We start from the raw sequence: 144,179 nt of genomic DNA, 5'->3' as shown, positions 1-144,179 counted from the left end.
CATGGTTCAAAATCTGGTGTACAAACAACCATGTTCTCCATTCTCTCCTCATTTTTCTGTTGGCAGCTTGTTGGAGAGACCACTAGTGTTTAAGCCCCTACGTCACTCAAAGCCTAGACTCCTGAGTTCTGTTCCTCTCAGGACCTTAGGAAGTTCACAGTCCATAACCTCCCTTTGAACTCTGTCACCAAAACGATCTCAAGGCTAAGTGTTAAACAGTGAACAGATTCACTTCATAGGTCAGCTTGTCTGCCTGATTCAGGAAAGTTTTCTGTATGGACAGTTGTAGGTCATTCCTTTCAGAGGCAAATCCTGCTTTGTTTTCAGTGCCTAACATTATTAAAATAAACATTTCTCAGAATTTCCCAGAATTTGGTAAATCCAGGCAAGAGGATCAACAGACACATGTTAAATGCATTTGATGGCAACACTCATTTATTTCATTCAGTATTTAGTGGGTACTTTTATGCACTTAGTATAGGTCTAGAACTGTCTCATCACTGGAGATACAACAAGAAAACTACATCTTTGCCTCATGGAGCTTGTTCAGAAAAATTGGGAACAAGGCTCAAAACCTTTCATATTGAACCTCTGTTGGGTCAAAAATAATTTCAGAAATCAATGTGAAGTCTTCAATTATACTTAGAATCATTTGATGGATCCTAGGTGCAGAATTTCACTGGTCATAAAGTTTCAGTAAACACAACCTTTGAATCTAATCTATCACCTGTAAATAGAAAACCACTCTAAATTAAAAAGAAACTTACTTTCAAGTCTAAAAATAAAAGGGAAGTTATTTCAGCTTTATGAGATATACTTTAGATGGACTATTGTGTACAGATGGCTTCAGCGAACACTAAAAGGATTCCCTCTTCTCACAAAGTATTGCCAACACTGAGCTACAAAGCATTTCCTTTATAACACTTTCACAACCGTAAGAATTAAAAGAAATGACAATGCCCTTTCGTTATGTTTTCTTTCATTGTCTCCTTATTTATATCTCATTTAATTGTGTTATGATAGAAGGTCTGGATTTTTTAACCCAAGATACTAAGGTATGGTCTTCCCTGGTGGTCCGTGGTTAAGAATCCACCTTCCAATGCAGGGGATGCAGGTTTGATCCCTGGTCTCGGGATCCAAGATCCCACGTGCCCGTGGGGCAACTAAGCCCGTGCTTCACAACTACCGGCGCTGCACACCCCAGATCCTGCGTGCCACAGTTAGAGAACCCACAGGCCACAAAAACAAGATACTAAGATGTTTCTTTTATCACACCCACGCTTTGAGTTTTATATGCTCTTCCAAGAATTAAAAAACTGTGTTGTTCTGGGAGGAAGAAGAAATTCCATGGTTTGTTTATCCCAGAATATCTTTAGCATATTTCAGATAGAAAATTGCTTAAATGTATATAAAGTATTGTAATTCCAGCTGATGCATATGACTTTTACAGGGAGAATTTCCATTTCCTCCTCATCCTCTCATTGCTTTATTCTGTGTGATGCAGGCTCTGTCCCCACCATTCTATGAACATTTGAAATGCAGGTTACATGTAATTTTTTATTTCTTTACCTGATTAGAAATGGTAACATACGGTCAATACAGAAAGCTGAAAAACACAAAGAAAATGAAATATCCATAATCTTATCAACTACTAATTTTGGAATATTTCCTGCTAACCCCTTTATGTATATCAAGTGGTACTTTTGTTTTAATAGAAGGAATGACAAAAGTTATATAGTGATTTGGAGCCTTCACTTTCCACTTAAAACATATCATAGTTTCTCACATTCATATTTTTTTTTTACACTGCTGCACAGCCTTCCATGCTGTAAACTACTTATCATAAAATCCTTAAGACTTCTGCTAGATACATAGGGTTTAAATTTTCCCCAAAACTATAATCTTTGCTCACGGCTCTGAGGATTTCTTTGGAATAAATTCTCAATGGGACTGGTGATTTAAAAGTCATGCCCATAGTAAAACTTTTTAACATACAAAAATGCTATGTTAAAAACTAAAAGTTTGGGGGTATTGGTCCCCTCAACACGTTTACTCACACTGGTTGACCTTTTTATTCTTTGCCACGTAATAAGCAAATGGCAGCTCCTTTTGTTTGTTCCTTAATGCCAGTCATGTTACTTTCGTTTTTCTTCTACTAGTCATACAGGTTTACTTACAACTCTACACATAAATCGTAGACATACACATCGTACACATAAATACACTCTTAATTTTCCAGCATCGTTTGCAAGAGTGTTTCAACAGAAAAGTTTCCCCCTTTATCCATTTCACCTAACCAATTCCTACTCCTCCCAACTGTAATGACATTCATTGCTTCCAAGAATTTGGCCCTTAATGCACCTTTCTTTTTACCTTTTTCATGTATGTATATTTCATCTTCCATAAAACATTTAGTCCCTCAATAGCAAGGGTTACACAGAGTTGAGGCCCATTAAGCTAACGGCCCGGGGTTGTTTAACCATTTACTTTCCCAGAGATGCTCTCCAGGGAACACAGGGTAGAACAAATGGATTTTAGCAGTTGAGAGAGCGATGGCCAAACCTTTGCTGATTTTGAAACCTATCCGGCCATGAGAGGCTTCAGTAGCAGAGGCTCAGCCACGGAAATCTCAAATATCGTCGTGAATGATGCCTAATGGCAATGACCAATCAAGGGCCCAGGTGTCCTGACAATCTGGAGGGCCCCAGGTCCAAAAGGAGTCATGATGGGTGTCTGTCCCACAGTGACCCACTGCCTAAGCTCTAGATTTCTATTTTCAGGTCGTTACGCTTCATTTTTCCGGGAAAGGGACAATGATGACCACGCCAGCCCTTGATTCCTTTCCCCCCTTCCTGCGTAGGGTGGTTAACAGTCTTTTCACCAAGAGGCGGTGAACCAGCTACTCCCACCGAGTCGCCCGGGCTCTCCTTCAGGTCTGCAGACAGGGGAACGAGAGCCACTCCGTGTGTCGGCAGAGGCGCACCGACGTCTCCACGCCCACCGGGAACCTTCTGCAGCGCCGCGCCCCGCCCCCCTCCCCGGCGCAGGAACCGCCCCTCCAGGCGCCGGGACCGCCCCCCAAGGCGCAGGGACCGCCCCTCCAGCGTAGGGACCGCCCCTCCGGGCGCAGCGACCGCCCCTCCAGCGTAGGGACCTCCCCTCCGGGCGCAGCGACCGCCCCCAAGGCGCAGGGACCGCCCCTCCAGGCGCGGGACCGCCCCTCCAGAGTAGGGACCGCCCCTCCAGGAGCCGGGACCGCCCCTCCGGGCGCCGGGACCGCCCCCCAAGGCGCAGGGACCGCCCCTCCAGCGTAGGGACCGCCCCTCCAGCGTAGGGACCTCCCCTCCAGGCGCAGGGACCGCCCCTCCGGGCGCAGGGACCGCCCCCAAGGCGCAGGGACCGCCCCTCCAGAGTAGGGACCTCCCCTCCAGGAGCCGGGACCGCTCCCGGCGCCGAGGCCCCGCCTTGCAGCCCGCCCATTGGCCCCGCTAGACCCTCACCCCGCCCCCGGCACGGCCCAGCCACGCCCTCCGCGTTACAGTTCCGGACACCTTGTGAGTCTGGGGATTGTTGCGTCTGGCAACCGAGCTCAGAGCTCTGGCGGGTTGGGCTCAGCTTTCCCGCCGGTCTCCCCGAAAGTGACAGAGGCTTTCGTATCGCGCAAGCCCCCTTCTGGTCGCCCCGAGAGTCCCCTTTTTCTGGTGCCTCGTAGGGATGCTTTTGGTGGTCCTCGTGTTCCTGCTGCCCACAGTCTCCGGTAGGAGCCTGCAGAGTGTGCGCGCTGCTGGGGAACCGGAGCGGCTCGCGAGGCCGGCCGACTGGAACCGAGGGTGGGAGGAGATTTGCTTTTTGTCTCTCGTGAGAGTCGTGGGGCTGGGTCCACTCCGGGGTCATAAAGAGTTGGGGTAGAAAGCGTGACCAGAGCGTCCGTGGGTCGGGCTGCGTGGAGATCTAGGGGAGTAGGGACTACATAGCGCTGGAAGAGAAGTCTTGCTTGCGGTGGGCATTCAGCGATGCGGGGTGATGGGCGAAACTGAGGCTTGCCAAGGTCCAGGCTGGTGTTGTTCAGTCGCTAGTCGTATCTGACTTTTTGCAAACCCATGGACTGCAGCAAACCAGGCTTCCCTGTCCTTCACCATCTCCTGGAGTTTGCTCAGACTCATGTCTATTGAATCGGTGATGCCATTCAACCATCTCGTCCTCTGCCGTCCCCCTCTCCTCCTGCCTTCAGGTGACCAAATGAACCACAGACTGCTGATCTGGTGCTGGTGGTGACGGTTTGCTCGTGAGTTCCCAGGTGCCTGCGCACGTAGTTAGGCTGCTGTTGTGCCTGTGGGGAGGTTTGCCCTATATTCTCTGGGCAGTTTGATAACTTGGGAGTAGGGGTGTTTGTGCCCCTGGGGCTTGGCTGGGCTAGGGAAGCCCACACAGAGTGTTTCCTGGTGTGTAGTTTGTAGAAGTGGCCACCCGGTGGTGCCAAGTGTGGGCCCAGGAAGCTACTGCTTGCTTTGTGTGGGGCTGGGAAGTTCATTTGGAGGTCAGGTATGAACATGGGCTGGGTGGGGCCCCACACATTCCCTCCACCCACTACCCCCACCCTCCCAGTTCCTCTCTGGTGGTGGAGGCTGTAACTCAGGGTCCTGGAGGCAGCAGAAGTCACCATCCTTGTGCCCCACGTGGTGATGCCATTGACGCTGGCAGCAGCAAGGCACCAACACCCAAGAGGCATAAAAAGTAATAAGGTGGCCACAGGGCAAGACCTGTGAAAGAGGTAGCGGAGGGTGAAAAGTGCCCATTTGAGGATATTGCCAGAGGCAGCGCAGAGAGAGAAACCAAAGACTTGTGCTGCAGCGCCACCTGCTGGGGAAAAAATCTTTTAATTTCTAACGGGTGGAATCATTCTCTTCCTGCCTTATTGCACCTAGTTACCCTTTTCATGCATGTTACAGTTCCAAAGAAGTAAGTTAACCATGTATAGGGGTGAATTCTAACTAATCAAAATACTGTACGTGGCATTTTGGAAAAACATTAAGTCTTTTATACCCCAGCCTACCTGCTGGGAGCCTACCTGCAAAAGAAGGCAAACAGACAGAAAGTAAGAAATAGTCATGAATTGTTTCTGAAGACTTGGATTCAGTATCTTTTCTTTACACCTGATGATGCATCTACCATCCAGTTTCATCTTCCCCACCGACTGGAACCATGATTTTGTAGCACATTTTCCAAGTTTGATAAAAAGGTGTGCAGTGTTATAGAATGTAGATGTTCTTGCTTACAAGCACTGTACCAGCCTTCTAAAAAGTTTATTAATCAACCATGGGCATTAATCTCAATAAACTTTTGTTTTTTATATTCATTTTAAAAGGTAGTTTGTGTAGACAGTGAGAGAAGGGGCAGGATGGTCAGGTTTCAATGAGATTTCACTTTGATCAGAGATCAGAATTTTCCTGAAGGTACTGCCTGGGCAGGGATCTGGTTTTGTGCTTGAGTACCAGAGTGATGTTTAAATTTAGCAAGCAGGTGGAGAGTCTCTGCACAACTTTTCTAAGTGTACAGGTGAACAGTTCTCTTGATGTGTAGTACAGACTGTTTCCTCTTCCTGAAACTCATCTGGAAAACTAGGGAATTTTATGAATGCAGCCTATCATATTATATAATGACATCTGCTGTTAACGTATAGCACTGCAACCCAATAATTATTATATTGTAAATTATCTAGGAAAAAACTTAGTCACAATACTAGTTTTCTGAAACTAGAAATGTTTAGTTTGAAAATCACACAGGGGTGCTCGCTTCGGCAGCACATATACTAAGATTGGAACGATACAGAGAAGATTAGCATGGCCCCTGTGCAAGGATGACACGCAAATTCGTGAAGCGTTCCATATTTTTTTACACGCCAGTCAGGATGGCTGCTATCCAAAAGTCTACAAGCAATAAATGCTGGAGAGGGTGTGGAGAAAAGGGAACCCTCTTACACTGTTGGTGGGAATGCAAACTAATACAGCCGCTATGGAAAACAGTGTGGAGATTTCTTAAAAAACTGGAAATAGCACTGCCATATGACCCAGCAATCCCACTTCTGGGCATACACACTGAGGAAACCAGATCTGAAAGAGACACGTGCACCCCGATGTTCATCGCAGCACTGTTTATAATAGCCAGGACATGGAAGCAACCTAGATGCCCATCAGCAGATGAATGGATAAGGAAGCTGTGGTACATATACACCATGGAATATTACTCAGCCATTAAAAAGAATTCATTTGAATCAGTCCTAATGAGATGGATGAAACTGGAGCCCCTTATACAGAGTGAAGTAAGCCAGAAAGATAAAGAACATTACAGCATACTAACACATATATATGGAATTTAGAAAGATGGTAACGATAACCCTATATGCAAAACAGAAAAAGAGACACAGATGTACAGAACAGACTTTTGAACTCTGTGGGAGAATGTGAGGGTGGGATGTTGTGAAAGAACAGCATGTATACTATCTATGGTGAAACAGATCACCAGCCCAGGTGGGATGCATGAGACAAGTGCTCGGGCCTGGTGCACTGGGAAGACCCAGAGGAATCGGGTGGAGAGGGAGGTGGGAGGGGGGATCGGGATGGGGAATACGTGTAAATCCATGGCTGATTCATATCAATGTATGACAAAACCCACTGAAATGTTGTGAAGTAATTAGCCTCCAACTAATAAAAAAGAAAGAAAGAAAGAAAGAAAATCACACAGGAGTAAAGAATTCAGTATTCTGAGTAAGAGAAGAAATTTGGTAATTAAAAAGCATGGTATTGGACTCAATCATTAAACCTTGTATGTTTAAACCTTGTATTCAACTGGTTGCCAAAGCATACATTCCAAACTGTATATAGTTGAAAGTGTGCCTTTCATGATGCCCGTTAGTGGGAAGAAATACTCGTTAGCTAAATGGGTTAAATCATCCCATTGACATTTTTCTTTTCATATTAGAAATTCTTTCTTCATGATATGGTTTCAAGATAGGTAGTGAAATCAGATACATAAACAAATGACACTTGTATAATTTAATTTTGGACATGCTATTAACTTGATTTCTCTCTTGGTTCCAGGAAACTCTGGATGGTGTTATATATTTGTATCTATTAATAGGAATTATATTGCATTTCTAATCCATTTTTCCTACTGTAAAATGATGATGTATGGCTCAAAGCATTCAGTATATTTAATGTTATTCATAAAATTCAATGCTATCCTGATTTTTTTGTTGTTCTTGTTCAGTCGCTAAGTTGTGTCCGACTCTGCAATCCCATGAACTACAGCAAACCAGGCTTCCATGTCCTTCACTGTCTCCCAGAGCTTGCTCAGATTTATGTCCATTGAGTTGGTAATACTACCTAACCATCTCATTCTCTGCCCCCCTGTTCTCCTTTTGCCTTCAGTCCTTCCCAGCATCAGGGTCTTTTCCAATGAGATGGCTCTTCACATCAGGTGGCCAAAGTTTTGGAGTTTCAGCTTCAGCACCAGTCCTTCAAACGAATATTAGGATTGATTGGTTTGATCTCCTTGCTGTCCAAGGGACTTGCAAGAGTCTTCTCCATTACCACAATTCCAAAGCATTGATTTTTTGGCACTCAGCCTTCTTTATGGTCCAATTCTCATATCTGTACATGACTACTGGAAAAACCATAGCTTTGACTATACATACCTTTATCAGCAAAGTGATGTCTTTACTTTTTAACACGTTGTCTAGGTTTGCCATAGCTTTCCTTCCAAGGAGCAAACATCTTTTGATTTCATGGCTGCAGTCTCAGTCCACAGTGATTTTGGAGCCCAAGAAAATAAAATCTGTCACTGCTTCTACTTTTTCCACATCTATTTGCCATGAAGTGATGGGACCTGATGCCATGATCTTGGCTTTTTGAATGCTGAGTTTCAAGCCAGCTTTTTCAGTCTCCTCTTTCACTGTCAAGAGGCTCTTTATTTATTGATTGATTTTTAAGAGGCTCTTTAGTACTGATCTTTAAACTCTGTTTTTAATAACTGCATCCTTTTTTGTTTGTTTGTTTGTTGCTTTTGTTTTGGGCAGTTGATTGAGGAGATTTCATATATTAAGACCAGAATAGTGGAAATGTTGAAAACATTTTACCAAAAGTGGATTTCAGCACTTTGTGTAGTGAAATGTTGGACAGAATGTCAAGAGAGGAGTTTAGAATTCAGAAAATGATGAAAAAGGAGGATAACATTTCACTTGTTTAGAGTTCTCTCTTGACTAGTCTTTCGATCTAAAGACCTAGACCCAAAGAATAAGAAAGAAAAGTTCCCTCAGGGATCAAAATAGTCTATCTCCCATCCCCTTAGGTCCTATAACCTTATAGGAAAGGCCTCTGCATCCTTTTAGCACTTTAAGACTTTAACCAATGTGTCTCCACCGTAATATTTTACACTATTTTCTAACATTTATAAGATTTTCAAGAGCACAGATAATTAAAAGGAAGAGGACTTGCTGAAGTAGGAACAACACTGTTCTAGGGAAGAACCCCCACAAAAAAAGGACAGAGGTAAAAAAAATTCTAAAAGCATAGCAATATAACAGCTTCACTGTCCGGATGCATTGGATAAACAGCCCAAAGAGATACTGCAGGGAGTTTCTAAGGGAATGCACAATTCATTAATCAGTGAAAGAAGATTAAATGATTACTACTGGAACATCCAAGAAACCGATTTTTACTAAGGCTATTCAAAGTAATAAAATTTGATATTTCAAGGGTTTCCATTTATTTGCAAAATGCTCAGTTCACTAATACAAAACACATAAAAGGAAGTCATAATTTTAAATATTTTAGTCAATATTTATTTTGATCTATGATATCTACAAGGCTTATTTGATATTTACCTCTTGCCATAGCATGTCTTGAGCACCCAGTGTGTACAGAGTGTAGTACAAAAAGAAGGTATATGCTCCCTGCCCTCTAGGACCTTGCCTTCTGAGAAGAAACTGAACCCAAAGTGATAGGTGATCATATGCTTGTGTTTCAAACTATGGAAGCATAATCTTATAGAAGACCTCTTAGAGGAGAGGTGAATGTCAAAATAATGAATTTAGAAAGAAGTGGGGAAGGACACATACCTATAAACATATTTTAAAACCAAAAACATTGATGCTATCTCTTCAATTTAGTGTTGAATGAAATTTCACCTTAATCCGCAACAAACCAAAAGCTCATCGATTATCATTTCAAATAAGCAAGGCACATCCTTTGCAACAATTACCACTTGGGTAAAAGCAAGAACAGTCATTTAAAATCTTGCCAAGAATCTTTCTGTTTATTCTGTACTACCTACCTGATGCCAGGCCACAGTCCCTGCCTGATGAAAGAAATAAGCTACTTTATTTTCATGTTCTTATTCTCTTTATTCCTAGATGCCTGCGGTGATCCACCAAGGTTTGAAACTATGAGGCTCCAGGGTGCGCCTAAACCCAGGTATCGTCCTGGGGAACGTATACAATATGACTGTCGCCTAGGTTTCAAGCCCATAATTCCTCTTCGTTCCAGATCTGCTGTTTGTGAGGATGACAATACATGGTCAGCTCTCGAGGAGGCCTGTACAAGTAAGTAAACTTTTTTTTTTTATTGCTCTGGAGAATTTCACACATTTTAGTGCACATATTCGTCTACTGCAATAATGGTTCTCTCATGTGAATATAGGTTTTAGATGGCAATGCATTTTTTCAGGCTTAAAAAATCCCCAAAGAATCTTTTTCTTGGCAATTGGTTACCTAGGTAGATATTAATCATGTTTGGCCATATAATATGGAAAGAAATAATAATTAAATGAATAATAAGATCCCCGTGAATTCAAACAAGAATTGCAGAATTTTGAATTTGATTTAAATCTATTTTCGAAATTGCTGTAAACCAACAAATTTTAATATTTTCTCTTAGGAAAATCATGTCCTAATCTGGGAGATCCAATGAATGGTCAAGTTTACTTTGTCAATGGAAGTATTCTGTTTGGTTCACAGGCTCACTTTGTTTGCAATCAGGGGTAAGTAAGATGCTACTTACAGAAAATAAGGTTAAATGTTACTAACTGTATTTTGGTTTTGCTCCTCTTCTTAAGCGTTCCTATAAACTTGATTTCATCTTGCTTTCTATGTGACAACTTATACTTGTGGCCAAACAACTTTTGCATTTTTTTATGAAGATTTGAAATATGTGCAATTAGAAAGACATTTAAGTTGAAGTAAAGCAAAATTGTATAATTTATGATATGTAATAATAAATCTATTGCATGCATTAAAAGTGTAGTAATCATGGTAACTTTATTTTTTGACAATAAAGTGTACCCTATTTAAAATTGCCAATTCTCTAAGCTGAAGTGAGGCTTTTAGAAATAGGAGGTAGAATTGTCAACCAAACTCTGGCTTAAAATTCAGCATTCAAAAACCTAAGATCATGGCATCCGGTGCCATCACTTCATAACAATAGATGGGGAAACAATGGAAACAGTGACAGACTTTATTTTCTTGGGCTCCAAAATCACTGCAGATAGTGACTACAGCCATGAAATTAAAGGATGCTTGCTTCTTGGAAAGAAAGCTATGGCCAATCTAGACAGCATATTAGAAAGCAGAGACACTGCGTTGCTGACAAAAGTCCGTCCAGTCAAAGCTATGGTTTTTCCAGTAGTCATGTATGGATGTGAGAGTTGGACTAGAAAGAAAGCTGAGCACCAAAGAATTGATGCTTTTGAACTGTGGTGTTGGAGAAGACTCCTGATAGTCCCTTGGAGACTATCAGAAGTCCCAAGGACACTTGGAGTCCCAAGGAGATCCAACTAGTCCATCCTAAAGGAAATCAGTCCTGGATATTCATTGGAATATTCATATGCTGAAGCGCCAATCCTTTGGCCACCTGATGCGAAGAACTGACTCATTAGAAAAGACCCTTATGCTGGGAAAGATTGAAGGCAGGAGGAGAAGGGGACGACAGAGGATGAGATGGTTGGCTGGCATCACCGACTTGATGGACATGAGTTTGAGCAAGCTCTGGGAGATGGTGATGGACAGGGCAGTCTGGTGTGCTGCAGTGCATGGGGTCGCAAAGAGTCGGACGTGACGGAGCGACGGAACTGAATTGCTTTGCCATGCTGTATTGGTTTCTACCATACGGCGAGGCAAATCAGCCATAATTATATGTTTATTCCCTCCCTCTTGAGCCTCCCTTGTTCCTGTCATCCCACCCCTGTGGGCTCCTTGTGAGAGATAGCAGCTTCCCACTAGCTATCTGTTTTACATATGACAGGGTATATATGTCAAGGCTACTTTCTCAATTCATCTTACTCTCTTCTTCCCCCACAGTGACCAAAAGGCCATTCTCTAAGTCAGGGTCTCCATTCCTTCACTGCAAATAGATTCACCAGTATTACTTTTCTAGATTCCAGATATATGTGTATAATATGAGATTTTTTTTTCTGACTAACTTCACTCTGTATAACAGGCTCTAAGTTCATCCACCTCACTAGAATTGACTTACATTTTTTTTCCTTTTTTATGGAGGAGTAATATTCCATTGTGTGTATGTTCTACATCTTCCTTATCCATTCATCTCTCGACAGGCATCTAGGTTGCTTCCATGTCCTGGCTAATGTAAATCGTGCTGCAGTGACATTGGGTGCATGTGTCCTTTGAATTGTGGTTCTCTCAAGGCATGTGCCCAGCAGTGAGATTGCTGGGTCATATGGAAGATTTATTCCTAATTTGTTAAAGAATCTTCATACTGCTCTTCATAGTTGCTGTATCATTTACATACTCACCAACAGTGCAAGAGGGTTCCCTTTTCTCCACATCCTGCCCAGCATTTATTGTTCGTTGTTTTTTGATGATGGCCATTTTGATCGTTGTGAGGTGGTACCTGATTGTAACTTTGGTTGCATCTCTCTAATAATAAGGGATGTTGAGCATTTCTTCATGTATTTATTGGCAATCTGTCTTCTTTGGAGAAATGTCTGTTTACGGCTTGTGCCCATTTTTGATTGGGCCTTTTGTTTTTCTAAGATTGAGCTGTGTGACCTGTTTATATATTCTGGAGATTAATCCTTCGTCAGGTGTTTCATCTGCAATTATTTTCTCTTATTCTAAACGTTGTCTTTTCATCCTGTTTATTGTTTCCTTATCTGTGCAAAAAAAAGCTTTGATGTTTAGTTAGGTCCCATTTGTTTATTTTTGTTTTTATTTCCATCGCTCTAGGAGGTGGGTCAAAGAGGATCTTGCTGTAATTTATGTCAAAGAGTATATTGCCTGTATTTTCCTCAGACAGCTTACAGTTTCTGGCCTTATATTTAAGTCTTTAATCCATTGTGAGTTTATTTTTTTGTATGGTGTTAGGAAGTGTTCTAATTTCATTCTTTTACATATAGCTGTCCATTTCCCCCAGCACCACTTATTGAGAGACTGTCTTTTCTCCATCATATATTCTTGCCACCTTTGTCAAAGATAAGGTACCCATGGCCATGTGGGTTTGTGTCTGGACTTTCTATCTTGTTCTGTTTGTTTATATTTTGTTTTTGTGCCAGTACCATATACTGTCCTAATGACTGTAGCTTTGTAGCTTTGTAGCATAGTCTGATGGAGAAGGCAATGGCACCCCACTCCAGTACTCTTGCCTGGAAAATCCCATGGACGGAGGAGTCTGGTAGGCTGCAGTCCATGGGGTTGCAAAGAGTCAGACACAACTGAGCGACTTCGCTTTCACTTTTCACTTTCATGCATTGGAGAAGGAAATGGCCACCCACTCCAGTGTTCTTGCCTGGAGAATCCCAGGGATGGGGGAGCCTGGTGGGCTGCTATCTATGGTATTGCACAGAGTCGGACACGACTGAAGTGACTTAGCAGCAGCAGCAGCATAGTCTGAAGTCAGGAAGGTTGATTCCTCCAGTTCTATTTTTCTTTCTCAAGATTTCTCTGGCCATTTGGGATTTTTTGTACTTCCATACAAATGGTGAAATTTTTGTTCTGCTTCTGTGAAAAATGCCATTGTTAGTTTGATATGAATTGCATTGATTCTGTAGATTGCTTTGAGTAGTATAGTCATTTTGAAAATATTGATTCTTCCAATTCAAGAACATGGTATATCTCTCCATCTATTATGATCATCATGGATTTCTTTCTTGTAGTTTTCTGCATACAGATGTTTTGACTCTTTAGGTAGGTTAATTCCTTATTTTATTGCTTTTGTTGCGGTGGTGAATGGGATTGTTTCCTTAATTTCTCTTTCTGATTTTTCATTGTTAGTGTATAGGAATGCAAGGGATTTCTCTCCATTAATTTTTTCATCCTGTAACTTTAATAAATTTATTGATTAGCTCTAGTAATTTTATGGTGATAACTTTAGGGTTTTTTATGTATGGTATCATGTCATCTGCAAACAGTGCAAGTTTTCATCTTCTTTTCCAATTCTGGATTCAGTATTTCTTTTTCTTCTCTGATTGCCATGGCTAGGATTTCCAAAACTATATTGAATGATAATGGTGCACCATTGTCTTCTTCCTGATCTTAGAGGAAATGCTTTCAATGTTTCACAACTGAGAAAAATGTTTGCTGTGAGTTTCTCATATATGGCCTTTATTGTGTTGAGGTTGGTTCCCTCTGTGACCACTTTCTGGGAAGTTTTTGTAGATGGGTGTTGAATTCTGTCAAACCTCTTTCTGCATATATTGAGGTGATCATAGGGCTTTTATTCTTAATTTGTTCACATGGTGTATCACGCCAATTGATTTGTGGATATTGAAAAATCCTCGCTTTCCTGGGATAAAGCCCACTTCATAATGGTGGAGGTACATTTTAATGTATTGTTCAATTTGAATTGCTAGTATTTTGTTGAAGATTTTTGCATCTATGTTCTTCAATAATAGTGCCTATAATTTTCTTTTATGTTGTATCTTTGTCTGGCTTTTTTATTAGCATGATGGTGGCCTCATAGAATGAGTTTAGAAGTGTTCTTCCCTCTGTAATTTTTAGAATAGTTTGAGAATGTTAACTCGTCTTTAAATGTTTAATAGAATTCACCTATGAAAACATCTCATCCTGGACTTTCATTTGTTGGGAATTTTTTAATTAACTTTCAATTTTAGTACTTGTAATTGGTCTGTTCATATTTTCTCTTTTTTTCTGGTTCAGTCTTAGGAGAGTGTACCTTTCAAAAAATTTTTGCATTCCTTCCAGGTTGTCCATTTTATCAGCATAGAGTTGCTCATAGTATTCTCTTATGGTCATTTGTATTTCTGCATCTTCTGTTGTAACTTCTCCTTTTTCATTTCTAATTTTATTGATTTGAATCTTTTTTTTTAACTTGATGAATCTAGCTAAGGTTTGTCAATTTTATCTTCTTAAAGAACCAATTTTTAGTTTTATTAATCTTTTTTATTGTTTCCTTCATTTCTTTTTCAGTTATATCTGCTCTGCTCTTTATGATTTCTTTCCTTTTACTAATTATTGGGTTTTTTTCTTCTTTTTCTAGTTACTTTGTGTGTAAGGTTAAGCTGTTTATTTGATGTTTCTGTTGTTTCTTGAGGTAGGCTTGTATTGCTATAAGCTTCCCTCTTAGTACTATTTTTGCTGAGTCCCATAGGTTTTCAATTTTTGTGTTTTCATTGTCATTTGTTTCTATATATTCTTTGAATTCTTCAGTGACCTCTTGGTCACTGAAGCATATATAGAAGCATATTGTTTAATCTCCATGTATTTGTGTTTTTTTAATTTTTTTCCTACAGTTGATAAATAATCTTATACTACTGTGGTCACAAAAAATACCTGATGCAATTTTAACTTTCTTAAATTTACCAAGCCTTGATTTCTGACCTAAGATGTGACATATCCTGGAGAATATTTCGTTTGCATTTGAGAAAAAAGTGAATTCTGCTGCTTTTGGATGGAATGTCTGTAGATATCAATTAGCTCCATTTGGTTCAGTGTGTAGTTTAAGGCTCACATTTCCTTATTAGTTTTAATTTTTTGTCTAGATGACCAGTCCATTGGTGTGAATGCATTGTTGTGTTACTATTGATTTCCCCTTTCATAGTTGTTACCATTTGCCTTATGTATTGAGGTGCTCCTATGATCAGTGCATATGTATTTGTAATTGTTGTATCTTCTTGGACTGATCCCTTGGTCATTATGTAGCATTCTTCCTTGTCTCTGTAGCAGTCTTTAGTTTGGTCTATCTAGTTTATCTGATGTGGGTATTACTGCTCCAACTTTCTTTTGATTTCTATTTGCCTGGAATATCTTTTTCCAGCCCCTCACTTTCAGTCTATATTTGTCCCTAGGTCTAGAGTGAGTCTCTTATAGATAGCATATGTAAGGGTATTGTTTTTGTACCCATTCAGCCAATCTCTGTCTTTTGGTTGGATGCATACATTTAGGTAATTATTGATATGTATGATCCTATTACCATTTACTTTATTGCTTGGCCTTGTTTTAGGTCTTTATATTTTGTTTCACGTCTAGAAAAATTCCTTTAACATTTGTTGTAAAGGTAGTTTTGTGGTTCTGAATTCTCTTAACTTTTGCTCATCTGTAAACTTGTGATTTCTCCATTGAATCTGAATGAGATCCTTGCTGAGTAGAGTAATTTTAGTTGTAGGTTTTTCCCTTTTATCACTTTAAGTATATCCTACTGCTCTCTTCTGGCCTGAAGAGTTTCTCCTGAAAGATCCAGGTGTTAATTTCATGGAGATTCCCTTGTATGTTATTTGTTGCTTTTCCCTTGCTGCTTTCAATATCTGTTCTTTATGTTTAATTTTTGTTAGCTTGATTAACATGTGTCTTGGCATGTTTCTCTTTGGGTTTATCCCAAATGGGACTCTCTGGGCTTCCTGGACTTGGGTGGCTATTTCCTTTCCCATGTTACAGGTTTTAATTGTAATCTCCTCAAATATCTTCTCATAATTTTATTTTTCTCATTCTCTGCTGGGACCTCTGTAATTTGAATGTTGGTTTGCATAATGTTTTCCCAGAGGTCTCTGAGACTGTCCTCACTTATTTTCATTCTTCCTTATTCTCTGCTTTAGTTATTTCTACCGTTCTATCTTCCTGCTCACTTACCATTCTTTTGCCTCCATTATTTTGCTATCGGCTCCCTCCAGTGCACTTTTTGTTCCGGTTGTTGCCTTGCTCGTTGCATCTTCCAAGTCCTTATCAAGCATTTCTTGTGTCTTCTCCATCCATGCCTCCATTCTCTCGCTCTGTGCCTCCACTTTATTTCTGAGGCTTTGGGTCATCTTTACTGTCATTACTCTGAACTTTTTCGGGTAGACTGCACATTTTCTCTTCATTTGTTTGGTCTTGTGAGTTCTCACCCAGCTCTTTCACGTGCTACATGCTTCTTTGTCTTTTTCATTTGTTTAATTTACTGTGCTTGGGTCTACTTTTCACAGGCTGCCAGGATGTGGTTCCTCTTACTTGTGGTGTCTGTCCCCCGTGGGTGGGGTTGTTTTCCTGGTAGGGAGTGCTCATGCCTGTTATGGTGGTTGGAGGTGGATCCTGTCTCCAAAGGGCAGTGCTATACACCCAGTAGTGTGTTTTGAGATGTCCGTGAACATTGGTATGGCTTTGAGCAGACTGTCTGCTAATGGGTAGGGTCCTATTTCTGTTTTGCTAATTGTTTGGCATGAAGTGTCCAGCACTGGAACTTGCTGGCCTTTGTGTCAGGCCAGGTCATGCTGTTGAGATAGAGGCCTTTTGGAGAGTTCTTGCCAATTAATATTCCATGAGGTTGGAAGTTCTCTGGTGGTCTAACATCATGGATCAGGTCTCCTATCTAAGAGTTTCAGGCCTAACCCCAGGGCTGGAGCACCAAGATTCCACAAGCCGTACAGCACAGAAGAGAAAGAAAAAGAAAAAGACAGAAGAAAAAGAAAAATTCAAACAAACAAATAATGGACAAAGGCCCAAGAAAAATATCAAAAGCAGCATTTAACATATAATAACATACTATCAAACTCACAAACTCAAAAAAATATATATTTTTTAAAGAATGAAAATGGGAACAAAAAAATGAAGAGAGCAATTAAACCATAAACAAATCCATAAGTGAAAACAAACAGAAACTAGACTAGCAAAAATACAAAATCAAAAACATGAGGAAAACTGTAATATAATGAGAAAGTACTGTGGAATTAGGAAACACATTTGAAAAAATTTATTTAAAAGCAAAAAGCATTAAGTAGAGGAAAAATAAAAGCAATAGTAAAGAACAACAATAAAACAATACAAAAAAGAAGAAAAGAAAAATATAGAGAGAAAGACTGGTAGTAAGAAGAATATCTTCCTGTGGCTTTCAGTTCTCCGTGTCCAAGTCACACAGAGATCTCCAGCAAGTCTGCCTGCTCAGGAAGGCCTCCAAAAATTCTAGGAAGGTCTCTGGAATCTGCTGTGGGCACTGTGGGGTCAGCTCAGATTTAGATCTGGTTTTATTCCAGCTTTTACTTGCTTACAAAGTCTACAGTTGCCCTCAAAGTCCACAGCCTTAAGTTAATTGGGATTTAGTCTGCTGCTCGTGAGGCTACACAAAGGAATTCTCTTCCTCTGAGTCCCTGGTGCCCAGTTTTGGTTTTGGCCCCATCTCTTTTTATTGACCATCCTCTGGTGTGTGTTCCCCGCCCAGACAATGCAGGCAAAAGCTGTGGCTTATTAGGGCTCACTTGCATAGTCAGTCTGGGCAGAGGGAATGATGCGGCGGAAGCAGTTGGGAAGTGCGAGGAAAACCTGTGGCCGCAGAGACCTGTAGGGAGTTACTACAGCCTCAGGCAGGTCGTCTGCTCCCCCAGGGGAACTGGCCCCAGGTCGAGGGCCCCTTGGCAGCACCAAGCAGCACAGGTACGGGCAGTGGCTTTTGCCTGCTGACAGCTTGGTGGGAGCCACGGTGGACGTCATGCCAACCTCTGGGGCGGGGCTCTGCTGTGGCACTTTGTCACCTATCTCTGGCGCTTGCTTTGGTGGCAGCCAGCCTGCTTGCCCACCTCTGGGACCACAGACTGCAGCGCATCTCACCTCTGGCATTCACGAAGGCAGTGTCCTGCCGTCTGCAAGCACGCAGAGCTGGAAGGCCCCCACAGCAACGATCTCTTACCTCTCTGGCTGGCACAGGCTTTTCCCTGGAGTCCCTCAGCTGTGTTGCACTAGGCCCTTCAGGCTTTCATCATGACACTCAACCCCAGTCCTCTCCCTATGGTCTGATCGCCAAAGCCTGAGCCTCAACACCCAGCCACTGCTCAGCATGGCATGCGAGCTAACAAATGTCTCAGACTGGGGAGTGCTGTCAGCACTGATGTCTGTGGTGAAGTCTTTCCACTTCTTTTTCCAAATACCTGTTGCTGTGCTCCCCTCTGAGGTTCTGAAGCTCACCCCTACCTCTGCCCACTAGGGGATCTCCTAGTGTGTGGAAACGTTCCCTCCTTCAGAGCTCCCTCCCGGAGGCACAGGGCATGTCCCCATACCTTTGTCTCCTTTTTTTAAAAATTTCTTTTGCCCTACCCTGTGGAAATTAGCTTGTCTTTTTGGAAGTCTGGGGTCTCTGCCAGCATTCCGTAGATATTCTATAGGAGTTGTTCCACATACAGATTTATTTTGGTGTATTTGTGGGGAGGAAGATGGTTTCTATGTTTTACTTCTCAGCCATCTTGAAATCCCCCTCTTGTAGAAGGATTGGCATAACTTCTCTTTTAAACATCTAGCAGAATTAAAGAGTTGAAAAACATCAGATTCAGGACTTTTTCTTTAATGGAAGACTTTTGGTTACTGATTCAATCTACTCACTTCATATTCAATTCATCATATTCAAGTCATATTCAAGTCATATTCAATTCAAATTTTGTAATTTTGGAATGAAGTTTTGGTAGATACTGTGTTTACATGGATTTGTTCATTGTATCTAGGCTATCATTTGTTGGCATAAAATTATTCATAGAGGTCTCATAATATTTTTAATTCTGTAGACCTAAGTGATAATATCCCCATTTAATTTCTGATTTGGGTAATTTAGATTTTTCTTTTTTCTTTGTCCATCTAACTAAGGGTTTGTCAGTGTCTTTGCTCTTTTGGAAAACCAACTTTTGGTTTCATTGACATTCTCTACTAATTTCTCTTCTCTATTTTACTGCTTTAATCTTTATTTTTACTTCCTTCTGGTAGTTTTGGGTTGAAACCTTCTTTCACTAATTCCTTAAGTTGTAACATTAGGTTTCTTACTTTAATTGAAGAATAATTTACCTACAAACTAAATTACTTCAGGTACATCACATAGGGATTGATATTTCTATATATTTAAAAGTGATCAAGTTATCATCTGTCACCATACAAGGTTTTGCACAGTTATTACTGGTTTCCTACTTTCATCCTCATAACCTCTTTCTTTCATAACTGGAAATTTGTACCTCTTCATTTCACTCAACTAATTCGTTTCTCCCTCCACCCGCTCTCTCCAGAAACCACTTTTTTGTTCTCTGTGACTGGAGTGTGTTTCTGTTTTGTTTTTTCTCATTTGCTTTGTGTTTAATTGCACTTATAGATGAAATCATGCAATATTTATATTTCTCTTTCTTTTCTCACTTTGCATAATATTCTCTAGGCCTATCCTATGTTGTTGCTAATGGCAAGATTTCCCTGTTTTTATGGCTGAGCTATAGTCCATTGTGTTTGTTTTTCCATATGTTCTTACTCCCTTTAGTCTCCTGAAGGGCATATAGTTAGCTACTGTATCTTGTCTACCTTATGCAGCAATGAACATAGCGGTGCTGGGGAAAGTTGAAGGCAAGAGGAGAAGGGAGCGGCCGGGGTGAGGTTGTTGGATGGCATCACTGACTCAATGGACATGAGTTTGAGCAAACTCCAGGAAATAGTAAAGAAGAGGGGAGCCTGACGTGCTGCAGCCCATGGGGGTCACAAAGAGTAGGACATGACTTAGCGACGGAACAACTTTTCAACTCCAGGATTTCCTTTAGGCTTCTTTCTAGTTTTCCTGTCTCCTGTTTGAGATTTCCATGTTTCACACATCTTTTCTTGATTTTCTAAATTTCTTCCTTTAGTTTTTTAAGCATCATTAAGGCAGTCGTTTTTTTCTGTCAAATTTTATTGGGGGCCCAGGACCTTGGGGTTTAGGCAAGAGACCTCCCTGCCGGCAAAGAGGCACCAAAGTATGGGAATCATTTAATGTTCTTCTGAAGGCGCGGGTTGTTGGTGTGGACACATTTCTTCTTGTGGCAGTCGGCAGCACTGAGACTGAAGTGAGCCAGTACTTGTGAGAGTCGTTTACTGGCAGTGTATTTTGGAGCAAACTTGTGGAAGGAAGACTCGGTGATGCCACCCCACAGGCAAAGCACCAAGTCCAAGTTGAATCCTTTCTTGAATTTGTGGTCTGGGAGTGTGCGGTCAACCTCCAGCCATTTGCCCCCAAAATTCAAAACTGTTAGGCAAACAGGATGTCTTCCTTTTCTTGGATTTTAGCTTTGATATTCTCAATGGGGACATTGAACTTGACCCTGAGAGTGATGTTCTTACTTGCAGGGTGTTCATAAAGATCTGCAGCTCTATGTCTCCCACTTAGCCCCTCATTGAAGAAAAATCAGGCAACAGAACTGACATTAATTGATTTACCACTGCAAATGCCTTCATAAGACAGTTATTTTAAAGTCTTTGTCTAGTTCGTCTGCCAACAGTTCTCTTTCAAAGACAATTTCTTTTATTTCTTCCTTTGAATGGCTCGCACTCCTGTTTCTTTATATGTGTTGTGATTTTCTTTCTGAACAAAAAACACTTGAATCTAATACTTTGGTAATTCTGAAAATTAGATTTCTCCTCTTACCTGGTGGTTGCTCTTTTGTGTTAATGTGCTTTGTATCTCTGTGATGAAGATCAGCCTGATATATAAACTGAAGATTGTCTCAGGTCTTCCCTGGGCACACACTGTCACTTACTTATTTCCCCTACATATGCAGTTGCTTTTGAATGTCCTGATGGTGAATGTCTGCCTCCTGAAAGGGAAAAAGCAAACAATGAAAGGCAGAACAAAGGCCACTAAATATTTAAGCCCCTTTAGGTTACTTCATCCAGGATAGAAGGGGCTTGCAAGAATGGGGCGAGGTGTGACGAAAATGGAAGTCCATCTCTTTGATCATCTGTGATCAGAAGCAGCAATCAGTGATAAGAACACAGATCCTCATATTTGGAGGGCAGTGTCCTTTTTGACCACCTTGTCTCCCATAAGCAACTTGTAAGCTGTTCTGATGCAGAGATCCCTGCTACACTGCTATGGGTGAGGATGGGTAGCTACCACTGTGCTAAGCAAGAGTTGAAATTGACCAAAACAAGTCAATTTACCTGTCTACATCTTCACCTGGAAACTGTAAACCATCAACAGAAGGCAGAGTTCCAAAATAGTGACATCAGGCAGATTCTATCTGTGCAATGGTTATCAAGGTGGGGAGACAGATTCCTGATGCCTCTTAAATTGCTGTCATCCCAGAGCTACACATTACAAAATGGAAGAAAAAAGAAAAGAAATACACATTGCAATCTAAAATCAATGAGTGAGCCTTGTGGAAAAAGTCAGCTGGAAGCAGATAGGGTATTTTTTAAAGTAGCCAATTAAAAATAATGGAACATTCAGTGAATATTTATATAGAGAGGCTCAGCTAGATACTTTGAGGGATGCCAAAACTCTAATACGTAGATTTTTCCTAAAGAAGTTGTATCCTTCTTGAGAAATACAACATATACAGAGAGGGGTCAAAGCATAGTAGTAAATAAGAAGTATCAAATAGATAGAATCACTCACAATCATTACAGTGAACTTCCAGAAGGAGGAGAGTGTGTATTGTGAATTTAAATCATCAGAGATTTCATCAAGTAGGAGTATTCCTGAGCTATTCCTAAGAAGTCAGGTGACTGAGTCATGTCTGAGTCTTTGCAACCCTGTAAACTGTAGCCCACTGGGCTCCTTTGTCCATGGGCTTCTCTAGGCAAGAAAACTGGAGTGGGTTACCACTTCCTACTCCAAGGGATCTTCCCAACCCAGGGGTCGAACCTGGGTCTCCTGTACTGCAGGCAGATTCTTTACCCTTGAGCCACCTAAGGGAACCCATAATCCTAGGAAGGTGAAGACATACCTTGGAGATGTTGCAGGTTCAGTTCCAGACCACCACAATAGAGCAAGTCAAATGAGCTTTTTACATATGTTTACAAAAACAGCAGCAACAACATATACCATAGTCTACTAAGTGTGTAGTAGAACTATATCTAAAAAGTGTACATACATTAACTTTAAAATAGCATATTGCCAAATCTGAGCCTGCTGTAAGTCATAGTAGTAACATTCAATAGCATTGATCACAGATGACCACAACAAATATAATAATAGTTATAAAGTTTGGAATATGTGGTATTTACCAAAATGTGACAAGAGAGACAAACTGAGCAAGCATTGTTGGGAAAATGGCACAAATAAACTTGCTTGATGCAGGGTTGCCACGCACCTTCAGTTTGTTAAATCTCAGAAAGTTTGAGAGCAATAAAATAAGGTGGGTGTGTATTCTGATCTAAAAAATATTAATAAGAGTTAAAACTTGCCTAGTACTCACTGTGTGCCAGAGGCTAACTCATCCAATCCTCAGAACAACCCCATGAGTTGTGTAGGGGAAGCATTAAGGGATTTCTCAAGCTCAGGGCAGTCATGGAGCTGGAACTTGAACCCAGGCAGGCAAGTTCTAGGACCCTGATCTCTCTGCTTAGTCCTTACTGAGCAAAATGGTGTGAGCAAAGAGCAGAAGTCAGTGTGTGATACACGTGCCAGAGGCAGCAGACGGGCTACACTGACAAGCGTGACAGTAATTTATACATTTTACTGTAGGCCAAAGTGGGTCCACATGCAGAACTCTCTATTCAATTGAGTTCCAGATGTAGCATATCCATGATATTTTAAGAAACTTCTTCCTCAATTTACTATAATGTAGAAAGACAACCCTATAAACTTTTTTTTTCATTGTTATCCACATCTTCTAATTGCTAAAGAACATAGTAACTTTTCTTTTCTCATTTAGTTTTTATCTGATTGGAGAAAGAATTCTACATTGTGAAATTTCTGAAAACAATGTGAGCTGGAATGATGATTCCCCAATATGTGAAAGTAAGTATATCCCCTCTTTAGAATCTAGAGCAGCAGTTCTCAAACTTTTTGATGTGGTGACTGTGAGTGAAGGCACTCAATTGTCTCTGACTTTTTGCGACTCCGTGGACTATACAGTCCATGGAATTCTCTAGGCCAGAATACTGGAGTGGGTATCCTTTTCCTTCTCCAGAGGATCTTCCCAACCCAGGGATTGAACCGAGGTGTACCACATCGCCGGCAGAATCTTTACCAGTTGAACTTCAAGGGAAGCCCTTTTGATGCAGGGACCTGTTTATTCTTTTAAACTAGAGTAGACACCCAAGAGCTTTTCTTTATATGGGTTATGTCTATTGATATTTATTATATTGGAATTAAAGCTGAAAATTTTTTAAATAATAATTTTAATAATTATTAATTCATTTTTAAGAAGAGCAAGCTCAATACATGTAAATATATGCAACAAATTTTTACAAAAAATCAAAAATTTTAAAACAAATAGTGAGAATTGTGGTACTGTTTTGCATTTTTCCATATTACTTAATCTTTTTCTAGATTCCATGCACACTTTTTAATTTTTTAAAGTTAATTAATTTATTTTTTGTTATGCTGGGTCTTTGTTACTATGCACAGGCGTTCTCTAGTTACTGTGAGCAAGAGGCTACTCTTTTTATTTTATTTAATTAATTTATTTTTACACCAAAATCATTTTGTATTGGAGTGTAGTTGATTAATAATTTTTTGATAGTTTCAGTGAACAGTGAAGGAATTCATCTGTACATATACATGTGTCTATTCTTCCCCAAAGCCCCCTCCCATCCGGGTTGGCACATAGCATTGAGCAGAGTTCCATGTGCTATACAATAGGTTTTTTGGTTTTCCATTTTAAATATAGCACTGTGTACATGACCTTTTCAAAGTCCTTAACTAACCCTTGCCCTTGGCGACCCTGAGTTTGTTTTCTAAATCTGTGAGTCTCTTTCTGTTTCTAAGTCCCTAAGTTTCTAAGTCTTCTAAGTTTCTAAGTCTCTTTCTGTTTCTGAGTCTGTGAGTCTCTTTCTGTTTTCTAAGTAAGTTCATTTGTATCATTTCTTTTTAGTTTCCACATGCAAGGGATGCCATATGATGTTTCTCTTTCTCTGTCTGGCTTGTTTCACTCAAGATCACACTCTCTAGGCCCATCTGTATTTTGCTGCAAATGGCCTTATTTCATCCTTTTTAATGGCTGTGTATATATGCCATCTCTTCTTTATCCATTCCTCTGTCGATAGACATTTAGGTTGTCTCCATGTCTTGGCCAGCGTAGACGGTGCTGCAGTGAACATTGGGGTGAATGTATCTTTTCGAGCCAGGTTTTTCTGTAGATATATGCCCAATAGTGGGATTGCAGGGTCATATGGTGGCTCTATTTTTAGTTTTTTAAGGAACCTCCATACTGTCCTCCATAGTGGCTGTGCCAATTTACATCCCTACCAACAGTGCAGGAGGGCTTCCTTCTCTCCACACCCTCTCCAGCATTTGTTGTTTGTGGAATTTTTTGGTGGTAGCCACTCTAACCAGTGTGAGGTGATATGTCATTGTCTTTTTGATTTGAATTTCTGTAATAGCTGGTGATTTTGCACATGTTTTCCTGTGATCTGCCGCTGCTGCTGCTGCTAAGTCGCTCAGTCGTGTCCGACCCTGTGCGACCCCATAGACGGCAGCCCATCAGGCTCCTCTGTCCCTGGGATTCTCCAGGCAAGAACACTGGAGTGGGTTGCCACTTCCTTCTCCAATGCATGCATACATGCTGAGTGCTTCAGCCGTGTCTGTCTCTGTGTGACCCTATGGACGGCAGCCCACCAGGCTCCTCTGTCCACGGGATTCTCTAGGCAAGAATCCTGGAGGCTAATCTTTTCAGTGCACAGGCCTCTCATTGTGGTGACCTCTCTTGTTGCAGAGCGCAGGCTCTCGATGCAGGGCTTCACTAGTTGCAGCACAGGCGCTCATTAGTTGCGGTTTGCAGGTCCTGGAACGCTCTGGCTTCAGTAGTTGTGGCCCACAAGTTTAGCTTCCCACACCATGTGGAATCTTCCCAGACCAGGGATCAAACCTATGTCCTCTGCACTGACATATGGATTCCTATCTACTGTACCACCAAGGAAGTCTGCAAATTACTTTAATATCTGGCTTAAAGGAAGACATTTGGATTCAGCCTATTGCAAAATCACAGTTTGTAGCCTCTGAAAAATTTAACCTTACTCTCATAGGGATGAAATTGAAAAATGACAGTAATACTCAGTATCAATGTTAACGATCAATTTGTTAGTGGAGATATTTATAAATCATAAAGGATTTTCTTAGCACAGAGTTTTATTTTTAATCACAAGTACATTTTAGCATTAAATTGTCAGCCTCTTTTATGATGATGAAACAAAACTTAGAATGGCCTTGCAGATAAATATATGTATATCATATTTCAGAAAATAAGCTTTATTCTAAAAGTTAACTTCTAAATTAATGGTTTGAATTTGAGATAATACATTTGACATAGAGACTTTCTTCTAATTGGATATTGGGAGTCACAGCTAGCTTATATTAATCATATGTTATGAATTATTTGAAGGAAGTTCATAGGACTTTGCTAATGCTGTCTTACTATTTTATCTTTGCTTCATGTCCTTTTCCCTGCTTTAAAGAGATTTTGTGTTCCACACCTGGAAATATAAAAAATGGAAGATTTACCATTTACAAGGATGAATATCAATATAATGAAATAGTAACTTATGTGTGTGATCCTTCAAATGGACCAGATGAATATTCTCTTGTTGGAGAGAGCAGGCTTGTTTGTGTTGATCATGATAGATGGAGCAGTGACCCTCCGGAGTGTAAAGGTAATAATATTTCCATTTACTTTCTCCTGAGTCTGCAAATACCATGGAAGCACTTCATAAATAGTTTTACCTACAAGTAAACAAAACAGTCATAAATAGTTACTCCTCTTGCTAAATTGACTTCTAATTCAATATTGGTCAAATCAAATTAAAAGATAATTCTAGTTGTAGAGTTCCCCACCAGTCACTCCACATGTCCTTGGCATTCCAATTTATACATCATGAGCTACTGTGTATATGCACGAGCTAGAACTTTTTGGTTTTCTTGTTTGTTTGAAAGCATCAGAAAACTCAACACACCCTGGCTTAAGAAATAAGAAAATTTTATCTTGTATTACAAGATATCTGACAGTTCTGACTACAGGAATATTAAAAGACTAACCCACTAAGTATCCGTCAATATATGAATGGATAAAGAAGATGTGGTGTGGTATAGTGTATGTGTATAATAGAATATTACTCAGCCATAAAAAAGTGAAATCTTGCCATTTGTGGCAATACTATAGACATAGAAGGTGCTATGCTTAGTGAACTAAGTTAGAGAAAAGCAAATACCTTATGATTTCATTTATATGTGGACTCTAAGAAGCAAAACAAAGGAGCAAACAAAACAGAAACAGACTCATAAATACAGAGAGCAAACTGATAGTTGCCAGAGGGGAGCGACAAGGGAGGACAGACAAATGGTGAGGGAATTAGCAAGGTGCAGACCTCCAGTTATAAATAAGTCACAGGAATATAATATATGCATAGGAAATAGAGTCAATAATATTTTAACAATTTTCCATGGTGACAGATGGTAACTAGCATAATGAATAAAAAATATCAAATAAAAAAAAATCAAATCACTATGTTATATACCTGAAATTAATACAATATTGTATGTCAGCTACAATAATAAAAAATAGTGAATCACACACAAAAAAAGAAAGACTGACCCACTCACTGATAACATTGTTAACTTCTGGACAAAATTTGTTTCAACAACAGTGATTGATGACTTCAGGTTAACCAAAAGCAGGGAGACACGGGAGGATATGTGATTCTTGAAGGAGATACTGAATGATAGCAAAATATTTATTCTTTCCAAATGTACATGGGACATTCTCTAATATCACACTTTATTTTTTAACACATTTATTTCTAAAATATTGAAACTTTTACCTGTATAGTACCTGATCACAATATAATGAATGCAGAAATCAAAACAAGTTATATGTATAATTCCCAAATATTTGAAAAGTATGCAAGACACTACTAAGGAACCCATGAGTCAAAGAAGCAGTCAAAAGAACAGTTAGGAAGTGTTTTGAATCAAATAAAATTAGAACACAGCAGATCAATATATCAAAAGATGTGGGATACAGCAAAAGTATTGCTCAGAAAGATATTTTTACTGTGAAATACTTATGTTAGAAAAACAGAAAAGTCTCAGATCAATCATCTAAGTTCTACCATAAGAAACTAAAAAAGAAGAGCAAATTAAACCCAAAGCAAGAAAACACAAGGAAATAATAAAGTTAGAAATCCATGAAATTGAGAAGAGACACAAAACAGGGATAAGCAAAGAAATCTTAGAGAAAATAGATGAAATAGATAAACTTATAGACAGTTCGACAGGAAAAAAGATACAAATTACCAGTTACAAGAGTGAAAAGGAGAACCTCACAAAATATCCTACAGACATTTGAAGAATAATAAGGAAGAAAACAAACCACTGTATGCCTATAAATTTGACAGCTTAAACCTTCTCACAAAGAGTACTATAAACCCCGTGTCCTCACTGGGGAATTCTACCAAACATTTAAGGAATAGATGATAGCAGTTCTACCCAAAGCCTTAAAAAAATACAAAAGGAGGGAATCCTCAACTCATTTCATGAGGACAGCATTTCTCTGATCCCAAGACCAGATGGTGTACAAGATAGCAATTTGACATTTACAAGATCAAAGCAAGTTGATCACCATGATGTCTTGTTCCCATCTGTCACCATTTAGAGTAAGTACAGAACTATTGACTATATTGTCTATTGTGTATGTCGTAGCCTCATGGCTTATCTATTTGATAACTGGAAGTCTGTGCCTTTTAATCCACTTCTTTTATTTTGCGCATCCTCCCAACCACCTCCTCTCAGTCAATCACTTGTTCTCTGTATCCATGAATCTAGTTCTGTTTTATTAGCCCATTTGTTTTATTTTGTAGATCCCACATATAAATGAAATCATATGGTATTTGTCTTTCTCTGACTGACATTTTACTTTGCATAATACCCTCTAGGTCCATCAATGCTGTCATAAATGGAAAGATTTCATTCTTTTTGTGACTGGGTAATATTTCATGGTATACATACCACATCTTTTTCACCCGTTACTACCCTTAGGTGGCTTCCATATCTTATTGTTTAGTCACTAAGTCGTGTCCGACTCTTTGCAGCCGCATGAACTCCAGCACACTAGGATTTCCTGTCCTTCACTATCTCCCAGAGCTTGCTCAAACTCATGTCCATTGAGTTGATGATGCCATCCTATCATTTCACCCTCTGTCATCCCATTCTCCTCCTGCCTTCAGTCTTTCCCAGCATCAGGGTCGTTTTTAGTGAGTTGGCCCTTCACATCAGATAGCCAAAATACTGGAGCTTCAGCTTTAGTATCAGTCCTTCCAATGAATATTCAGAGTTGATTTCCTTTAGGATTGATTGGTTTGATCTCCTTTCTGTCCAAGGGACTCTCAAGAGTCTTCTCCAGTATCACAGTTTGAAAGCATCAATTCTGTGGCACTCAGCCTTCTTTATGGTCCAACTCTGACATTCATGATTACTGGAAAAACCATAGCTTTGACTAGATGAACCATTGTTGGTAAAGTGATGTCTCTGCTTTTTAATATGCTGTCTAGGTTGGCCATACCTTTTCTTCTAAGGAGCAATCGTCTTTTAATTTCATAGCTGCAACCACCATCCATGGTAATTTTGGAGCCCAAAGGAAATAAAGTCTGTCACTGTTTCTATTTTTTCCCTATTTGCCATGAAGTGATGGGACCAGATGCCATAATTTCTTGTTTTGAATGTTGAGTTTTAAGCCAGCTTTTTCACTCTCCTCTTTCACCTTCATCAAGTGGCTCTTTGGTTCCTCTTAGCTTTCTGCCATTAGGTGGTGTCATCTGCATGTCTGAGGTTATTAATATTTCATCCAGCCCAGTATTTCACATGATATAGCCTGCATATAAATTATATAATCAGGGTGACAAAATACAGCCTTGACATACTCCGTTCCCAATTTTGAACCAGTCCATTGTTCCTTATCCGGTTCTGTTGCTTCTTGACCTCCACACAGGTTTCTCAGGAGGCAGGTAAGGTGATCTGGTAGTCCCATCTCCTTAAGAATTGTCCACAGTTTGTTGACAGAGAAGAGGATGACAGAGGATGAAATGGGTTTGAGTGGACTCTGGGAGTTGGTGATGGACAGGGAGGCCTGGCGTGCTGTGGTTCATGGGGTCGCAAAGAGTTAGACACAACTGAGTGACTGAACTGAACTTGCTAGCTATTGTAAAAAAATGCTGTAATGAAAAAAGTGCTGCATAAATCTTTTTGAATTAGTGTTTTGCTTTCTTTGGATTAATACCCAGAAGTAAATTGCTGGATCATATGGTAGTTCTATTTTCCCCTAGTCTATGCCAGCAAATTTGGAAAACTCAGCAGTGGCCACAGGACTGGAAAAGGTCAGTTTTCATTCCAATCCCAAAGAAAGGCAATCCCAAAGAATGCTCAAACTACCGCACAATTGCACTCATCTCACACGCTAGTAAAGTAATGCTCAAAATTCTCCAAGCCAGGCTTCAGCAATATGTGAACTGTGAACTTCCAGATGTTCAAGCTGGTTTTAGAAAAGGCAGAGGAACCAGAGATCAAACTGCCAACATCTGCTGGATCATCAAAAAAGCAAGAGAATTCCAGAAAAACATCTATTTCTGCTTTATTGACTATGTCAAAACCTTTAACTGTGTGGATCACAATAAACTGTGGAAAATTCTGAAAGAGATAGGAATACCAGACCACCTGACCTGCCTCTTGAGAAACCTGTATGCAGGTCAGGAAGCAACAGTTAGAACTGGACATGGAACAACAGACTGGTTCCAAATAGGAAAAGGAGTACGTCAAGGCTGTATATTGTCACCCTGCTTATTTAACTTATATGCAGAGTACATCATGAGAAACGCTGGGCTGGAAGAAGCACAAGCTGGAATCAAGATTGCTGGGAGAAATATCAATAACCTCAGATATGCAGATGACACCACCCTTATGGCAGAAAGTGAAGAGGAACTAAAAAGCCTCTTGATGAAAGTGAAAGAGGAGAGTGAAAAAGTTGGCTTAAAGCTCAACATTCAGAAAACTAAGATCATGGCATCTGGTCCCATTACTTCATGGCAAATAGATGGGGAAACAGTGGAAACAGTGTCAGTCTTTATTTTGGGGGGCTCCAACATCACTGCAGATGGTGATTACAGCCATGAAATTAAAAGACACTTACTCCTTGGAAGGCAAGTTATGACCAACCTAGATAGCATATTAAAAAGCAGAGACATTACTTTGCCAACAAAGGTCCGTCTGGTCAAGGCTATGGTTTTTCGAGTGGTCATGTATGGATGTGAGAGTTGGACTGTAAAGAAAGCTGAGCACTGAAAAATTGATGCTTTTGAACTGTGGTGTTGGAGAAGACTCTTGAGAGTCCCTTGGACTGCAAGGAGATCCAACCAGTCCATCCTAAAGGAGATCAGTCCTGTGTGTTCATTGGAAGGACTGATGCTGAAGCCTAAACTCCAATACTTTGGCCACCTGATGCGAAGAGTTAACTCATTGGTAAAGACCCTGATGCTGGGAAGGATTGGGGGCAGGAGGAGAAGGGGACAACAGAGGATGAGATGGCTGGATGGCATCACCAATTCGATGGACATGAGTTTGTGTAAACCCCAGGAGTTGGTGATGGACAGGGAGGCCTGGCGTACTGCAATTCATGGGGTCGCAAAGAGTTGGACACAACTGAGCGACTGAACTGAACTGATGGCTCGTTTTATTCATTTCTATACACTCTTTCGAAGTAGAAGTTAACTGTTCTTTAAATGTTTATTGCAATTCACCTGTGAACCCACGTAATCCTTGTTTGTTTGGAGTTATTTGATTACTGACTCAATTTCATTACTAGTCGTCGCTATGTTCACATTTTCTATTTCTTCTGGACTCAGTATGGGGAGAGTGAATGTTTCTGAGAATTTATCCACTTGTTCTAGGTTTTCCAACTTTGGATGCCTAATTGTTCATAGTATTCTCTATGATCCTTTGTATTTTTGTGGTATTGGTTGTAACCTCTATTTTTTATGTCATTTACTTGGATCCTTTCTTTTGTTTCTTTATGAGTGTGGCTATGTGTTTGTCAATTTTATCTTTTCAAAGAACCATCTCTTATCTTCATTGTTTTTTAGCTCAATTTCATTTATTTCCACTCTGTTCTTTATTATTTTCTTCCTTGTGCAAATTTTGTGGGGAGGGTTGTTCTTTTATTGCTATGGGTGTAAGTTTAGATTGTTAACTTGAGACTTTTCTTGTTCCTGAAGTAAACCTGTATGGCTATAACCTTCTCTCTTAGACTGCTTTTCCTGTGTTGCACAGATTTGAAACACACCATTTTCATGTTCATTGCTCTTAAAAAATATTTTTATATTCTTTTTCATCTCTTCAGTGAATGATTGACTGTTTAGGAACATGTTTTTTGGTTTCCATGTGGCATTTTTCTCCAGTTTTCTTCTTGTGGTTGATTTGTGATTGGAAAAGATACTTGATCATAGATTCAAATGTAAGACCTAAACTCTAAGACTTTATGGGAAGAGACAGAAAATATTTATGAGTAACCAAAGATTTCTTTGAAATCCTTAAAATCATTATCCTTTAAAGAAAAGTAAATAAACCAGGCTTCTTAAAATCTCAGAAGTGCTGCTCTCAAACACATTGGAGAATGAAAAAAGAGCCATAGACTGGGATAAAATATATGCCAAGGACATTTCTGAATGGACTTCAAGCTATGATAAATAAAGAACTCTCAAAACAATATGAAGAAAACAACCCAATTAACAAAAAAGGGGAGAACATATTTGAATGGAATTTTTCACCAAAGAAGAAATGTGAATGCCAATGTAGTATATGAAATGTTGCTCAATATCATTAGTAATAACAAAAATCTAATTTAACACCATGATGAGAAACCACTAGAAACCTATTAGAACGCCTGAAATTAAAAAGAGTAACTAATAATTCCATGTTTTGGTAAGGATATAATGTATTTGAAACTCCAATACATTACTGTTAGGAATGCAAAGTGGTATGACCATTTTGGAATTTAGCAATATTTTATACAGTTAAGCATCCACCTAAGGCTTTGATCCCTGGGTCAGGAAGATCCGCTAGAGAAAGGCATGGCAACTCCCTCCAGTGTTCTTGCCTGGAGAATCCCGTGGACAGAGGTGCCTGGTGGACTACTTTTCACAGGGTCGCAAAGAGCTGAAGGTGACTGAGGGACTAACACTAAGCGATCCAAGTCAAATGAAAACATGCACAGGTGGAAACCTCCATGAGAATGTTCATAGCATCCTTACTCACAATCATCCCGCACTGGAAACAACCGAGAACGTCCTGTCAGTTGGAACCTGCCGGGTTACAGTCCGTAGGGTCTTGGAGAGTCGGACAAGGCTGAGTGACTATCAGTTTCACTTTTTCACTTGCATCTATTGCAGATTTAATCTCATAAGATATTCTCTTGAAGCCACTGCCCAGTCCAGCACTCTTTGGTTTTGCTTTGTTGCCAAGTTCTGCAAAACCTGTTAGTAGATCCTGAAGTCAAGCTAGAGTGTCATGATCTGTAATTTACTTCTGGAGAAGCAGAGTAGAATGGGAACTAGCAGAGCACACTGGTGTGAGGGCTAAGTATTAACTTGAAGCCTTATCTTGGGTCTGCATGCTTGCGTACTGCTTTACAACTTAAAAATTGTTTCTTGATCTCTGGATTGTAGTCCAAAATATTTGGAAAACACTGTCCTAATTACATTGGCCTTTGTATTTCTTGAACATCCCAAGTCCTGTGTGTTTTTGCCGTCTGAAAACTTAATTTTTTTTCGTATTTTTTCATGACTGGCTTATTTTAAGCTTTTAAATTTGAGCCCAACTATTACCTTCTCCAAAAGTCTCCACTACCTTTCTAAAAGAGCACGGTGTGTAATTAGTCTCAGCATGAGCTAAAAAAATCCTAGAGCTGAAGAATATCAAAAGTCACTTTTGAACTTACCCTGAATTTATATCTGATAGTCAGACCTTTTCAAAACTTGTCAGCACTGGGGGAAAAAAATGTAGAAAAACCAATAAACTATAACGGTAGTCTGTTCTTAGTAGAAAAACACTGGATTCCTCTAAATCTGTTTCCCTGGAAGTCAAATGCACAAATAATCTTTTTTTCTTTTTTTTTTTCAATTAACGTCCTGCCTTTCATTCTTTGCTTCTTTCTTCCCACTGGTAATTGTTACTTTGTACTAGATTTTTGCCCCTATGTGAAGCAGATTTCCATTAATTTTTTAATTTCTCCACTTTTCAGTGGTCAAATGTGACTATCCAGTTGTTGAACATGGAATGATAGTATCAGGATTTAGAAGAAAATTTTACTACAAAACGCAAGTTGTATTTAAATGTAACCAGGGTTTCTCCCTTCATGGCAGCAGCACAATTGTCTGTAACGCAAACAGTACTTGGGAGCCCAAGATACCAACGTGTACTCAAGGTATGAAGGTGTCTTTCTCCTTTTTGTTTTTAGATTTATTTTTTGACAATAAATTTTGATGATACACAATAACAGAAAAGAAACAATCTTAGTACACATATCTGCCTTGTAGCCATTTCCATGTTACATGCATGACAACTAATTCACAAAGAAAGCTGCTGTTTCGATTTTTCTGTCCTTTTATAGGCTCTTAAAATGTGATGTTACGTACATCACAGATGCGTAAGATTCTCTTGTTCAACATCTTTACACGTAAAATGGATAGGAAACATTTTTCAGTGTAAATGAAAGCAATTGCAGTTTTACATAAGTAAGTATGAAAAGCATAATTCATGTAAATGAACAGAGAGTGATAAATTCCAAGTAATTCAATGAGTTTACATTTTTGTTTTCCAGAGCCAGTTGCTGCTACTCCTAAGCCTTCCACTACCCATGCCTCAGGTTTCATAAAGTCCTGCTCATATTTGTCAATATCCTTTAAATTCTTTGTGAATTTTCAAAATCCTTTAAGTGTCTGGTGATTTACACTCGCTATAATTTTTGGTCAGAGAAGGAGGGAGGATGCACTTACAGCCATTTTTGTACTTAGTCTAAAATTATTTACTGTAGTCCACAGGTGTAAACAGATGCCTAAACTTAGCTAATGTGTGTAAACTTGTTTATGTACATGTGTAATGATTGAATGCCTCCCTCACTGTGTGAATAGTAAAGTTACAATGGGATGCATTTAAAGCACTTACCACAGTGCCTGGTGTCTAGAAAGCTCTTAAAGGGAGCTCACCTAACGCCCAGTTTCACTGTAATTAGTATTAGTGCAGAGGAAGATCCACGGCTTCTGTTTTTTAACATGTACGTTATCTGTGTCATCAACAGTGATCATTTATTCATTTTAAAGTGATCTGTTGACACCTGTACAGGGTGTCATCTGGGTCCAAGAATGTGTTTCATTTTCCTGCCAGTGAGGAATTTGATTCTTTTTCAGTAGTGTAATTTTAACTGAGAAATTTCTGCTGTCTTCAGAACAAGATTGGTGTTTCTAATCCTCACCCCCACCTCCTTCCAACTTATGCAATTATTATTTTTCTCTTTACTGGGCTTTTTTTTGTGGCAGCAGAAAATAAGTTTTATAATAACTGAAGGGCAGGAAAAGTCCCTACTTATTGAAATGAAATAGAGACTTTCTGGCAGGGACTACTGATCAGCTGCTCTTCCTAAGACTTGAGCTACTGTTTGGACTGCTGGCTCTTCTCTTTGGTTGCAGCAGAAGTAAAAGACAAGGAAAAGAGTGGGAAGACAGGATTTTTATGATTTATTACTTGCTACCTTCTACATAATACAAAGCTCTAATGAACATTCTTACACGTACAATTTTATATACTTGTATACATACTTATTTAGGTTAACTTCCCAGAAGTAGAATAACAGAGTTTGGAAAGTATGTATATTTTTCATTTTGAGAAGTAATCTTTTAAAAAATGAAAAATCAAAATTAATTCTATATTGTGTACTGATGAGACTGATGAATTGAGTTAAATTTATTTTTCCAGGTCCTCGTCCAAATACAACTACAGTGTCAAGTTCAACAGGTTCAGTACCTCTTTATCCTATCTATATAGTATAAGGCAATGGGTGAAAAATGATATCATGTGCTAATTTTGCATTTTTAATTATCAATGAAGCTGAATTTTTTAATCTACTTTCACTGATTTTTGGACCTCTGTTCATTTTTTCTGTGTGGTTTCAGAAGTGTTTTTCTTGTTAACTTACCAGAACTCATTATAAGTTAAAGCCCTTTTAACATGAAGTGGAATTTTCTTTTAGGTTTTTTGTCTTATTTTACTAGTCACTTGTATAAAATTGTAAGATTTTATACTATTGAGTATAGATTGCTTTTTATAACTCTAAATTACATAGGTAGTATACTAACATACATTTGTAAGATTTGCCCTTATTTATTGAAATGAAATGGGGGTTTTCTGGCAGGGACAGGAACTGATCAGTTTACTCTTGCCTAAGACTTGGGAGACTACTTTGATGTGGTGGGAGGAATTGTCTTCCTGATTTCAGGGCTGCTATTGCTGGCCTCTCTTAGGTTTCAGCAGAAGCAAGAGACAAGAAGAATGGTAGGAACAGCACTAGCCTGGGCAGACCTCACTCATAAAGCATTGTGTATTTATTCTGAATGAATATGTTACCTCACTCAAGTAACATCATTTCTATAGGTTCCAGTTTCCCATTGTTAATGACTCAAATGTCACTTACTGCCTTCTTGTTTGTTTTTTTCCTTCTGCCCTAACATTTTGAGGAATTGAGGAGCATTATTCATGTTAACTGGAGAAGGCAATGGCACCCCACTCCAATACTCTTGCCTGGAAAATCCCATGGACGGAGGAGCCTGGTGGGCTGCAGTCCATGGGGTCATGAAGAGTCGGACACGACTGAGCGACTTCACTTTCACTTTTCACTTTCATGCCTTGGAGAAGGAAATGGCAGCCCACTCCAGTGTTCTTGCCTGGAGAATCCCAGGGATGGTGGAGCCTGGTGGGCTGCCGTCTATGGGGTCGCACAGAGTCGGACATGACTGAAGCGACTTAGCAGCAGCAGCAGCAGCATTCATGTTAATATGGTAATTGGAACATCTTTTATAATTACTATAAACCTGGTACCCTCACTGAGTAGACTCATTGAGTACCTTGGTGAGTGCTGTGAAGTTTTGTGGGGAAAGAGATTTTTTTTTTTTTTTTGGTGGGTGATATATAAAGATTACATATATTTACTCATTGACCCACCAGTGTTTAATCACATGGTCCTAGTGGGAATCTGCACTGTGGTAACTATGTTGATATGCTCTTTTGAAAGAGTTGACTATAAGCATTTCATAAAGCATTTATAAAACACTGATCCAGTTTAGTGTTTAAAAGAAGACAGAATTGTGAGAACAAGTTTATAAAGAAGATAAATTACAGGGACCTTTTTTAAAATATAAAAATCAAAATTCCTCATGAGAGGACATGAGTTAGAGTTTTTATCATCAGAACATGAGTTTTTATCATCAGTTAGAAAAAGACTATGATAGAAAGGATCATTAGTGAAATATAACGGTATAAAGTAGATGTGATTATGTGTGTGTGTGCTCGGTCATGTCTGACTCTTTGTGACCCTGTTAACTGTAGCCTGCCAGGCTCCTCTGTCCATGGAACTTTCCAGGCAAGAATACCAAAGTGGATTGCCATTTCCTTCTCGAGGGCATCTTCCCGACCCCGGGAAACCTGCGTCTCTTTTGTCTCTTGTATTAGCAGATGGATTTACCACTGTGCCGCCTGGGAATTTTATGCCCTTCCAGGGAGATGATTATGTGATTTTGTGTATATGAAAAAATGTGGGCAAAATACGAGGTGAAAAAGAAAGGATACAAAATATGTAGTATGATACTATGTGGATGGTATTTTTAAAGCATTGTATATTTGTTCTGAATACATGATCTTTATGACTTATTATTTTTTAATTTCTAGGATTTCCATTATGTAATACAAAGCTATGGTAAACATTTTTATGTATACATTCTTATGTACTTATGTTAATATACGTTTAGGTTAACTTTCCAGAAGTAGAATAGCATAGTTTGAAAAGTATGTATATTTTTCATTTTGAGAAGTAATTCATTTTGTGAAATAATCTTAAAGAATGAAACATCAAAATTAAATCTATAATTTTGTATTGATGAAATGGGTGAATTGAATCAAATTAATTTTTCCAGGTCTTCATCCAGCTACAACTACAACATCAAGTCATGCAGGTTCAGTACCTCTTTATCTTACTCACATTGGTTAGAATTTAATAAGGTGATGAGTGAAAATGATGTAATATACTAATTTACATTTTAAAATTATCAATAAGGCTAAATTTGTTCATTTTTCTATGTGGTTTCTGAAATATTTTTTTGGTCAACTTATTATTTAAGCTCTTTTAACATGAAGTGGAATTTTCTTCTAGTTTTTTTCTTTGATTTATTTTACTAGTCAGTTTTCTTTTAAGATTTTATTCTATTTCCTATAGATTGCTTTCTGCAACTTTTAATTATGTAAGTAGATACTAATATAAATTTATAAAATTGCAAACATTGCAAAAACATGCAGAGTAAAAGATTAGTTCTCCACCTCTTTCCCTGATCTGTTATCTAAGCTAATATCTTTAGAGGTTAGGGTGTCTTTTTAATCTATTTCTACACATCAGCATTCTTATTTCTGTAGGTATACATATTTTAGCATTTTTTCTTTTTTATCCAAAAATGTCATTATGCTGTTCATACTTTTCTGAAATTTGCACTTTTTCCACTTGAATTGGAGCTGTAGTTAGATTTATTCCCATCTTCTTAAATGATGATTTTAATGTGTACCATATTTCACTCAACTATTATCTCAGTGGTAATCTATTAGTGCAGAATTTTTACATTAATAGGAGTTGGATCCTTTGATCTTTTCCCTAATGACTATGAGTATTGTGTCTCTCTTAAAAAAAGTTTCAGATATTCTCCATGCTAAATTGCATAAATGTTTCCACAATGTGACTGTGTGGTTGTGCTAAATCACTGATTCATCTCACATTCTTTATGGCATGGAAAATGAGATTGGGCTCCTCCTCATTCCACCTGCCTTCATCCAATTGTAGGGAATGTGCTATGTACAGGCCTGTACTATAACAGGGCCTCTTTGAAAAATAAAAATGACTTTCTCATCACTCCCACATGAAGGGCTGGGAGCAGTAAAAAGTACATTGTGGAAAGACATCTTGAAAACAAGATGTTGAAGTACTGATGTGACTGATGGAAAACCATTAGTGACTGTTCCCATAACCAGAGCCTTGAGGGAGTTGCTGAGAATGGGTGTCACTAGCTAAACAAAGTCATGAAAGGCCTGAAGGTTTGACATTGAGGACTGTGCATTGTTTATCTGGGATCTGAGATTGTAAAGAACAGATATCTCTAGAGCATATCTGTAGAAGGAAGTAGAAGTTAACAACAAAGGCATGCAAGGATTAGGATCTGGGCTTTTGCCTGCAAATGGCATCCGCGCCCTGATCCCCACTTTATTTCTGAGTCTTATTTTCCCTTATTCTTCTGTGGCACTGCTCCCTCAGGTCAGTTCGTTGTTGGGCTGGTCCCAACACCAATGAGAAGCAGCACCATTTGTTGAGTAAGTCGTCTCCTTTCCAGCCTGTGAAAATGCCAGTTTTTATCACACATTAAATTCATGCGTGATCTGATCTTTCTGTCCGCCTGAATTCTGCCCATTCATGCCCCAGCACCAAATGGACGCTTTGATTACCGCACAATGATACATCTAACATCCAGCAGAATACTTCCTTTTCAGATGCTCAGGCTCAGATGCTCAAATGCTCTGTGTTAGTTTTTCTAGACCAAATTCTATTTTATTTTACTGACAATTTTAACTACTTTAATTGTACACTTCAGCGGCATTAAGTATATTCACATTTTTGTGCAGTCATTACTACTATCTATCTCTAAATGCTTTTCATCATCTCAAAATGAAACATTATGCCTATGAAACAATAACTCTCCATTCTCCCTCCTCCAACCCTGTTCAGTTCAGTTCCGTTCAGTCGCTCAGTCGTGTCCGACCCTTTGCGACCCCGTGAATCGCAGCACGCCAGGCCTCCCTGTCCATCACCAGCTCCCGGAGTTTACTCAAACTCATGTCCATTGAGTTGGTGATGCCATTCAGCCATCTCATCCTCTGTCGTCCCCTTCTCCTCCTGCCCCCAATCCCTCCCAGCATCAGGGTCTTTTCCAATGAGTCATCTCTTCGCATGAGGTGGCCAAAGTATTGGAGTTTCAGCTTCAGCATCAGTCCTTCCAGTGAACACCCAGGACTGACCTCCTTTAGGATGGACTGGTTGGCTAACCATTGCCTATTCTCTGTGTCTATGAATTTCACTATTCTAGGTACCTCACAGACTTGGAATCATTTCTGGTTTATTTCACTTAGCATAATGTTTTCAAGGTTCATCCACCTTGTAACATGTATCAGAACTTTATTACTTTAGTAACTTAATAATGTTCTATGATATAAACCACGGTTCCTTAATTCATTCATTTGTTGAAAGACGCTTGGTTTATTTCCACCTGTTGGATATTCTGAATAATGCTGCTCTGAACATTGGCATTCAAGTATCTGAGTCCCTATTTTTAATTTTGGTGGTTATGTACCTAGGAATAAAATTCCTGGGCTATATAGTAGTCCTATGTTTATTTTTTTGAGAAACAGCCGTAGAATCTTCCACAGCAGCTGCACTATTTTATGTTCCCTCCAGTGATACATAAAAGTTCTGATTTCTCCATCTTTTTGCCAGCACTTGTTATTTCCTGTTTTTTGATAAAATCCATATCAGTGTAAGAGAAGTAGTACCTCACTGTGGTTTTTATTTGCATTTCTACAATTATCAGTGATTGATTATCTCTTCATGTGCATATTGTTGGTCTTTTCTATATCTTCGCTGGAGAAATATCTGTTCAAGTCCTTTGCCCAACTTTGAATTGGATCTTTTTTCAATTTTTAAAAGCTCATAATATATTTTGGAGGTTAACCCCATCAGATATGTAGTGCAGTTCCCTCCCATTCTGTGGACCGCTTTCTCTCTGATGACAGTGTCCCGTCTTAAACAGCAGTGTTTGGTTTTGATGAAACCCTGTGTATCTGTGCTTTTGGTGTCATATCCAAGAAATCACTGCCAGACCCAACATCCTGAAGCTGTCCTCCATGTTCTCTTTAAGAGTTTCATAATTTTAGCTCTTAAATTTATGGTTCATTTTTGTTCCTTTCTTCTTTTCCTCTCTTCACTTGTGGTTTAATGACTATATTTAGTGTTATGTTGGAGTCCTTACTCTTTCTTATGGGTGTATCTATGATAGAGTTTTGTGATTCTCATGAGATTTACAAATAGCCAACATATGGATATTTTAGTTGCTGAACTCTTAATTTTGAACTAATTCTAACAACCCTGCATTTTTACTCCATTCCATCACGTTTAATGTTTTTTAAATTCCATTGTATTAATTAATTCCATCGTATTTTACGTATTTTTGTTTTGCTCATCTTTTAACTATCTATGGCGGATATAGATGATTTTATGTAGCAGGGCTTGTACTGGCTGACTCGTTGGTAGAGCTGGGGAAACAGGCTCTGGGCCTCAGGGCAGGTGTCAGCCTTCTGGTCTGTAGGGCTATGGCCTGGCGGGTCCTGGTGGGCTGGTCATTTCCTGACGTGGCTGACTATAGTGTTAGGGTGTCCTGGAGCTGTCGTTGTCCCGCTGGTGGATGGGGTATGACCTTGGAGAGGCTGGCTGAAGGGCTGACAGTTCCTGGAGCTGGAATCAGGCTGCAGTTGGTGGGGCTGCTGCCCATGGGGTTCCAGGACTTGTGCTGGCCCACTGGTGAGGACAACCAGGGACTAGGGTCTGACTGCAGCGTACTGGGTCAGGTCCTGGGCCCTCTGGAGGGCAAGGATGGGTCCCGGAGGATACAGGATGACACTTCCCTGCTTGTGGGTGGGGTTGTGTTACCACTCCAATAAATGCTTGGTCTGTAGTGTTGAGAACATTGTGCCCACCTTCCTGGGGGCAGGGTCATATCACGATCTGGTACTAATAAGATAGAGTGAGGATTTCAAAATGGTGCTTGCTAGCACCAGAGCCTTTGTGATATGAGTTTCCTAACAGTGGCTGCTGCTAGCCGCTGGTCCCCAGAGTGAGTCCTCATTGTCCTCTGCCTCTCCAAGATCAGCAAGTAGATCCAAGTCAAGATCTTTTCAAGTTGCTGCTTTGGCCCTGGGTCACACAAGTGTATGACGTTTTGTTTGCACCCTTCAGAGTGGAGTCTCTCTTTCCTAAAACTCCCTGGATCTCCCAAAAGTATGCCATGTGGGCCTTCAAAGCCAAACAATCTGGGGCGGGGAGGGCAGGGCGGGGGGGCTTGTCTTCCTAGTGCAGGACCCCCAGGCTGGGGAATCCCATGTGAAACTCAGACCCCTCCTTCCGTGGGGAGACCTTCTGCAATTGTAATGAGTGCCACAATTTGTGGGTCAGCTCCCCAGAGTTATAGGTCTTGTTTATACTATGCCTCTGGTCCTCTTTCCTGTCTCACATTGGTTCCTTCTTTATATCTTTAGTTGTAAAGATCACGTATGCTAGTTTTCAGGTCATTCTCACCCATTTGTTGTTGTTCAGTTGCTAAGTCATGTCTGACTCTTTGCAGCCCCATGGACAGCAGGATGCTGGTCCTTCACCATCTTCTGGAGCTTGCTCAAATTCAGGTCCATTGAGTTGGTGATGCCATCCAACTGTCTCATCTTCTGTTGCCCCCTTCTCCTCCTCAGTGTTTCCCAGCATCAGGGTCTTTTCCAGTGAGTCAGCTCTTCACATCAGGTGGCCAAAGTATTGGAGCTTCATCTTCAACATCAGTCCTTCCAATGAGTATTCAGGGTTCGTTTCCTTTAGGATGGACTGGTCTGCTCTCCTTGCAATGTAAGGGATGCTCAAGAGTCTTACCACAATTTGAAACCATCAATTCATAGGTGCTCAACCTCTGAGGGCTCCTCTGTTGGCTCAAACTGTAAAGAATCTGCCTGCTGGAGACTAACACCTTCAACTTTCACTTCATGGCCTTCTTTGTGGTCAACTCTCACATCCATACAGGACTACTGGCAAAGTTTTGATTATTCAGGCCTTTGTTGGCAAAGTGATATCTCTGCTTTTTAATACACTGCCTAGGTTTGTCATACCTTTCCTTCCAAGGAGCAAGCATTTTTAATTTCATGGCTGCAATCACTATCCGCACTGAATTTGGAGCCCAAGAAAATAAAATCTGCCACTGTTTCCCCATCTATTTGCTGTGACAAGATGGGACCAGATGCCATGATCTTAGTTTTTTGAATGTTGAGTTTTAAACCAGCTTTTTCACTCTCCTCTTTCACACTTACCAAGAGACTCTCTAGTTCCTCTTCACTTTCTGCCATTAGAGTGGTATCATCTGCACATCTGAGGTTGTTGATATTTCTCCCAGCAATCTTGATTACAGCTTGTGATTCATCCAGCCAGACATTTCTCATGAGGTACTCTGCATAGAAACTAAATAAACAGTGTGACGAGTCTTTCCCATTTTATTGCTTTCCTCTATTTCTTTGCATTGTTTGCTTATGAAAACTCTCGTATTTCTCCTTGCTATTCTCTGGAACTCTGCATTCAGATGGGTGTATCTTTCCATTTCTCCTTTGCCTTTTGCTTCTCTTCGTTTCTCAGCTATTTGTAAAGCCTCCTCAGACGATGACTTTGCCTTCTTGCATTTCTTTTGCTTTGGAATGGTTTTGGTCACCACCTCCTGTACAATGTTTGGAACCTCCTTCCACACCTCTTCAGGACTCTATATACCAGATCTAATCTCTTTAATAAAAAATGACAGGATGATCTTAGTTCGTTTCCAAGGCAAACCATTCAACATCATGGTAATCCCAATCTATGCCCCAACCACTAATGCTGAAGAAGCTGAATAATTCTATGAAGACCTACAAGACTTTCTAGAACCAACACCAAAAAACAAAAACAAAAACAAACAAACAAACAAACAAAAAACAAAAACAGATGTCCTTGATTGGAATGCAAAAGTAGGAAGCCAAAAGATACCTGGAGTAAAAGGCAAGTTTAGCCTTGGGGTACAAAATGAAGCAGGGCAAAGGCTAACAGAGTTTTGCCAAGAGAACACACTGCTCATAGCAAACACCCTCTTCCAACAGCACAAGAGAGGATTCTACACATGGACATCACCAGATGGTCAATACTGAAATCAGCCTTCCCTGGTGGCACAGCTGATAAAGAATCTGCCTGCAATGTGGGAGCCCTGGGTTCGATCCCTGTGTCAGGAAGATCCCCTGAGAAGGGAATGGCAACACACTCCAGTGTCCTTGACTGGAGACTCCCAAAGACAGAGGAGACTGGTGGGCTATAGTCCATGGGGTTGCAAAGAGTCGGACATGACTGAGCAACTAACACACATCCAGTTTTCCAAGAACCCTTTTCTAAGAGATTGCCTTTTCACCATTAAATTTTCTTAGTACCCTTGTGAACTGTCATTTGACCATATAAATGCAAATTTATTTCTGGGCTCCCTGGTTTTTTTTTTTAATTGAAATATAGCTGTTTTACAGTATTATATTATTTTCAGGTGTATAACAGTGATTTTTTTTTATTTTTAAAGGTAATACTCCATTTAAAGTTATTACAAAATAATGGCTATATTTCCCTGTGCTGTACAATACATCCTGTTGTGTCTGGACTCTCTATTCTATTGTATTAGTCTGTGTGTTTTTCCCCTATGATTATACCAGTTTTGTTTTGATTATTGTCATTTTTTAAGTAAATACTGAAATTAGAAAAAGTGAGTCTTTTCAATTTTGCATTTCCTTATCAAGAGATTTTCTTTTCTATTCTGCTCCCTTGAGATTCCATATAAATTACAGGTTTAATTTGTCTATTTATGCAAAATGCATTTTCAGTATGGTCAAAGGGTTGCATTTAATCTGTATATTGCTTTGTATGGTATTAACATCTTAAGAATATTGTCTTCCAGTCCATGGATGCAGGATTTGCTTTCATATTTTTATGTCTTCTTCAATTTCTTTAAGCAATGCTTTGAAGTTCAGTGTGCAAGTCTTTCACCTCTTTGGTTACTTTTATTCTTCTTGCATTTTATTTTTCTTGATGCTACTTTATTGGATTTTTTAAAAAATTTTCTTTTTGATTGTTGTGGCTCAGCTGGCAAAGAATCTGCCTGCAATGTGGGAGACCTAGGTTCGATCCCTGGGTTGGGAAGATCCCCTGGAGAAGGGAAAGGCTACCCACTCCAGTATTCTGGCCTGAAGAATTCCATGGACTGTATAGTCCATGGGGTTGCAAAGAGTCGGACATGACTGAGTGACTTACACTTTCACTTTTAGATTGTTCATTGGTAGTGTGTAGAAGTGCAACTGGTTTTTGTTGATTTTATAGCTTCCAACTTTGTTGAATTAATTTTTCTAATAGGTCTGTGTGTATTTGTGCATTTGTATGTATATATAATCTTTAGAGTTTTCCACTTAAAAGATTATTTAATGTGGAACAAGATCATCTTTTTTCTTCTTCCCCAATTTGGATGCTTTTTATTGCTTTTTCTTGCCTAATTTCTCTGATTAGGCAAGAAAAAGAAATTAAAATATCATTTTATGTTGATAGAAATGGCAAACGTGGGCATCCTGTCTTGTGACTTAAGGAAAAAAATCAATCTTTTACTTCTGAGTATGGAGAAGGAAATGGCAACCCACTCCAGTACTCTTGCCTGGAAAATCCCATGGACAGAGAAGCCTGGTAGGCTACAGTCCATGGGTTCGCAAACAGTCGGATACGATTGAGCAACTTCACTTTCACTTTCACTACAGGTATTCTCAGGTGGCTCAGAGGTAAAGAATGCAGGAGACACAGGTTTAATCCCTGGGTTGGGAAGATCCCCTGGAGAAGGAAATGGCAACCCACTCCAGTATTCTTGCCTGGAGAATCCCATGGACCGAGGAACCTGGTGGGCTACAGTCTGTGGGGTCTCAAAGAGTCAGACATGACTGACTGAGCAGAAAAGCACTATTGAGTATGTTGTTCACTATGGGTTTTTCATAAATGATCTTTATTATGTTGAATTTCATTCTATTGCAGATAACCTTTTAAATGATATTTAAACCATCTTATGTCTTTTAATTTTAAGTAAAATCACATAAAATGCATAGCTAATTTTGGCATTATACTAATGATAAATTTGCTTTCTGTACCACAAAATATTATCCTAGGAAATGTTAATGGATAAGAAGAAGAATGCTTTGACTTTTAATATTAATTTATGATTTTATAACATTAGCTTTAAAGAGAAGCATTAATATAATTCATGTAGGGGAAAATGAAATTAGGGATTTAATTTAGAAACAAATCAAGCCCCTTAAATTTATAGATCTTTTAACCTTTATAATTTTCTTCTTCTACCTTTTCTTCTTATACCCATTTTTTCTTCTTTTTTCAGCATATGTCTCTCCAACGGTTGACTTAGAGCCTGACTCTTTTGAGGACTTCGGTATTATTTTGGTTATAAATAACCTTGCATTGTGAAACCCTAGTGTTCTACATGAAACTATTTCAATGATCTGTAATTAGAGAAGAAACATCATGTCACAAATTGGTAGTTATTGACATATATTGTTATTTTAATAGTGCAAATCCCATGACCAATGTAAGTAGCATTATGTGTAGACATGCAGATAACACAGTTTACAAGAAGTGTCCCAATTTAGGATTTCCAATGGGATGATGTAACTTTCTTAAATGCTATGGTCATGTGTACATTAAAATGTATTGTTGTCATTTGATAGAGTTATTTTGTGATGGAGATTTGTAGATAAACTTTCTTTCTGTTGCTGTGTTGTGTACACAAGCCTCATGGACAAGTGAAATACTTTCTCTATAACAGGCAGGAGTTGCACAATTCATCTTTTCTCACATAATTCACACAATATATGTTTAAGAGCTCGGTGAAGTGTAGTGGTGACAGTTAAATGAAATATAAATTTTTCTTGATAAGAAAATGAAGAGAAATAGCTATTATTTTTCTTTACATTAGACTAGTTTAGTCAGGTTAATCTTTTTATAAAATGCACTTGAGACTTGTTATGTTTTCCCCTCTGAAAACCGTGGTCCGACTGCCACTGTGCCAAGTAAATTCAGGGCCATCTTCAGAGGCTACTCTTGTTGTTGTTCAGTCAGTCAGACATGTCCGACTCTTTGTGACCCCACGGACTGCAGCACGCCAGGCTTCCCTGTCCTTCACCATCTCCCGGAGTTTGCTCAAACTCACGTCCATTGAGTCGGTGATGCCATCCAAGTGTCTCATCCTCTGCCATCCCCTTCTCTTCCTGCCTTCAGTCTTTCCCAGCATCAGGGTCTTTTCCAATGAGTTGGCACTTTTCATCAGGTGGCCAAAGTACCAGCATCAGTCCTTCCAATGAATATTCAGGGTTGATTTCCTTTGGATTGACTGGTTGGATCTCCTTGCAGTCCAAGGGACTCTCAAGAGTCTTCTCCAGCACCACAGTTTGAAGGCATCAAACTTAGGCACTCAGCCTTTTTATTGTCCAGCTCTCACATCCATACATGACTACTGGGAAAACCATAGCTTTGACTAGATGGACTTTTGTAGGCAAAGTAACGTCTCTGCTTTGTAATATGCTGTCTACCTTTGTCATTGATTTACTTTCAAAGAGCAAGCGTCTTTAACCTCATGGATGCAGTCACTGTCCACAGTGATTTTGGAGTCAAAGAAAAAAAAGTCTGTCAACTGTTTCCATTGTTTCCCCATCTATTTGCCATGAAGTGATGGGAACAGGTGCCATGATCTTCATCCTTTGAATATTGAGTTTTAAGCCAGCTTTTTTCATTCTCTTCTTTCACCTTCATCAAAAGGCTCTTTTAGCTCTCCTTCGCTTTCTGCCATAAGGATGGTGTCATCTGCATATCTTAGTTTGTTGATATTTCTCCCCACAATCCTGATTCCAGCTTCTGCCTCATCCAGCCCGGCATTTCGCATGATGTCCTCTGCATGTAAGTTAAATAAGCAGAGTGACAAGATACAGCCTTGACGTACTGCCTTCCCAATTTTGAACCAGTCCATTGTTTCATGTCTGGTTCTAACTATTGCTTCTTGACCTGCATACAGGTTTTGCAGGAGGCAGGTAAGGTGGTCTGGTATTCCCATCTCTTGAAGAATTTTCCACGATTTGTTGTGATCCACACAGTCAAAGGCTTGAGAGTAGTCAATGAAGCAGAAGCAGATGTTTTTTCCTATGCTTTTTCTGTGATCTAATGGATGTTGGCAATTTGATCTCTGGTTCCTCTGCCTTTCTCTAAATTCAGCTTGTACATCTGGAAGTTCTCAGTTCACATACTGCTGAAACTTGACTTGAAGGATTTTGAGCACTACTTTGCTAGCATGTGAAATGAGGACAATTGTGCGGTAGTTTGAGCCTTCTTTGGCATTGCCTTGCTTTGGGATTGGAATGAAAACTGACCTTTTCCAGTCCTGTGGCCACTGCTGACTTTTCCAAATTTGCTGGCATATTGAGTGCAGCACTTTAACAGCCTCATCTTGTGGGATTTGAAATAACTTAGCTGGAATTTCATCACCTTCACTAGCTCTGTTTGTAGTGATACTTCCTCAGGCCCACTTGACTCCTGGATGTCTGGCTCTAGGTCAGTGATCACACCCCTGTGGTTTTCCGGGTCATTGGCATCTTTTTTGTATAGTTCTTCTGTGTATTCTTGCTACCTGTTCATAACTTCTGTTTCAGATGCTAATACTTCATAATATGTATGGAATAAAAAGAACAGGACCTAAGATGATGTTTTACGGTCTGAGTTTTAGGTCATACAAATAATGGTAGTTTAGAAGCAGAGGTGCTACCCACAAACATTTCTGAGAATTTTCATTTGGTGGTATATTTATTGTTCTCTGGATAGTTTTTAAAAAATGCATGTTTACATTTCTGTGTATAATTCTTATCCATGTGCCCTAATGTTTCATTTGCATTATTAGAGAAAATCTCCTTATAGTTAGGACTGTATCTTAATTCAAGGGACAGGGAAATAAAGAGGGGTTGATGATAAGATAAAGCTATTGTTTGTGAAGATGCCAAAAAGCATATGTTTGATAGATTTATAAAACTTCATTATGATTTATTAAACAATCACACTTTTGGAGAAAAGTATGGAGAATTCCTAACAAAATCATAAGGAATAGACTTAATACTGAACTATAATTGGATAAAATGTTTTAAAACAATTTTCTTCTAATCTACTGAATTCTAATTGTTCCAGCTACCTTACTAAATAACCTAGGATGGTAGTTACAGCACACAGTGTTAAAATGTGAGGTTCTTGTTGAGAATTTCAAAAGGAATCTATTTTGAAAGGTCCTGTGGTCAGAATGACATGGATGCACTTGCAGTCATGCTAAAACTAGATTGATAATTTTTTTCTTTGTTGTAATTATAGCTGATCCACACATTAAGATGCAACAGCTATTTGGAGACACCTATGTGCTCAATTATCATCAAAGTGTTTTTGTTTTTCCCAGATGCAGCAGTCATTGGTGTGATTATTCTTTCTGTGCGTAAGTATTCCAAACTTTGATACCACTTAAATCAAGATATCACTCTGAAGAAGTGCATTAATTTTTTAGTGATTTTTTAGTTTCTTTAGTTTTAATAGTGTGAAATTAAGTAAACCAGTTTAGGAAAACTTAAATTTTCATGTAATATACTGTCTTTTTTATATATTCTTTTATATTCTATATGTCCAATTACTAACAAACCCTAAATAATAAATGTTGTTTCAAGATGCATAGCCATATGAGTTTACACCCCAGATATGCTATGGGTAATTTTTGAAATTAATCAAGGACTTCTGTGACTTACTGTGAACTATGTAAGTGATTCCAGAGAATTGGATTCAGATAGTGAAGAGACAAAACAGAATAAAAATGTGTACATACTTAAATAAAATATCATTTTCTGACCATGGAAATCTAACCAACATTTATTTCTTCTGCTAGATTTTGAATCTTGGCAGTAATTTTTCAATTACCTGTCCCTTGTTTCCTGGTTTCTTGTAGTTATTGCCGTTGGAACAGTCACTGCCTGCCTGTACAAATATTCCACAGAGCGGACAGAGAGGGCACATTAAAGCATGTTTCTTTAAGTTACTGGTCCTTCTCACTCTTAACATACTTCTGTGAAGTTTTTTTTGTACTCTATTTTACATGCTGACTTAAAAAAAAATGTGTGTGCATGTGTATGCCATTTGGGTAGAATTTCTTCACTAAAAATAGCTTTACCTGCTGTTAATATCAACTCAAGAAGAGTGACCACGATGGTCACTTCAGCTGTTATGACGTAAGAAAAATTTCTGTGGGACTAGAGGTTTATGTGCTGCAGCACTAGATGTACCCTACTGCCTAGATTGGACAAATAGCCAAAATTAAACTTAAAATGGTTAGCTGTGGAGGCTTGAAAACTGTAGTCACTAAAATTGTTATGGCAAAAGTTTCACTTGTCTGTATAGCGTAGGTAGTTTTAGGAAGCTGCATAGGTATCTAATTCAAATACCCTGTTTGATTTATTTTCATTTAGAGTTGTTATTTATCCAGGCTAAACTGGGGGTTAAGAGCAACACTATTTGATTTCCCTCTGATGTTGTTTTAATTTACTAGGTAGCAGTAAAACTGATGGGGTTAAACTAAGTTGCTGAGTGGGTTAAGATTTACAAGACATCTCATTAATATTGTCTATCTTTTTATATATAAATTTAAAAAAGGAAGGGGGACTTAGATTTTTTAAAAATATTTATAAATGCGTATCTTCTGGGGAGAATAGGGTTTTTTAACCAAGCTTAAATTGTAATGAAATAATTTACAACTTAACAAAAGACAGAATAAATCATGGCGCATAGACTAAGATAAGGTGTTTTGAAATTCATGATTTTTAGTAATTTCCCCCTATAATGCTTTGGAAATAGCTTTCAAATCAAACTAATAATTTTAAGGCTTTTTGCAACTCTTAGTTTGCTTGTGGTTTTAATATACACATTTTTATATTAATGAGTGAGCTTGGACTATGTAATAAAAGTAACTTCTTCACTCATTTAGAGCTCAAATTTTAAAAATGTTGTATGGTAATCTTTTTAAAATACACAAATGCTTTGATATGAATCTTAAATCTTATATTAATAGAACACATGATAGGCATATTTGATTTCTCTATCAGCAATACTTTTTAATTATGTATACACAGAAGTCTATGAGAAAAGTGATGATATATTTTTAAAGGATATTTTTAAAGGTCCAAAAGATTTGTGTAGAAATGACCTCTAAAGAAGCAAAGCAAAATAGCTTTCTGCTCCTTACTCCTTCATTGTTTAAAACAGCACTGCAGCAAAATGCTTAAAAGTTCTCAAACATTAACCAAACTGTCTCTCATTGTAATGAGTTTTTTAAAGCCAAACAATTATCTGGGCATCCTACCACCAATATCAGTAGCATTAGAGTTCTGAGATCCCATTTCTAATGAGTTCCCCAGTGAGGCTGCTGCTGGGCCTGGACGACCCTGAGAGAAACCAAGGTGTAGACTGTTATTGATGTGCCCACGCTCTTTAACTTTGAAGAAACATCACCAAGCTTACTGGGAAATGTTTCAGTGGTTCAAGATAATTGTATTTTTTTTTTTTTTTTTTTTTTAAGACTGCTCAGGGCTTCCGTGGTGGCTCAGATGGTAAAGAATCTGCCTACAATGCAGGAGGCCCAGGTTTGATCCCTGGTTTGGGAAGATCCCCTTGAGAAGGCAATGGCTACCCACTCCAGTATTCTTTCCTGGAGAATTCCATGGACAGAGGAGCCTGGTGGGCTACAATCCATGGGGTCTCAAAGAGTTGGATACAACTAAGTGACTAACCCACACACGAAAACACACACACATATCTTATGTTTAAGTCTTTGTAATTAACTCTTTGTTCAATTAATTAACTCTTGCTGCCTGTAGTATCCTCTTTTTGTCTTTAATTTTCCCATTTTAATTGTAATATGGCTTGTTGTAGAACTGTTAGGATTCATCTTGCTTGGGACACTCTGTGCTTTGTACACCAGGATATGCTTCTTTTGATAGGTATGGGAAGTTTTTAGCTATAATTTCTTCAAATACAATTTCAATCCCCTTTTCTTTTTCCTCTTCTGCAATCCCTATTGTGCATAAATTGCCAACTTTATGTTATCCCATAGGTCTTTTATATTGCTTTCGTTTTGTTTTTCACTTGACTTTGTCTGCTCTTTTGATTGGGTGATTTTCATTTTTCTATCTTTCAGATCACTTATTCATTCTCCTGCATTATTCAATCTTTAATTTACTGGCTTTAGGTCAGTTTTTGTCCCAGTAAATGAGTTTTCTAATTTTTGTGGGCTCCTCTTATCTGTCTGGGCTCCGTCTCTCTCATTGTCAGTTATTTCCGGTCAATTCTTTTGCTCTTTTAATTGGGAGTAGTTCCTCTTTCCTCATTTTGCTTAAATTCTCTTCCTCTATGAATTTGGCAGAAACAGTGATCTACTGTGGTCCTGGAGGACTATTTTTACATGGGTGCATCCCTATCTAGCCTACATGGGTTTAGTATTTTTGGTGGAAGGGCTGTTTTTATTATGGATGACGGCTACCTCTTTCCTTACTGTGTGCTGGCCTTTATTCTCTAGAAACGGTGTGTGACTGGTATAGCGGTGGCCAGAGCCTCTGCTAGATATTGAGCAGGATCTTGTCCTTGTTCGGTGGTTGTTACAAGGGGCAGGGGTCTGCTCCTTAGTTGCTGGACCGGAAGGCCCCAGAAATGTTTCCTCGCTGTGGTGTGAAACAGGCGGGACAGGGGAGCGCCCACGGGGAGATGAGCCGCCCAGCACTCCTCCACTGGTTCTGCCCACAGGGGTGCACACTCTGTGATGTCACCTGTCGCCTGATGTGGGGCTCACCAAGCACCCTGCTGTTGGCACCGCCCTCAGCCCCACGTCAATCATGGGTGTGATACCAGCAATCAGTCTTGTCGTCCCTTGGGCATGGTTTTCACAAGACCATCAGTGCAGATGGCTAAGTGTCTGTGCACTGAAATCAGGTGTGAGTGCCGCTTCTGGGCAAGTGGGTGCACGATGGGAGCTATGGAAGCAACCCAGACGCTGGCCTGGCCCAGTCTCCGTGTGCACACACCCACTGGATGCTGAGGCCAGACCTTTCGCCCTGTGAGAGCGCCTGTTGTCCACGGGGAGATTCTGGGCGCTCAGCTTACAAAGCAGGCATCAGTGCTGAAATCAGCGAACAGCACAGCTGCGGGGAGAGGGCTCAGACTTCTGCTTAGTTCTCAAAGAGCACCCCCTGCGGATCAGCTCTGATTCCGCCTCTGCCTGTGGGCACCTCCCTGCTGCTGGCATTCTTGAAGTCTCCTAGAGGTGGTCCAGAGTCAGCTGGGAGCTCCCTGGGACAGAGGCTGCTGTGGCGGGCCCTTCCCTGCCCTGCGCTTGTGCTCACGAACAATGGGCTTTTGGGGTGTCACCGCACCCACTCTGAGCACACCAAGCGGCTGTTATTTTCAGACCCTGACCCTCCATTCCAGTGGCCCTGACGACGGGCGCTTCACTTCCAGGGGGAGGCCCAGGTTTCTTCCATGTACACCTGCCGGTGGCCGCCATGCTACCCTCCAGCCCTTCGGGAGGTCTGCAGCCCGCCCTCGTGCTCTCCCCGGGTCTGTCCTCCCGGGCTTCAGTGCCCAGGCCCGCCTGCATTAGTGGATGCAGAGCTCAGGCTGGGGAGCGCAGGGCCGTGGCGTGGACGGTCAGTGCAAGTCTGGTCTGCCTGCCGAGGACTGACTGGCGCGCTCTCCGCTGAGTCTTCCAAGCTGTCTTTCTGTCCCAGCCAGTGAAGGGACTTCACAGCGTGCAGGAATCTTCCCTCTCACGGCTCCCTCCCAGGCGTGCAGGCAACTTCCTTTCTGCCTCCTCTTTATTTTGCTTTTTCATGCCACCCAGTTGGGTGGAGCTCTTTTTTGTACTTTAGGTATCTGAGATTTTCTGTTAGCATTTTAAGAGGCATTCTGTGAGGATTGTTCCACATGGAGATATATTTTGATGTATCCGAGGAAGGAGGTGAGCTATACCTCCTATTTCACCATTTTGATTGGAGTCCCTTTTTTGTTATAACTTAAAATAATTTTAATGTTATATAAATAATGACTCATCCAGAAACTTTGTAGTTTTTAAGCTGTCTGCTTAAATGAGCTTTCCTAAAGTTTTTTCGATTCAATAAATCCAATTCAGGCAGTGGGAGTGTAAGCTATGCAGCAAAAACTTGAAGGATCAAATTAATTGGAACTTTTTTCTACTTGGCTCACTCTTCTTGAGCAGTCAAAAAACTTTTCAAAAAAAGTTAAACAGAAACTAATAACAAGGATTTTTTGACTAGTTGAGAGAGCACATGTACAAAATTTAGATCCATTTCAGGAAAAGGAAAGGTTATATAATAAGCTGTATAGGTGGAAACAACTATGGCACAGGAAGAAACTGTCTTCAACGAAAAGATCCATCTCAAAATGTGTGACGCCATAAAAATCGATTTCAGAGACAATATTACGTGGAATTAATACTTGCTCTGTGCGTTGCCTCAAAATCTAAGGTGATAGAGGCCAGGACCATTTCTCCTCATACCGTCTCATTCTGAGAAAAAAAGAGTTTACATTACTCACTTGAGGCTAAGTGGTTTCATGGGTAAACAGATTGTACACAAATTTACAATCCATTTATCTGCTGAATGATCTATAAGACTTTGAAGGTAAAGTAGTTTCTTGCACCAAATTCCTGTTTTCAGGTTTCTAATGAGAATCAGGAGAGACATAATTGATGAACTCAATTGTCAGCTTACTTCCCTTCTCCTCCCTCATTGATTTTATCCCTTTTTTATGCCACTCTTGCTTCCTTTTGTTGTAACATCACTATTTCATTGAGCACTTTCCCCTTCTGTTCAACACATACCTCACCAGTAAGAGCTACAGACAAGGAAATTTTATTTCTGTCTGAGAAGAGATGAGAGAGAAGTTTGCTTTTACCATTAAAAAGTATCTCTTTCCTGTTGCATTTTTTCAGAGATGTTCAGTGAATATTTAGCTGTTGATACTAAGCTAATTTGGCAGTGGACATCCAAGGGATACCTGGTTTCCTGTTACCTTTGCTAGATTATTGATGTTTTCTCCTACCTTCCCTGTTTTAGTGTAAAATAACATGCACTCACATGTTTTGCTTTGACTTAGGAGCCTTGTAGCTCTGTCAGTAAAGAATCTGACTGTGGTGCAGGAGACCTGGGTTCAATCCCTGGGTTGGGACAATCCCCTGGAGAAGGAAATGGCAGCCCACTCCAGTATCCTTGCCTGGAAAATCTCATGGACAGAGGAGCCTGGTGGGCTGCAGTCCATGCGGCCACAAAGAGTCAGGCACGACTGAGTGACTAATACTTACTTACTTACTTAGAGTAACTGTTGACAACAGAGTGAGCCATCAGACTAACTCCTCTGTCTTCTAGGAGCTGTGAATCCAAAACATGGGGGAATTTTTTAGCCCAGTGAGAAATAATAACAGAATCTACTCATTTTATATTCACTTTGGGTTTTTTTTTTTTTTTTGATAGAAATCACAATACATTTTACTTAATTTTGTGAAGAAGTTCAATTTCAACTTGTCAATATTAATTCTGCGAAGGCATTCCTTGACCAGGATATTTTTAGCATATAATAAAATCCACCACCAACAAAAATCCATCAGTTTGGGAAAATCATGAAATGCATCACCTTTAGATGTGTAACCCCCCTGTACTTTCTGTCTCTGAATGAAATGAATTAGAAGTTCTTTCTGGGGGAACAGAATGTGTGTCCACATAGCTGGGAAGAGAGGAGGTGAGTTTTACATAAGCTGTAATGTGTGGTGCTACCTTAGGTTACAGTCACAACTTTGGGAGCAGATTCTACAAAGGCTAGTAAGAAGGGCAACTTCTCAGTGAAAGCAGAGTGGTGTCTTTCATCATGGGGAAAAGGTGAAGATAAAGCATCCCACCTAGAATGGCAGTGTGGGCCTAGCCAGCCCTGTGTTTCTGCCCAGTTCTTTAAGGACTCCTTCCAGGCTAAAGCCAAAAAGGAAAGAGTTTTCAGACAGGCCATGAGCTTCAAGTGTCTGTAAATACTTGAAGTTGACTTAAGAAATGCTGAAGGTAATTTGACGTAACTGTAATTAGCTCACATTTTAATCCTCTTCATTGTTTTAATCAGGTTCTTTGTTATATCAAACGAGCTGTTTAAGTTACATTAATACTTATTTATCTTTGTCAAGGGCTTCCAAGTGGTGCTAGTTGTTAAAAAAACTTTCTTGCCAATGCAGGAGACGTGGATTCAATCCCTGGGCCAGGAAGATCCCCTGGAGGAGGGCATGGCAACCCACTCCAGTGTTCTTGCCTGGAGAATCCCCATGGACAGAGGAGCCTGGTGGGCTACAGTCTATGGGGTTGCAAAGAGTTGAACACGAATGAAGCGGCTTAGCATGCACGCATTCATCTTTGCCAAACATTAGATTTCTATTTAAAATTCTGCTTAAAGAGAAGCATTTCCTTATAACAGAAAAAAGTATTGCTTCAAAAAAATGGAAGAATACAGTGGCATTGGAGATTCACTGAGAGCCTGACTGCTGACTCGCTCTCCACGATAGTCCTGAGGACACGGCCATGTAACAAGCACCGTGCTGTGACAGCGCTGGTTCATAGCGAAGCCTCTCCCACCAGGGGAATAACACAGTCTCCAGCGTGAACACGGTTAGCTCTCCCACGAGGTGGGCCCCCCGAGGGTTTGCTGGGGCAGGCACGCTGTAAGTAACCGACGGGCCCACATTTGGTTGTAGTATGCCTGTTGTAGTCAGTTTCCTAAGCAGGAGTGGAACTGCGTTCTCCAGCTCCGGAGTCAGTGGTCCTCAGTGGCTGCTGCGAGTGCCAAAACCAGCTCATCCTATGTAAAGTGAGCTTGAGTGCACAGGGGTTAAGTAAAACATATGAAAATTAATTTTCCTGCTTCTTTGCATTCTTTTTAATGTGGCTTCTAGAAAATTCAAAATTACCTGTGTAACTTGCATTATATGTCTTTGGACAATACTGGAATTGAATAATAAATTTTAGAAAGCTGTCTATTGTCACCAAAAAATGTGATGCGAGTTTTAGTTACTTAGGAGACTCTAACCAGAACACATGATTTCCTTCAAGTGAGGGGTAAACGAAGCATTTTTGAAATTGAACACTCAGAATCATTACCTTTTTAAAGATTCCATCTCAGAGCAACATTTTAAATTGCAATATTAGAAAAATGTGTGTTTAAAAGAATCCTTTGTTTCATAGTTCAGTGACTTACTGAAAAACGCAGATTTTCTTAACTGTCCATTTTCTAACTGGACTTCTGGAATTTAATTTATGTACTTAACTCTGCTCATCTCTGATGCTGTCTTTTTACCTTACCTTGTAGGGAAACAGAGTTTAGCACTCCATCCACCACTTACTGGAATAATTTAACCACTCCTGTAGTAGACAAACTAAATCGTTTCCATAAATCCATGCATCCCTTTACCTTTTGATTCTTTTAAAATGTTAAGATCTACAGTAAACTCATACAGATACCATGAGAAACAGCATGGATTTTCCTCAAAAAATTAAAACAGAATCACAATATGATCCAGCAGTTCTGTCTGCATATATATTTGAAGGACATGAAACCACCACATGGAAGATATAACTACGCCTTTCTGTTTACTTCAGAATTATTTACAATAAGAAAGACTTGGAAATGACTTAAGTGTCCATTGAGGGATGGACAAAGAAGATAACGGTTTACATATGCAGTGCAGTACTATTCAGCCACAAGAAATAAGGAAACCCTGCCATTTGTGAGAACACAGCAACCTTGAAGGAATTATGCTAAGTGAGTAAGTCATACAGAAAGAAACAAATACTGTGTGATCTCATATATGTGAAATCCAGACGTCCACACTCACAGAAACAGAAGTCAGATGTTTGGTTGTAAGAAGTGGGGACTGAGAGGTGATGGGTGAAACGGGTGAGGGAGGTGAAAAGGTACGAAACTCCAGGCATAAGACAAACAAGTACAAAGATGTGATGTATGTGGCGGTGGTGGTGGTTTAGCCGCTAAGCCTTGTGACCCCATGGACTATACCCGCCAGGCTCCTGTGTCCATGGGATTTCCCAGGCAAGAATACTGAAATGGGTTGCCATTTCCTCCTCCAGGGGAATCTTCTCAACCCAGGGATTAAACCCAGGTCTCCTTCATTGCAGGCAGATTCTTTATGGCTGAACCACCAGGGAAGCCCAATGTATACAGCATGGTGACTATAATTAGTGATGTTGTACTGTATTCAGTCGACACTCCGGATCCAATAGTTCTGCATCAGCGTCCTTGGATACAGAGGGCCAGCAGTGCTATGCTCTATTATATGAGTCTTGAGCATTCAGATTTTTAATTGCAGGGGAGGGGGGTGGGATCTGGAACCAATCCTCTTTTGATATCAAGGGGTGACTACCTTGGCAAGTTGCTAAGAAAGAAGGTCTTGAATATTCTGATCACAAGGAAAAGAATTTGGTAACTCTGTGAGTGAAGAGATGTTAAAAAAAAAACTGGCAATCATTTCACAATGTATCATTATCAAATCACGCTGAGCCTCTTAAACCTACACAGGGTCACACAAGCGAGCCTTGTTCACTTGTTCTCTGATTTGCTGCCCTTTGCAGATATTGCATTTTTTGTGTGTACAAATGAAGGTTTGTGGCAACCCTGCATCCGGCCATTCTATCAGCGCCGTTTTTCAAATAGCATTTGCCCACTGCAGGTCTCTGTGTCACACCGTGGTAATTCTTACAGTAATTCAAGCTTTTAAACTTATGGTGATCTGTGTTCAGTTATCTTGGATGTCACTGCTGCAACTCACCCATGGCACAGGTGATGTTTAACATCTTTAGCAGTAAGGTAGTTTTCAATTTAGCTATGTGCATTGTTGTTTAGACACACTGCTCCTGCACTCCTAATAGACCACGGGATGGTATAAACAGAACTTCTATCACACTGGAAAAACAAACAATTCCTGTGACTCGGTTTATTGGGATAAATCACTTTAATGAGCTACTCCAGAATCAAACCCTTGGATGGCTCTGAGGCATGCCTGTATATCAATTATGTCTCAGTGAAAACAGAAGGGAAAAAAGCAATCAAGAAAAGTTGTTCTCTGGTTTCTTTCACTCTGATGAATGCAACTACGTCACAACGCTAACATTTTACTGTGGGGCTCAAATGTGGTCACCGTCCTTCACATTTCTCTGAAACATGTAGGAATTTGGAATTGAACACCTTGCCTGTTTTCACTTCAGTAACACTTGTAATTATAGGGCAAGTCAAGACAGTCCCCAGTAGTATCTAGGTGAGAAAATGTGGTTTTTAAATAAAACCTCCAAATAGAGAATATGCTTCAAAATGAAGTTAATTAAATTTCATTTGTAAAGAAGTGATTTTTAAATCATTTCTATTCAAAGATTAAAGCCAACTCTTAATATTCATTGTTCAATCACTGCAAAATCTGTTTTATATATTGTTTATTTAAAAAGCGTTTACAAATATAGCACTACTTCAGACCTTAGACAGTAAAAACACTGAATATTGGGAATTTGAACAAATTTGACTTTCTTAACTAAGAATATTACCAGAAAACACTCTTACAGTTAATAGGTTGAAATATCATTTTAAAAAATATGTAACCTCATGGTGATTTAGAGAAGCTATGAAGTTTATGGCTGGCATTTGTTCTTCACCCCTTTTAAGAACAATGAGGCAGACTAAGAAATCAAGAATAATTTAGAATCAGGCTTCTGTATGAGTGAGGCTCCTCACTTCATCTGTAAAGGGCAGAGTAGAAATGAAGCCCTGTATTTCAGAGAGGCAAACTCACCCTGTGGATTAGCTGTGGTCATGCAGAGGGAAGGAGAGACGAATCAGCTCAGGTGGGTCTGGGCACTCAGGTGGGACAGAGCCCAACCCTCTTCTCTGCGCCCACACCAGCGGCCACAGAGGAGGGACTCTGCTCTAACTCACATTTCAGGCTTCTGTAAACAGAGGGCGATAACTTCCCAAACAGGAATACCAGCTCAGGACAAAGTGAATCGTGTGGGCTTGATGTTATCTTAAAAAAGAATTCTACTCTCTAAGAGAATTAGAATCCACTCTAGAGTTTGGCTCCAGGGTGTTTTCTCTCCCCACTTGGATAAAGATATGTCTTACTTTACACATGTCATCAGGATGTAAGCAGTTTTGAAGGGGATAAGTTCATCAGATAACCTCAGGTTACATCAGAACCTGAGTCTTTGTGGGCTCCTCACCTCACCTGTAAAGGGCAGAGTGAAAATGAAGCCCTGCATTTCAGAAAAGCAAACTCACTCTGTGGATTAGCTGTAGTCATACAGAGGGAAGGAGAGACGAAACAGCTCAGGTGGGTCTGCTCACTCAGGTGGGACAGAGCCCAGCCCTCTTCTCTGTCCTCACACCAGCAGCCACAGAAGTGGGACTCTAACTCAAATTATGTTTTCACAGGTTTTGTTGTACACCTTTGAAAAAAATTTTTTTTTTTTAAATTTTTTGACTGCACCTCAGCATGCAGAACTTCCCAGACTGGGATCAAACCCATACCCCCTACGGTGGAAGCATGGAAACCCAACCACTGGATCACCAGGAAAGTCTTCAAACTTCATAGTTAGTAGCACAAATTGGGCCAAAGAAACATGGCCTTGAGAAGGATGCGAGTGAGGAATCAAAAGTGCGCTAGTGTGAATATTATTTTTACTCCCAAAAGACATGTTGATAAGGCTCTGTAAATGGTTCTTCCCTTGGTAATCCCTAGTGAAGCACTTCAGGAATATAAGCCTGAACAGAATAAATTCAGGAATTCTTAAAAAATTATACGTTTGAAGTTTTGCTGTACCTACTTTCACATGCTTTTCAAGAATGTAGCACTTGCTTAGAAGCAAGGGCGTGGCTTTAAGTACTTACACTTTAAAAGCCCTCAAGAGGTATTTTTTTCAACCAAAGATTTTTATGCTTACTAAAATAAATTGACTTTCATAGTAGTTTCCACTTCAAATTCAGTTTTTCCAATTTTATATATTTACATATATATATATGTGAAATATATATATTTGTGAAATATATGTGCAAACATAAATTATTTTGTCTAGCAAATAATTTGTCAATTACTTAAATATTTGGGGAAACCATTTTTCTCTTGAAATGTCTGTTTGAATGAGAGGGAAAGGTATATTTGAATTTAAACTTAAAACTGCAAGAGTGAATCTCCAGTGGAATGAGAAGTCTCATGTCTGTATTTTTTTTTTTTTTTTTTTTGAGAATTGATTGGGTCTTTAAAACTGTTAAAAAATGAAATGTCATTTTGGAGAAATTTCATTTGTGATAATGTGTTTATTTCCATTGTGTTTTATCTCAAATGAGAGTATGCCTCTAATCAGGCCCACCTTCTGGAAGCATTCCCCTCCCACAGTCACCTCTTCTAACGCTCCAATCTCAGAGCCTGAAGTCTGTCCAGGCTTCTGCCCTCCCTGTCTCCTGCCTCCCCTGCTCATGGTCTTCAGCCCTACGTTGTTATCCACAGCAAGAATACTGGAATGAATTACCATGCCCTCCTCCAGGGGATCTTCTCGACCAGGGATCGAACCTAAGCCTCTTACACCTCCTGCATTGGCAGGCAGGCTCTTTATCACTACTGCCACCTGAGAAGCCCTAAAGACCAGAGTCAGTGCTTATATTTATAAGAGAAAATTGTTAAAGAAGTCAGAAAATGACTAAGACTCTAAGATATTGATGGCTGGCTAATCAAAGGAAGCCATCTGTAGTTAAAGAAAAAAAAAAAAAAGAAGAAGAAGCAATCTTTCTAACACCAACACTAGATGAAAATTAAGTTGGCTATAAAGAAAAAAACATTTTGTCAAATTTTACTTGCCTATAACCTGAGACTACTGTATCTTTTTTAATTGTCATAAAATATACAGGGATAGCTTTTAATGTGATCATAAAAGTCTTCTGTAAGAGTGCTGAAGAGACCTGAGGTAGGTAGGAAGTTGAATTTTGATTGATAAAGTACATTGTAGGATTTAAGAAAATAGGCAACTCTGGTGCTGAATTCTAAAAGTTGTAATGCCTGACACCATTTTATCCAAAAATTAACTTTTATGCCTATTTTTAAAAACTTGCATATTTGTATTAAAGGGCAACATTCAACATAGTCTACAGACTTCCAGAAATGAGTCAAACTTGATAGTCGCAGAAAGATGTGGAGGTTCTTTTGTTTTTCTTCCTAAGCTGCATTGCTTTCATCATTTCCAGGCTCTTCTAGAAAATATCACCCTGGAATGTACTGGGCAGACTTTAGAGAGTCATAGCGCTGCTGCTTTCCTGTGGACTATGAGGACATTTGACAAGCCCCTTGCTTCGTTGAATTGGATGACATCACCGACTCGATGAACAGTTGTTTAACCAAGCTCCAGGAGTTGGTGATGGACAGGAAAGCCTGGCATGCTGCAATTCATGGGGTCACAAAGAGTAGGACATGACTGAGCAACTGAACTGAACTTGCTTAGTTGTTCAAACTTTGCATTATTCAGAGGTTTCAGTCATTGCTGTGATACCTAGAAGACATTTTCAATTTTATTTTCATTAACTACCTCTTTTCTACTTACCTCGAAGGAATTAACTTCCTAAAAGAGACAGACTTTTTTCCCTTTTGGCTTACGTATGAGTGAAGTAGGATATAGGGGTCTGTAGTCAATAAACTATTTCCTTTCTCTCTGGTGTACATACCAACAGAAGGTGACCAAATCCCTTTAAGAATGGATCACATTGAGAAAGTTACTCACCCTAATTTGTTATTTGCTAGTCCAAGAAAACCTGTATGGGGTGATGAACGTGTGGTAAAACTTAGGTAAGGAGGACCATGCCTGGCAAAGAATTTTCTATATATGGAAAGCACAGTCACCAAAAAACAAACTCAAGATGTCTCTGAAAGAAATTCTGCTTAGCAATTTTTTTTTTTTTTTTTTTTTAGCAGAAACCACTTTGGAATGCCAATTTTAGGTAATGAGCCCAACCTCCAGATGAATAAAGGAAAATAATCCTCCATGAGTGGCCCTTCAGTTAGAAGTAACAGGTTTCTCATGTACTTTGCTTCTCATGACACAGCCATGAGCATTGTTTAAAATTAAGCATTCATGGGAATATCAGAAACTACTTTTATGGAGAAGATGTCCCAAGTCATTGCAATTTTGCTTTCATATTAACATCAATCATCCTCATTGGAGAACTGGAAGGCCAGCAACTTGCTGGCAGATTCCACGTGTTACTTGTTTTATTTGGAATACATAGGCTGAAGCTAATGACACAGTAGGTGAATCAGAAGCTGTCTAGTTTGTTACAGTTGACCAAAAGCTTTTATGCCCACAGATCTATCATAGCTACCTCAGCAGAGAGGTGAATAAAGCAATCCAGGGTGGTAACTGTTCCTGCCACATCCACCTGAATTCTCCAGTCAACAGCCCCAAACAGCCCTGTAGCTACAGTGGGAGGTGCCCCCCATTCCCAGGGAAGTTTTCCTAACAGAGGCTTCACTCACCTCACCCCACCCCACAGGGCAGGGCAGCCAGCTGGGGGGAGACTGGCAGGAACTGGACCTCAAAAGGCTTCCCAGGTGGTTGAGGTGCCACCATGTATGGAGAACAGGTGTGAAATCAAAGTCCTGCAGGAAGGTCAGGACTGGCCTTGCACTTTCTGCTCAAAAAGGTCAATCAAGGGGACACAGCCCTCCAACCTGAAGACTCCCCAAGAGAAACCCCCTGTGAAGTCAAATCTGGCTCCTCTCTGAGCACCTTTACACAACTGGTTCACTCTGTCTTCAAGGGTTGATAGAAACTAAGAACCAAAGTAGAAAATGCCTGCATCTCTCCTAACGTAGCTGAATTCATCAGCGCACCTCCCTCTAGGGGCCACGTGAGTCCAGGCTCAGTTAAGCGAAGGTTTCTGTGAGAACGCTGACTGCAGAGGCTCCGGGGCTGCAGACCAGAGGGAAGCAAGGTTAGTTTCCCCATCAAGCAACAGCATCCTTCATTCCAGGCCTGCAACGCTTCTCTCTTCTGTGATCTTTTTCTCATTTTATTTCTTGCCTCAGAGAAGTTCATTCCTGTCTTAATGGATATTTAACAGGATATTTAATCTGATTTAACAGACTTCAACTTCTTTATGAAGAAGGTAAGATCTGCACATAAAATTAACTTTGGGGACCCCATTCTCATCACCATAGAATTATGAGTGAAAAATAAAAGATGGAAAACTAAGATATGATAAATTAAATATATCAAAAGATTTGTTAGTGTTTCAGGATGCATTAACAGAGTTCTTTTAACAGAAAGGCAATTTAACAGCAAGAAATTTATAGAGTTTACAGCACTACCACATTTCAGCAAACTGAGGACACTTGATAAATTGTAATGATTTGTTTTAAAAAATACATTAAATGCAATAATGTGCATAAAGTATTGCAGATGTAGTTAAGGACGTCAGCAGGAGAAGCTGTAACCTCCCTCCCCCTCTCTGCCCATCCATCTTCCGGGAAGCCACAGGCTGCTGCCGACCAGACTTGGCATGAGACCTCGAGGCCGCTGCTTTTCCCCCTACATCATAACCGATTTCAAATGGTGCTAGACAAAAACAGACTCTGAACACCAGGAGAAATCGGTCAGCCTGTGTAAGAGATGGGTCCGGCGGCGCTCAGTGGGGTCCACACGGTGACGGTGCAGGTGGCAAGTCTGATTTCACTACTCGGCCACTGCAGCTGGATGTCCCGTGGCGTGTGGGAGCAGGTGGGCAGTGCTGGTGCGGTGAGAGAGTCCTTCCGGTCCACGGCCCTCCCGCTGCCGACTGCGATCAGATACCCAACCTGGAGCTGCCCGATCACACGCTCAAAGGCCCCACCAACAGGTTCCTGCTGGTGGCTGCCCCGGAGTTTCTACTGAACACCCCCCCACCCCTGCACTGTCCCCCTTCCACAACCCAATATGCTCAAGAGTGAACTTTGCTTCTCAGGTTCTTCTTTTCTTGAACCAGCTCAGGTGGCAGGAGGAGGGGAGCTGGTCCCAGGGCAGCAGCTCCTCTGCGGTTGGCCTTTGGCTGTGCTGCAATTCTTACTCCTAAAACACTGATTTCAAATGGTGCTAGATACAAAGATGGAAAAATCTAAGCCACCATGTGAAACCAGCTTCCAGAAGAAGAGGATTCTCACTGAAGAAAGGAGGCAGATGCGATCGGAAGACCCAGCCTTTGCCTGAGATGTCTTATTGCAGTTATACTTGTGATGGTGTTATAGCCATGCATTCCGGGAAACAAACTCACTCAGAAGGGCAATGCAGACAGTGGAGTGCAGTTTATTACACCTGCGGGCCCAAGGCAGAGTCTCCTCTCAGCCAAGGACCCCGAGCAGCATTTGTGAAAATCTTTTATACACTATGTGTACGTGTCTGAACCCACCACCCCAAATTCCTTGAGTCTTACAAAGGAAGGGTAAATACAATCACAGTAACCCCATCATCCATGAGTTATGTGTTCAATCAGTTAATAATCAATAAGCCTGCGGTTACATTCCAATCAGTTAATAACCGATAAGCCTGTGGTTACATTCCGATAGATACTGTCCAGAGGCAGGGCTGATTAGAGTATGTTTTCTCTTAGGCGATGAGTAACCTGGATAGGATCTTCAAGGTTCCCCTGTTGGAAGGGGGTCTTATCCTTCCATTGTCATTCCCATAGGCACTGAGCAGAGAGTTCAGAGTCCATTGGAGAGGCTGCCGAGCAGGATCCGCACGGACAGGCCTAAGATGGAGTCCAGGCCCTATGAATTCCTTCTTTAATGGGACATAATATAAGGGTCCATTCGAATGGCACAGAAAAGAGTTACAAAGTGATGCTCAAAGAACGTGAAAGTCAAAGCTGATAATTTATAATCGCAATACAAAAGTCATGAATTCTACGCTAGTTTATTTAGTTCCATAACCAGTCCCTACGTAATATATGACAAAATAAAATAGCCAAAGCTGTTATTAAACTGTGTTAATAGTTAAACTAGTATTTCTCTGCTTTGTAAAATATTTCACAGTATGCAAAGCATTTTCCGATATTATCTCGGTTCTTCAGGGAACAAGCAGCCTATTTTCCTGGGAGGATCTAGCCATTACACAAAGGCAAGTGTCTCCTCAGCTAGGAGTCCAACTCTTCCAAATGTCCTAGGCAGGAAAGGCACGGGCTCCTCCTCTGCAGCCGCAGGTGAGTGGTCAGGACATTCAAATCAGACCCCGATAACTGCCAATCTTATCTATCTCTAATGTGACAGAAAAAAAGTTACTGTTCTGTAACTGCATTAAGTAGATGATCCTCCAATACAAGAACGGAGTTTTGTTTTGTCCTGTTTTCAAATTCTGCCTGAAAGTAAGATTCCCAAACGGTGTTCAAGTGAGATTCTCCATCTTCTGGTTGTACTGTTGTTTTTGGTTGTTTGAAACTAAGAAAATATGACTGTACTTCCTCTGATACCAAGAAAAAGAAGAGACACAAAATTTTTATCTCTCGATTCCCTATCAATTACTCAGGACTCTAGATAAAGCCTTATGTTTTTTATGTCTCTTGGAAATAACATTACATGCTGTTCTAGGGACAAGAAGGAAATAAAATGCGAACACCAAGTTGTTCCCTTCAATTCTGACAACAGTCTGGCGAGGCAGGGATTATTCCCGTTTTTGCAGGAGAAGAAACTGATCCTCACTGTAGTTCAAAAACCTGTCCACAATCACATGACTCGTGAATTATGTTGATCCCAGGTCTGACTCCAAAGTCTGTGTTCCTGTCCCTCTGCCCACTGTTGCCTGCTTTGTAGTATATTGTCTTATTCTCTTCTTGAACTTAATTATGAGCGAGACTCAGGGTGGGGGACAGTCCTAGGCAACACTTCTGCATGGAAGCGGGGGTGTTACTGACTGTACAACACATTAAACTTGGGTGGAGATGGGAGCATGCCTGGTTCTGCAAGGGACTGGGTGCTTCGATACTTGCTCTGTTTTCCGGCACACTGGTGCCTCTGTGGTCTCCCCTGCAGGGCTGCGGGAGCGGGAAGATGCCGGGAATGAACTGCCCTGCAGCATCTGTGCTGGACGCCCGAGCAATTCTGATACCAGCTCTAGGCTCTGCACCCCATGGGAGGAGAAAACGCTTCTTTAGTCAGGGATGACTTTTGTTGAGAGACGCGGTACCGTCTTTCTCAAAGTGTGCTCTGATCCTAAGGTTGTATAGTGTTTTCTCAAAGGGGTCCATTCTGTGGAACAATCAGAAGCATACAGGCCTCTCCGTATGTTACACTCCAGGCTGAATCTTAAATACAAAAGGGTTTTGAATTCTACACTTAGTCCTGAATTCTGCTTGTTTCATAAGAAAAGTGAGAGTGAGAGTCGCTCAGTTGTGTCCAGCTCTTTGCAACCCCATGGACTGTGCAGTCCATAGAATTCTTCAGGCCAGGATAATTGAGTGGGTAGCCTTTCCCTTCTCCAGGGGATCTTCCCAACACAGGGATCAAACCCAGGTTTCCCACATTGCAGGCAGATTCTTTACCAGCTGAACCACAAGGGAAACCCAAGAATACTGGAATGGGTTGCCTATTCCTTCTCCAGTGGATCTTCCCGACCCAGGAATTGAACCAGGGTCTCCTGCATTTCAGGCGGATTCTTTACCAGCTGAGCTACGAGGGAAGAAAATCATGTGCAAAACCTCCAAAACTTTACTGTGACATGGTACAAATAAACACAGATGACCAGCTCGAATTAGCAGTCAAAAATTCTGGTAATGAAGCGTGAGTTGGGGGCACTGTCTTTGGAATGGGAGTTCCAGAACACCAATGCCAACCGCTGATCCAGTCATAGGTATGGAAACCAGACTAATGGCATCTGTACTTCAAAAAGTAAGCAAGAGGACTTCTGGGTTGAGACAGTAGCTTGAACATAAAGCATATGATCAAGGAATATAAAATGAAGGAGCAGTCTATAGCTGTATAATAAACTACAGGAGGGCACCAGGCTCCTGCTGAAGGTAGGACGTGAGAAAGCTAGCAAGATATTCACTGGATAAAAGGAGCAGCCTGCCAAATAAATGAAAGGAAGAATGCTGGTTAATCCATGCAAACATCTTTGAGATCAGTGGCTACGGAGTTGACTAGTGAGCCCGGAGCAGGACTTGGGAGGGTAATCATAAATGTTACAGCACCTCTGTGGAATATAAGTGTGAAAGTGCACACAGTGGGGGCCTCCTCGGAGCTCCTGCTCCTGACTTTTCCCTGAGACCAGCACCCATGCTCGGAGCCATTACCTCAACTTAGAAAGAGCAGTTAAAGAATGTGTATTAATTTGCAGCTATTGCAAATCAATTCAGAGGTAAAACTGTATCAAAGCTTCCTGAGAAAAGTCCCGTTAGTCATGGGTCTTATCTTATTCTACCCAAGTTATTGTAGCTGTGATTGGGCAAGTTTAAACTAATATAAATCAATATTAGCCCCTTCTCACTTTTCCTGAGCCTGGGAGGTTGCCACATTATCTTATCACCAATCCCTTCTCACCTCCCATTGTGAATAAGCCTTTAGGCTTAGTGGCTCTGGCGCAAACAAGACATTATCAAATGTTAAGGAAGATTCTGCAATTGAAAATAAGAGAGACTAATCCAAGAAATCTGAGACAGAACACCCTCTACAAATCAATGTACTAAAATAAGCAAGGGAACAACAAGTCCAAAACAGACTATTAGAAATTGCTCATGTTTTTGTAACACAAAATTCATGAAATGATAGGAGGCATTTGTAAGATTTAATGACTTGACATCAAAAATTTTACGTATGAATAAAACATGAGGAAGTCTAAAAAAGCAGCAATAATGAGGAGATTGAATCCAGAAAAAGACACACCAAAGAGATCATGAGAAAATAGTCTTAAATTCTCCATAATTAACCGTGGTGCTGTGCTTAGCTGCTCAGTCGAGTCCGACTCTTTGTGACCCTATGGACTCGCCAGGCTCCTCAGTCCATGGAATTCTCCAGGCAAGAATACTGGAGTGGGTAGTCTATCCCTTCTCCAGGGGATCTTCCTGATCCAGGAATCAAACTGGGGTCTCCTGCATTGGAGGTGGACTCTTTTCCAGCTGAACCACCAGGGAAGCCCCAATTAACTATGGACCAAACGGTAAATTATGCTTACATTCAGACACTTGAGCTCACATGTGTGTACACACATCTAGATATGAGGAAATAAAAGAAAGCAGGAAGAGGTGAAGTATGAATTAGCAAATAAATATGATTAATTTCCCAGATCAAGAGGAGGAAGACTCCATTAGTTGACTCATTAAGGCTCACTAAACAAATGCCAGTTTAATGACCAGTGACCCTGCCCTATATCGAGAAAACTGATAAAATTCACATTTTGAAAAAATACCGTAACTATCTAGAGATAAAGTAAACAGAAAAAAAGAAAGTTCCTATTAGTATCAAGCGTGTCTTTCATAACTAAACACCAGAAATTAGTGTTTTGAGAGAAAATGTGGCATAAAATTTCTGTACTCACCCAAGCTATCATGTATCTACAAGGCACAGATAAATAGTCTTACATAAGCAAGAACCCAAAACACACACCAATTATTAAGAGATATTCTTCCCATGAAAAGAAAAATTCTCACAAACTCATGGGAAATTTTAAGGAAGAAATCAGCAAAATAGTAATGAGGCACAAGCTAGTTAAATAGTGTAACCAAATTTTTTAAAAATATGGATCTGAAGCTAGACTTAATGGTATGGCAAATCTTGAAAGAGAACTCATGGACAATGAAAAGACAAATAATAAACTTGATATAAAATAATAGATTTTGTCAATACAACTAGGAAGTTGAGGATGAAAGTAAAGAAAAAAAACCTATACTTAACTTGTAATATATATGGAATAAGTAAAATAAGAAATACCTATTCTTGACATGATAAAGAGAAAATTATATTCAGTACTAATATAAAATGGAAAACTGCAACTTTAAAACACAAAGACAATCGAAGCAGCAAAACCACTTGGTCCACGTAACAAAAGAGGAATGAGGAAAGGAAGAATGGGGAAGCTTTCTATATTTCTTGCTGAAAACAGCATCAGCAGACCAAGAGCAAAGTTGGTCTTGTACTGTGCTGAGTTCAGTCCTTGGAACTGTTAAATAAATAAAAAGGAAAGAACTCTACAAGCAAGATCAAACACATAAACATATCAGGTATGAAAGTATATGTAAATGGCTTACATTTCCCTTTTGAAGGATTATACTTTCTAAATATACTAAATAAAAAACTTCAAACTGCATGATATTTGAAGACACATTCCTAAACTAAAATGACATAGGAAAATTTCATTTATAATACTATCACAAAGAATAACAATCTAGACATATATTTGACGAAGGAAACAGAGACATACACTGAAAACTATAAATTGTCATTGAAAGAAATTAAAGAGGGACATAAATAGAAAAACATCCATATTCAGGGATTGGAAGACTTAATATTTTTAAGATGAAAACACTGCCTATATACAATATTCAGCCTTGATGTACTCCTTTCCCAATTTTGAACCAGTCCATTATTCCATGTCTGGTTCTAACTGTTGCTTCTTGACTTCTATACAGGTTTCTCAGGATACAGGTAAGGCAGTCTTGTAGATTTCCATCTCATTAAGAATTTTCCACAGTTTTCATATGACCCAGCAATCCCACTCCTGGGCATACACACCAAGGAAACCAGATCTGAAAGAGACACGTGTACCCCAATATTCATCGCAGCACTGTTTATAATAGCCAGGACATGGAAGCAACCTAGATGCCCATCAGCAGACGAATGGATAAGGAAGCTGTGGTACATATACACCATGAAATATTACTCAGCCATTAAAAAGAATTCATTTGAACCCGTTCTAATGAGATGGATGAAACTGGAGCCCATTATACAGAGTGAAGTAAGCCAAAAAGATAAAGACCAATACAGCATACTAACGCATATATATGGAATTTAAAAAGATGGTAACGATAACCCTATATGCAAAACAGAAAAAGAGACACAGATGTACAGAACAGATTTTTGGACTCTGTGGGAGAAGGCGAGGGTGGGATGTTTAGAGAGAACAGCATTGAAACAAGTATACTATCAAGGGTGAAACAGATCACCAGCCCAGGTTGAATGCATGAGACAAGTGCTCAGGGCTGGTGCACTGGGAAGACCCAGAGGGAAGGGATGGAGAGGGAGGTGGGAGGGGGGATCAGGAAGGGGAACACATGTAAATCCATGGCTGATTCATGTCAATGTATGGCAAAAACCACTACAATATTGTAAAGTAATTAGCCTCCAACAAATAAAAATAAATGGAAAAAAATAAAAAATAAAATAAAAGAATTTTCCACAGTTTTTTGTGATCCACACAGTCAAAGGCTTTAGCTTAGTCAATGAAACAGAAGTAGATGTTTTTCTGGAATTCCTAGCTTTTTCTATGATCCAGTGGCTGGTAGTAATTTGATCTCTGCTTCCTCTGCCTTTTCTAAATCCAGCAGCTCAATTCACGTACTCCTGAAGCCTAGCTTGAAAGATTTTGAGCATTATCTTGCTAGCATATGAAATGGGTGTAATTGTATGGTAGTTAGAACATTCTTTGGCATTACACTACTTCGAGACTGGAAAGAAAACTGACTTTTTCCAGTCTTGTGGCCACTGTTGAGTTTTCCAAATTTGCTGGCATATTGAGTGCAGCACTTTCACAGCATTATCTTCTAGGATTTGAAATAGCTCAACTGGAATTCTATCACCTCCACTAGCTTTGTTTGTAGTGATGCTTCCTAGGGCCCACTTGACTTCACATTCCAGAATGTCTGACTCTAAGTGAGTAATCACATCATCATGGTTATCCAGGTCCTTAAGATCTTTTTTATATAGTTCTTGTGATTTCTTGCTATTTCTTAATCTCTTTTGCCTCTGTTAAGTCCCTGCAGTTTCTGTGCTTTATTGTGCCCATCTTTGCATGAAATGTTCCCTTGGTATCTCCAATTTTCTTGAAGAGATCTTTAATCTTTCCCATTCAATTGTTTTCCTCTGTTTCTTTGAAATTGTTCACTTAAGAAGGCTTTCTTATCTATCCTTGCTATTCTGGAACTCTCCATTCAGTTGGGTATATCTTTCCTTTTCTCCTTTGCCTTTTGTTTCTCTTCTTTTCTCAGCTATTTGTAAGGCCTCCTCAGACGACTACTTTGCCTTCTTGTATTTCTTTTTCTTTGCAATGGTTTTGGTCACTGCATCCTGTACAATGTCATGAACCTCCGTCCATAGTTTTCAGGCTCTCTGTCTATCAGATCTAATCCCTTGAATCTATTTCTCACTTCCACTGTATAATCATAAGGGATTTGATTTAGGTCATACCTGAATGGTCTAGTGGTTTTCCACACTTTCTTCAATTTAAGTCTGAATTTGGCAATAAGGAGTTCATGATCTGAGCCACAGTCAGCTCCCAGTCTTGTTTTTGCTGACTATATAGAGCTTCTCCATCTTTGGCTGCAAAGAATATAATCAATATAATCAAAAAAATAATCAAAGAATATAATCAATCAATATAATCAATCAAAGAATATAATCAGTTTCGGTATTGACCATCTGGTGATGTCCATGTGTACAGTCGTCTCTTGTGTTGTTGGAAAAGGGTGTTTGCTATGACTAGTGTGTTTTCTTGACAAAACTCTATTGGCCTCTGTCCTGCTTCATTTTGTATTCCAAGGCCAACTTGCCTGTTACTCCAAGTATCTCTTGACTTCCTACATCTGCATTCCAATCCCCTACAATGTAAAGGACTTTTTTTTTTTTCAGTGTTAGTTCTAGAAGTTCTTGTAGGTCTTCATAGAGCTGTTCAACTTCAGGTTCTTTGGCATTAGTGGTTGGGGCATAGACTTGGATTACTGTGACATTGAATGGTTTGCCCTGGAAATGGGTCAAGATCATTCTGTCATCTTTGAGACTGCACTCAAGTACAGCATTTCAGACTCTTTTGCTGACTATGAGGGCTATTTCATTTCTTCTAAGGTATTCTTGCCCACATAGTAGATAGAATGGTCATCTAAATTAAATATGCCCCTTCCCATCCATTTTTGTTCAGTTTCTTAAAATGCCAGTGCTCACTCTTGCCATCTCCTGCTTGACCAAAATAGTGATCAGAGTTAACTGGAGATATTAGTTGGTATCTAGTAAAAAGGTAAATATTCAAAAATTAGTTACATTCTTTATCTGAGTAACTACCAAGTGAATATAGTGGGGAAAAGTACCATTCACAATAGCAACAAGTCATCTAGAAACAAATTAGAACATTTAAACACTTTGGGAGGGATACAAAAAAATGCTTGAAAAAGTAAATAATGAAATTTCTATTTAAAAGAGGATTTAATATTGTGGAGACGTTAATTATCTCTGAATTTTTGTTTAAAAGATGATTTAATACTGTGGAGATGTTAAGTATCTCTGAATTAGAGGGCAAATTCAATGTAATTTCAATCAGAGTTTCAATGACATTCTTTTTTTAATTTAATGAAATAATTATAAATGTCATGAGACAGACAGACATCAACAGAATTTACTGAAATAGTGAAAGAAGGGTGTTCAGCTCCAGAACCAAATATAAGTGATATTAAAAATTATTTAAAAGAATTTTAAAAAATAATTGATATGATGCAGGGATAAAGACATAGATCCATAAACTAAACACAGAGCCCTTGAAATAGCACAAGTTTTTGTAAGAATTTGACTGTAATTAACATGGTGTTTCAAAACATGGAAAACTGGAATTATTAAAAAGGCAGCTATCTGAATACATAAGTTAGATTCCTGCCTCCTGTCATTCACCAGGGCAAAGCCCATATGGATTAAATACTAAATGTTAAAATAAAACTATAACAGAAATACATGGAAATATAGGCAAATATCTTTCTGATATGAGAGGTCTAGAGATGTATCTCAACGGAAAATTCTACTACAGACAAGATTTTAAAAAATGGATACAAAATAAAACTTTGTACATAGAAAAATAATTTAAGATAATAGACAAATGGGAGAATTAAAAAACATCCAAGTGTAAAATTTTAACAAATTAAAAACTAATCATTTATAAAAGGGAAGTTGAAGTAGTAAAAAAAAAATATGGAAAAGGTTTAGCTTCACTTGTAACATGAGAAATAATGCACTTTAGAAATGGAATACCTTATTTGCCTAAGAAATTGGGAAACTGACAAAAACTAATAGTGATAAAGGCTCAGAAAAAGAGGCACTGCTTTGACTTACTAGCAATTGTGGTCAAAACTTTGTGGAGGGTAGTTTGGAAATGGGTACCTAATATCTTAAAATAAGGCATAGCCTTTCACTCAAATCTATAATTCTCTCTTCAGCTCAGTTCAGTCACTCAGTTGTGTCTGACTCTGCGACCCCATGGACTGCGACCCCATGGACCCCATGCCAGGCTTCCCTGTCCATCACCAACTCCTGGGTCTTGCTCAAACTCATGTCCATCGAGTCGGTGAAGCCATCCAACCTTCTCTCTTAGGTAACCCTTAAGATCTGAATCCTCAAACTTCTTTGAAGTCAGTAAAGTTTCCACCTCATTTCTTTTTGTATCTACAAGAGTGTGTGTTGTGGTTCTCATTCTAATTATCAAAATAAAAAAATAGTTCATTTCTAAGAATAGGTAATTAGATAACTAGATGACGGACCATCCAAGTAATAACAGTAAACAACCTCTACAGATGATGTTGTGGAGTAATATGTAACAATGAGGAAAAATTTCACAATATAGTTAATAAAGATAAAGAAGGTTATAAGACTGTATAAGGCATGAGTTCAAACATTTTGGCTTAAATGATAACTATACATAAAGGTTTAAAGAAACTAAAATTATACTAATCATTTTTAGGAAAGGAATTGCATTTGTTTAGAAAATACTCAAAGAAAAAGAGGAGACTAAATATGGGGGACAATTCTGTGAAAGATACATATAAGATATTTATTATTCCAGAGAAGGAGGCTTAGGAAAAGAGAAGCCAAAAAGATGGATAGAGGTGCTGTCCAAGTGAATCTCCTCCAAATCCCCAATAAACATAATAAAGTCATAAAATAATTGAATTTGAGTCAATTTTTTACAAAAGTTCACAGAGGCTTTGGCTTTGCAAGTAGATATTGCAGGTAGAACCATTAGCCAGCAGGTATGGACACAGAGGTAAAGAAACAGAGAAAACAGAAGACAGTAACCCTAAGGCGTCTGAGAACTCGTGTTTGGGGCAGGGGTGGTAAGGGCAGTTGGGAGTCTTTACAGATGTGGTTTCGCTGCTTGTGTCCAATTTAACCAGTTCTTGCTGTAAAGGTAGCTGAGCCCAGTCGTTCTCTGGGTTAATGTGTATTTTCAGATGAACAGGCTAGAAGAAGTCACAGCAAAATATTAACTATACTGAGTGGTGGAATTACGGATAGCGGTTTATTCGATCTTTGGGTTATTCGTGACTTCCAAAATGTCTACAATGAATATACATCAACTTTTATAATCCAATAAAGTTCTAAGTTTCCTTAAAAAAAAAAAAAAAAGAAGTCCTGCCACAGAATCATATCTGTGAACTCTCTTTAATAATCTGCATCTCCTTTAATGTCTTTGTCAATTTCTTCTACTACAAAATATTCCAAGATGCATGACCAAAAGGGAAAGACAAAAACGACTCCATCCTAGCCCTCGATTCTTGCATCTTCCTTAAAGGGCTCTCCAAAGCTTCAGTATGATTCTCCACAGTGGGTGATGTGTGCAGGTAAAGGAGTCTCATTTCTTAGTGCTCATTTTGTGCCTTACTCGGCTTACTGTGACTCATGTTGAGTGGAATTCGGTCTCCTCCCTTATGCTTCTCCTATCAGAAGACCTGCTGTCCTCCAGGGAAAAATAACAGAATGCTGAGAGCACAGGTATTTCCAAAGAGGACAGTATATAGGCTTCACTGGAAGAGAAAAGGGGCTTCCCAAATAGCTCTGTTGGTAAAGAGTCCACCTGCAATGCAGGAGACCCTGACTTGATTCCTGGGTCAGAAAGATCCCCTGGAGAAGGGATAGGCAACCCACTCCAGTATTCTTGGGCTCCCCTGGTGGCCCAGCTGGTAAAGAATCCACCTGCAATATGGGAGACCTGGGTTTGATCCCTGGGCTGGGAAGATCCCCTCGAGAAGGGAAAGGCTACCCACTCCAGTATTCTGGTCTGGAGAATTTTGTGGACTGTATAGTCCATGGGGTCGCAAAGAGTCAGACATGACTGAGAACAGAAATAATAGAAGAAATGGATCAAGCATTCAAAGTTAGACAGATAATCAGTCCTGAAAGAAATAGGGATGATATTAGCAACTTGAAACAAGAATAAGCAGCGGCTGAGAGAACCAAGCAGAAATAGCAGTCTTAAAAAATACAAAAGATGAAATTAAAAAAAAAAAATTAACATCAGATGGATGAAGTAGCAGAATGGATACAGTTGAATGAATTAGAATTCTAGATTAAAGAAATCTCCCAGAACAAAGGAGAAAAAGACAAGGAAAAAATATATAAACAAAAAGCTAAAAGATAAGGAGAAGATATAGCAGTACTCACATATGAATAATAGAAATCTTCAGTTCAGTTGCTCAGTCGTGTCCGACTCTTTGCAACACCATGATCTGCAGCACACCAGGCCTCCCTGTCAATCACCAACTCCCAGAGCTTACTCAAACTCATGTCCACCGAGTTGATGATACCTTCCAACCATCTCATCCTCTGTCGTCCCCTTCTCCTCCGGCCTTCTCTCTTTCAGCATCAGTGTCTCTTCCGATGAGTCAGTTCTTCGCATCAGGTGGCCAAAGGATTGGAGTTTTAGCTTCAACATCAGGCTTTCCAATGAATATTCAGGACTGACTTCCTTTAGGATGGACTGGTTGGATCTCCTTGGAGTCCAAAGGACTCTCAAGAGTCTTCTCCAACACCACAGAAATAAGAAATGAAAAGGAGGAAGTATTGAAGAAATAATGGAAAAAATAGTTCTCTTTTAGAATTAAAAAGGAAAAAGAAAGCCCCCAGATGGAAAGGTTTCTTGGAGTGTTAAAAATGAGAGGTACAGAAAAACTCACTTGTTGGGCTTCCCAGGTGGCTCAGTGGTAAAGAATCTGCCTGTAACGCAAGACATGTGGGTTTGATCTCTGGGTTGGGAAGGTTGCCTGGAGAAGGGCATGGCAACCCACTCCAGTATTCTTACCTGGGAAACCCCATGGACAGAGTGAGTAGCCTGGCGGGCCACAGCCATGGGTCGTAAAGAGTCAGACACGACTTAGTAAGTAAACAACAACAAAGGGAATCTTAGGACTCATAAACAACAGTTTAGATCCACAGCTACCCAGATTACTAATGCTCAGGGGAGCTATGTGGGCTCCAATAAAAGTATTTCACAGAGATGGGAAATCAGATTGGGAAAAATTACCATATAATCACTGCTATAGTATATTAGTGTTTTACAATACATTACAGTCATACAGAGGCTGGAACTTGCTTCATATTTTTATTCCAAAGCTCTAGCTTAGTCACAATGAAAACATTAAGAGCAACCTTTATTACATCAAAAGTCTGAGGACACCCATGACCCTGTGCTCCTAAGGCAAAGTTTAAATGTATGACAGGAAACCAGCAGAAGGAAACACAGAGTTTGCACAAGGATTATTCTTCGTTTCTCAAGTGGTTCTCAAAATAACTATTTGCAGAAATTCTGAAGATTAACTATTTGCTGGCACGCTTAAAAGATTTTACAAGATAGCCAATAAAAAAGAAGTTAATACTAAGCAAAATTCAATCACTCAGTTCAGTTCAGTTCAGTCACTTAGTCGTGTCCGACTCTTCGTGAACCCATGAATCGCAGCATGCCAGGCCTCCCTGTCCATCACCAACTCCCAGAGTTTACTCAAACTCATGTCCATTGAGTCGGTGATGCCATCCAGCCATCTCATCCTCTGTTGTCCCCTTCTCCTCCTGCCCTCAATCCCTCCCAGCATCAGGGTCTTTTCCAATGAGTCAACTCTTCACATGAGGTGGCCAAAGTACTGGAGTTTCAGCTTCAGCATCAGTCCTTCCAATGAACACCCAGGACTGATCTCCTTTAGGATGGACTGGTTGGATCTCCTCACAGTCCAAGGGACTCTCAAGAGTCTTCTCCAACACCACAGTTCAAAAGCATCAATTCTTCGGAGCTCAGCTTTCTTCACAGTCCAGCTCTCACATCCATACATGACCACTGGAAAAGCCATAGCCTTGACTAGATGGACCTTTGTTGGCAAAGTAATGTCTCTGCTTTTTATTTTATTTTTTATTTTTCCCATTTATTTTTATTAGTTGGAGGCTAATTACTTTACAATATTTTAGTGGTTTTTGCCATACATTGACATGAATCAGCCATGGATTTACATGTCTTCCCCTTCCCGATCCCCCCTCCCGCCTCCCTCTCCATCCCATCCCTCTGGGTCTTCCCAGTACACCAGCCCTGAGCACTTGTCTCATGCATCCAACCTGGGCTGGTGATCTGTTTCACCCTTGATAGTATACTTATTTCAATGTTGTTCTCTCAGAACATCCCACCCTCGCCTTCTCCCACAGAGTCTAAAAGTCTGTTCTATACATCTTTGTCTCTTTTTCTGTTTTGCATATGACTAGATGGACCTTTGTTGGCAAAGTGATGCTTTTTAATATGCTATCTAGGTTGGTCATAACTTTCCTTCCAAGGAGTAAGTGTCTTTTAATTTCATGGCTGCAATCACTATCTGCAGTGATTTTGGAGCCCCCAAAAATAAAGTCTGTCACTGTTTCCACTGTTTCTCCATCTATTTCCCATGAAGTGATGGGACCAGATGCCATGATCTCAGTTTTCTGAATGTTGAGCTTTAAGCCAACTTTTTCACTCTCCTCTTTCACTTTCATCAAGAGGCTCTTTAGCTCTTCTTCACTTTCTGCCATAAGAGTGGTGTCATCTGCATATCTGAGGTTATTGATATTTCTCCTGGCAATCTTGATTCCAGCTTGTGCTTCTTCCAGCCCAGCGTTTCTCATGATGTACTCTGCATGTAAGTTAAACAAGCAGGGTGACAATATACAGCCTTGACATACTCCTTTTCCTATTTGGAACCAGTCTGCTGTTCCCTGTCCAGTTCTAACTGTTGCTTCCTGACCTGTATATAGGTTTCTCACGAGGCAGGTCAGGTGGTCTGGGATTCCCATCTCTTTCAGAATTTTCCACAGTTTATTGTGATCCACACAGTTAAAGGCTTTGGTGTAGTCAATAAAGCAGAAATAGATGTTTTTTCTGGAACTCTCTTGCTTTTTCGATGATCTAGTGGATGCTGGCAATTTGATCTCTGGTTTCTCTGCCTTTTCTAAAACCAGCTTGAACATCTGGAAGTTCACGGTTCACGTATTGCTGAAGCCTGGCTTGGACAATTTTGAGCATTACCTTACTAGCGTGTGAGATGAGGGCAATTGTGCGGTAGTTTGAGCATTCTATGGCATTGCCTTTCTTTGGGATTGGAATGAAAACTGACCTTTTCCAGTCCTGTGGCCACTGCTGAGTTTTCCAAATTTGCTGGCATATTGAGTCCAACACTTTCACAGCATCATCTTTCAGGATTTGAAATAGCTCAACTGGAATTCCATCACCTCCACTAGCTTTGTTCATAATGATGCTTTCTAAGGCCCACTTGACTTCACATTCCAGGATGTCTGGCTCTAGGTGAGTGATTACACCATCATGATCTGGGTGTGATGGGTCATGAAGATCTTTTTTGTACAGTTCTTCTGTGTATTCTTGCCACCTCTTCTTAGTATCTTCTGCTTCTGTTACAAATAGCTGTGAAAAGAAGAGAAGTGAAAAGCAAAGTAGAAAAGGAAAGGTAGTCCCATTTGAGTTCAGAGTTCCAAAGAATAGCAAGGAGAGATAAGAAAGCCTTCCTCAGCAATCAATGCAAAGAAATAGAGGGAAACAACAGAATGGGAAAGACTAGAGATCTCTTCAAGAAAATTAGAGATACCAAGGGAACATTTCATGCAAAGATGGGTTTGATAAAGGACAGAAATGGTATGGACCTAAATTCAATCACTACCTAAATACAAAACTGACACACTCTGTCTGCAAAAATATTCCCTGTCACGGCTATGCTCACATGGCTCCCATCATCTTTATATGCCACTGTTCCAGGAAGTACTGGTATATCTGTTAAGATTAGACTAAGCTGTAAAAGACAGGGGGGGGAAAGATACCGGGTTACTTCTCTCTCTGGTTAAGAACCATCCACAGCCCAGGGTTCATATGGTGGCTTCAAGAGCCACAGAAACCTGGGACCTTCCATGAAAGCATCCATCTCAACTCATGGACCAAACACCATTCAACAAAGAGGAAGAATGGAGGGGGGGAGCGCTGATCCCTCTAAAGACACTTTCAAGACATCCCACTTGCATCTGTCTAGATGGAACATAGTCACACGGTAATAAGGAAAGCTGAGAAATGAAGCCTTTAGGAAGGTGGCCAAGAATCCAGTTAAAAGTACAGGGTCCTATTACTAATGAAGAAGAGGAAAGTGAATATTGGAGATTTCAGCAGTCTCTGCAAGAAACGGGGACTGCCCTGACCCCGTGTCTTAGATAATCAAGAGGCAAAGTTCCCAGCTGTTCCCGTAACTGCCTCACGGTTATATAACTTTGCATTATACCCCTTACCCTGTACTTTATCAGCTTTAGCTCTGTTGTACATTGGAACACATGAAGAGCTTGGCTGAGTATCTTTCCTGACATTTCTCATAGTACTGAGAGACTATCAAAAATGATGAAGAATTAAAGAATGAAATGTTCCAAATTTGGGGGTCTCCTCTAAATGATTTTATGGCAACTTTGCCTTTTATATTGGGCTTTCCGTGAAAGTCTGCCAGCAATGCAGGTGACACAGGAAACTCAGCTTTAATCCCTGGTCAGGAAAATCCCCTGGAGGAGAAAATGGCAATGCGCTTCAGTATTCTTGCCTGGAAAATCCCATGGACACAGGAGTCTGACAGGCTACAGTCCATAGGGGTTGCAAAGAGTCAGGCTGGTTAGTTATTTCCTCTGAGTCTTACTGAGTCTTCAGGGCAAAAGCATCATTCTTTCCTTAAATCAACAAATTTTTTTTGAGCACCCCAAGCTTAACTGCCTTTAGGCGAGGTACTGGAGAGTGCATATATTTCAATTAGCCATCTTCCCTGTTATCAAGGAGTTTATAATTCCCCAGATGGAGATACACACAAATAACTCTGTGAGGTTTCCTAAAGACAAGTAAAAAAAAGCCTCAAGATGAATCAGGAAACTACTGCATTAAGTTGCGCGGAGACCAGGAATGAAGATGAATTAAAGAGGTAAGAATTTAAGCTTGTCCTTAGAAATAAAGGACATACTGCAGGTGGAGATGGGCTTTCTTCTTCTTTGTGGTCTCCCATGCATAATTAGTCATTTGTAACATCCTCCTGCTATTATTTTCTCGTGGTGATTTAAGTGGGAAATATGTGTGGAGTGTGATCATTTCTCATTCTTTGCTTCTAGGTATTGACTCATGGGTCCCCTTCTGCTGCTTGTCTCGTCAGGCAGTGAGGTCAGCTGGGATAAGAAGGCACTTATTTATGAGTCACTAAGTTTTCCCACAACTCCCTCCACATGATCCTGATTTGTTTCCGGGGTTAGAAAGAAAAATTCTAATTCTTCTTCCACAGAGTAATCTCTCAGATATTTGAAAATCGCAGTAATGTACTTAATGGTCCTTCTAGGTTTTTTTTTTTTTCCCCTTAAGGAGGAAATTTATTTGAAACTGTATGTTTAAACAGGTAAAATTGTTCTGCTCTGATAGTAAATTCTTTCCAGTAAAAAGATCATTCTCCTTAGCGACGAATTTAAAAGATATTAGAGAAAGTTAAATCTGTTTGTGTTACTTCTTAAAATAGCAATACCATCCCAGGAATTATACTGCTCACTTCCTCATTATTCTTCTCCAAACAATGAAATAATTTCCCAAGCCTCTGGTCATTCTTCATTTTCCATCTTCCTTCACATTTTTATTTGGGCTTATAAGGGCTCATTCTCTTAGCTGCATTTGTTGTTGACTAGTAGACAGTCCCTCTCGAGCTTTTACTGAAGTATATTAATCCATGATATTACTAGTTTCAGGTGTACAACATAGCAATTATATTGTACACATTATTTTTATAATTTATAAATGATATACACTGTGAAATAATGAACATGTCATCATACAGATTCATTACAATATTATTGGCTATGCGCCTATGTTGTACATTGTGTCACCATGACCCATTTATAAGTGAAAGTGTGTACCTCCTAATCCCCTTCACCTATCTTGCCCATCTCCTCCATTCCCTTCCCTCTGGCAACCCTGAGTTTCTCTCTGTATCTGTGAGTCTGTTTCTGTTTTGTTTTTTGTTCACTTGTTTTGTTTTTTAGATTCCACACATACATGACATCAGAGTCTGTCTTTCTCTAATATTTCACTTTGCATAGGTCCATCCATTTGTCACAAACAGCAATATTTCGTTTTTTATGGCTAAGTAATATTCCACTGTTGGAGAAGGCGATGGCAACCCACTCCAGTACTCTTGCCTGGAAAATCCCATGGACAGAGGGGCCTGGTGGGCTGCAGTCCATGAGGTCGCTAGACACGACTGAATGACTTCACTTTCATGCATTGGAGAAGGAAATGGCAATCCACTCCAGTGTTCTTGCCTGGAGAATCCCAGGGACAGAGGAGCCTGGTAGGCTGCCATCTATGGTGTCGCACAGAGTCGGACACGACTGAAGTGACTTAGCAGCAACAGAAATATTCCATTGTATACCTATACCAATTCCACTCATCTGTTGATAGACATTTGGGCTTCCCTGATAGCTCAGCTGGTAAAGAATTTGCCTGGTTCAATTCCCGGGTCGGGAAGATTCACTGGAGAAGGGATAGGCTACCCACTTTGGTATTCTTGGGGTTCCCTTGTGGCTCAACTGGTAAAGAATCCACCTGCAATGTGGGAGACCTGGGTTTGATTCCTGTGTTGGATCCCCTGGAGAAGGGAAAGGCTACCCACTCCAGTATTCTAGCCTGGAGAATTCCATGGACTATATAGTCCAAAGAGTGGGACACAACTGAGTGACTTTCACTTTCTTTCTTTCACTAGGTTGCTTAGAGACTAGATCAAATAATGCTGCAATATAACACAAGGTGCATATATCTTTTCTAGCATTCTTAACTTTTTCTAGTAAATACCCAGAAGTAGGATTGCTGGATCATATGGTAGTTCTATTTTTAATTTTCTGAGGAACATCCCTACTGTTTTCCATGGTAGCTACACCAATTTGTAATTCTGTAAACAGTGAATGAGGTATCTTTTTTCTTCACTTCCTCACCAATCACATTCTTTGTCCTTTTGAAAATGGCCATTCTGAAACATATAAAGTGATATCTCATAGTGGTTTTGATTTGCATTTCCATGGTGGTTAGTGATCTGGGCCGTTTTTCATGCTGGCCATCTGTTTATCTTCTCTGGAAGAAGGTTCAGGTTCTCTGCCCACGCTTTAATCACATTGCTTTTTCTTTGGATATTAAGCTGTATGCCTTCTTTATATATCTGGATATTAAGCCCTTATTGAATATACATGATTTACAACTTAGCAACTGAATAACAACAAACATTTAACTGAGTCAATATTGATTATGTACATTTATGGAAACATATATGCAACCAATTATGCCAATATTTTAAATTTATTATGAGAGAACAGTTTTCATTATAATTTTATTACCCTTGATTCTGTGATTATAATTTCTCTTGGCTTCTCTTTTATTATATTTTTCTTTTCTCTGTTTTCTTCATGAGTAGTTATCAGAGGCAGTATATATATCCTGCTGTTACTTCAGTAATCAATAAAAAAAACAGTCCAGCTGTAAGAAAAAAATAATAACAGAGATTATCCACTGAAAATCACAAATGTGTAAACCATAATGATACATAGATATTTTTACATGGAATAATTATGTACAGAACTCAGTCACACACAAAATTTCAATGATGTCAACAACATGTCTGAATACTATAAAATATTAGAAGAACCATATTTTAATTATTTAGGCAGTCATTTGACTCATTTTATTTGTTATTTTAATTCATAGTAAAATCATTCATAGTGAAAAAAAATTAATTCTAGAATTTGGAGACAATAAAAACATCAGTGGTTGCCAGTGCTTGGGTCAGAGGAGGGACTAACAAGCAGAGCACTGAGAATTTTAAGGAGCTAAAAATACCCTGAATGATACCATAATGATGGACGCATGTTACATATTTGTCGAAATTGATAAAATCTGCAAACCAACAGTGAACCTTCATGTAAACTGTAACTTTTGCTGATTATGATGTGTCAGTGTAGGTTCATCAAGAACAACAGATGTAACTTTGGTAAGGGGTGCTGATAATGAGACTATGCTTTTATTGGGGCTGTGGGTATATGAGAAATCTCTGAACATTCCCTTCAATTTTGTCCTGAACCTAAAATGCTCTAAAACAGTTACCTGAAAAAAAAATTTAAACTAAGCTATTTCTTACTACTCTCTCTTATCCCATGTATATCTTCTTTTGTGGTTTGATGACTTTCTTTTATGGTATGCTTAAGTTTCCTCTCTCTTTTTCTTTTGTGTATTTACTATGGGTGTTTGTGTTTTGGATACCTGATGCTTATGTACGGCAACTTACAGATAAAAGTCTATTTTAAGTTGATAACAACTTAAGTTTGATTCCATTGTAAAAATCAGCATTTTTACTCTATCATCTCACATTTATGTTTTTAATATTGCATATTACATCTGTTTATTCTGAGTATCCTTTAAGTGATTGTTGTAATCATGGTTACTTTTGCTAATTTTGTCTCCTAAAATTCATACAAGATTTATAACTGATTAACTCACAACCTTTACTATATATTTACCTTTCCAGTGAGATATAGCCTTTCTTGTATGTTCTTTTTACTAATTAGCTCCCTTTCTTTCAGGATAGGGAAGTCCCTTTAACATTTCTTGTAAGGCTGATCTAGTGCTTTTGCTTGCCCGGGAAACTCTTTATCTCTCTTTCGTTTCTGAGTGATAACATTGCTGGGTAGAGAGTAGTCTTGGTTGGGAGTTTTTTCCTTTATCACTTTGAATCACTTTATAGTGTGCTGTTCCTTTCTGGCCTGCAAAATTTCTGCTGAAAAGCCAGCTTTAGTTTTATGGGGTTCTCTTGTACGTAACGAGGTGTTTTACACCTCTGGACACTATAATATTTTCTTATCTTTAACTTTTGACATTTTAATTATGACGTGTATTGGTGTGGGTGTCTCTGGGTTCCCCTTATTTTGAACTCTCTCCCAGCACCATGGAACTGGATGCTGGCTTCCTTCCCCAGGGTAAGGAAGTTTTCAGTCATTATTTTTCAAATAAGATTTCTGCCCCTTTCTCTTTTTTCTTCTCCTCCTGGGATCCCTATGATATGAATGTTAGTCTTCTTGATATGGTCTATGGGTTCCTTAGACCCATATACTCACTTTTTAATTTTTTTTTTCTTTTTGTTGCTCTGCTTGGGTGAGTTCCACAGCCCAGTCATCCCAACGCACTGATTCTTTGTCTCCTTCATCTGGTCTGCTGTTGAGTCACTCTATTATATTTTTCAGATCAGTTATTGTATTCTTTAGCTCTGTGACTTCTATCTTTATTTACTTTCTTCTATTTTCCAAATCTTTGTTGATGTTCTCATTACATTCATCCATTCTTCTTCCAGTTTGGTGAGCATCTTTATGACCATTACTTTGAATTCTTTATCACGTAAATAACTCACCTCAATTTCATTATTTCCTGAGGTTTTATTTTGTTCATTCATTTGGAGATATTCCTTTGTTTCTTCATTTTGTTTGGCTCTCTATGTTGGTTATTTATAGTAGACGAAATAAACACTTCTATCAGTATTGAAGGAATAGTTTCATATAAGAAATAGACCTTGTTCAACTCTGCCTCAGCTCCCTCATTTTCTCTCAAAGCTCTCTCCTTGTCCAAGCTGCCTATTATATTTTTAATGCCTCCTGGTATTTAAGGCTGTGCCTAGACATGCCAGTGACCTAAAGGGAAGGATCTCCTCCTTTTCAACTATTTCATCCTCATCCCCATATCTTGCTCATCAACTGGAGGGTCAAATTCCCAAGTCTAACTGTTGACTTCTTTCACCCAGTTAATTTAAGATCACATGCTCGTATTAGTCATCCACAAGGATAAACAAGATTCAATGACCGTTTCATAAAAGCACTTCTTTAGAAGTCATTATCTTATAATCTTATTAATCAGTCTTAGATCACATACCATTTCTTTGTGTATTCCATCTCTTAAGACCTGCCTGCTGTTTTTTTCAGGTTCTATAAACATGTAATGTCCATGGAGGAGCATTCTTTCTCTGACAAATGGCAACCAGAAATGTGGCTGGGGAAAAGATCGTAGTCCTCTTTGATCTTAAAGGTCAGAGAGCAAACCTCCCAAGCATGTGAGCATCTCATAATGAAACCTATTATGTGTAATTCACGAAAATTTCAAAACATTTTTAAAACGTTTATTTTTGGCTTGCTTCACTTTTTGGGATAACAAGCAATGCAGAATGAGACCTATTAGGTTTTGTTTATGAAAATTTCAAAATATTGAAAAAAATATTTTTGGTTTGATTTACTTCTTGGAAAATGACAATAACAAAATGTCATTTATTTTCATCTTAGAACTAATGCATGACTTAAAATAGAGAAAGACATTCTAAGCCCAAATTATCAGAATGCAGAAGTTTCCTCTCTGCCTAGAAGGAGTTTCTGTTCTAGTGGAGGAAGACACTAGAAACAAGACACTTAATGAATTACATTACAGGGGATGCATGTGTGTGCACGCTGAGTTGCTTAGTCCCGTCTGACTCTTTTTGAACCCATGGACTCTAGCCTGCCAGGCTCCTCTGTCCATGGGGTTTCTGGCAAGAATACTGGAGAGGGTTGCCATTTCCTTCTCCAGGGGGATCTTCCTAACCCAGGGATCAAACCTGGGTCTCTTGTGGCTCCTGCATTGGCAGGTGGATTCTTTACCATGGAACACCCATATTTCAGGGGATAAATGCTATGAATAAAAGAGCAGAGGAGCAGAGGTCAGGAACACGTGTGTAGGGGACATGAAACCTTTAACACAACGGTCAGAGTAGACCTCACTGAGATCTTTCTGGGGGTGTGTATGTGTATTCTTTTTATTTTTTCTCATTTTAATTTCGCAGTAAAACATCTAATTGCTTATGCTTTTTTTTTTTTTTAAAGCAGATACTTTTTCATGCCCTGTTTAGAGAGGATACTAGGAATGAAACAGCCAGACAGCGATGTTAGCAGGGGAAATACCAGCTACAAACACTGGTCAGTGGGCTCAGGTGTGTTTAGAATCCAGAGGAAAGCAGTGTGGTGATCAGTTAGCAATACCTTCTAGGGGTTTTGTGGTGCCCTGGGAATGAAGGGTGTTGATGGACGAAACTGCCACCCCTCTCCCTCAGGAAATGCTGCCACAACTTGCTCCCGTGTTAAACAGTGTACCTCCAACTTGTCCTAAACCTTGTCACCCCAGGTTTCACTGTTTTGCTCTACTGACACTGACCTAAGTGAGCAAACTTTGTTTTAGATACATCACATTACTGATGATTTCACATGCCTCCTCAATCCTCAGCTTTCCCAGATTCAGGATGTCTACGTACCCTGTGGATTTCCCACCCTCTGCTTTGGGTTTTCCCACACTCATCAAATCCTCTGTCATCTTTTTGGACACCACTAAACTCCTTACCCCGAGCCCTACTACCCCTCAGGACAATGGTGAAAAAAAAAATACTGTTATCAGCACATTTGATATTTTACTCTGTATTTACTACAATGCATCAATGATTTGTGATGAGTGTGAAACAAGAGAAGTCAGGCACTGATTACTGGGAAGTAATGTTAGACTGCTTCACAGAGCCTGTTAATCTCTGCCTGTTTCTGCCTCTAATCCACTCTCATTTCTGTACAAAACACTATCTTGTCCACAGTCAGACAAAGCCATAAGTCTTCATTAATATTACATGTAGAATTCAAAACTATTCAGGCCACTCTTTGGAAAGGCTTACTGCATTGCCCTATATTCACATTCAGTTCAGTCACTCAGTCGTGTCTGACTCTTTGCGACCCCATGGACTGCAGCACGCCAGGCTTCCCTGCCCATCACCAACTCCCAGAGCTTGCTTAAACTCATGTCCATCAAGTCAGTGATGCCATCCAACCATCTCATCCTCTGTTGTCCCCTTCTCCTCCCAGCTTCAATCTTTCCCAGCATCAGGGTCTTTTCCAGTGAGTCAGTTCTTTGCATCAGGTGGCCAAAATATTGGAGCTTCAGCTTCAGCATCAGTCCTTCCAATGAATATTCAGGACTGATGTCCTTTAGGATGGACTGGTTGGATCTCCTTGCAGTCCAAGGGACGCTCAAGAGTCTTTTCCAACACCACAGTTCAAAAGCATCAATTCTTCGATGCTCAGCTTTCTTTATAGTCCAACTCTCACATCCATAGGTGACTACTGGGAAAGCAACTGGAGAAAAAAACCCACATTAGCCACCGTCAGCCGTCTGCTCAGCCATTCTCTGAACACAGACTCACTACAGCTGTGTCTCCTCACACCCTGCGGACCTCCCAGCATCCAGGACCACTGCGTGCCAGGACTCGCCGAACCACATGCTCACTGCTCCATGGAAGCCCGCACCCCGCGGCTGTCCAGCGCTCTCTGCTCCCTCACGCCTAATCTCAAGTTGACCTTCCTCATCCTGGGGAAACTCTGCTCCTGACTCACAGTTTCTGCTTTCATCTCAAGTGATGCTATCATCTAGCCTCCACGGGAGGGAGAGAGTCACTGAGGAATGCGGAAGCATCTGGAAGCGGTGGGGTGAGCGAGCTTCTTGTGCTTCTCTTCTCACATCTCTAACACCAACCCAGCCTTGAAGTCGAAAGGTACTGGTATGGCATGATTCATCATTTCATTTATGTAAAATGAAGTGCTTATTAAATGACCCACAAAGAGGCAGAGGAGCATACCAGGTAAGACACTCGGCTTTGCAATCGCCAAGACCCGTGTTCACACCCACTGACCAGCTATGAGACCCTCATCAAGATACTTATCCTACCTAAACTCTAATCTCCTTGCTTATAAAATATGGAAAATTGAAGTTTCTACTTCATTTAACACAGGGTCTCAGATGGACGTCAGAAAAATTACTGACATTTAAGAGTGTGATTAAATATAATGCTTCCATGTGCTGTCAGTTATCATATACCTTCATGCCAGCTACCGCTGCTCTCCTGACTGTGGGTATTAACTGTACAGAAAACAGAACTTCTGTCTTCAGTCCAGGGGAAGAAGGAAGCCTAGTAGACTGCAGTGCAACGACACATGTTGTGAAGCCTGCATGTCACAATGCTGTGGTGAACAATATTTAGTAATCACATCGCTTTGGCAAGAGTGAAATGTATTGTCCTAAGGCATGGGCCCTGGTCTAATAGGCAACTTAGATTCTTCTAACACAGTGGACTGCTTTTCTTTGGTACTAAGTCGTGTCCAACTCTTTCAAGACCCTGTGCATGCTAGCCTGCCAGGCTCCTCTGTCCATGAAATTTCCCAGGCAAGAATACCAGATGGGTTGCCATTTCCTTCTCCAGGGGATCTTCCTGACCCAGGGATCCAGCCCATGTCTCCTGTATTGGCAGGTGTATTCTTTACCACTGAGCCAGCAGGAAAGCCCAGACACAGTGGATACAGTTTAATTATTATTTCCTAATAAGCATTTAGCCTTGAAACTTGGGATTTAGCTAAGTTGTTCCTTTTAGACACTGCAGGTGTTTCAAAACTTGAGGCAAATTATGCTCTAAATTTAAAAATGAAAGCCACTGTCTAATTTCTTTTAAGTTGTTAGTTCACTCAGTCGCATCTGACTCTTTGTGACCCCATGGACTGTAGCCTGTCAAGCTCCTTTGTCCATGGGATTCTCCAGGCAAGAAACCTGGAGTGGGATGCCAATTCCTTCTCCAATAAGTTCTTTTAAGAAATTATAAGAAACATATGATTGAGAAACTCTTATTTTTTTTTATCCCTCGCCAATCAGCAATAACAGATGAAAAATCTAAAAAAGTGACTATCCAATTACATTTCAAATAAGGCAGTAGTATTCATCCCCAAACTCTGCAAATCAAGAAAATAGCAAGTAACTAATACACACACAGCAGAGGAACCAGCAATCAAATCGCCAACATCCGCTGGATCATCGAAAAAGCAAGAGAGTTCCAGAAAATCATCTATTTCTGCTTTATTGACTACACCAAAGCCTTCGACTGTGTGGATCACAATAAACTGTGGAAAATTCTGAAGGAGATGGGAATACCAGATCACCTGACCTGCCTTGTGAGAAACCTGTATGCAGGTCAGGAAGCAACAGTTAGAATTGGACATGGAACAACAGACTGGTTCCAAATAGGAAAAGGAGTACGTCAAGGCTGTATATTGTCACCCTGCTTATTTAACTTCTATGCAGAATACATCATGAGAAATGCTGGGCTGGAAGAAGCACAAGCTGGAATCAAGATTGCCAGGAGAAATATCAATAACCTCAGATATGCAGATGACACCACTCTTATGGCAGAAAGTGAAGAAGAGCTAAAGAGCCTCTTGATGAAAGTGAAAGAGGAGAGTGAAAAAGTTGGCTTAAAGCTTAACATTCAGAAAACTAAGATCATGGCATCTGGTCCCATCACCTCATGGGAAATAGATGGGTAGACAGTGGAAACAGTGACAGACTTTATTTTGGGGGGCTCCAAAATCACTGCAGATGGTGACTGCAGCCAAGAAATTAAAAGATGCTTACTCCTTGGAAGGAAAGTTATGACCAACCTAGATAGCATATTAAAAAGCAGAGACATTACTCTGCCAACAAAGGTCCATCTGGTCAAGGCTATGGTTTTTCGAGTGGTCATGTATGGATGTGAGAGCTGGACTGTGAAGAAAGCTGAGCACCGAAAAATTGATGCTTTTGAACTGTGGTGTTGGAGAAAACTCTTGAGAGTCCCTTGGACTGCAAGGAGATCCAACCAGTCCATCCTAAAGGGGATCAGTCCTGGGTGTTCACTGGAAGGACTGATGCTGAAGCTGAAACTCCAGTACTTTGGCCACCTCATGTGAAGAGTTGACTCATTGGAAAAGACCCTGATGCTGGGAGGGATTGGGGGCAGGAGGAGAAGGGGACGACAGAGGATGAGATGGCTGGATGGCATCACCGACTCGATGGGCATGAGTTTGAGTAACCTCCGGGAGTTGGTGATGGACAGGGAAGCCTGGCGTGCTGCAATTCATGGGGTCGCAAAGAGTCGGACACGACTGGGCGACTGAACTGAACTGAATACACACACTGAACTAAAATGTTTTTCAACAATTCAAATGTTGAAAATGGAAACCCAATTTGAATATGGTACTTCATTAGTTGGATTACTGGTAAAAATGCATTGTTGTTGTTATTGTTTTCTTGGATCCTTGTTTTTTCCAGTGATCAGGGGTGATGACTCTGTCAGGGCTGTGCACAGGCACTGTTTTGTTTTGTTTTGTTTTGTTTTTCTTTCAAAACATTCCTATACTTTGCATTTATGCTATGAACTTGGAGAAATAGTAAACTTTTCTTTCTCTTGTGGAATCTAAGCATCGACTCCTTGGGTGAGTCTCCAAGCCCTCTAACTCCCTTAAGCATGCAGGACCTCTTAAGGGTCCTGTGAAGACTCTGGCCTTACCTCCTCCCCTGCCTTGACGACCTCTGAATTCTTGACCTCTCCTGGCCTCCAGTGACTGCTGTCTCCTTTCTGTCTTCCTCCACTTGGGCTTGTACCAGACCTTATCCATCATCCCACCTATTGAAAGTAGCCTTACCAGAAGCTGTTGTAATAAACATGTTCCTGTTTGCTTAGGGTTTGGGGTGGAAAGGGAAATTAGGCTACAACCAAAAGTGGCACACACCTGAGACTGAATAGCAGAAATCACCGAACTAAACATCACTGTTTGTAAATATCTATCCTGAACACAGGCACACACATTCCTCACTCAGTGTCTATGGCTCGGTCACATCACAACAGCAGAACTGAGTGCATGCCACGGAGACCCAGAGACTGCATGACACGCAAAGCCAAACACCTACTTCTGGCCCATAAGAGGACAATTGTGAACCCTTGAACTATATCATATCAGCCTATCAAGATTTTCTCAAGGTGGGTCCTCCTTTAAGCTGTGGCTTTTCACCCTTTTCTCAAGAAGGCCGTTCTCCCAATAGACATTCATCCCCTCAAATCTTTTCTGTAATCACAGGGTATCTCATTTCAACTCTTGGTATCCTTGTAAATGCAAAACTTCAATTGTCTTTATCATACAGAGTAATTCACCAGGTCTTGGCTTATTCCACCTATGACGAGGAGTTCTAAAATTTCCTATCCATAAGATCATTAGGGCATTTTCAGAAACCACACCAAAAGCACTAGAAAGGGATTAGGCCATTGCTGTAGAAGCAGAAACAAAATCATCACATTTTAAAGTAAATTTCCTTTCTTTATGACCTACCCTTTCCCCCATCAGTGTGCATTAATCTAAATCTGGCATTTTATATCTACATACATGTCTGAAGTTATAAATTTAACAGACAACAGTAGAAGGGTCCACAGGAAAAGATAAGAAAGTGGGAGAGGCATTTTATGGTTAAGTTACATGAAATTCAAATTTTTCTAAACAATAATGTACAGGATGAGGTCAATTTCCTCCTAAATAGAAATGAATTTGGAAAGGCCTATGTAACAGCTACTTCTGCTTCATCAGCTATGCTAAAGCCTTTGACTGTGTGGATCACAACAAACTGTGGAAAATTCTTCAAGAGATGGGAATACCAGACCATCTGGCCTGCCTCCTGAGAAACCTGTATGCAGGTCAGGAAGCAATAGTTAGAACTGGACATTGAACAACAGACTGGTTACAAATTGGGAAAGGAGAATGTCAAGGCTGTATATTGTCACCCTGCTTATTTAACTTATATGCAGAGTACATCATGTGAAATGCCAGGCTGAAGCACAAACTGGAATCAAGATTGCCAGGAGAAATATCAATAACCTCAGATATGCAGGTGACACCACCCTTATGGCAGAAAGCAAAGAGGAACTAAAGAGCCTCTTGATGAAAGTGAAAGGGGAGAGTGAAAAAGTTCGCTTAAAACTCAGCATTCAGAAAATGAAGATCATGGCATCTGGTCCCATCACTTCATGGCAAATAGATGAGGAAACAATGGAAACAGTAACAGACTTTACTTTCTTGGGCTCCAAAATCACTGCAGATGGTGACTGCAGCCATGAAGGTAAAAGACACTTGCTCCTTGGAAGAAAAGCTATGATCAACCTAAACAGCATATTAAAAAGCAGAGACATTACTTTGCCACCTAAGGTCCATCTAGTCAAAGCTATGGTTTTTCCAGTAGTCATGCATGGATGTGAGAGTTGGACCATAAAGAAAGCAGAACACCGAAGAATTGATGCTTTTGAACTGTGGTGTTGGAGAAGACTCTTGAGAGTCCCTTGGACTGCAAGGAGATCCAACCAGTCCATCCTCAAGGAGATCAGTCCTGGGTGTTCATTGGAAGGACTGATGCTGTAGCTTTGGCCACCTAATGCGAAAAGCCGACTCACTAGAAAAGACTGATGCTGGGAAAGACTGAATGCAAGAGGAAAAGGGGACAAAAGAGGATGAGATGGTTGGATGGCATCATTGACTTAATGGACATGAGTTTGATCAAGCTATGGGAGATGTTAATGAACAGCAAATCCTGGCATGCTGCAGTCCACGGGGTCACAAAGATTTGGACACAACTGAGTGACTGAACAACATGTTTACTTTCTGGTTGCTAGTCAGTTTGTTTCTGTCAAGCAGCTTGTTTCTCATGACTGTTAATGGAAAAAATGAAATATGCATTGTTTTTAAAAATTCAGAATTGGTAATTTATTTTTTGAAGCTTTAACAATCCTTTTCTAAGGGTGTTTGCATATATCCTGGGGGTTCTTGGCTGCTATACAAATAGGATATAGAAATAATGCAATAAAAATGGCAAGGCTTCCTGGGAGACTATTCTTTCTAATGTTATTTCAGTAGTTTAAATGGAAAACAGCATTATTTCTATATTAAAACAAATATATAATAAGGGAGCAGAAGACAAATAAGCCAGGATATTCTAAGATGAATAAGAGAGAGAATACTGTACTTCAAGAGATGCTTTAAGGACTCTAGGGCTCAGGGGTGATGCATTCCTTTCCCTTTGCTGTTGGGATCAGTTCAGTTCAGTCACTCAGTCGTGACCTGGTGGTCTGGTGGTCTGGTATTCCCATCTCTTTAAGAATCTTCCACAGTCTGTCGTGATCCACACAGTCAAAGGCTTTGGCATAGTCAATAAAGCAGAAGTAGATGGTTTTTTGGAACTCTTGCTTTTTCAGTGACCCAACAGTTGTTTTGCAATTTGATCTCTCATTCCTCTGCCTTTTCTAAATCCAGCTTGAATATCTGGAAGTTCACAGTTCACATACTGTTGAAGCCTGGCTTGGAAAATTTTGAGCATTCCTTTGCCAACCTGTGAGATAAGTGCAATTGTGCGGTAGTTTGAAGATTCTTTGGCATTGCCTTTCTTTGGAATTTGAATTAAAACTGACTTTTCCAGTCCTGTGGCCACTCCTGAGTTTTCCAAATTTGCTGGCATATTGAGTGCAGCACTTTCACAGCATCATCTTTTAGGATTTGAAATAGCTCAACTGGAATTCCATCACCTCCACTAGTGTTGTTCGTAGTAATGCTTCCTAAGGCCCACTTGACTGCATTCTAGGACGTCTGGCTCTAGGTGAGTGATCACACCATTGTGGTTATCTGGGTCATAAAGATCTTTTTTGCATATTTCCTCTGTGTATTCTTGCCACCTCTTCTTAATATCTTCTACCTCTGTTAGGTCCATACCATTTCTGTCCTTTATTGTGCCCATCTTTGCATGAAATGTTCCCTTTGTATCTCTAATTTTCTTGAAGAGATCTCTAGTCTTTCCCATTTCATTGTTTCCCTCTATTTCTTTGCACTGATCACTAAGGAAGGCTTTCTTATCTCTCCTTGCTATTCTTTGGAACTCTGCATTCACATGGGTATATCTTTCCTTTTCTCCTTTGCCTTTCACTTCTCTTCTTTTCTCAGCTATTTGTAAGGCCTCCTCAGATGGCCATTTTGCCTTTTTTGCATTTCTTTTTCCTGGGGATGGTCTTGATCCCTGCCTCCTGTATGGTGTTATGAACCTCTGTCCATAGTTCTTCAGGCACTCTGTCTATCAGATCTGATCCCTTGAATCTATTTCTCACTTCCACTGTATAATCGTAAGCAATTTCATTTAGGTCATACCTGAATGGTCTAGTGGTTTTCCCTACTTTCTTCAATATAAGTCTGAATTTTGCAAAAAGGAGTTCATGATCTGAGTCACAGTCGGTTCCTGGCCTTGTTTTTGCTGACTGTGTAGAGTTTCTCCATCTTTGGCTGCAAAGAATATAATCAATCTGATTTCTGTATTGACCATCTGTGTGTAGAGTCTTCTTTTGTGTTGCTGGAAGAGGGTGTTTGCTATGACCAGTGTATTCTCTTGACAAAACTCTGTTAGCCTTTGCCCTGCTTCATTTTGTACTCCAAGGCCAAATTTGCCTGTTACTCCAGGTATCTCTTGACTTCCTACTTTTGCATTCCAGTCTCCTATAATGAAAATGACATCTTTTTTGGCTGTTAGTTCTAGAAGGTCCTGTAGGTCTCTGCAGACTTCATTGAAGTCTTCAACTTCTGCTTCTTCAGCATTACTGGTTGGGGCATAGACATGGATTATTGTGATATTGAATGGTTTGCCTTGGAAATAAACAGAAATCATTCTGTCATTTTTGAGATTGCACCCAAGTACTGCATTTTGGACTCTTGTTGACTATGAGGGCTACTCCATCTCTTCTAAGGGATTCTTGATTTTGAGATGCTAGGATGGAAAAGTTGTGCAAAACTGTTCCATAGGCAGCCATGTTCTCACCAAACGTAAACAGAACAGACCCAGAAGCAATATCGTCTTTTCAAGTGTTCAATGAAAAAAACATTCCATAAGCGATCTAAAAACATCATTGGATTTGGTCTCATTCCTGCCAGGTTGCCTGTCTAAAACATGTTTCATCTTTCTTATATCTAAATTGCATAACCAGCTCAGAATTCACTTACTCTCCCAAACAACTCCAGTGCAAAGTGATGTCTTTCTTTGGAACTCAAAGCACTTACTCTCTATACCATTTTAAAATAACCTATTTTCTGTAAAAGTAATATACACTCATTATCAAAAGCACGTAAACACAGAAAAATATGAAGAATATTAAAATTGCCTATAAGAGCCTCCAAGCAGTAGTTAGTATTTTTAGGCTTCTTTTATATTTTACATTTGCAAGGTTATACCTTGAGATTATATTGACTGTATTTTTTTTTCACTGAATGAAAAACATTCCCCCATCATTTCCCCTAACATTTACCTAAACACATCTCATAGTATTTGGTATTTCATGTCTTTTTTACCTAGTAATGGTATTACATTCATTTGCTTGCTCATGATTCATTCTTTACTCGGTAGTTAACTATAATGTACCAAACTTTATGCTTATGTATTTCCTTTCCCATACTAAATTAACTTATGAGTAAGGATCACTTTTTTAATTTTCCCCACATTTCTGAGTATAGACTTAATTAAACAAGAAGTATACAGTAAGTATTTGAAAATGAACTTACCAAAATTTCACTTATCCTCAACATTTTGAAAACATTCTTTTATACCAAGGTGCATCTCAAATTGTGCATGTTGACTACTTTTAATAAAAATTTTCTCAAAATGTTTCCTTTTAAGCTTGCAGTCTTGGTCACAGTCTTCCAAAGGAGCAAGGTTAACTATTTGTGGTAACATATCATAGACACGAAGTCAGAGTCTCTACCAAGCTTAACACCTGTGCACCCAGGCCAGGTGCAGGGGCAGAGATGGCAATACATTGAAGAAGCAGACTCCAAAGACACAGCTGTGTTTGAAGGCCATGAGAATATTCAGTGATGATGCAGGTAACTCATGAGGCTGGAAAGTCTTTTTTTTTTTTTTTTATTAGTTGGAGGCTAATTACTTCACAACATGGAAAGTCTTATGAAGCAGGACAATGATGAGCAACCAGTAGTAACTGGGGATGCCAGATAAACTGACAGGCCTCATCATGGGTGTCTGTTGGTGGAAGAACAGTGTTCCTGGCCTTACAAAACCAGAGCCAGGTACCAGCACGGCCAAGAGAGAATTCTGATATCTTGGATTATACAATAACTTCTTTCAGTCCTGACTGTGAGCGGGAAAGGAGGACATGCTCTCTGAAGCTGACCCTCCTGCAAACTACCAGTTCTGTTTATTTCCTCTAACAAAACCAGAGAAACCACACATCATCCAGAGAAAGAAACAAGAAAATATATTTTGTGTTAATAGGGACCTGGATGTGATCTAGAATGAGGCTCTTTTTAGCTACTCAACTTGGAGGACACTTTGCTTTGACAAAAGAAGCAAGAGTAAAGGTCAAGTTACTCTTTCCTCTCACTTATCTCCTCAGTATTATGCAATACTTTCTTGTTCCCAACATAGCAACCACAGAGGGCAATAAACACTTCCTTTGAACTTATTATTTATGATGCTCGCATCATGATTATCAGCATGTGAATTCTGGGGTAGGTCAGTTGTCGACCATGCTGTCATCTAAATAAAGGGGCTTGGGATTTCGGTGCCCTTCCTTGACAAAGCACTATACTGTTGAGAACTTCTCAAAAGAAAACACTGACAAGGAGCCAGTTATTCTCAACAGAAGAAGACCTGCGATTCCTAAAACCTTAGCAGTGACCGAGCACACAGAGGTCCACACACGGGATCCTGAGGCTGCGGAAGGCCTCCCAGCACGTCCCGAAGCTTCCTCCTCTCATTCTGGTCTCCGGCCACTCCTCCGGCTCCTCTTTCCTGTTGAAAGCACACATTATCTAGTCAGGGGAAAACTGCGCTCTGGATGTATAAGCAGTCTCAGTTACTTAGAGAAAGGAGATGTCACCGAGGATTTCTGTTTACATGCTTGTCACTTTTCTTTCTTATATTTAAATATTTATAACATGGAATGGGCTCATGGAAGACAATTTGGAAAACGCAGGAGGAAGATATGAAAATCTGATTAGTTACCTATAAATATATTACCTAGTGATAACCACTGTTCATATTTTAATTCATTTTCTGCTCATCTTTCTTCAGATATATTTCTTTATAAACACAGGTATCTTTCTTTTTAAATACCTTCTTTTTCTTTTATAGAGGAGAACCCAATCCATATAGATAGATCTGAGTAAGGTTTATGCTATGCCAGTTTTCACTTTCTCTAGGAAAAAATTAATTTCTGTTTAGTAAAAAGGCATTAAATGATTACAGAGAGGCAAGTCAAGGAAAATATCTGAAAGAAAATGAGGAAGTTAATATTTCTGAAACTCTAGCTCAAAAGTACTTTGTATTACATTCTATATAAAAACCATGAATATTTAAATAAAAGAATAATTTTTATTATAAAATTAGCTAGCTTACTTTTAAAGGATTCAGAAGAAACTAAATTAAGAAAGCATGACTTTTAAGAATTCATCAAATTAACAAACATGTTTTGATACTTTCTAAATAAGAGGCCCTAGAGTCTCACCTGGTCCACATTTTTCTAAATCTAAAATTTATATGGTGTGATATTATGAGGCTTGCTAATGACCTCTAGAAAATGTCAGGATATTTCTGAATATTTAACAATAGATTCATGTATGACTACTGCTAACTTCTGTATAATTCTGGGTTTTAATAGTTACTTTTAGAATATATTCTGCCATATTTACCTTGATAAATATAAAGAGTGAACTGGACACCAACTTGAATTTCAGTTTGAAATTATGCAATCTAGAAAAAAAAACTAGCATAAGCAAAGTCAACTGACAAACTGTGACTGAAAAAAAAAAAAAAGGAAACTATATTGCAAACAAAGGATAACTGGCTTCTTTAAGGAATTAATTATTCAAAGACCAGTCCTCCTCCAACCTCCTAAATTATGGGTAAATGACATGCAAGCAGATAACTCAAAAAAGAAAGGCAAGTAGCCCATGAATATATGAAAAGATGCTCAGTGGTTCTTAGTTGAAACCTTAATAATCGCTATTCATTCTTGGGTTTCTGAAGAAGTAACATATAAAGGACCTAGAAATTAAATGTGTGGAAATACAACTTTCATAGAATGAAAAGTCTCTATCACAAGAAAAAAGGTTCTGTTTTTTTCCCCCTCATAATGGAATAGGTCGGTGAGCAATTAGATTAACAAATATCTGATACTTGAGACTTTGTAACTGCAGGAATCTGTGAGATTTTTTACTATTATATCAGCTATCTCTGGGAAATACTGTATATATTAACAATTTCTAAAATATTATATAGCCTAACTTGCATTATTGAGCAATTCTTTCCAACCCTGGCCTTACATTTTTCATCTGAAAAGCAGGGACTGGAACAACTGGTTTTGAAAGCTATTCCTAATGTTAGCATTCTAATTTTGTTTTGTTTTGCTTGACTTTTTGTACAGTTAAGTGTGCATTGTAAGTTAAAGTCTATGATGTTTAAATGTACTGTCTCCACCACTATAATGAGGAAGGAATAGAAGATTTTATCTTTGCAATCCTACTTGTGTAATACGGTTTGTAATATTTACAGTGTGAAGCTTCCAAAAGCCAAGAGGAAACAAAGTGAGGTCGTGGTCCTCCTGAAAAATGCCCTCCGCTCTGTGCCTGGCTGGGTTCCGGATCCCTGTGTTGGGTGTGGCTCGGCAGTAAAGGAGCCACAGTATCGTGAGGTCACAGAGAGGTAAGAAGGTCAAGTGACTGGCAGGTGCCTATGAGGGCCGAGCAGAGGGGGCTGAGGTCCCAGGACCAGCATCAGAGCGGCGGCGGTGCCCCGCTCCAGTGCTCCTGCCGGGAGGATCCCCACGGGCAGAGGGGCCTGGCGGCTGCAGTCCGTGGGCTCACGAAGAGCCACTTCACGTTTAATGGTGGTTAGTTATTGTTCTCTCTTAAGTTTTCACAGATACAAAGAACTATACAAAAAAGGTCTTAATGATCTGTGTAACCACGATGGTGTGGTCACTCACCTACAGCCAGATATCCTAGAGTGTGAAGTCAAGGGGGCCTTAGGAAGCATTTCTATGAACAAAGCTAGTGGAGGTGATGGAATTCCAGCTGAGCTATTTAAAATCCTAAAAGATGATGCTGTTAAAGTGCTGCACTCAGTATGTCAGCAAATTTGGAAAAGGCAGCAGTGACCACAGGACTGGAAAAAGGTTAGTTTTTATTCCAATCCCAAAGAAGGGGAATGTCAAAGGACATTCACACTACCACACAATTGCACTCATTTCACACGCTAGTGGCGTAATGCTCAAAATCTTTCAAGTTATGCTTCAGCAGTATGTGAATCAAGGATTTCCAGATGTACAAGCTGGGTTTAGAAAAGGCAGAAGAACCAGAGATCAAATTGTCAACATCCATTTGATCACAGAGAAAGTAAAGGAATTCCAGAAAAACATCTACTTCTCTTTCATTGATTATGCTAAAGTCTGTGACTCTGTGGATCACAACAAACTGTGGAATATTCTTAAAGAAATGGGAATCTACAAGACCACTTTACCTGTGTCCTGAAAAACCTGTGTGTGGGTAAAGAAGCAACAGTTAGAACCAGAAAAGGAAAAATATACTGGTTCAAAGTTGGGAAAGGAGTACGACAAGGCTGTATACTGTCACCTTGTTTGAAGGTGAAAGTGAAAGGTGCTCAGGCGTGTCCAACTCTTTGTGACCCCATGGACTATACAATCCAGGAAATTCTCCAGGCCAGAATACTGGAGTTGGTAGCCTTTCCCTTCTCCAGGGGATCTTCCCAACCCAGGGATCGAACCCATGTCTCCTGCATTGCAGGCAGATTCTTTACCAGCTGAGCCACAAGGGAAGCCCAAGAATACTGGAGTAGGTAGCCTATCCCTTCTCCAGGGACTCTTCCTGACCCAGGAATCGAACTGGGGTCTCCTACATTGCAGGTGGATTCTTTACCAACTGAACTCTATTTAACTTATATGCAGACTTCATCATCCAAAATGCCAGGCTGGATATTATCACAAGCTGGAATCAAGATTGCTGGAAGAAACATCGATAACCTCAGATATCAGATGATACCATGCTAATGGCAGAAAGTGAAAAGGAACTAAATAGCCTCTTGTTGAGAGTGAAAGAGGAGAGTGAAAAAGCTGGCTTAAAACTCAACATTCAAAAAACTAAGATGATGGCATCTGGTTCCATCACTTCATGATGAATACATGGGGAAAAAATGGAACCAGTAATGGACTTCATTTTTGTGGGCTCCAAATGGGCTCCAAAATCACTGCAGATGGTGACTGCAGCCATGAAATTAAAAGATGCTTGCTCCTTGAAAGTAAACTTATGACAAACCTAGACAGCCTATTAAAAAGCAGAGATATCACTTTTCTGACAGAGGTCCATACAGTCAAAGCTATGGTTTTTCCTGCGGTCACATACAGATGTGAGAGTTGGACCATGAAGAAGGCTGAACACCAAAGAATTGATGCTTTTGAACTGCGGTGCTGGAGAAGACTCTTGAGAGTCCCTTGGACAACAAGGAGATCAAAGCAGACAATCCTGAAGAAAATCAACCCTGAATAGCCATTGAAAGGAGTGACGCTGAAGCTGAAGCTCCAGTACTTTGGCCACCTGATGGAAAGAGCCAACTCACTGGAAAGATGGAAGGCAGAATGAGAAGAGTGCATCAGAGGACGAGCTGGTTAGGTAGTATCACGCACTCTGTCAACTACAAATCGGCACTTGCCAAGAGCATTTGCCAGAGACTGAACAAAAACAAGAGCATTTCCATCTGCCTCTGCAGAGACTGAACCCTCTGTTGCTGCAGCTGCAGACCTTCAAGACTCCCTGAGGGGAATTCAGGCTGGAGAGTGAGGCACCCTGTGCTCCAGGAAACTGGGGGAACATTTCTTTTGGTAGCTAGATATTTTCAGGAGCTGATTTCACGATCCCAATCCTTGCATCTCTTCATGGCTAGAAAATTTCTAAATCCCTTCATGGTGACATCAGCTCCTTGTGACTAGCAGAAAACCTTTTGTAAAGTAAGTGTTTCATTTCATTGAACTCTCCCTTCACCAAAATCTTACACTGACCTTCTCCCACTGCCTCTTTGGAGAAGGCTCTCAGAGCTATCTGAGGTACTGTCTCCCCAGCTGAAGTTTTCATTTTGCCCCAAATAAAATTTAACTCACAGCTCTCCTGTTGTATATCTTTTTAGTCGATGGACATGAATCTGAGCCAACTCCGGCAGATAGTGAAGGACAGGGGAGCCTGGCACGCTGCAGTCCATGGGCTCACAAAGAGAAAAGGACAGGACTTAGTGACTGAACACCAAAAACAAAAACAAAAAAAAAAAGAGGGGAAAGCCTCTTCCGAGAGCATTTACAGGCCCCTTCATATTGCTACGTCACCTCTGAACAACAAAATGCAAATAAACTAATTTAGGAGGAAAAGGATATCTAACTTTGTTTTATGTACTGGCATCCCCAGACACCTCCTTCCATCTTACCGCCATTCCTAAAGCTTGCAGGAGAGCTATTACAGAGCTCAAAACCTGGTCTACGAACAATATACTCTCCATTCTCTCCTCATTTTCTTGTTGGCCGTTTGACAAAGTCTTTGGGGGATTTGGAGGAACCACTAGTGTTTAAGCCCCTACTTCGCTCAAAGCCTGACTCTGAAGTCCTATGCCTCTCAGAACCTTAGGAAGTTCACAGTCAGTACTCTGGGTCTGAACTCTGTCACTAAAATGATCTCTTCAAGGCTAAGTGTTAAACAGTGGATCCACTTCAGAAGTCAGCTCGCCATTCCTGATTCAGGAAAGTTTTCTGTGTAGACACATAGCTCATTCCTTTCAGAGACAAATCCTGCTTTGTTCCCAATGCCTAACATTATTAAAATCAAAATTTCTCAGAATTTTTCCAGCATTTGGTAAATCCTCACTAGGGGAGAACCAGCAGTAATATGTTATAAGCACTTGACAGCAACATCCATTTATTTCATTCAGTATTTAATGTATATTTGTTAAGCACCTAGTATAGGTCTAAAACTGTCTCAACACTTGAGATACAGCAAGAAAACGATCTCTGCCCCATGGAGCTTGCTCAGAAAAATAGGGAACAAGGCTCAAAAACCTTTCAAATGGAGCATCCCTTGAGTCAAACCAAAATAAGTTAAGAAATCTATGTAAAACGCTTCATTTATATTAAGAATGACTTGATGAACCCCAGAAATATCACTGACTGAAACAAAATTCCAGCAAAACCCAATTCTTGGATCTAATATAGCACATGTAACTAGGAAACCAAACAGTAGTCATATTTTTCTCCTTTTAAATTTTCTCATGAGAAAAGAATTTACTTCTAAGACTAGAAATAGATTGGAAGTGTTTTTCAATTTTACTCAGCTATAACTGACATGTAACATTACATACTGGTACCTGCAGAAAACAGTGAGTAGATCTGTTTTCTTAAGTGCCAACACGGAGCCACAAGACATTTCTGTTGTATCACTGTTTTACAACTATAAGAAATAACAAAAATGACAATTCCTCTTCATTGAGTTTCCTATTCCCTGTCTGCTTAATTATACCTACTTTAATTGTCATCATGAAGTGTCTGGATTTTATAACCCAAGATACTAAGGTGTTCATTTTATACACCACCTTCACAATTAGTATCGGTATGCTCTGCCAAAAATCCAAAAGTTGTGCTGATCTGGGAGGAAGCAGAAATTCCAAAGTTTCTGAGCCTAGAAAATCTATAATACATCTCAGATATAAAATTGTTTAAAATATATACAAAGTTCTATAATTACAGAAGATACATTTGAGGTTTACATGAAGAGCTTTCTTTCCTTACCATCCTCATACATTAACCATATGTGATACAGGTTCTATTTCCACCATTCTGTGAACAAATGAGTAGTTGATATACAGGTTGGATTAAAAAAAAATTTTTTTTACCTGATTCCAAATGTAATAAAGGGTCAATGCAGAAAATTAAAACACACACACAAAATGAAATATACATAAGCCTATCAACTGTTAATTTTGATTTATGTTCAAGTAAACTCTTTTTAAAAGTGTGTCAATATACTATTTTAATAAAAGGAATGCCAAAATGCACATACTGATTTGGAGTTTGCTTTTTCAACTTATGAATATGACATAGTTTCTCACTTTTTTACACTTCTTGCTGTACAAAATTTCATTTCAGAAAGATACCTATCAAAAAATCTTATACTTCTGCCAAATATTTAAGAGTTTATCCAAAATTATACCTCTTTGTTCACAACTCTGATGATTTCCTCGGGGTAAACTCTAAATGGAACTAGTGGTTTCAAAGTAATGTCCATTTACAATTTTAAACCAAGCAAAAAGTGATGTTAAAAACTAAAAGTTTGAGGGTACTGGTTCCCCTGGCCTGCAATGTTTACACATTGGTTGAAATTTTTATCCTTTACCAACTATTACCAAGAAAATGTCAACTCCTTTGTCTGCTGTTTAATACCAGTCACGTTACTTTTCTTTCCTATTACTAGACATACAGGTTTACTCTCAACTCTATAAATAAATTTTACTCATTCTTCATTTTCCAGCATTGAGAGATTGGTTCATCAGAGAAGTTGTCACTCGTTAATTCCTACCCATCCCAACTCTAATGACATTGATTGCTTCTGGAAATATGGCACTTAAGGCACCCTTTATCCTTGTCTTTTTCATGCATGTGTATTTCATCTTCAATAAAACATTTAGTTGTTCAAAGGCAAGGCCATAGAGTTGAGGCCCCGTATGCTAACGGCCCGGTGTTATTTAATAATTTACCTTCCCAGGGTCCTCTCCTGGGAATTACAGGGGGAGACTAATTAACTTTTGGCGAGCTGCAGTCCATGGGGTAGCAAATGGTCAGACACGACTGAGCAACTGAACTGAACTAACTTTAGCAGTTGGGAGAGCAATGGCCAAACCTTTCATGATTTGTGATATCTACCAGGCCAGGAGAAACTTTCAGTAGCAGACGTTCAGCCATGGAAATCTCATTTATTGTCCCAAATTATGGCTGATGTCAACTAAAAAAACATATACAACTTGAGAGTCATGAGTTAAGTTTTATTTGGGGCAACACGAGGACTGCAGCCTGGGAAGCAACACCTCAGCTCTGAGAGACTGCTCCAAAGGGCAATGGGGGAAAGTCAATATATAAGGTTCTGGTGAAGGGGGAGCTCAATGCCATGGAGAAGTCATTTTAAAGAGACACATGTACCCCAATGTTCATCGCAGCACTGTTTATAATAGCCAGGACATGGAAGCAACCTAGCTGTCCATCAGCAGACAAATGGATAAGAAAGCTGTGGTACATATACACAATGGAATATTACTCAGCCATTAAAAAGAATACATTTGAATCAGTTCTAATGAGGTGGATGAAACTGGAGTCTATTATACAGAGTGAAGTAAGCCAGAAAGAAAAACACCAATACAGTATGCTAACGCAGATATATATATATATGGGATTTAGAAAGATGGTAACGATGACCCTATGCAAGACAGCAAAAGACACACAGATGTAAAGAACAGACTTTTGGACTCTGTGGGAGAAGGTGAGGGTGGGATCATTTGAGAGAATAGCACTGAAACATGTATATTATCATATGTGAAATAGATTGCCAGCTCAGGTTCGATGCATGATACGGGGTGCTCGGGGCTGGTGCACTGGGGTGACCCAGAGGGATGGGATGGGGAGGGAGGTGGGAGCAGGGTTCAGGATGGGGAACACATACACCCGTGGCAGATTCATGTCAATGTATGGCAAAACCAATACAATATTGTAAAGTAATTAGCGTCCAATTAAAATAAATTTAAAAATAAATAAATTGCAAAACTAATGAAAAAATGTATAATTTGGTAAGTTTTGACACTCCCCCATCACAATAAAGATAATGAATATACCCATCACCCCTTTAAAAAAAAAAAAGAAAAACAAGCAAAAAGGTATTTGTTAGTCATGAGGATCTGATGTCACCATGAAGAGATTTAGTGCTTCTCTAGCTATGAGGAGATGCAAGGACTGAGACCATAAAATCTGTTCCTAAAAACATCCAACTATCCAAAGCCCAGTCCCACCAGATTCCCTGGAGGGCAGAGAGTCTCACTCCACCCTGAACTCCCTCAGGGGTTGCTGAAGGTCAACATTTCCAGCAGCATGGGGTTCAATCTCCCTAGAGGCAGGTGGCAAATGCCTTTGCTGTTCAGTAGTCAGCAGGGCTCTCAGTAAGTGCCAATTTATAGTTGACACTGACTCAAGCCAAAGTCTGAGCAAGGGCAGAGGTGTCCTGACACTGGATCCCAGGGCCAAAATGGGGTCTTGAGGGGATGTCTGCTTCCCCTGCCCGAGCTCTAGGGTTCTATTTTTAGGTCTCTGCCCTTTATTCTTTAATCCAGCCTTCCGGAAAACGATCACCGATGACAACGCCACCTCGAGTTTCCGTCCCACCCTTCCTGCACAGGGCGTTAACAGTCCCTTTTAACAACGCCCAGCCCGGGGGAACCAGCTGTTTCCCGCAAGCCGCAGCGGCTTCCGGGTAGGTCCGCAAGAGGGCGGAGCTAGAGGCAGCCGGGGGCGGAGCTAGAGGCCGTCCGGGTCCCCGCGGGACGCGCGGCACTTCCCGCGCATGGAGGCGGGGGTGGGGTGGGGGGGAAAGACCACGCCCCTCCCCTGCAGGCCTGTGGGAGGGGGGCCGCCGGCCCATCGGCCCCGCCCGCTTCTCCCGTGTCACTTCCGCCCTGGGCGCGCCCCGGGGCTCCGGCCGCCCGCGCAGCTGCTGTGTCCGACTCTTGTATCGCGGGGAACTGGACTCAGCGAGGTCTCTGCGGAGCTGTCTCGGGTGTCCCGCTGGTCTCCCCGAAAATGAGGGCGTCTTGCGCAGCGCGCAAGGCGCCGCCCCGCCGCCCCGAAAGACTGGCTTCTTCTGGGCGCTTCGTCGGGGTGCATCTCCTGGCGCTGCTCCTCCTGCTGCCCACGTCCTCCGGTAGCGTGTGCGCCCTGTCAGGGGAGGGGGACCGGAGCGGACCCGGGGGGCGTGGGGGCGGACCGGCTGGACGCTGCTGGGAGCCTTCGTGGCTCGGGCCGCAGGCGCGGGGCCGAGCCCCCCCGCGATCGTCAGGGGTGGGGTGGAAGGTGTGCCGGGGAGTGGGCACCACGGAGACGGCTTTCCTGGGTGGTGTGGCTGGGGGCTTTACCTGGGGCCGGGTTGGAACCCCCGCCGAAGCTTCCAGAGTGGTTCCGGGACTGATGCAGTCGGTAAGGCGAGAGCCGACCTGCAGGGTGGTGACGATGTCCGAGGTTGTTGCTAGGCTGCTGCTGTTTCTCTGGGGAGAGTTTGCCCTGTGTTTTTTTTCCGGGGGAGGGGGGTGCCTCGTGCCCCGCGGGGCCTCTCTAGGATTAGGGTAGCCCGGGCCAGGTGTGCCCAGGTGTGTGCTTTGAAAAAGTGGCCAGTCCAGCTGGGCCGAATGCGCAACAGGAAAGCTTCCTGCCTTTACAGCGGGGGCCTGCGGAGCCCATGTGGTGCTCCTTGTCTCTGCTGAGAGCAGGCCCTGGATAGGGTTAGAAGGTTTTAGAGGGGAAAAGGGCGCTTTTTGTAATTCAGGTTAACAGGCAACTTGGTATCCAGTATATGTAAGTAGCAAGGAAAGAGAGCTTTTTCAGGCATGAGGGAGCTAAGAGAATGATCAGTAGCTCCAGATGGTACAGGAGGTTAACGCGAATTACTGAGGGACAGAGGATGAGGCTGAATTTACCTAGAAGGAGGCTGGCTATTTGGTTGAACCTGGTAGATGGTTTTTTTTTTTTAAGGTCTAGAAATGAGTAGAATGTGAGAAATAAAATGGATAGGTATAGATGTTAAAGCCTCCTTTTTGAGGAAGCAAAGGAACGGTTAAAAATAGGTTGTGTAGACAGAGAAAAGGGAAAGAGTCTTCAGGTTTAACTGAAGTTCTAGTTTTGATCAGAGGCTGTGATTATCCAAAGGTACCACCTGGGCACGGATGTGGGCCTGTGCTTGACTCAGTTACTTTTATGACTTTGGCAAGCAAGTAGGGAGTGCTTGCACAACTTTTGTAAGTGTACGGAGGTGGGCAGTTCTCTTGATCCATAGTAGAGACTGATTTCACCTTTCTGAAACTCATCTGGAAAACTGGAGCATTTTCTGAATGCAGCCTGTTGAATTATATAATGGCACCTGTTAAAGTATTGCATTGTGTGTGGTACTCAGCGTTGTCCAGCTCTTTTGGACTGTAACTCATCAGGCAAAGTATAGCATTGCAGCCCGGTAATGTTCGTATTGTAAATTCTCTAGGAAAAACTGAGTCAAGATACTATTTTTTGATGCTGGCAGTGTTTGTAAATCTTTATAGGAAAAAGAATTCAGTATTCTGAGAAAGAGAGGAAATCTGATTATAAAACAAATATGATATTGAACTCAGTCATTATAGTGTATGAAGATTATAATCCACTGATTGCCAAAGCAGACGTTCTAAACTGTGTATTGTTGAAAGCGTTGTTTTCATGATACATGTTATGGGAAGAGATACTTGAAGTTAGTTGAATGGATTAAAAAAACCAATTGACAAATGTTTTTTCATACACAGCACTCTATGTGAGAGTCATATCAGATATTTCTCCCTTCTTTTTATGCTTTCAAGATAGTTACTGAAATTGAATGCATGAAGCAAAGAGCGCATATATAATTTAATCATATGCATGGTCACTTGAGTTCTTTCTTGGTGCTTCCAGGATATTCTTGAATGATGATATGTGTTTTTATCTAAAACAGAATTATGTAACATTTCTAGCCCATATTCTTTTCTGTTATAAAAAATAGAATGTGTGCCTCAGAGTATTCAGTAAATTTTATGTTAATACCTGTGACTTTGATTTTGGTTTGTTATGGGCAGTTAATTGAGGAAAATTCATGTACCATGATCAGCAAAGTAGAAATGTTGAAAACATTTGATAACTGTTGAAACAATTAACTTGACATAATATAAGACATGTTATAAGTGAAATGTTGGACGAGTATTGAGAAGTTTAGAATCTAGAATGTGATGGGAAAGAAGGGTGATATTTCACTTGTTTAGAGTTCTCTCAGTCTGAAGTAAGACCTAGATCCAGGGAGTAAGTAAGTAAATGTTCCTCAGGGATCAAAATAGGTCTGTCTCTGTTTTCCTTTTTAAGCGAGGCCTTTGCATTCCTTTAGCCCTTTAGGACTTGATGTGTCTCCATCACATTATTTTATATAACTTTTCTAACAGGTCTGTTAGGTTGTCAAGTGCTCAGGTACTTAAAAGGAAGAGGACTTGCTGAATAGAAATGACATTATTCTAGGGAGAAAAAATTTTCCCCCAACATTCCCCGCAAAAACCCCAGAAGTAAAAAACTCTAAAAGCGTATCAGGATAGTAGCTTTATGTCAGGATATATTGGATGAACAACCCAGCTACCTTAGGGAGCTTCTGAGGAATTGATCTGTGAAGGAAAATGAAATTATATTTAATATCCAGGAAAGCAAGTTTTTTTCATGTAATACTATCCAAATATTATATTTTGATATTTACACGGTGTCTATATATATCACTTAAAAAATGTTCAATTCACTAATAGAAAACAAATGAAGTATTTTGAAGTACTTTGGTCCCTATTTATTTTGATTTATTAATCCCTCAATGTGTATTTTATATTAACCTCTTATCACAGCATGTCTTAAGTTACAACTGAGTATACAGTTTAGTAGAAAAAGAAGACATATGATTCCTGCCCTCTGCGCCCTTGTCTTGTTAGAGAAAACAGCCTAATATGTTTGTGTTTCAAACTCTGGAAGAATAATCTGAGCATAGTACTATAGGAGACTTCTTAGAAGAGAGGTGAGTTTTGAAATGATGAGTTTAAAAAGAACTGGAGAAGGATATGGACCTATAAACACATTTACATTTCAGAACCAAGCACATTGATGCTGTCTCTTCCATTTCCTGCTGAATTAAAATTCATCTTATTCTCCAACAGGCCAGAAGCTCAGAGGTTGTTATTTAAAGTAAGCAAGGCACATATAAAATCCTGCTAAGAACTTTTCCGTTTGTTCTGTACTACCGATCTGTTGCCAGGCCACAGTCCCTGTCTGGTGAATGAGATAAAATGATTTATTTTTATGCTCTTATTCTCTCTATCCCTAGATGCCTGTGGTGACCCACCAGAGTTTGTCACTATGAAGCGCAAGGGTGCCGTTGGATCCAGTTATAAACCTGGGGATAAAGTACTGTATGAATGTCGTCTGGGTTTCCAGCAAATAACTCCTGGTCAAGTTCTCTCTGTTACTTGTCAGAATGATAGTACATGGTCGTCTCTCCAGGAGGGCTGTAAAAGTAAGTAAACAATTTTTTTTTTAATTCAAAAAACTTTATTGCTGTAGAGATTTTCACACATTTTAGAGTATTTTACTACTGAAATGATCATCTTCTCATGTGAATGTAGGTTTTTAGATAGCCATGCATTCAGGCTTTGAAAAATCTCCAGGGAATCGTTTTCGTCACAATTGGTTGCCTGGGTAATTATGAATCTTATGTGGCATTATAATAGTTAAAACAAGAAAATAATAATAAAAGTAATAATATTCCCATGAGTTCAAACAAGCCATATAGAATTTTGAATTTGATTCAGATCTATTTTGAAATGGATGTAAAACAAGTTTGATCTTTTGCTTTTAGGAAGACGGTGTCCTTCCCTAGGTGATCCCATAAATGGCCAAGTTGTCCTTGTAAATGAAAGTACTGAGTTTGGTTCCCAGGCTCACTATGTTTGTAATAAGGGGTAAGTAGGCTGCTCCTTAGAGAAAATAAGGTTATGTGTGACTAAGTCCATTTTCATTTTGCCTCTCTTCTTAAGCATTGCCATACAGTTGATTTCATTTTGCTTTATATGTAAGTCATACAGTAGTCAAATAACCCTGGGCTTTTTATGAAGATTGAAAAGATGAGTAACTAATAGAAATTTAAATTGAAGGAAAGTGAAATGGTATAAAATTTAGCATATGTATTAATAAACCTATCATAATTGGAAAATCATGGTGACTGTTGCCTTGACAACACAGTGCACTCTATTTGTCAATAAAATGTCCAATTCTGAGATTCGAAATAGGGTTTATAGAACTGAGAAGTGGATTAGCCAACTATAGTTGTTCTTATATCGAAGTAATCTGTAAGATGTTACTAGACCAAAGTTGACCTGGCTAGCTTAGACAGTAATCTTCATCAGAATCTTTTAGTTGGAAAACTTATTGTTGAAACTGCTACAAAGGAGTGAAGCATCTCAGAGAGGTACTGAGTATTTAATAACAGCCTTTGTTCTGCAGGCCTCTCTTAATAGTATATATTAAGGATACTGAGCATTTTTTAAAACTGTGGATTTAAAGGATAAATGTGATATCTCTGGAAATGCAACTGGTTTTTTATCCTGGTACTTTACTGAGTTTATTAGGTCCCACATTTGTATTTATGTGTGTGCATGCATAATCTTTAGGGTTTTCTATGTAGTAGATATATATATATATTTCCTTGCTTAATTGCTCTAGCTAGAACTTCCAGTACCATGTTGAATAAAAGTGGTAAAACTAGTTGTCCATGCCTGTTCTGATCAAATTTTGTCAAGTTTTTTTTCTGCCTCAGTTGAGGTGATCATGTGCTTTTTTTCTCTGTCATTCTTTTGATACAGCTTATTACAATGATTGATTTTTTAATGTGTTGAGCCATCCCTTGCATTCTTGGGATAACTCTCACTTGCTCATGATGTTTAATCCTTTTAAGATGCTGTTGAGTTGTTTAGTAGTGTTGTGTTGAGGTTGCTTGCATTGGTGTTTTTAAAGGCTGTTGATCTAACTTTCATTGTGTCTTTTTCAAATTTTGCTATCATGGTAATGTTCATCTCATAGAATGAGCTCAGACTTCCCTTCTCTTTAGCTTTTTGGAAAAGTTTGGGAAAGATTGGTGTTACTTCTTTAAATGTTTGGTAGATTCGCCAGTGAAACCATTAGATCCAGAATTGTTTTTTAATTGAGAGATTTTTGGTTACTGAGTCTGTCTTCTTGCTGCTGCTGCTGCTGCTGAGTCGCTTCCGACGTGTCCGACTCTGTGCGACCCCATAGACGGCAGCCCACCGGGCTCCTCTGTCCTTGGGATTCTCCAGGCAAGAACCCTGGAGTGGGGTGCCACTTCCTTCTCCAATGCATGCATGCGTGCTAAGTCGCTTCAGTCGTGTCTGACTCTGTGCGACCCCATGGACAGCAGCCCCCCAGGCTCCTCTGTCCACGGGATTCTCCAGGCAGGAAATACTGGAGTGGGTTGCCATTTCCTTCTCCCGTCTCCTTACTAGTTAAGGTTTATTCAGATTATCTGTTTGGGTGGTTGAGTCCTGGTAGGTTTTGTGTTTCTAGGAGTTTGTCTGTTTTATCTAGTGCTTCCATTTGTGGCATAAAATTTTTCATGGTACTCTTATAGTATTTTTTATTTCTGTCAAATCAGTAGTGCTGTTACTACTTTTATTTCTGACTTAGTAATTTGAGTCTAATCACTATTAGTCTATTTAAAGGTTTTTCAACTCTGCAGTCTATTTAAAGGTTTTTCAACTCTTGCATTTTTTGAAGAACCTACTTTTGGTTTCTTTGATTTTTCTCTATTGTTTTGCTCTTTTCTTGTTTGTTTACCTCTGTTCTAATATGGCAACTAAACCATAATAAATCTTTATTATTTACTTCCTTCTGTTAGCCTTGGATTTATTTCTTTTTCTGGTTCCTTAACTTGTAAACTTAGTTTGAACTTTCAGAGGTATCATTTCTTAATGTAAACATTTATAGGTGTAAATTTCCCCTTTGGCATTAAATCCCGTAAGTTTTGATATGTTATATTTTAACTTCCATTTGTCAAGGTATGTTTTAATCACTCTGATTTCTGCTTTGAACCATTGGTTGACTTAAAACATACTGTTTAATTTTCACAATTTCATGAATTTTCAGTTTTTCTTTTGGTAATGATTTTTAACTTCTTCCTAGTGTGGTCAAAGAATATACTTTGTATAATATCTACCTTTTAAAATCTATTACTTAAAATTAATTTGTAGCATAAAATAAACAGTATTATTTGTTAAATAATTATTTTTGAATAACATTGTTTCCTTATTTATAGCCTAGCATATGGTCTATCCTGGAAAATATCCCATGTGCTGTTGGAAAGACTGTATAGTCTGTTTTTGTTGGCTAGAGTGCTTTGTATATATCTGTGAGGTCAGGTTGTTTGCTTAGTAAGGTCCTCTTTATCTTCTGGTAGTTGTTCTGTCCATTATTGTGAGTGAGGTATTATAGTCTCCAGCTAATATTGGAGAAATGCTTATTATGTAGGAATGTTTATTTGCCCCTTCAGTTCTGTCATTTCTTGCTTCATATGTTTTGATGGCCTCTCATTAGGTGCATAAATGTTTATAACTGTTATATCTTCTTGCAGTATTAAACCCTTGTTAATATAAAATTTCCTTCTTTGTCTCTTGTAACCTTTTTTTTAAATTTAAAGTCTATTTTGTGAGATTTTAGTATAGCTACTCAACTGTGTTTTGGTTACTAATATCTTTTTCCAGCCTTTCATTTTCACTCCATCTATGTCTTCTGTTGTCAAGTGAGTCGCTTATAGACAGGATTTGGTTGGAGCACGGAGGGACCTATTTCTATTATTGTGCTATTTTCTATATGCTTTATAGCTTTCTTTCCTAGTCCCTCATTTCCTACATTACTGTCGTCTTTTTTGTGTAGTTGATTTTTGTAGTGAAATATTTAAATTCCTGTCTCGTTTCCTTTTATGTATATCCTATGGCTGTATTGTTACATGGAAATTCCCTGGTAGTCCAGGGGTTCGGAATCTTCACCCGCCCACTGCAGGGGGCACAGGTTCGATCCCTGATTGGGGAGCTAAGATCCAAGCAGTGAATCCAGTAAGATTCACAGCATGACCAAAACAAAGCAAAACAAAAAAACATTGTATAGTTACAACACTCCAGGTTGAATTTATACCAACTTAAATTCGGTAAATTACAAAATCAGTCCTTTACTGCCCCATACTTGCCCTTTTTGGTTGTTGATATCATACTTCTGTCTACACAAATAATTGTAATACTAGTTTCTACTTTAATAATCTATTTATTTATTTTATTTTAGTCTTTTAAATCACATAGAAAGCAAAATTTGTAGTTGCTAACCACTGTTTCAGTAATGCTAGCTTTTATAATTGCTTTTATATTTACCTTTGCTGAGTTTTTTTTTTTTTTTTTATACATAAGATTTTGAGACCCTTCATTCCCTTTTCAGTACTCCCTTCACATTTCTTCTTGAGTGTATAGTACTCACATACTTCTTAAGTTTTTAGTTCTGGGAATGTCTTAAATTTTTCCTCATTTTTGATGCTCAGTTTTGCTGGATGGGGGGTTTTGGTTGAGTTTTTTGTTGTTGTTGTTTAATTATATCAATAACTTTCTTCTGGATTCTGAATTTCTAATGACAAAGCTGCTGATAATCTTATTTACCATGCTTGACATACGATGTTTCTCCTGTCTCTTGAAGTATTCAGTATTCTTTGTCTCTGTTTTTTGAAAGTTTGATTATGATGGCTTTGTGCAGGTCTGTTTGTATTCATCTTACTTAGAATTTTGAGCTTTTGACATATTTATATTCCTGTCTTTTATGGAATTTGGGAAGTCCTCAGCTGTTATTTCTATAAGAATTCTCTCTGTCCCTTTTCTGAGAGTCCCGTAGTGTATATGCTGGTCTCCTTATTGGTGTCCCGCAGATTCCTTAGGCTTTATCCACTTTTCTTCAGTCTTTTTTCTTTCTCAGAGTCAGTAATTTCTGTTACCCTATATCAGTTCTACTAATTCTTTCCTCTCAAATACGCCTTCAATTCTTCTAGTGACTTTTTCTTTTCCATTAATGTAATTTGCAACTCACGAATTTACTTTTGGATTCTCTTTAGGTTTTCTGACTCTAATTGATATTTCCACTGGGTTCACATATTGTTCTCTATAGACTTTCTACATTTCTTCCTTTAGTTCTTTGTCCATCTTAACAACTGTTATTTCTTCCCAGTTTCACTGAGGCTCCAGGTCCACGGGGCCAAGGTAGGGGGCCGCCCTGTGGGGCAGAGACGAGCCAGTGAAAAGGGTGTATTTGACTGGTCTTCTTGGGGCCCAGGTTGTTGGTGTGGCCTCGCTTCTTGTGGCAGGTGACAGCACGGGTGTGCGGCTGAGCGCAGCGCTTGCAGCCGATCGTTTTGTGACAGCGTACTTCCGGGAAAGCTGGCAGAGGAAAGGTTTGATGATGCCACCCCACGTGTGATGCACCAGGGACAGGGTGCATTCCTTCTGGATGTTATAGTCTGAGAAAGCTCGGCCACTCAGCTACTTTTCTGCAAAAGTCAAACTCTGTTGGTGAGGCAGGATGCCCTGTGTTTTGATTTTGACTTTAACCTTCTTCCTGGTGACACTCGGCTTGACCTCAGGAGTGATGGTCTTGTCCATCAGGGTCTTCACAAAGATCTACATCTGCAGGTCTGCTCTCTGACCGCTTTGTTGACAAAAAGTGGGGTGGCAGAACCGGCACCCACCTAATTTGTCTTTCCATTATATGAGCCATATGTTCTTTTTCTGTTTCTTCGTATGCCATGTGACTTTTTTGTGGAATCAGTATATGAAATCTAACAGTGTGGTAACTCTGAAAAATCAGGTTCGGCCCCTCTTTTATTTTGATTTTGTTTTTTGATTATTGTATGGTGTCTCAGTGCTGATTCAGGTCTTTTCTGAGCCTTTCTCTGGGCATGCACAGTCGTTTTCTAATTTTTTTTTCCACATGGCCATTATCCTAGTATTTAATGTACCAGAGATACATTTTTGTATCTCCTAAATACATCTTGTATTTAGGATATTTTGAATATCCTAGTATTTAATGTACCGGAGAAGGCAGTGGCAACCCACTCCAGTACTCTTACCTGGAAAATCCCATGGACGGAGGAGCCTGGTAGGCTGCAGTCCACGGGGTCGCGAAGAGTCGGACACGACTGAGCGACTTCACTTTCACTTTTCACTTTCATGCATTGGACAAGGAAATGGCAACCCACTCCAGTATTCTTGCCTGGAGAATCCCAGGGATGGGGGAGCCTGATGGGCTGCCGTCTATGGGGTCACACAGAGTCAGACATGACTAAAGCGATTTAGCAGCAGCAGTATTTAATGTCCAGCTTCTGCTATTGGCTTCCCTGATAGCTCAGTTGGTAAAAAATTTGCCTGCAATGCAACAGACCCCGGTTTGATTCCTGGGTCAGGAACATCTGCAGGAGAAGGGGTAGGCTACCCACTCCAGGATTCTTGGGCTTCCCTTGTGGCTCAGCTGGTAAAGAATCTGCCTGCAGTGCTGGAGACCTGGGTTGGGAAGATCCCCTCAAGAAGGGAAAGGCTACCCACTCCAGTATTCGCGCCTGGAGAATCCCATGGACTGTATACAGTCCACGGGGTCGCAAAGAGTTGGACACGACTGAGCCACTTTCACTCATACTTCTGCTAGTGGGGAAAAAAAAGTGAAAGAGGGAGCAAGGGGCGCTGGATTTCAAATCTCTTGGAAATTGTTTGGCCAGTGTTGAAGGAGCTTGAAAAAGCTGGGGGAGGTTTGACGACAGTGGCTGCCTGTCTCTTTTTTGCACCTCTGGGATCGGAAGCAGCAGTGATAAGAGCATAAATCCCTGCTCCTTCGAGGGGAGGGCAGGCCCCTTTTGGCCCGCCCCAGCTCCCGCAGGCCGCGTATAAGCTGCTCCAGCTGTGTGTGAACAGATGGCTGCTGAGGTGGGGGGCGGGAGCCGCCACTGTGCTGAGAGCTCAGACTGACCGGAATTAAGTTAACTTACCTGTCCAAGTCTTCTCCTCCGAAGTGCAAGCCATGAAGAGATTCCAGATTTCCAAAACAGTGGAAGTCAGGCAGATTCTATCAGTGAATCTGTCATCAAGGTGGGGAGACAGATTCCCTTTGCCACCTGTTTTCCCATCATCCCAGAGTCCTTTACTTAACGCATTATAATCTGGAATCAGTGCATTAACCCTTGGGGAAAAGTCATCTGGAAGTGGGTACAGGCAGATACACTGGGTATTTTTTAACTTGATCAAGTAAAAATAGTGGGACATCCAGTGAATAGAAAGAAAGAGGCTGTTAGGTACCAGGAGACTCAAGGAAATTGTAGCCTTCTTGAGAAACACAATATATAGAGAGGTGTCAAAACAAAATAGTAAATGAAAAGCACCAAATAGATAATTTTCGTGATCTTTACCATGAGAGTCCTGGAGAAGAGTGTAGTATGAATTTAAATGATCAGAGAAGATTTCATTGAGTAGTGTTCCTAAACCATTTTACTACTAGAAAGATACAGGCATACCTTGGAGATAACCGCAGGTTCACTTCCAGGTCACTGCAGTAAAGCAGATCAACTGAGTTTTTTTACATGTGTTTACACTGTATTATAGTCTGTTAATTGCACAATAGCATCATGTCTGAAAAAATGTACATGTCTTAGTTTCAGCATACGATGTTACCAAAAAGTGTTAACCGTAATCTGAGCCCCAGAGAATCATAGTAGTCACAAGAAAGACAGAAATCATAGGTCACCATAAAAGACATAATAATGGTAATAAAGTGAAAATCTGTGAGATTTACCGAAGTGTGACACAGAGACATGAAGTGAGCAAATGCTGTTGGAAACATGAACACAAGTAGATTTTTCGGGGCAGGGTTGCCAGACACCTTCAGTTTGTTGAAAACGCAATAAAGTGAACAGTAGTGAAATGAGGTATGCCTGTATGTTGAATATTACTACTCTAAAGACTATTAATAAGAACTGAAACTTAGCTAGTACTCACTGTGCCAGATGCTAATGCACACAATCCTTAAAACAGTCTCGTGAGGTGTGTACTATTGTCTCACTTTTCATATATGAGGAAACTGAACAAGAGCACTTTAATGGACTTTCCCAAGCCCAGGTAACAAGTCGATCTTGGGGCTGGAACTTGAATCCAGGCAGGCATCTGTGCATGTGCCGCTGGAGCAGGTTATAAGTAGCCTGCGGGCGCTGGGGTGGGCAAAATCCAAGCTCTAGGGCCTTCTCTCTGTTAGTTCTTAGGGAGCAGAAAGGTGTGAGCAAAAGCGTAGACGTGAATGTGTGATGCATTTGTCAGATATAGCAAAGATGCCAGGCAGCATGACAGAGTAATTTAGACATTTTGCTGTGGGCCAATGTGTATTCATTCAGATGCAGAAACTTTTATTTGATTAAGTTGCAGATTTAGTAAGCATTTCTATTATACTTTGTTTAAGGAACTTCTCTCTCCAATTACTCTAGTGCAGAAAAACAGCCATGTAAAATTGTTTTCATTATTATTTTCACCTTGTAACTACTAAATATAGTAACTTTTCTTTTCTCATTTAGTTACTACTTAGCTGGGCCAAGTATTTCTTATTGTGAACTTTCTGCAGATGGTGTGAACTGGAGTGATAATCCTCCAACATGTGAAAGTAAGTATGTTGTCAGAATGTAGAGCAGCAATTCTCAAACTTTTGGCCTCAGGATTCCTTTATACTTTCAGACTAACATAGACACCAGTGAGCTTTTGTTTATATGGGTGTGTCTAGTGTCATAACAATGTGTATAGACGTAATCCATATAATCTTATGAGTTATGCTAAGTCAATTCTATTATATTGAATTAATCCTGAAAAGTTTTCAAAATAATTATTTATTAATTCATTTTCAAGAAGAATAAATGTGTACCTATTAGTATATAACACATATTTAATGAAAAAATAAAAACATTCTAGCTAATGGTTTTGTTTTACATTTTTGCAAATTTCTTCAATGTTTGGCTTTAAGGAAAGCATCAGGATTTAGTCACTTGAAAAATCACACAATTTATAGACTCTGGAAAATTTCACAATACAGTTGTAAGGATGAAAGTGAAAATGACAGTAATAATTAGTATTAATGTGAAGAACTGACTTAGCAAACAGATACATTTACAAATTATGAAGCATTTCTCAACTAGCACTGAGTTCTGTTTTTAATCATGATCATATTATATCTTTAAATTTTCAGCATCTCTTATGATGAGAACAAAACTTAGTTTGGCCTTACAGGTAAATATATGTATCTCATGTAGGTATTTCATGATTTTAAGAAAATGAGTTTTATTCTAGAAATTCATTTGTAGATTAATAGCTTGAGTTTAGGATAATATATTTTCTCATAAAAAGCTTCTTCTAAATGGATAGTGGATTCACAACTAGCATATAGCAATCATATGGTAATGAATTTATTGAAGGCAATTCACAGGACTTTACTAATGCTATTTAATCCTTTACGCTTCCCTTTAGACTTTCATGTTCTCTTTTTTTTTCTTTTTAAGGGGTTAAGTGTAAACCACCTGAAGCAATTCAAAATGGAAAATACACCAATAGCGACAAGGACACATTTGAATACAATGAAGTAGTAACTTATAGTTGTAATCCTTCAGATGGACCAGATGAATATTCACTTATTGGAGAGAGCAGGCTTACTTGTATTGGAAATGATGAATGGAGTAGTCAACCTCCTCAGTGTAAAGGTAATAATATTTCTATTTATTTCCTTCTTAATTTGTAAATACTGTAGAAACTTTGTAAATAGTTTTACCTATAAGTAAAAACAGTCATATGTGCTTGAATCTTCTGTTAAGTTGGTTTCTAGTTTGATTTAATATCAGGCAAACCAAATAAAAACTACTTCTCGTTGTAGAGTTTCCAACCTCTCACCCGGCAGGTTCTTGGCATTCCAGTTGATACATTGCAAACTACTATGTATTTGCATGCGTTAAGACTGTTTTCCATGAAGGCATCAAAAATTCAACACGCTTTTTCTTAACTGTTGTCTTGTGTTACAAGAAGTATGACAGTGTGGCTGCAGGAAATGGTAGTGTGAATTGTAAGAGATGAAAACTGCCTCATAGATATGATTGATAAATGCTTGGGGAAATCTTTTTTAAAAAGAATATTTAAGGTGTTAAAGCATGATCAAAAAGCAGGGAGACACTGGAGGGATTTTTACTCTTGAAAGAAAGGATCCACTGAATAATACCAAAATATTTTCTCAAGTGAAGAGGGACCATTCTTATTACCATATTCTAGGCAATAAGAAAATTTTTACAAATCTTGAAGAATTGAAATCATTTGGAGTACATTATCTGATCAACAATGGGGTGAATGTATAAATCAAAACATAATCTAGAATATCCCCAAATATTTGAAAATTATGCAAGACACCTATAATTAATAAATCAAAGACAAAATAACAAAGGAAATTAGAATTTCTTTAAACATAGTGAAAATAAGACACAAAATATCAGAACTTGTTGGATACAACAGAAACATTGCTTTGAAGGATAGTTAAAGTATGAAGTACTTATATTGGAAAATGAGAAAAGTCTCAAATCAGTAACCTAAACTTCCACCATAAGAAACTGAAAAAGAGCAAATAAACCAAAACTAGCAAATAATGAAGACAGAGAAAAAAGCAATGAAATTGAAAAGAGAATATAGAGACAGTCAAGAAATCAACACCTGCTTCTTGTAGAAGATCAGTATGCAGTTTGACAGAAAACAGAAGATACAGATTACTAGTATCAAAAGTGAAAGAGATGTCACGAAATATACTGTAGACATTTAAATGACAATAAAGGAATAAAACAAACAGCTGTAAACATAACAGCTTAAACCTTTCTCTCATGCAGATTTTGTCTTTTGTTATTATGGTATATCACATTGACTGACTTGCTTATGTTGAATCATCTTTGTGCAGAAGGAAATTTTGTCAAATGAGTCAAATGTCCATTCATGATAAAAACTCACCAAGCTGAGTATAGCAGGAGCATATCTCAACATAATAAAGGTCATTTACAACAAGCCCACAGACAACGTAATACTCAAAGGTGAAAAGCTGAAAGCCTTCCTGAAATTCAGGAAGACAAGGATGTCCACTCTCACCATTTCTGTTCAGCATAGTATTGGAAGTCCTATAGTTCACAGCAGTCAGAAAAGAAAAAGAAATAAATTTATCCAAAATAGGAAGGAATAAGTAAAACTGTCACTTACTCTACATAGAGAAAGCTAAAGTCTTCGTAAGAGCTCTAATTCAGTTGCTCAGTCGTGTCCAACTCTTTGTAATCCCATGGACTACAGCATGCCAAGCTTCCCTGTCCATCACCATCTCCTGGAGCTTGCTCAAGCTCATGTCCATCAAGTCAGTGATGCCTTCCAACCGTCCTATCCTCTGTCGTCCCCTTCTCCTCCTGCCTTCAGCCTTTCCCAGCAGCAGAGTCTTTTCTAGTGAATCAGTTCTTTGCATCAGGTGGCCAAAGTATAGAGTTTCAGTTTCAGCATCAGTCCTTCCAACGAATATTCAGGACTAATTTCCTTCAGGATTGACTGGCTTGATCTCCTTGCAGTCCACGGGGCTCTCAAATCTTCTCCAGCACCACAGTTCCAAAGCATCAATTCTTTGGTGCTCAGCTTGCTTTATAGTCCAACTCTCACATCCATACATGACTACTGGAAAAACCATAACTTTGACTAGATGGACCTTTGTCAGCAATAATGTCTCTGCTTTTACATACACTGTCTAGGTTGGTCATAAAAGCTACTGGAAGAACTTAATATATGAATTCAGCAAGGTAGGAGGATACAAGATGAACATGGAGAAATCTGTTGTGTTTCTTTACCCAAATAATGAAATGTCAGACTAAGTTTAAAAAAAAAAAAAAAAGAATTTAAAATTGTATCCAAAATAAATAAAAAACACCTAAAATTGACTTAACCAAGGAAGTGGAAGACCTGTATACTGAAAACTATAAATATCAGTAAAGGAATCTGAACAATTTTTAAAGAAATGGAGAAATATCCTGTGCTCTTGGATCTTGGATTGGAAGAATTAATATTGCTGAAATGACCATATTACCCAAAGCAATCTACAGATTTAATACAATGGTTCTCAAAATACCTATGACATTTTTCATAGAACTAGAACAGATAATCCTAAAATTTATATGGAAAAGACCCAGGATTGCCAAAGCAATCCTGAGGAAAAGAACAAAGCCCTAGGTATATCGTTTCCTTAATTTCAGGTTGTACTGCAAAGCTACGGTAATCAAATCAGTGTGATACTTGGCACAAAAACAGACACACAGATCAATGACCAGAATGGAGAGCCCAGAAATAAATCCATACACCTATGATCAATTAACCTATGACAAAGAAGGCAAGAATATGCAGTGGGGAAAAGACAGTCTCTTCAACAAGTGGTGCTTCAGAAGCTGGACAGCTACATGTAATACAGTGAAGTTAGATAGAACCATATACACAAATAAATTGCACATACAGAACAAACTCAAATAGTGTAACAACCTAAATGTAAAACATGACACCATAAAACACTGACAGAATTATAGCAATATTTTCTTCAAGTCAGTTCGCCAAGGCAGAAAAAAAAAAGGGAAAAATAAATGGCACATAATCAAATTTAAAAGCTTTAACATAACATGGGAAACCATAAACAAAACCAAAAGACAACCTATGGAATGAGAGAAAATATTTGCAAATGATGCAAATGACAAGAGGTTAATATCCAGAATTCACAAACACCTCATGTAAGTCAATATTGAAAAAACAAACAACATAATTAAAAAATGGGCACACCTGAATCAGCATTTCTCCAAAAGAGACATACAGATGGCCTACATGTACATGAAAAGATGCTCAACATCATAAATTATTAGAGAAATGCAGTCAAAAACACAGTGAGGTGAGAGTGTCAAAAACACACTCTTAAGAGTGGCTATTATCAAAAAGTCTATAAATAATAAATGTTATAGGGAGTGTGGAGGAAAGGGAACCCTCCTAAACTGTTGGTGGGAATGTAAAGTGGTACAACTAGTAAAGAAAGCAGTCTGGAGGTTCCTTAAAAACCTAAAAATAGAACTATGATCTGCAGACCCACTCCTGGGTATACATGTGAAAAAAACAGTCTCTAATCCAAAAAGGTACATTTACCCCACTGTTCATAGCATCACTGTTTACACAATAGCCAAGACAGAAATAACTCAAGTGCCCATTAGCAGGTGATTGGATTAAAATGTTTTCTGTTTTTGTGTGTCTATATTGGCATATTACTTGGTTTTTTAAAAAGAATAAAATACTTAGATTTCAGCAACATGGATGGACTTAGAGATTATCATACTTAGTGAAATAAATGAGACAAAAATTATTATATTACTTGAATGTGGAATCAAAAAATTATACAAATGATTCTACATGTAAAACAAAAACAGACTCAGATGTAGAAGACAGACATAGTTACCAGTGGGAAGAGGGAAGGGGGCAGCAAATTAGAAGCATGGGATGATTGACAGATACAAGCTGCTATACCTGAAATAAATAAGCAACAAGTATTTAGCAACATGGATGGATTTAGTGAATATTGTGCTTAGTGAATTAAGTCAGACACAGACAGACAAATACTATATGATATCACTTGATTGTGGAATAAAAAAGAAATTACGAATGATACTACATACAAAACAAAAACAGATGAAGTAGATAAATTTATAGTTAACCAAAGGGATTAGGTAGGGACAACAAATCAGGAGCATAGGATTAACAGATGCAAACTACTACACCTAAAATAAGCATCTAGTATTTTACCGTATAGTACAGGAAGTTACCTGGAGTTTTGCTGGTGGCGCAGTGGTAAAGAGTCCATCCGCCAGTGCTGGAGACACAGGAGACGGGGGTGGCAAAGATCCCCGAAGGAGGAAATGGCAGCCTTCTCCAGTTTGCCTGTCTGGAATAATCCCGTGGGGAAAGGACACTAGTGGGCTCCAGTCCATGGGGTCACAAAGAGTCAGACACGACTGAGCAACTGAGCATGCACCCACAGGGAATTATATCCAGTATCTTGTAGTAATCTGTAATAATAATTTATGGAATATAATCTGGGGGAAGAAAAAAACAAGCAAAAAACAAATCACTATGCCATACACCTGAAACCAACACAATATAGCAGATCAACTGTATTCAATAAATATTTTTCCAAAACCTCATGAAGTGTAGTGCAGGCCCCATGTCCTTGCTAGGGTATTATTATACCAAACATTTAAGGAATAAATAGTAGCAGCCCTATACAAAGTATTCAAGAAAATTAAAGAGATGGGAGTACTTCTTATTTCATGAGAACAGTGTTGCTCTGATATCAAAACCAGACAGAAGCACTGCAAGAAAAGTGTTATACAGTATCCAAAGTGGGCATAGAACTAAAACTTTTAAACAAAATATTAGTAAATCAAATCCTCTTAAAAAAAACAAGAGTACATCATAATCAAGTGAAATTTATTCTATGAATGCATGAATGATTCAAATTTAAAAATCAGTGCAGTTTACCATATGAAGAAACTGAAGGAAAGGAAAAAATGACCACCTTAATAGATGCAGAGAAAAAAGTACATATGACAAAATTCATTATCTTTTCATTATAAAGCTCAGCAAATGAGGAATATAAGGGAACTGCCTGAAGCTGACAAAAGGCACCTATAAAAATTCCCCAGCTAATACTATAATAGTAAAAGAGTGGTTATGTTTATCTAAGATAGGACCAAGACAAAAATGTCTTATGTTAGAACTCTACTCAGCCTTGTATTGGAGTTCTTAGGTAGTAGAACAAGCCATACATATTGAAGAGTAAGAAATAAAATAGACTTTATTCACTTACAACAGGATTGTTTTTGTAGAAAACCTGAAAGACTGAAGTTTTAGCAGGATCAGCATGCAAATATCAACTGTACATCTATATACTAGTAAAAAACTGGTAGAAATTGAAATTTTTCAAGTACTATTTACACCAACTTGAAAACCCAGAATACTTGTGTGTAAATCTAACAACAATGTGAAATATTTAAATGGTAAAAATAAATCTAAGAAATCAAACAAAAGTCGAATAAATAGAGAAAATTCAGTGATTATGGGTTAGAAAATACAATATAATAAAGATGTCAATCCTCTATGATTGATCTATAAATTCAGCACAATCCCATAAAATCCCAGCAGAACTTGACAAAAAGATTGTAAAATTTATTTAGCAAAATAAAAGCTAGAAATGTCAGTAGAAATTTGGAAGGAAAAAAAAAGTCATCTTATTCTACCTGTTGTCAAGACTTCTGATAAACACTACTGTGAGGACTATAATCAAGACAGTGTGGTATTGGTGAAAGGACAGCCATGCAGAGTGTGGAACAGGAAAATAAACACCCTCAACACTGTGTTAGCACCATTTGCAAATATTGACTCACAGTGAACCAAAACTTAAATGTGAAATCTAAAACCAAAAGATTTTTGCTTTAGCAATAGAAAATATTTGTGCCTTAGTTAAAGATTTTTTAAATACAACTCTAAAACCATGATTCTTTAAAGAAGAAATGTTAATATACTGGGCTTATTAAAATTTGAAATTTCTACTTCAAATACACTATTAAAAGAAGGAATAAAATGATAGGAATAAACTGGTAGGAAACATTTGCGAAGCACACATCTGCTAATGGACGTGAATCTACAATATATAAATAACTCTCAAAACACAGAGAACAACCCAGTTTTTTAAAATGGGTAGCATGAATAGACCTATTGCACCAAAGAAGATGTGTGGATCCAAGCATACATGGAAAGTTGCTCAGTTCATAGTAAACTACAGAATGGAATTTAAAACTACAATGAGATGTCAGTAAACAGCTATTAGAATAGCTGAACAAAAAACCCAAAAACTAAAGACTAACAATATGATTAATAGGCAAGAATATACAGCACTAGGAATGCTTAATACATTGCTGGTAAGAATACAGAGTGATATGAATATTTTGGAAGACAGGCAATCCCTTATAAGGTTAAATATACACTTAACATACACCTCAGCAATGTAAGTAAAAAGATGTATGTTTATATAGAAACCTGCATGAGAATATTCAAAGCAGCGTTAGTCATAATCATTCCACACTGGAATTAACTCACGTCCTTCAGCTGGGAATGGACGAACAGCCTAATCTGTATCCATGCAATGGAATAATACTCTACAACAGAAAGAAATGAGTTCCTGAATCATGCAACAAAAGAATCTCCAATGCATTACGCTAAGTGAAATAGCCATACTCAGAGGCTGTGATTCCATTAGGATATTCTGGGAAAGCAACACTATCAGGCAGGAAGCAGATGAGTGGTGGGCTGGGTGGGGAAGGTGTGAGAACTGGAGGGTTGATACAAAGTGACATGAAGCATCTGGAGATAATGGAATTTTTGTTATTGTGTTGGTAATTACATGATTATTTTGATTGATGAAAACTGATACAGTTGTACACCGGTAAGGGTGAGATTTACTGTATGCACTTTGTATCTACTAAACCTAACTGACAAGAAAATCATTAGGTGCAATTAGAAGCATAGTGGCCCAACAGTGAAAAAAATCAGCGAACGGAAGACAGGGCAGTAGAAATCTAGCATGGTTTGGAAAGAAAGATTAAAACAAGAGATAGAGACAGAAACCTCTGGGAGGAAAAGCAAACAGTCGAACATACATCTAATTGGAGTTTCAGAAGAGAGAACAGTGCAGGAAATCATTTCAGTAAATACTGGCCAAAAATTATGTAAATTTGATCCCAAACAACAACCCCACATGTCTGGGAAATTCACTGCCCCCTTAGCAGAATAAATTTTTAAAAATTTTCGGAGAAACCCCCAATTAAGCTAAGCACAGCATGTTAGAACTACCAGAAACAAAAGCAGCAGCAGCCAATGAGAGGGAGAAACAGACCAGAAACCTTGTATCCTTTTTCTCCTCGCCCCAAGGTAAGAGTGACAGCTGACTTTTCTTATGGAACTATTGAAACAAGAAGACAATTTCTGCTAATATGCTGAAAGAAAAACAAACAGACAAACAAACAAAAACAGATAATGTAGAATGCTGTGTGAAGAATTTGTCATTAGTCAGCCTGGATTATCCTGGAGGAGGGAAAGGCTACTTACTCCAGTATTCTGGCCTGGGGAATTCCATGGACTGGATAGACCATGGGGTCGTAAAGAGTTGGACTCAACTGAGCAACTTTAACAACCTGGATTATAAGAATTGATAAGGAAGTTCTTCTGGCTGAAGAGAAATGATACCTGATGGAAATTCAGACCCAAAGAAAGGGAGAAAGCGCACTCTTCTGGTTTAAAAGGCTGTATATTATCTGCCCCTTATCTGTCATTCAGATTTAATCTCATAAGATGTTCTCTTGAACTCACTACTCGGGCAAGTGTTTTCTTGATTTTTTTCCCCCCAATTCTGCCAAACCCATTAGTGGATACTAAAGTCAACTAAGAGAGCCAGGATGAGTACTTTTTGTGAGTGGAGTAGAATGGGAAATGCCACAGCACACTGGTGTGAAGGCTGAGTATTACTTCTAAGATTATCTCAGGCCTGTTGGTTTATATACTGGTTGACAGCATAAAATGTGTTTCTTGATCTCTGGTAACAGTCCAGAATGTTTGGAAAACACTGCCCTAACTCCACTGACCTTTATTTCTTGAACATCCCAGCTTCTTTGTTCTGTTGCTACCTGAAAACTTTCTTTTTCATACCTTGGCATGGCTAGCTTCTTTTCAACATAAACTTGAGCTCAAACTGTTACCTTCTCAGAAAAGCTTTTGCTCCCTTTCTAAAAAAGCAAGGTATGTAATTAGTGTCAGAATGATCTTAAAACAATTGCTGAACCGAAGAAAATTACTTTTGACCTTACCCTGAGTTTGTATCTGGTAGCCAGACAGTTCTCAAAACTTGTCAGGAATGGAAAGAAAATGTAGAAAAGCAAATGAACTATGACAGTCTGTTCTAGGTTTAAAAAAAAAAAAAATTGCTAGATTTCTCCAGATCTCTTGGAATTCAGATGCACAAAGGTTTCTTTTTTCTTTTTTTTTTTTTTTTACCCCAATTAGTATCTTTTCATTTCTTTCCTATTTCTTCCCTCTGGAATTACTTTGCACTAGTTTTTCTGGTCCCATGTGGAAGCAGCTTTCCATTAATTCTGGAATTTTTTGACTTTTCAGTGGTCAAATGTGTATATCCAATCGTTGAACATGGAGTGATAGTCTCAGGATTTGGACCAAAATATTACTACAAAGCGACGGTTGTATTTAAATGCAATGCGGGTTTTAACCTTCACGGCTATAGTACAGTTGTCTGTGGTGTGAACAGTACCTGGGAGCCTGAGCTACCAAAGTGTATTAAAGGTAAAAATACTGTCTTCCTTTTGTTTTTGTTCTTTATTATTTTACATTAAATATCAATGATGCAAGAATAATTGAAGAGAAATAGTTTTCATATTTAACTGTGTTGTATTCATTTCTATAGTTGTATGACTTCAAATTCACAAAAAATCTGCTGCAGCGATTTTCTGTCTTTGTAGGGTCTTAGCATTTCATGTACATAACACAGGTGTATAAATTTCTCTTGCTAGGCATTCTTAAATGTAAAAATGGATAGCAGTCATCTTTCAGAGTAAATTGAAGCCTAGGGAGTTTTACCTAAATAAGTCAAGAATTAAAGGCACAATTCATGTGAATGAAAAGACAGTATTAATGTCCAAGTTTTTGATTCAGTCTACATTATTTTGTTTTCTAGTGTCGACTCCTCCCAGCACCCACCCTCCAATTCCCAGTACCCAACCTCCAGTTCCCAGTGCCTCAGGTTTAGTAACTTCCTACATATATTTTTTCAAAAATTTTTTAAATTCCTGGTGAAAAGGCCAGTAGTAACTCCCAAATGTTTGATCCTATCTGCATTTTTTTTTTTTATTTTGTTTTCCAGTGTCGACTCCTCCCAGCACCCAACATCCAATTCCCAGTGTCTCAGGTTTAGTAACTTCCTGATTATATATTTCAAAATCCTTTACATTTCTTGTGATTTTTTTTTCAAAATCTTTTAAATTCCAATGATTTATATTCATTTACCAATTTTAATAATGAAATATTAACAGACTTTTTAGTTCTTAGATTGAGTGATTTTAAAATTATTTGCGATCTGCAGATATAAGCAGATAGCAAGTTAAGTAAAAGCTTTAAATATGTTTCAGTTTCAGTTCAGTCGCTCAGTTGTGTCCGACTCTTTGCGACCCCATGAATCGCAGCACGCCAGGCCTCCCTGTCCATCACCAACTCCCGGAGTTTACTCAAACTCATATCCATCGAGTTGGTGATGCCATCCAGCCATCTCATCCTCTGTCGTCCCCTTCTCCTCCTGCCCCCAATCCCTCCCAGCATCAGGGTCTTTTCCAATGAGTCAGCTCTTCGCATGAGGTGGCCAAAGTACTGGAGTTTCAGCTTCAGCATCAGTCCTTCCAATGAACACCCAGGACTGATCTCCCTTAGGATGGACTGGTTGGATCTCCTTGCAGCCCAAGGGACTCTCAAGAGTCTTCTCCAACACCACAGTTCAAAAACCTCAATTCTTTGGCTTCCTTACTTAGTGATAGTAAATTTAAAATGGGATTCATTTAAAGTGCTTAGCATAGTCCCTGGTATCTAGAAAGCTCTTAAAAGGTAGCTTGTTCCAATTACACTCAGATTAATATTAGTGTAGAGGAAGGTCCGCAGTTCTGTTTTTTAGCATGTATGTTTTCTGTGTCATCAACCTGGATAATTTATTCATTTTAAAAGTGATCTCTTGACACCGTACAAGGTGTCTTCTGGGTCCAGGACTGTTTCATTTCTCAGGCTGACCAGCTTGGTTCTTTTTTATAAACTGGGAGATTTCTATTGTCTCTAGAATGAGACTAGTATTTCTACCACCTCCGTCACTTCCCCACTCGTAACAATTATTGTTTTTCTCTTTACTGGGCTTTGTTTGTTTGTTTTGGAGTTTTGTTTTTGTTTTTTTGAGGGGGATGGAGTTGGCAACAGAAAGTAAGTGGTATAACAACTAAAAGGCAGACAAAGCCCTTGCTTATTGGAATGAAACGGAGGAATTCTAGCAGGGACTCCTGATCAGCTCCTCTGCCTAAGACTTGAATGAGTAATTTTGCTGTGTTGGAAGGAATTGTTTTCCTAAGTTCAGGGCTGCTATCTCTGGCTTGTATTTAGTTGCGGCAGAAGCAAGAGACCAGAGGAAGGGTGGGAAGAGTATCAGTCTGGGCAGACTTTTGATGAGTTGACATAAGCGTTTCATAAAGAATTTATAAAGCACTGATACAGTTTAGTGTTTGAAAGAAGAATTCTGAGGACAGATGTACAATGAAAATAAAACTATGGGGATTATTTTAAAATATCAAAAATCAAAATTCCTCATGAGACTGTCAATCATTTTCTGTCATCAGTTAGAGAGTAGGGAAAAGATCATTAGCAACATATAATGGTGATCAAGTAGATCTGATTATGCACATGTGAAAAATTGTAGGCAAAATACTAACTGGAGAAGGATACAACTTACACAACAGGAAGCTATCTGAATGGTATTTTTTTAAAGAACCATGTGTTTATTCTGAGCACATTATTTTTATGGTTTATTATTAGTTAACTTCTAGGATTTCCACTATATAATATAGGATTTCCACTATATACAAAGGCACAGTGAACATTCCTGTGCATACATTCTTTGTACTTGGGTAAATATGTGTTTAGGTTAACTTTACAGAAGTAGAATTACAAAATTTAGGGAGTACGTGTATTTTTCATTTTGAGAGTCTTTTTAAAAAATCAAATATCAAATTTAAATCCATAATTTTATATGGATAAGGCTAGAGAATTAAATCTAATTTTCCATTCCAGATTCCAAGCCCACTTCTCCAACCACGACTTCAGGACTAAGTCATCCAGGTTCAGTGGCTGAGCTTTTTTTTTCATCTACACTTAGTTATTCATGTCCTTCTTTAAATTGATCTGTGTAGCTTCTGAAATTTCTTCAGTGTTTGTGGGTTGTACCTTTTCTCATTCTGATTTTGTTAATTTGGGCCAACTTTTTTCTTGATGAGTGTGGCTAAAGATAAATCAATTTTGTTCATCTTTTCAAAAAACCAGCTGTTACTTTCATTGATCTTTTTTTATTTTTTTGAAAATTTCTATTTCATTTCTTTCTTCTCTGATCTTCATGATTTCTTTCTTTCTACTAACTTTGCCCTTTTTTTGTGCTGCTTTTTCTGATTGGTTTGGTGGAAGGTTAGGTTATTTGAGATTTTTCTTCTTTCCTGATATGGACTTATCTTGCTGTAAACTTCCCTCTTAGAACTGCTTTTTGCTGCATCCCATAGATTTTGGATTTGTTTCCTTGTTTTCATTTTCTCCACATATTTAAAAAAATTTCTTTTGATTATATCAGTGATCCATTGCTTTTTTAGTAGAATATTGTTTATCCTCCACAAGTGTACTTTTCTATTTTAGTTTTAAGTATAATCACATCAAATCCATAGGGTTATTCTGACACCACACTAATGATAAATTTGCTTGCTGTACCACAGAATATTGTCCTAGGAAATGTTACTGGACAAGAAGTAGAATGCTTTGGTATTGAATATAAATTTATAAGATTTTGATACTACTTTTAATGACAAACATTAATGTAGTTTATATAAGGAGAATGAAATTATAAGAGTTTTTGTACAAAGTGAAAAAAATCAAAACCTGTGAACCTAGAGGACTTTAAGCTGTATTGTTTTGTCTCCTTTTTTTTTTTAACTTGCATTTTTTCCTTTTTTCTAGGCTATCCCAGTCCTACTGATGCATCACCCCCTAACGATGCCCAGGGTTTAGGTATTATTTTGTTACTGATATAACCTTGTGTCATAAGGCCCTAGTTTTCTATGTGGAAATATTACCATTATCTATAATTAGAGAAGAAACAACATGTTAAAAATTGGTGATAATTGTTCAATTTGTAGTTATAAAATTGTACGTTTTAAGGAATTTTAAAGGTTCAGCTCCCATGACACATTTAAATGGTACTTTTAGACACATGTAGATAATACAGATTTTAGGAGGCTGCTCAGCTTAGGATACCTAATAATAAGTTTGCTTTTTAAAATATTAATAATATGGCTATATGTAGTCTAACATATATAAAATTTATTTTCCAGGTAATAGTTTTACTTTGTAATGGCTATTTGTAGATGAATTTCCTTTCTGTTGGTACCTTGTAAACGCAAGCCTTAAAGTACTATTAGTCGGGTTAGTTTTTCTGACAAGGGTGGGGTAGCACACTAATGTTGGCACACGCAGTTCACACAGTGTGTGTTAAAAACCTTGATGGAAGTGCAGTTGTGACAGTTAAATATAAAGATTTACTGATAGGGGAATGAAGAAAAGTGGCTTACTTTTCTTTACACTAGACTAGTTTAGTTAGTCTTTTTCTAAAATGCACTTTAGGCTTGTTATACTTTCCCTGTGAAAACTGTGGTCAGACTAGCGCTATGCCAGGCAAATCCAGTGCCATCTCAGGATGTTTACATTCGATGACATTTATGAAATGAAGAGTGGAGCTGTGCCTGACATTGCATGCTGTGTTACACGCTATATGTTGTAGATAATGAGTAGTGGCAGTCTAGAGGCAGAGACACTCCTGACCAGCATTTCCCAGAATGGAGATGTGGCGGTGCATCCAGAGCCCTCTGGACGGTCAGAAACGCGCGCTTGCGCTTCTGTGCGTGGTGTTACCCACGTGCCCTGGTGTTCCCTTTATATTCTTCATTTGCGTTACTTTCAGTGAGTCTCCCTGGGGAGTTAGGGCCACGTCTTCATCTGGGGAGAGAGTGGGGTCGCAGCTATGGGGATACGATGAAGTCTTGTTTGTGAAGACTCTTCATGGGTTCAGAGCACTCTTTATGATTTATTCCACAGACTTGAGGGAAAGATAGACATTAAATGTCTAACAAAGTCATAAGTGATGAAAGAACTGAATGTCAAACTAAACCAACCGTAGTTGGATACTCACATTTTAAAAATGGTTTTCCTCTAAACTAGTGAATTCTAATGGTTAACCTTCACTAAATAACCTGACATGGTAGCCAGAGCAAACAGCAGTGAAAAGTGAAATTCCTTATTAAGAGTGTCACAAAGGTGTGTCCTAACTGTGGAATCTGATTAGAAGGGTTCTGTGATTCAAATAACCTGGAAGCACGAGCGGTTTTGCTAAAACTAGATTGGTAGTTTTTTTCTCTGTAGTTACAGATGATCTGATGAAATTAAAATGCAGCTGCTCCTAGGAGATCCCAGATACTTACTTATCTCCCAAACTGTTTTCATTTTTCTTAGGTACAGGATACATTGTGCTCATTATTATTGCTGTAGGTAAGTGTCAAAAAGTTTGGTACCAATGAAATCAAGACATTGCTCTCAAGAAGTGTGGTTTTTTTTTAAGGTTTTTCAATATTTATAGCTTTTTAGCTTGAAATTAAGTAAAACAGGAAAACCTGACTTTTTATATAATGCACTACCTTGTATTAGTATTACTCTATTCCTTTCTATTCTGCATGTCCACGTACTAACAAACTCTAAATAATATATGTTGTTTCAAAGGTGAGTTTTCATCATATGAGTTTTCATCCCAAATATGCTTTGGGTAATTTTCTAAATTAATCAGGAATTTCTCTGACTTACTGTATACTGTTTAATTCAAAGAATACAAGACACTGAAGAGTCCAAATGGAATAGAAACATATATGTGCTTAAATTAGATACCATTTTCTGGCCATGGGTATCTGAAAGCGTGAAAATGAAAGTGTTAGTCACTCAGTCGTGTCTGACGCTTTGCAACCCCACCAGGCTCCACTGTCTGTGGAATTCTCCACGCAAGAATACTGGAGTGGGTTGCCATTCCCTTCTCCAGGGGATGTTCCCAGCCCAGGGATGGAACCCAGGTCTCCTGCATTGCAGGTGGCTTCTTCACCATCTGAGCCTCCAGGGAACCTCTGATCAGCATTCATTTTTTTCTGCTAGGTTTTGGATCTTGGCAGTGATTTTTCTTGGTCATGTGACGTTTGTCTCTTGATTTCTTATAGTTGCTCTTGGCATTGGATTACTGTTTTGCCTGTACTACTGTCTTTGCAGACGAAGCAAGAAAGGGTAAAGTACAGCATGTTTTTTTAATTTATTGCTCCTTCTCCCTGTTGACGTTCTTTTGTGCAGTGTTTGTTTGCACTCTGTATTACGTGCTTTTAAAAGCTGCGCCTGCTTGAGTGTGCTGTGTGAGTTACGTTTCTTTGCTAAGATGTCTTCAGCTGATTTTAATACCACCGCTGTAAGAGTAATCTGTGCAGGTCGCGTCAGCTAATTATGATGTAAGAAAAATTTCTGTGGGATTTGAGGTGTAAGTGCTGAAATAAATCATGGAACGCTTTGGGGTCTTCTCTACCCTAGGCATACCCAACTTCCTAGATTGGACTAATGGCCAAGATTACATATAAAATGATTCCCTGTGGAGACTTTGATAGCTGTAGTCACTGCAATTTTGACAGTGAAAGTTGTCAGTTGTCTATATAATTTAGGTAGGTAGTTGTGAGAAGCTACATAGATGTCTCCTTCAGATACCAAATTTGTTTTTTTTTTCTTTTAGATTTGTTATAGTTAAACTGGAGAATTTAAAGCAACATTATTTGATTTCCCTCTTATGTTCTCTTAATTTACTAGGTTGAAGTAAAACTGATGGGGTTAAACTAAAAGTTGCTGAGAGGGTAAGATTTATAAGGAACTTCATGAACTTTGTCTTTTTATCTATAAAAATGAAATAAGGGAGAGAGTTAAAATTGCAAAAAGGTACAAATGTATAATTTCTAAAGAGAATAGAGCTTTTAAACATCATCTTAAATTTTAATGAAGTAATTTAAAATCTAATGAAAGACTTAGAATAAAACTGGCGCATAGACCAAGATTAGGTGCTTTGATATTTCTGATTTTTAGTGATTTTTTTCCCTATTGCTTTGTAAATCAAACTAATAATTAAAAGTGACTGGTATTAATGGGTTTATGATATTTATATTCCTTTTATTTTAATCATTGCATTCGGACTGTGTAATAAAAAGAGCTAAATTTTTTTTTTAATTTCTTGGTCATCTTTTAAAAATACCCACAGTGCCTTCGTTTGAACCTTGAATCTTATAGAATATATAATATGCACGTTTGATTTCTCTATCAGTGGTGTATTTTTAAAACTACATATTCACAGGCGGTGTAACACGGAAATACCATCAGTGAAATATTTGACAAGTCTAAAATTTGTTAACTAGAAGTAACTTCTAAAGAAAGCAGAACAAAATAGCTTTCTGCTCCTTACTGGCCTTTGTGTAAAACGTCGTTACACGAAAATACAGTTTCCTAACAAATATTAACCAAACTCTTGTCTACCAGTGAATGAGTCTTTTAAAGCTAAACAAGTATCTGAGCATCACATCCCCAGCTTAAAGTACCAGTAGCATTAGAGTTCTGAGATCCCATTTCTAAAGAGTTCCCCAGTGAGGCTGCTGCTGGGCCTGGAGGACACTTAGAGAAAGCAGGGTGTAGACTGTTAATGATGTGCCCGCGCTCTTCAGCTTTGAGGAAGCACAATCAAGCTTATTGGGAAATGGTTCACCTGTTCAAGACAATCAAATGGATTGTTTAAAGACTCCTCATTTTTGTGCATGCCTTTTTAAAAGAATGTGAAATAATACCTAGCTTTAGTTTTCTTTTCTTGTAAAAAGGTAATTATTTTTATTATTGATATTTTTTTGCACTATTTAATGTCCATTCTCCCCCCCGCCCCCCCAAATTGCTTTCATTGCTTTGGAAACTCCCTTACAAGACTGTAAACTATATGCAGTTCCTTCTCTATTTGTAGGGATAACTCTGGAAGCAGGATACCAGGTGCAAAAATTGCTATTAATGAGAACTGCCTGGTAGTCCAGTGGTTAGAACTTAGGCTTTCACTACCTTGGGCAGGAGTGCAGTCCCTGGCTGGGGAGCTGAGATCCTACAAGCCTCAAAACAAATCAGAAACACACATTTGCTGTTAAAACTTGATACAAAATGGATTTGATATGAACTTGTATTTTCGATAATTTGGGAACACAGTTACCCTCCTACAGGATTTATACCAAAGCATGAAAATAAGTAGTTTGTTTGCCGGGGGGATCTTAGTTCCTCGACCAAGGATCAGACTCAGGCTCCATGCATTGAAAGAGCAGGGCCTTAACCACCGGGGAAATCCCCTAAGTAGTGTGTGTGTATTTTTTTAAGATCATTAAATTATGAAAAATGGCCACAAGGTTAAAGCATTCTGCTATAGTTTTCTGTTTCTTAGCTCTCACCTGAGAACAGAATAGGGTGGCAGGTGAGCTGACAGGCTCCATCTGCACACCCCTTCCTTTTCCCGCACAGCGTCCTTTGCTAACCAGCTCTTCTGCCACATTTTCCAGACTTGGAGCCACAGCCCTTCGCTCTCTGCTTTGCTCCTGCCCGAGTCCTGTTTGCATGTCCTGATTATGTGGTTCAAAACACCAGATGTCTTTTGTTTACATGAATGTTTTCAATTATTTGTGGTGAATTTTTTTTTTTTTTAATAAATGTATCATTTTTCTCTGCTCAGGTTAAATCATCAGGGGATAAGTGAGAGTTTGCTAAGTTTAGTAGAATTATTGAAGTAATTTATGTGTTTTAGTAATAGTAACCAAATACCTTTTTTCTTTTTTTCCATTAAGGATATTTATTACATGTGCAATTGTAAACCACTTTAATCTTATCTTAATAAAGATTGATTGAGAAATGTTATAATTTTTAAGTTGTGTGCTTAAATGCATCTTACTGAAGCTTTTTTGGATATACTGTGAATGGTAGATCCAGTTCAGGTGGTGGTGAGTGTAACGACATGGTCCAAAACTTGAATGGTCAAATTAACTTGAACATTTTTCTACCTGGTTCTCAAATTCTTAACCATTCAACAAAGGCTTTAAAATTTTTAAGCAAGAACTAGTAAATAACAAAGATTTTGTAATTAGTTGAGAGAGCATATTTACAAAATTTAGATTCATCCTAGAAAAATGGGAGGTCATATAATGCTTTATAGAGGTCTTTCCTCAGGTGAAAACAGTTGTGCCACAGGAAGAAACTATCCTTGATGCAAAAGGTGCATCAAATGGAGGACGTCATAAAATCAGTTTCTGAGACAGTATTACAGGGGATTAATAACAGGCCCCATGTATTGCCTCGAAAGCTATGGTGCTGGAGACCCAGACCATGTCTCCTCACACACTCTCATTCTGAGAAAACGAGTTTACGTTATTCACTTGAGACTAGGTGGTTTCAGAAGTAAACAGATTATATGCAAATTTAGAATCTGTTTATCTGCTGTATGATCTATAAGACTTCAAGGGTAAAGTTGCTTCTTGCACCAAATTCTTGGTTCAACTTCCTAATGAGAATCAGGAGAGACATAGTTTATGCACCTAATTGTCAGCTTTACTTCCCTTCTCCTCCCTCATTGATTTTATCCCATTTTTATGCCACTCTTGCTTCCTTTGGTGTGACCTCACTATTTTATTCCACACTTTTCCCTTCCTCTGTTCAGCACATACCTAACTGGTGAGAGCCACAGACAATAAATTTTATTTCTCTCTGAGAAGAGATGAGAGAAACGTTTGCTTCTATCATTAAAAGGTATCTGCTTTCTGTTGAGTTTCTTTTCAGAGATGTCCTTTCTTCTATAAAATATTTGATGAACATTTAGATATCGATATCCTGAGCTGAGCTAAGTGGACAGTAGACATCAAGGAGGGCATTTGAATTCTGGTTCCCCTTTGCAAGATTATTGATATTTATATTTTCTCCTTCCCTGTTTTAATGTAAAATAATATGCACTGACAGTCTTTTTCTTTGACATAGGCACCAACAGAGTAATGACCCCTTGACCTTTGGTCAGATTGTGACAAGTATTTGATATAGCCGTTTCTTCAGGACTATTGTGGAGAGCAATTCAATAGTTAGGCCTATCAATGAATCCTCAAAGATCACTATATTCATGTGAAGTGAATAAATAGACTTTTTTTTTTTTCTAGTAGTAGTGGAACACTTATTTTCTTAAATAGAATTTTAAATAGAAGTGCAATATATGAGAAGGATAAATAAGCATTTATATAAAGCTAAAGAAACAGCTCAGCTCTACCTTCTAGCAGCTGTGAATCCAAATCTGGGGGAACTTTTTTAGTCTAATGGGAAATCATCAGATAGTTGGTCCACTTGAAGTTCACTTTTAGTTTTTTTTTTGACAGAAACCAAACTACATTTTATGTAATTTTGATAAAGAATTTCAGTTTCAGCTTGTAAATATTAGTTCTGTAAAGGCATTTAACTGATTCCCTCAGTCAGTATATTTTTAGCATATAAAAAAGTAAATAAACCAGCATCAACAAAAATCCTCAAATTTTATATGAAATGCATTCCCTTTAGCCATTTAATCTCCTCCATCTCTGTCTCTGAATGAAATGAATTGGAAGTTCTTTTTCTGCCTGAATGTCTCTGCATAGTTAGGAAGAGAGGAGATAGATTTCCACACTCACGTGCAAGGCGCTACCTTAGGTGACAGTCATGAACTTGAGAGCAGATTCCACAAAGACCAGTAAGACAGGCGGTTTCTTAGTAAAAGCAGAGCGATGTCTTTGATCACAGGGGCAGAGGGGAAGACAAAAACATACCAACTACCCCGCCCTATGTATCTGCTGAGTTCTCTAAAGAGTCCTTTGAGGCTACAACCAACCAGGAAAGTGGTTTTCAGACAGGCTGTGAGCTTCAAATTGTCTGTAAACACTTGAAGTTACCTTAGTGAATGCTGAAGGTAATATAACTGTAATTAGTAACTCACTTTCACATTTTAATCATCTTTAAATAGCTTGTTATATCCAATGAGTTGTTTCTTTAACTTTATATAAATGCTTATTTATCCTTCTCATATATTGGATTTCTGTTTAAGATTCTATTTAAGAAAATAAGTGTTCTACTAGAGGGGAAAAAAGTGTTTTCCCTTCAGCAAATAGAAGAATACAGTGACGTTGGAGGGTTCCTTGAGAGCCTGACTGCTGACGCGCTCTCCACAGTAGTCCTGAGGACACGGCCATGTAACAAGGTCCGTGCTGTGACGGCGCTGGTTCATAGCGAAGCCTCTCCCACCAGGGGAATAACACAGTCTGCAGGATTAACAGTTAGCTCTCCCGTGAGGTGGGCACCCCGAGGGTTTGCTGGGGCAGGCACGCTGTAAGTCACCGACGGGCCCACATTTGGTTGTAGTCTGCCTGTTGTAGTCAGTTTCCTAAGCGGGAGTGGAACTGCGTTCTCCAGCTCCGGAGTCCGTGGTCCTGAGTGGCTGCTGCAAACGCCAAAACCGGCTCATCCTCCATAATTGAGCTTGAGTGCACAGTACACGTCAGAGTCAAAGACCTCATGGGGGAAAAGGTGCAACCCATGGATATTGGCTTATGTAAACTATATGAAAATTAATTTTCCCATTTTTAATGTGGCTTCTAGAAAATTCAAAATTCCCTGTGTAATTTGCATTGTATTTCTTTGGAAACCGCTGGATTTGAATAACAGGGTTTAGAAAGATGTTCCTTGTTATCAAAAAAAAAAGAAAAAAACCCAAAAACTATGTGGTGTGAGTTTTACTTACTTAGGAGACTCTCTAACCAGAACATGTGATTTCCTTGACAGTGAGGGGTAAATGAAGCATTACTGAACATGAACACTCTGAATCATTACCTTTGTAAAAGTTTCATCTCAGGGCTGGCTGGATTTTATTTTATTTTATTTTGTTATTTTTTTTTGGACTCAAACATGACTTTATTACTTACTTGTGCACTATTAAATTCCTTAACTATTCCATGCCTTAGTTTCTCCATCTGTACAATAAGGATAAAAATAATACACACCACAAAGGACCGTTATAAGCATCTGATGAGTTATTATTTGTAAAAGGCTTAGAAAACAGGCATCATATAAGTATTTATCAAATAGATACCCCAGATTGTCAGGTATGTGAGAAAGACTAACTCCATACTTCCTTAAGCTTCTAGAGTATGATTTTCAGATCTTTAGAGCAGAACATAATTTTAATTAATACATGTGCCACCTAAGGCCTTTCAAAACCTGGCCCTTTATTTGGTTTCTAGCCTCATTCCTCATCCCTTTCCCCACTCCTTTTGCCTCAGTTTCCAGAATCACACTATTAAATTGCCCATTTATGCTTAGAGACCTACTCTGAACCTTCAATGTCACATCATGCAGAAAGACTTTTTTTTTTCCCCAATTATTTTTATTAGTTGGAGGCTAATTACTTTACAATATTGCAGTGGGTTTTGCCATACATTGACATGAATCAGCCATGGATTTACATGTGTTCCCCATCCTGGACCCCCGCCCCCCGCCACCTCCCTCCCCATCCCATCCCTCTGGGTCATCCCAGCGCACCAGCCCTGAGCACTTGTCTCATGCATCCAACCTGGACTGGCGATCTGTTTCACACTTGATAATATACATGTTTCGATGCTGTTCTCTCAGATCATCCCACCCTCGCCTTCTCCCACAGAGTCCAAAAGTCTGTTCTGTACATCTGTGTCTCTTTTTCTGTTTTGTATATAGGGTTATCGTTACCATCTTTCTAAATTCCATATACATGCGGTAGTATACTGTGTTGGTGTTTTTCTTTCTGGCTTACTTCACTCTGTATAATGGGCTCAGGGCTGGATTTTAAATTGGAATATTAGGAAAATGTGTTTCTCTCTAGTCTCTCCCATTGGCCCTAAATTAAGATAGGGAGATATTTACTAAGTATATGCGACTGCTCTATTTCTTGTCTTGGAGGAAATCCAAACTACAATACAGAAATAGAAAAAAGAGTTTGTAGAGTGAGCCTGGTTGAACACTGGAATAACTTTAAAAATCATTTATTTCCTAGTTCATTGACTCTTACTAGTATATAGTTTTTTGTTTTTTTGGCTTTTTCTTTTAATTGTCCCTATTCTAAATGGGCTTCTGGAATTAATGTATGTACTTATTGTGTTCATCTCTGATGCTATTTTCTTACCTTGCTTCGTAGGGAACCACAATGTGACGGTACGTACTATTCTGTTCCCTTATAGGAAAGCAGAATGTAGCGCCGCATACAGCACTTATCAGGATAAAGCAGCCACTTCAACAGAATAGATGAACTGAACCGTTTCCAGAAACGCACGTATCATTCAGCCATGAAAATGAAGGAAATCTTGCCATTTGTGACAATACAGATGAACCTTGAAGGCATTTTGCTGGGTAATAAGTCATATAAAGAAAGACATGTGTACTGCCTGATCTCACTGTGGAATCGGAAAAAACAAGCTTTCAGAAAAAGAAAAGGAGATTTGTTGATGTCAGTGGTGGCGGGGGTGGCGGGGGTGGGATTGAGTAAAGGTGGTCAGAAAATACAAACCTTCAGTTATAGGGTGAGAAAGTAGTGGGATGTAATTACAGCACAGTGGCTACCGTGAGTTACTCATACTGTATTTATATTGGCAAGTTGCTAAGAGAGTGGATCTTAAAAAGTTCTAATCACATGGAAGAAAAAAGTTTTTTGTAGTTATTGACATTATCGAATCATGCTGTACGCCCTAAACTTACACAATGCTATCTCAATTTTGTCTCAATACTGAAGGAAAAAAAGTATAAAAATTATTTGCTGCTTTGTTAAACTGTCAGAAATAAAACTAAGTGATAGCCATAGGAACATTAGAACATTTTAATGTGGCTGAAGTATAGTCAGTATTCTTTAATGCTTCTTTGAAACATGTATGAATTTAGTTTTGAACATCTTGCCTGTTTTTCCTTAAATAACACTTGATTTATGCGTCAGGTCAACATGGTATTCCCGGTAGTGCTAAGGTAGGGAAATGTTTTTTTTTTTTTTTTTTCCCTATAAGATCTCCAAACTCAGAGAAATATATTGCAAAATGACCTTACATTTCATTTGCAAAGAAAGTGATTTTGAAATCTTTTTTTGTTCAGAGGTGATTACCAATTCTTAAGGTTCATTCTTTGAGTTTCTTAACTAAGAATCTTACTGGAAAATACTCTTACATTTAATAGATTTAAAATGCTATTTTTAAAAATTTGTAACCTCGTGGTAATTTAGAGATGCTATTAAGTTTCTGTCTGGCATTTGCTCTTCACCCCTTTTATTTATAAGCCAGTCTGAGAAACCAAGAATTCAGCATCAGTTTCTGGTTTCTGTACCAAGTACTCAGCACCCATGGCAACACCACCAGCTCAGGACAAAGGGAACGCTGCGGCCTTACAGTGTCCTTAAGAAGAATTCCACTTTATTATTATTATTGTACTATAGTTGTTTTTTTACAATGTTGTGTCTGTTTCTGCTGAAGAATTCTACTCTCTAAGAGAATCAGAGTCCACTCTAAAGTCTGGCTCTAGGGCGTTTTCTCTCACCACTTGGATAAAGATATGTCTTACTTTACACATGTCATCAGGATGTAAGCAGTTTTGAAGGGAATAAATTCATCAGATAACCTCAGGTTGTATCAGAATCTTAAGTCTTTGTGGGCTCCTCACCTCATCTGTAAAGGGCAGAGTAAAAACGAACCCTGTATTTCAGAAAAGCAAACTCAACTCTGGATTAGCTGTGGTCATGCAGAGGGGAGGAGAGACGGAACAGCTCAGGTGGGTCTGCTCACTCAGGTTGGACAGGGCCCAGCCCTCTTTGTCCTCACACCAGCGGCCACAGAGGAGGGACTCTGCTCTAACTCACAGTTTTACAGGTTTTTTTTACACGTTAAAAAAAAATTATTTTTTCTTTTTTTAATTTTTTGGCCATACCTTGACATGCAGAGCTATCCAAGCTTGAGATCAGACCTATGCCCCCTGTGGTGGAAGCATGGAAACCCAACCACTGGGCCATCAGGAAGGTCCTCACACTTCCTAGTTAGTAGCACAAACTGGGCCAAAGAAGAGTTTCCTTATAAAGGTATGCATGAGGACTCAAGGGTGAACAGGAGTAAATACTGTTTTTCTCCCTAAGGACATGTTTGTAAGGCCCTCTGTAAGTGGTCCTTCCCTTTGTAATCTTGGGTAAGGCACTTGGAAGATAAGTTTGAACAGAATAAATTTAGAAATTCTGAGACAAATCCAGAGTTGAAGTTTTGCTGTACCCTTTTATCACATACTCTTCAAGAATCTAACACTTTCTCAGAAGCAAGGGGGTGGTTGTGGTACATATTTCTTAAAACCTCAAGGAAATGTTTTCAACCAAAGTTTATTGTGCTTACCAGAATAGACTTTCACAATAGTTTCCACTTCAAATTTAGTTTTTCCAGGGTAACATAGTTACATGTAAGATTGAAATATGTGTGTACATATAAATTATGTTCTGTCTGCAAATAACTTGTCAATTACTTAAATACATGGAGAAGCCATTTTTCTCTAGAAATGTCTGTCTGAATGAGAGGGGAAAGTGTATTTGAATTTAAACTTAAAACTGCAAGAGTGAATCCCCAGTGGAATGAGACGTCTCATGTCTGTATTGTTTGTTTTCGGAGAAGTGAACCTTTGAATCTATTTTGAAAATAAAATGTCATTATGGAGAAGTCTCATTTGTGATGATGCATTTATTTCCAGTGTGTTTTATCTCAAATGAGAGTGCACCTCTAATCGGGCCCACCTTCTGGAAGCATCCCCCTCCCACAGTCACCCCTTCTAACCTCCAATCTCAGAGCCTGAAGTCTGTCCAGGCTTCTCCCCTCCCAGCCTGTGCAACCCCCCCCCCCCCCCCCCCCCCCCCCCCGCCGCTCACGGTGTTCAGTCCCACCTCGTTACCCACAGCAT

The 144,179-nt window shown here is 39.3% G+C and overlaps 2 protein-coding genes, 1 non-coding gene and 1 pseudogene across 11 annotated transcripts; 3 read left to right on the top strand and 1 right to left on the bottom strand.

Moving 5' to 3' along the window:
- Positions 1-3,582: 3,582 nt before the first annotated feature.
- On the top strand, positions 3,583-57,295 carry LOC133069447 (membrane cofactor protein-like). Of its 3 annotated transcripts, XM_061161065.1 has the most exons (12): positions 3,583-3,757; positions 9,410-9,598; positions 9,933-10,035; positions 23,083-23,168; positions 25,826-26,020; positions 33,649-33,831; positions 34,228-34,272; positions 35,379-35,417; positions 37,589-37,627; positions 45,938-45,988; positions 49,040-49,075; positions 49,577-49,725. In XM_061161065.1, exons 1-12 carry the CDS (start codon positions 3,715-3,717, stop codon positions 49,645-49,647), a joined length of 1,080 nt encoding a protein of 359 aa, XP_061017048.1. In that variant the 5' UTR covers positions 3,583-3,714; the 3' UTR covers positions 49,648-49,725. The 3 variants fall into 3 exon arrangements, with proteins under 3 accessions (XP_061017048.1, XP_061017046.1, XP_061017047.1); XM_061161063.1 differs by lacking the exons at positions 34,228-34,272; positions 49,577-49,725 and adding an exon at positions 55,904-57,295; XM_061161064.1 differs by lacking the exons at positions 34,228-34,272; positions 37,589-37,627; positions 49,577-49,725 and adding an exon at positions 55,904-57,295.
- On the top strand, positions 5,786-5,892 carry LOC133069782 (U6 spliceosomal RNA). The gene has a single exon (XR_009695995.1). It is a non-coding gene; the product is annotated as a U6 spliceosomal RNA (small nuclear RNA).
- A 49,632-nt stretch (positions 57,296-106,927) lies between the features above and the next one.
- Positions 106,928-143,941, top strand: LOC133069445 (membrane cofactor protein-like). 7 transcript variants are annotated; one of them, XM_061161057.1, is made up of 14 exons: positions 106,928-107,185; positions 110,381-110,569; positions 110,912-111,014; positions 118,700-118,785; positions 119,672-119,869; positions 128,418-128,600; positions 128,992-129,057; positions 129,178-129,222; positions 131,133-131,180; positions 132,060-132,110; positions 133,608-133,643; positions 134,354-134,417; positions 134,982-135,025; positions 141,452-143,941. In XM_061161057.1, exons 1-13 carry the CDS (start codon positions 107,065-107,067, stop codon positions 134,989-134,991), a joined length of 1,200 nt encoding a protein of 399 aa, XP_061017040.1. In that variant the 5' UTR covers positions 106,928-107,064; the 3' UTR covers positions 134,992-135,025; positions 141,452-143,941. The 7 variants fall into 7 exon arrangements, with proteins under 7 accessions (XP_061017040.1, XP_061017041.1, XP_061017042.1 ...); XM_061161058.1 differs by having other exon boundaries at positions 141,409-143,941; XM_061161059.1 differs by lacking the exon at positions 141,452-143,941 and adding an exon at positions 136,745-137,095.
- Positions 113,484-115,778, bottom strand: LOC133069446 (ubiquitin-ribosomal protein eL40 fusion protein-like; annotated as a pseudogene).
- Positions 143,942-144,179: the final 238 nt, after the last annotated feature.

This window comes from Dama dama, chromosome 14, assembly GCF_033118175.1.
Source record: "Dama dama isolate Ldn47 chromosome 14, ASM3311817v1, whole genome shotgun sequence".
In the NCBI taxonomy this organism is placed as follows: Eukaryota; Metazoa; Chordata; class Mammalia; order Artiodactyla; family Cervidae; genus Dama; species Dama dama.
This window is presented reverse-complemented; position numbering and strand designations above follow the sequence as displayed.

Coding starts and splice junctions, on each gene's coding strand:
- LOC133069447 (XM_061161063.1), top strand. CDS start 3,715: ATGCTTTTGGTGGTCCTCGTGTTCCTGCTGCCCACAGTCTCCG. Junction 35,418..37,588: donor TACAGTGTCAAGTTCAACAG/GTTCAGTACCTC, acceptor TAATTTTTCCAG/GTCTTCATCCAGCTACAACT. Junction 49,076..55,903: donor TGTGATTATTCTTTCTGTGC/GTAAGTATTCCA, acceptor TTGCCAATGCAG/GAGACGTGGATTCAATCCCT.
- LOC133069445 (XM_061161055.1), top strand. CDS start 107,065: ATGAGGGCGTCTTGCGCAGCGCGCAAGGCGCCGCCCCGCCGCCCCGAA. Junction 118,786..119,671: donor TAATCCTCCAACATGTGAAA/GTAAGTATGTTG, acceptor TTTCTTTTTAAG/GGGTTAAGTGTAAACCACCT. Junction 119,870..128,417: donor TCAACCTCCTCAGTGTAAAG/GTAATAATATTT, acceptor TTGACTTTTCAG/TGGTCAAATGTGTATATCCA.